The 116,594-nt window shown below is 39.6% G+C and overlaps 7 protein-coding genes across 14 annotated transcripts; 4 read left to right on the top strand and 3 right to left on the bottom strand.

The window, feature by feature from the left end:
- Positions 1-2,036: 2,036 nt before the first annotated feature.
- otud3 (OTU deubiquitinase 3) lies at positions 2,037-7,531 on the top strand. Of its 2 annotated transcripts, none has more exons than XM_044352755.1 (8): positions 2,037-2,323; positions 3,612-3,915; positions 4,521-4,669; positions 5,311-5,423; positions 5,533-5,655; positions 5,855-5,987; positions 6,370-6,557; positions 6,817-7,531. In XM_044352755.1, exons 2-8 carry the CDS (start codon positions 3,710-3,712, stop codon positions 6,979-6,981), a joined length of 1,077 nt encoding a protein of 358 aa, XP_044208690.1. In that variant the 5' UTR covers positions 2,037-2,323; positions 3,612-3,709; the 3' UTR covers positions 6,982-7,531. The 2 variants fall into 2 exon arrangements, with proteins under 2 accessions (XP_044208690.1, XP_044208689.1); XM_044352754.1 differs by having other exon boundaries at positions 2,051-2,323; positions 3,685-3,915.
- Positions 7,532-8,930: 1,399 nt separating this feature from the next.
- Positions 8,931-13,603, bottom strand: bcas2 (BCAS2 pre-mRNA processing factor). Its single transcript, XM_044352756.1, has 7 exons — positions 13,392-13,603; positions 11,352-11,444; positions 11,194-11,264; positions 9,883-10,044; positions 9,743-9,793; positions 9,567-9,647; positions 8,931-9,465 (listed from the first exon to the last, which is right to left on the bottom strand). The coding sequence occupies exons 1-7, from the start codon at positions 13,482-13,484 to the stop codon at positions 9,339-9,341; spliced, it is 678 nt and encodes a 225-aa protein (XP_044208691.1). The 5' UTR covers positions 13,485-13,603; the 3' UTR covers positions 8,931-9,338.
- A 3,695-nt stretch (positions 13,604-17,298) lies between these two features.
- On the top strand, positions 17,299-41,446 carry trim33 (tripartite motif containing 33). Of its 4 annotated transcripts, XM_044352749.1 has the most exons (21): positions 17,299-17,940; positions 23,272-23,390; positions 25,212-25,365; positions 25,757-25,889; positions 26,449-26,565; positions 26,672-26,786; positions 27,456-27,602; positions 28,225-28,342; positions 28,706-28,989; positions 29,838-30,032; positions 31,301-31,357; positions 31,609-31,809; positions 32,147-32,279; positions 32,812-32,875; positions 33,674-33,827; positions 34,589-35,022; positions 35,454-35,565; positions 35,647-35,721; positions 37,173-37,325; positions 39,360-39,410; positions 40,694-41,446. In XM_044352749.1, exons 1-21 carry the CDS (start codon positions 17,343-17,345, stop codon positions 40,913-40,915), a joined length of 3,636 nt encoding a protein of 1,211 aa, XP_044208684.1. In that variant the 5' UTR covers positions 17,299-17,342; the 3' UTR covers positions 40,916-41,446. The 4 variants fall into 4 exon arrangements, with proteins under 4 accessions (XP_044208684.1, XP_044208686.1, XP_044208685.1 ...); XM_044352751.1 differs by lacking the exon at positions 31,301-31,357; XM_044352750.1 differs by lacking the exon at positions 39,360-39,410.
- A 3,626-nt stretch (positions 41,447-45,072) lies between these two features.
- On the top strand, positions 45,073-50,721 carry slc66a1 (solute carrier family 66 member 1). The gene is made up of 8 exons (XM_044351071.1): positions 45,073-45,182; positions 45,795-45,986; positions 46,077-46,206; positions 46,636-46,723; positions 47,247-47,401; positions 47,512-47,604; positions 48,458-48,643; positions 49,696-50,721. The coding sequence occupies exons 2-8, from the start codon at positions 45,796-45,798 to the stop codon at positions 49,780-49,782; spliced, it is 930 nt and encodes a 309-aa protein (XP_044207006.1). The 5' UTR covers positions 45,073-45,182; position 45,795; the 3' UTR covers positions 49,783-50,721.
- A 1,114-nt stretch (positions 50,722-51,835) lies between these two features.
- nr1h5 (nuclear receptor subfamily 1, group H, member 5) lies at positions 51,836-66,359 on the top strand. Of its 3 annotated transcripts, none has more exons than XM_044351068.1 (11): positions 51,836-51,906; positions 56,143-56,278; positions 61,413-61,811; positions 61,932-62,072; positions 62,191-62,315; positions 62,602-62,700; positions 62,795-62,891; positions 64,313-64,429; positions 64,585-64,674; positions 64,768-64,881; positions 65,308-66,359. In XM_044351068.1, exons 2-11 carry the CDS (start codon positions 56,182-56,184, stop codon positions 65,508-65,510), a joined length of 1,482 nt encoding a protein of 493 aa, XP_044207003.1. In that variant the 5' UTR covers positions 51,836-51,906; positions 56,143-56,181; the 3' UTR covers positions 65,511-66,359. The 3 variants fall into 3 exon arrangements, with proteins under 3 accessions (XP_044207003.1, XP_044207004.1, XP_044207002.1); XM_044351069.1 differs by having other exon boundaries at positions 51,843-51,906; positions 56,139-56,278; XM_044351067.1 differs by lacking the exon at positions 51,836-51,906 and having other exon boundaries at positions 55,748-56,278.
- brpf3b (bromodomain and PHD finger containing, 3b) lies at positions 66,132-78,896 on the bottom strand. Of its 2 annotated transcripts, none has more exons than XM_044351066.1 (13): positions 78,505-78,896; positions 75,422-76,983; positions 75,048-75,204; positions 74,732-74,863; positions 73,241-73,369; positions 72,068-72,380; positions 70,502-70,786; positions 69,212-69,811; positions 68,622-68,703; positions 68,448-68,536; positions 68,191-68,285; positions 67,887-68,041; positions 66,132-67,519 (listed from the first exon to the last, which is right to left on the bottom strand). In XM_044351066.1, exons 2-13 carry the CDS (start codon positions 76,957-76,959, stop codon positions 67,336-67,338), a joined length of 3,759 nt encoding a protein of 1,252 aa, XP_044207001.1. In that variant the 5' UTR covers positions 76,960-76,983; positions 78,505-78,896; the 3' UTR covers positions 66,132-67,335. The 2 variants fall into 2 exon arrangements, with proteins under 2 accessions (XP_044207001.1, XP_044207000.1); XM_044351065.1 differs by having other exon boundaries at positions 69,212-69,814; positions 78,505-78,895.
- Positions 78,897-80,462: 1,566 nt separating this feature from the next.
- mapk13 (mitogen-activated protein kinase 13) lies at positions 80,463-91,958 on the bottom strand. The gene is made up of 12 exons (XM_044352370.1): positions 91,601-91,958; positions 89,211-89,340; positions 88,972-89,030; positions 87,107-87,212; positions 86,591-86,620; positions 85,663-85,710; positions 85,239-85,353; positions 84,501-84,572; positions 83,884-83,963; positions 82,056-82,134; positions 81,337-81,510; positions 80,463-80,857 (listed from the first exon to the last, which is right to left on the bottom strand). Exons 1-12 carry the CDS (start codon positions 91,711-91,713, stop codon positions 80,772-80,774), a joined length of 1,092 nt encoding a protein of 363 aa, XP_044208305.1. The 5' UTR covers positions 91,714-91,958; the 3' UTR covers positions 80,463-80,771.
- Positions 91,959-116,594: the final 24,636 nt, after the last annotated feature.

The raw sequence follows: 116,594 nt of genomic DNA, 5'->3' as shown, positions 1-116,594 counted from the left end.
CACTGCAATGCATATGTTTCAGCACCCTGGACAGCGACCATCAGCAGCACGCAATTTTACCAGCAACAGCTGCTAAAGAACTATTGTAAAAACCATAACATTGTTCTAACTATGTTGTTCTAACTACTGAAACAACTAGCCAATTACCAATCTTATGGTATATGGTGTTGTTGATAAAGTGCCCTTTGCTGGTATAGACTTGAAAACATCTGCTGTTGTTACCCACAGGCACACTGCTGGTGTTACTTCATTTCGACCTCCCCCAGGGAAGAAACACAGCCAAGCTGGGCACCAGAGTAGCAGATTCTAATTAAAACCTACAGGGGGTAGAATGGGGGTAATGTAAACATTTAATAGTAAAATGACTTGACACTCGAACAGTCCCGAACGTGTGAGTGCAGCTACAAACTCAAAGTTGAATGTGAGTTAACAGCACTTGTCAGCTTTAAAAGTGAGTCATCCATTTGCATTAAACTCCAAATAGCTGGCAAAATAAACAAACAAACAAAAACATGCACACAATATAATGAGACCCCTTTTGCAGCAATGTTTGCTTAGGTCAAATTTGCGTAAAATTATATGAAAGACGTGTTTTTTCACCGACGTGAAGATGCAGATAGTTCTGGTTTTATCTACTTTCAACTGATGTTACAATGTTATATTCATCACCACTGTATTTGTATTGGATTCATTTCCACTAGGAGTAAGTGAGACTGAGAAGAGGCTGGGAGGAAACCCATTCCACTTTATTACAGCTGTAAACCTTTACTGCATGTATTGGCTGTTATCAAATAAGCAGTGCAGTCTGTCTATTGTATGTGTTGAAGTTTGGTAGAATCTAGTTTTCATCATTATAAGGACGTCAGACTCCACGATAGTGTGCCAAGGTATTTCCTCATACTGGATATTAGCACGAGTGAATGGGAGTCATATGTCTTATAACCATAGCGTTGCAGGTGTTATCCATACAAACAACCTTGTGTCATGTCAAAAAGCTCTTGAGCAAGTCAATGACGCTGACATGGATTGTAAAATTCTCTCAAAAAAGAGCACTACTCATCAATATAACACTGTGACATAAAGTTGAGACAGACTTTCTTTGACACAATGTGCTATTTTAGCTTGATGTCAGGTCAAGTAAAGACATTTCCACCTATAGCATAATGATGGACTGACTCACGTACACACACACACACACACACACAACATACTGTATATATAGTACATACGTACATATAGTATGAATGATATGTTGTCTACGCTTGGCTGACTGCTCTTCTGTTCCACTCAGGTGACTGATGCTGATTTCTGCACATGCACAAATGCACGAATAGCCTTCAGGCCATTACATCTGTTCACACACAATGCCATGACTCACTGATTTCTATATTAAAACCACACACCAACTTACATCTGCAGATGTATGTCCTGCTTCTTTTACACCAGCTGGCTTAGTGCACTTTTTTTCTTTTTAGGAAAAATAATGGTCTTACTGCTTCCTCTTGTTTTCTGATGCAGTTTTATGTCTTGAGGCTATTTTTCCTTTTTGTCTCAGTGTGACTGCTGGTCTTTTTTTTTTTTTTTACATAGCAAACATCCTGTTTATTGCTTCTCAGCCCACTCCTCCCCCACATTATATTCTCCAACTGTGTGGAGTCATCAGAAGGAGTTGGTGGTGAGTAGATTCTCTGAGAGTTGAGGAGAGCAGCAGGTGGAGTGATTTTCAGAAGCAGTTTTTCTTTCAAAATCATAACTCAACCTCCTACTTTGTCCTGAGTCACAGTCTGCAATATAAAGATGACTCAGAGCTTTTTGAATTGTCACAATTATTAGAAATAGGTAGATAGCTAGCCAGCTAGCTAGTTAGCCAGCTAGCTAGTTAGCTAGCGAGCTAGATAGATAGATAGATAGATAGATAGATAGATAGATAGATAGATAGATAGATAGATAGAAAGAAAGAAAGAAAGATAGACAGTTATCTCTTATATCCTCACAGAATAATGCATAATTCCTGTCAAGCCTTTTATCAAACTTGTCAAATCGTGTACATGAGAAAATGCCTTGGTGTGCAAGATACCGTACATCTAGAAGTTTTGTGTTCATTGAATAAAACGGGCGCTACCATCAGCCACATGCAATTTTTTAGCGCCTCTGCATTTTGGCCCATTCCCCCTTCCGTACGTTTTCACGTACACCGGACATATGTATGCGGAACTGCAGTTGTAAACAAAAACGGACAATCACCCTACGTTCCTCTTCTGAGCCAAAAAAAGAAAGAAAAAACGAAACATATACATATGTTTTCGAACACAGGTCGTTAAAGGTAAGTAAAAAATATATTAATTGTGTCTATTTCCCCAAATGCTTGCTGTGTATTGTGCTACAAGCCGGAATATATTATTTGTTATGTAATAACCAGCCGTTTAATGCTAGCTGCTAACCCAGCTAACCTGACGTTTGCCGATAATACTGCAGTTTGAGTAAGCTGACAAGTACCGTTAGAACTAGTACTAGTTTGTACGTAGTTACTGGTTAACGTAACAGTTTATTAGCTTCAGTACTAACATTACAAGGAATATTCAGTCAACATAACACTGCTAATGTTACCGTTATTTCATCGGTCACATTTTATCTCAAAAACAACATCTCTAAAATGTGAAAGAAGTCAATAAAAGACGTTTTCTATTTGGACGTCTTAAATTTGGTCATCATAGCTATCTATAATATGTTGTTATCCTGTTATTCAGACAATCTGCTTTAATAGAAACACGCCGAGGAGAGCGACGGTTCGCAGTGTGTCAGTTGCCAGGCTGCCAAGCTGATTATTTTTTAAATTACCATCATGTATTAAAGAACCACACAAAATATATTGCTCATGTCTTTCTAGATGATGTCCATGTGTACTATATAGTCCAAGAATGCAGCAGATAATTGTCTGATTTTCTAATGGAGTTTGGTTCAAGGTTTTCTATAGCCTAATGATTATCTCATGTAAATCACAGCATTACAGACATTCACTTTTTTTTAAAAAATTTATTCGATCCTTAATTTAACAGTGTTACAAAAGAATGCACATATACATAGATAAATCATAACAAATTATATCAAAGGAAGAAACATTATTGACCGAAAAGGTGCAGGCTGAAGCTTTAGCTTTTTAAGCCTCCCCTTTTTTATCTCATACGAAAAACAAGTATAAAACAATAGTCCCAAAATACAAAATCAAATATTTAATTCACAATTATGTTCATACCTCAGTTTTATATATATTTTTACTGTTATTTTCTTTTTTTCAATTCACGAAGTGTACTACACACTTTAATTCCCTGTCACAATTCTTCCATAAATTAACCCAGTTATATATTAACAGTTATACATCTATTCTTTATATTTGTCCTAGCCCTTGTTTTTATATACAGTACATATTACTCTAAGTCCATACTGACTCTCTCTGCCTTTTAAACAGGTTTTGTACTAACTTGTGTTAACTGTCAGCCTTGATATATTATGATGATATGAGAAAGCAATCTGTCCTTTATATATTCTGAAAACTCTACTAACATGCCCCCTCCTCCCCCACACACACCTCTGTTTCTGTGTCTTTCATATAGGTTCTAGATGTGTGACAGTAGTTGATGCAAGTACTGGCTCATTACAATAAAGAGAAAATCTTTGGTGTTGTAGGCCTGCAGAAACGACTGCAGCCAGCATGTCCAGGAAACAGACGGCAAAACCTGTACGGAGCAACAAGAAGAGTGAATTGGAACGTAAGAGGGATGAGCGGGCAGCACGCCGGGCCATTGTAAAGGACCGTAAGAACCGACCTCAGGATGGTGATGAAGGAGCAGAGTTTGTCAGTTTCTCCAATCAGCTGCAGGCGCTGGGGCTCAAGTTGAGAGAAGTCCCCGGGGATGGGTGAGACCCAGAAAAACATTGTGGAGTCTAAATGAGCTTCGTCTCCCTCTGTATTGTTCATCACTGATTCTTTAACACTTGTGAAGAGGAACATAATGTCATCAGCCTCTATCTCGATTTCTTCCCAGTCTACAGTCAATAACAATGTACAGTTAACTAAAGTTCAAAATATTTATAGCTATGTGGCTGCTGCTTAGTAAAGGCAGTGTCATTAGAGTCATAATTTGTGTGTCCATCTTTAATAAGATATGATTTGTCTCCTCAAACTGAGAATACCAGCAGTACTGTGCCATTTAAGATTGGAAAATAACAGGAGAAGTGTCTTAAGGTTTCTTTAGCTTAATGGAAACTCAAAATGAGAATTCTCTTGTTCATCAGTCATGTTTACATATGGAAAGAAAGTCTGGGAGGCTTGTAATTTGCAGGCCTTGCAGGTTGTTGTTGGTCAAAACACAGAGCAGCCCGCTTATGCCACTTCTAAAGATTTAAACATAATAACAAATTTGCCACAGAGAAAGCTTCATTTTGACCAAGAATCAGGACACTGAGTCATCTAACCACAGTCAGTCATGTGTCATACCACTCACTGTCTATGTTTCCTGCAGGAACTGCCTCTTCAGAGCTTTAGGCGACCAGTTAGAGGGGCATTCTCGAGGACACCTGCGGCTTCGCCAGGAGACTGTCCAGTACATGATGTCCCATCGACAAGACTTTGAACCCTTTGTGGAGGACGACGTGCCCTTCGCACAGCACTGTAAGGAAATAACCCAGTGGGTGTTGCTGAGTAAATCAACAAAGGAACTGAAATAAAAGACTGTGATCAGATAGGAGACTTTTACTAATGCCTCAATCAAAATTGACTATTCTCTGATGTTACGCACATGTGATGTCCATTGATTTCACCTACCAACAAGCAGTGACCCCTGGTGGCTATCAGGACTGTCTGCAGATGATGTATTTCAGATCTACCTCTAATCTTTGCTCTTTTACTTGTGAAGTACTGGACAACTTTACCATTTTAGGCCTCTGAAGTTTAAGTAAATAAAACAATGAAACACTCTTTGGTAGACATGCTCGACCATTAACAAGAGGTTGCTAGTAGATATCACCTTTATTTAAGGTGTCACAACACTGCTGCTGTATGTGTCTGTCTTGACTTAATTCATTTAATCAGAAACTGTGTTCTTGACTGATTTTGACAACTTGTTCAAATGTTTTATTTCATCACAATAAAATGTATATAGTCTATACAAATGATATACTGAATTTAGATATGTGAAAAATGTGAAGTGACAATGATATGTCTGCTGTGACTGCACCATAGAAAGTTCAAGAAAAAATATTGTGACCTCAAGATTTTCATGTGAATAATTGTTTTTGTTTCTTTCCACCCAGTGTCCAACCTCTCTCAGCCCGGTACGTTTGCTGGCAATGACGCCATCGTGGCTTTTGCTCGCAGCCAACAAGTGAAAGTGGTCATCCATCAGCTGAACACACCACTGTGGGAGGTAGGCATGGACAAAGACTTTGAAATGATAATGTCATCTAATGTGTAATTACTATGTGAAACCTAACACCGTTATGGTACACAACACAGTTTATATGTTGTGCTGTCAGATAAATGGTGCAGAGAAGCAGGTGTGCAGAGAGCTGCACATTGCCTACCGCTATGGAGATCACTATGACAGTGTGAGGCGGATTGGAGACAACTCTGAGAGTCCTGCTCAGCTCCGCATTGAGGTATTTATGAACCCTTATCCCTCTCATCTGACAATATCTGAAATAATGTAGTAAATTCCAGGTCTACCTCTTTAGATGTCAAGAGGGCATCATGTCATGTTTATGGGCTTAACTATTGGAATTGTTATTGTTGTTATTGAGTCACCGTTCACTGACATGTTTCTGGTGGGTTTTTTTTTTTCACCTTTACTGTTCCTAGAATCTGCAGAACTCACGAGGCCAGCAGCGTGACTTTGGGGACGGTCAGAGAGACAGACAAAAAAACCCTTCGCCCGCAGCCTCGGAGGAGGACAACGTGATCCTGAGCTCTATCAAGAACCGAGGAATCCAGGGTCAGGAATTATGTTTGACTCATTAACTGCCAGAAGGATAGGATTGTCAAGGCAAAAGAGAACAATTGGGAATAAACTTTATTACAAACTTCATAACCTTTTTATATATTCAAACTTTCTGATTCTTTTTCCATTTTCTATAACTCTGTGTTGTGATTTATCTGATGAAGCAGGAGGAAGGAAGCCTCTAGTTAAGTAGACTGTTTGCTTGACATTGACAGTAATGATCAATCAGAATCATCTGTATTTGCCAAGCATGATTATACATGCAAGGAATTTGACTCCGGTTTAGTGGCTCTCGATGTACTTTTACAAAATAACAATCTTCACTGGGTCCGTGTGTTTGTGTGTGTGTTTGTGTTGTCTGCCTTGTCTGTCTCAGGTGATGAGGAGAACCTGCTCCAGCTGAGTGCAGCAACTATAAATGCTGAATGGCTCGTCGGTTCTGTGCTGGGCCAGTCCTGCCAGGGCCAGTGTGCTTCAGGATCCTGCTCAGCCTGCAGAGCTGCAGCCACAGACTGCAGTGAACACAAACAGCCAGCAGAGGGCAGCAACGTACAGAAATCTAAGGTAGACTCCTCTGAGAAATCTTCTAACTGGCACAAAAGTTTCAGTTTTAGAGATTCTTGTTCATTGGCCTTCTTATTTTGCGGTTCATTTTAGATTTCATTTACACTTCCTCACTAAATTGGCAAGTCTGCATGCCATTGCATATGGACATAGTGCAGCATTTTTACTCTTAAACAAATGTGATGTGTCTGGTAACAGACAAGTCATAACACACCTCAGTAAAAGTGAAATAACCGTTTAACATTTCCCTCACTCTCAGGTATCAAACAAGCAGAGGAAAGAGCAGCAGCGACAAGAGAAGAAGAAGCGTCAGGAGGAGAGGCACCGGCAGAAGTTTCTCCAGAGCAAAGGAAGCCAAGACCAGAACCAGAACCTGCCGGAGGCTGTTACTTTAGTACCAGCTCTCAACACTCTCAGTATATAGACTGGAGCATGGCCAAAAATACCTACTGCTACTCTAGTTACTGGTGGCTGACGCTGTCCACAAAGTTTTGCACATAGTCAAATTTGATTCAGTCACAGTTGATGACTTTTCCTAAAGAGAACCCTATAGTTTCTTTGCAAACGGTATAAAGGTGCCTGCAAACTCGTGTGCGTGAGATGTGTGAAAGTTGTAAAAGACGGAGAGCGAACGAGCATAACTTTCAGTGTTTTCGTTGGGAGTTGACTTGGTTCAATCCCTGGTGGGTGTTGGTGTATGTAGAAACTCCTCAGACCTGGTCTGCCTACTACGCTACCTAGCCCCTTTCTATGCTGGACATCTGGCTTTTCATGACAACCATGCAGATTATCTCGTGCAGCTGAGCTTTTTGATTTGCCACAGGTTGAGTTGACGTTTATTCAGATGTTCAGATCATTAAGTTTGTTCGATCTGACCAAAGATGGGAGCAAAGGAGGAGCGACAGATGAATGATTGTTATGCACACTGTGTATGGAACGTGGCAATAAATAATAATAAATGATAATTTACTGTTTTTGTGTGCAGCAGATTATATATTACATAGCATCCAGTGTGACGTGTTGTTTTGTGACTTTATATTCAGATTAGAAGTGCAGTAATAGTTGAGGTGAAGTCTTGAGGTTTTTAGTTTTTTAATTTCTTGTATTAATTTCCTTTGGTGTTGGAGAGATAAATAAATCCAACAGTTTGCACATGTATTAACAGACATAAGGCACATCTGAGCCAGGGGCTGAGGTTTCACAACAGACAAAACAAACATGACTACACCTTATTCAAAATGATTTATTGGGACTTAGTCACCTTTATGTTGAAAATCACTCAAGTGATATTCAAACAGTTAACCAGAAAGCATTAATATGATGATCATTGTAATGTAAAGTAACAAAAAACATGGATCCTTTGAGATGAAGTTACCAATTATACCAGAAACGCATAACTCCACTCAGCAGGTACTGTCCTAAATAGGATCTGTCAGAATTTTGTCACTGGATAATGACTGGAGTCATGATCATGTTCTGTGATATTTAATTAGTGAGTTTGAATCAGAGAAATCTACCAAATTTGCAAAGTTTGAAAGCAGGTGGGATAAATTAAAAAAACTTCTATATATTCATACAATCCACTACTGTACACGCCAGCAACACAGTCCCGGTGTGGAGAGCTGATTCACCTCTATGATCATACAGTCTGGTTGTATTACGTTGTATTATTGTTCGGTGTTCATGTTATTCAGTCCATGAATACCCCCCGTCGCCTGCGGTTGATGTGTTACAGGTACATATTTAATGTTTGCCCAGTCTTACTATCAGTTAAGATATCAAATATTGACTGGCTGTTATTCTAGTTACAGATAGTTAAGACTCTCAAACTGTTCACTGCACACGTGTAATCATTAGTGTGTGTGTGTGTGTGTGCTGGACTCACACAAGGGTTTTACAGCATGCTGCTCACACACAATCCACTCTTTAATAATAGTGTTTTGCTGAAACATTTCACTTCAGTTTGTGCATGCAAATAGGGTTTTAGAATTAAAATATTAGAATAAAAGTATCTTTTTTTTTTTTTTTTTTTTTTTAAAAAGGTCAATTTAAAAGGAAAGAAATAGAAAGTTGTAGTACTGCAGGGAGAAATAAGAGCTGTGAGATGTGGAAGCTTGACCAGACCTTCATGATACTGTCCGACACTATTTGAATACACTGCACCTTCATGCAATAAAGAAACCGGCGTGTAGCATGAAGGTACAGTAGACTGAGCTCCAGCAAAAGAAGAATTAGATACACATGAAAAGTAACACTTCTAATGATATTAAACAAATGTAATCCCCGTCTTCAGTAACATAAGCAGAGCTGGATCATAAACTAAAGCCAGGTTTAATATGGTGATATCTGGAATGAAAAACAGTCCAGTCCATGTACTAGGAAATATAAGAAATGTTCATTTTATTAAAACGGCATAAAAAAATGACATGAACGTGTGTCGAGGTGGGGCTCACAGAAATAGACTTGTCAAACTATATACACTTCATTATAGTACTCATAATGCTGCATTAAACCATATTCCACCAATGTTTCTACAGTAGAACAAGCTGTAACGTGTGTCGTCATTGAGATTTCTGGGCATCTCCGTCTGGATCATGCATGTTGAGAACATGTAGTTTCACATTAGATCTCCTCCACACAGGCTGCTTCTCAGTGGACAAAGATGGGTTTGGTCTGGGTTTTTTTTCCAGTCAGCCTTATGAAACAAGATGAAATCAGTCTGACTGAGGAATCCTCAGTCTGTAGTTCAGTGCTGCGAGGAGGATGAAAGCTGCGGCTGCTCTAGAAGTCCTGTCTGATGTTCTCCTTGTTCTCGTCCCCCTGCTGTTGTCTGAGCTGAGTGATTTCGTTCTCCAGCTGGACGATGGCCCGCTCGATCTCATAGTTCTTACTGACCAGAGACACCCAGCTGTGGAGGGACAGACACAGATGTTGTGAGAGATGAAAATCTGACCTACATAAGTCTCTTCGTACAGTGATATAAACATGCAAGATCTTCAAACGACATACTTTGACTCCAGCTCTCGCAGTTTGGCTCCTCCTGCCAACTGATCGTTCTTACGCTGCCAGTTTAAATCTTGAATTTGCTTCCTGTGTGCCACAAAAAAGTGAAAAAAACAAAACAAAACGTGAACCCAGGTTTAATTACATTTTTATACAGCTCAAATGTTCCAGTGATCACTCACCTGAATTTCTGAAGTTCCTTTTGAGCCATCTCAATCATGAAGGCCAAGTTACTGAAGGGGGAAGACAACACGTTAGCAGCCTTCTAGCGGACTAATTATAGTGAGTAACTGTCTGTGAGAAGAAGGCTGCGGTCACATACTCGTTGTAGACTTTCCACGCGTTGGTTCCATACTGCGACATGAGCTCCAGGTTCTCGATACGAACCGCCTGGTGCTCCAGCTGGGCCATCGAGTTGTTCACACACTCCTGCCACGCTGTGATGTCATTCTTCTGTCCTGCGGAAGGCGCTGGCAGCTCATATCTCCACAGGAAGAAAAACAAAAAAAAAAAGTATCAACATTAAGATCCCCAGACAAAAAATAATAAGATAAATCACCCCTCATACAATTTGTAACGATACATTTGGGTTGTAAATAACTACTATTTGCATTATCTATCAATTATTTTTGTATTCATCTCTAAATCTACACATTCTCAGAAACAAACCAAATATATTCAGTTTCAGTTTTATTATTACAGAAAAATTCACTGGTTTCAGCTACTCAAATGTGAATATCTTCTGGTTTTTTAGTCTTCTATGATGGTGTAGATGGTTTTGGACTCTATGTGGAACAAAACAAGATATTTTAAAGCCACTGGAAACCCAAATCCACGACAGCCTTCTAACTATGTCATTTAGGGTCTCAACCCTAACCCTAAACCCTGGGTTTCAACCCAAATTCGAAATATTGTCATAGGTGTGGTTATGCTCGGACATTTATCATGAAAATTATACAGTAAATTCTGCAACCCAATGATAAACGACGTGACGTGCTGCGGTAAGCATATTGTCTCATTTCCGGCTGCTGGATTTCTGTGCTATTAGCAGTCGTTAGCTGTAATTAGCCAGCCAGCAGCCTGTGTGGGTGTCAATCGAAACGTGATCTGCCGCACAAACGCAGTCTTGAGAAACGGTCTAAACAGCAAAATGAGCTGTTTTTTGAACTGTGTTTTCTAATAGTTATGAAAGTTTATTTTCACTCAGATTCTAGTGGATGCTTAATGAGACAATCAACTTTGATATCATAAATGCATTTTTACTATTTCAAGCCAAATTTCCAGAGGCTTTGCGACATCACCAAAAGATTAAGAGAAAATAATCAGCAGATTGATAATTTGATAATGAAAATGATCATTAGTTCTAGCTTTAATTTAGTTTATTTGTGTCATGTTACGACGTTGGTGAATAAGTGATGATATATCCAGTACTGCAATATCATAGCTCCTCACTGACCCTCCTCTGAGGCAAATGAGGATAAAGCCCAACTTTCAGTTACACTACTCTCAGTGTGTTGGATGCAGCAGTAGTTTGCATGACACTCTGTAGCTGTGTATGTATTAACTGGCCATAGAGTCATGCAGGCCCCGGATTCAAGTATCAAAACAGGCTCCTGCTGTGTGTCCGGCTCACCTCTTCATGCTCAGGAGATCCATGGGCTGCCGAGCCGCCAACCGCTCAAACTCATTCCTCATGATTTCTGTCTGAAGGGTGATAAGAAATAAGAAATGCTGTTATTTCTGTCACGCTGGCCAAGAAGGTTTCATTAAGAGATCTCAGGAGTTTGTCACCTCAAAAGCAGAGAAGTCAGGTGTAAGCAGGTAGCTCAGGTAGTTCTTTGTCGGTCTGTATCTTCTGGTCTCCTCCTCCACCAACGCTGCAGCCTAGAAGACAAAAGAGAATTAATTTTTTGTACATATTTATCTCTTTTGGCAGGGTGGAAGCGCGTCTTTCAGCATCATTCAGACCCAACATGGGTAATAATGTGTCAAGGAGAACTGAAAATGGGAAGAGAAACTGACTTTCTTAGCATACATAATTTCTTTCTCATACATGACTTAGACCACAAGACATACTAGTTTCTACCATATTGAATGATTTGCATTGTGACAGAGCCTAGAGGGAGCACTTGAAGAAAAATACATGGCTGATGACAGATTATTATGAGCTCACTAATGACTTGTATTTGTTTTATATCACAGCCTCCGGCCTTTAACATGACAGATGGACAATGAGACATGCCTGAAGTGCAAATAAAGTAATACACCAAAAAAAAGCCAAATGTTGTTGCCTTCTCAAGTTTGAAAAAAATGTTTTATTCACGTTTTTCAGAATTACCCACAACGAGGGAAGCTCCTACACCTCACAACTCACAGTAAAACAGAAGAAATGTTGGATTGTTTTTCCTTTTATAGGATCTGGTCTAATGTAGTCCGTAGTCTTTCTCATGTTTTTACAACATACAAAGTTGGCCGACCCACTAATTCATCCTGTCTATAATGTGCAAATGGAAGGGAATTAGAATTATGCCAATATGACGAGAAATCAAAGTGTGTGTCTATATTGGCTGCTGCTGTGTTGACTAAACACTCTGATATAATGTGTACAATAACCTAATGATTAGTATTATATGTACATATATGGAAAACATTTAAATGGGGGATGGTAGGTGACATACTATGTAGTTTTGTATATTGGCATAATGTAGACATTTTTAATTTCATTCACAATTTCAGTCAACTCTGCCTGTTCTTTTCAAACACAAGTCAAATCTCATACCTATAACTTTGTAATTTTTTTATAGTATTCTCTATTCCATTTAGATAAATCCTGTTATTCAGGTAGCATTTACAAACCCAGAGAGTTGGTACTGCCAAATATCTCTTTAATAGACCTTAGTTAATTACAAGTTACAACTGTGTTTGAAAAGGAGAGGCGGAGTTGGCTGATGTTGTGAGTGAAATTACGATGTCTGCTTTGATAAAGGTTTATATGTTCCCAAGCTGTGTGAGGACACTAAACAGAACTCAAGTACACTGTGTTTTTATATTTGGGTTAACAAGACAATGTGCCAGGGCAAGAACATAATTAACCAAACAGGCCAGATCATAGTGTGTCACTTGAGCCCTGCCTGTGTGAACACTTAACTTTTAATGTTGCTCTCCACTAAAAAATGTTTTTCTCTTCTTGTTCCTACAGTTGAATGTTTTCGTTTTTCAATGAAGCAAAAAGGGGTAGAAGTTATTTTAAAGACTTTTAACAAGGTATTAAACTTTTTGTGGAATAACCATGTCAGACACAATTTATTACTCCCAGCAGAGTATTTTTAGGTCTTACACATGACTGGACGGGATCTTTAAAATATGAATTACTTTCTTTTGCAATGTGCTCACGTAGTGTTGTATTGATTAATATGAAACTGTGCTTCACTGCTGTTTCATTATTGTGCTGAGTTAACATTAGACAACAAACTGAACATTTAGAAAAACTTTTCAAGTGCAAGTCTAATCTCATTTTTAAAATGTTTCCACGGAAGTCACTGGTGTCATTAAAGGCCCTATAAAATTTACTTTGCGTCATGTATTATTTTATTTTCCTTCAATGAGTTTCTACAGAGTTTCAGCAAAGCTACGCTGATAAGTTAAGGAAGTTATGAGCTACATCCTGGCTGAATAATTTACTAAACAAATGAGCATGCTAAATATTAACAGAGGTAACTGTACGCATAACAAATACATTAGTTTCATGCCTTTCAGTGCCTTTTCAACCTCGGTTTAAGTTAGCATGGTAGCTAACACGCTGCGATTAGCAAATGAAACCAGTTTACTCACCGCTTCTCTGACACCTGCTGCATCGTAACCTTGGTCAAAATATGGCAAAGCATCGACGAACACCTCACCAGCTACTGAAGCCGTTCCGGCCATTTTTAATCAATTTATTTAGTTGAGTTTTATTCTGTTGTGTGTCTTTCAGCTAAAACACTTCTGCGGCTAACAGTGCTAGGCTTTCTTCTTCTTCTTCTTTGGATTAGGCAGACTAGACGCTACAATGACGCATTGCTGCCCTCTACTGTTTGTTATTGATGCTCCTTTATTTATATTTTGTTATATAGTCCAATACTGTACAGATATTCCAGCTGTTTCTTCATTTTAGTCCAGTTATGTAGGCTGAGTAAAAACTGTTTCTCTGTTACTACTACTACTACTGCTGCTACTACTACTACTGCTACTACTACTGCTACTACTACTACTACTGCTACTACTACTAATACTACTACTACTACTGCTACTACTACTACCACTACTACTACTAGGCTACTACTGCTGCTGAAAATGTAACATTTAAACAATCAGTTTCTATAATATTACATCTAAAAGTACTAAAACCTACATCAGTATTGGCAATATTTTTATTTCATTTAGGTCCATTCAGGGGTTTTAACTGCCTTGCAAAACATAAACATGAAACATAATGTAATCTTATGTCTTTGCATATTTTCCCAAAGCACATTTACTACATCTAAGTCAGAGGACACAGTTCAGCCAGATCTGGATTAAGTTTAGGGGCCCAGAGTCATCCACATATAGCAAGTCAATGGGGATGGACACTGTTATCCAGAAAACACACTCATATTTCATTATATTGTATTAAAGTCAACTGTGTTTGACAGATTTTTTTTATTTGGACTGCTAATATAACGTGAAGTTTACCTCAGTTTTAGACAGTGAAAATTACTCTCTGTATCACATTAAAAGGGTCCCTAGCCAAGTTTAAGAAATTATTGCACTGATTATGAACAAACTAGCTGTCTAGTGGTGCAACAATTAGCCACATTAGTGCATTTCCTTGTCTCTGAAGCACCCCCTTCTCCATGCATTCTTGGAAACAAGAAGCAGCTACCCCTTCACATGCATCCTTGAGGACTCATGCACCACACCTTGTTGACTTCACCTCTAAAACTGCAGTCTCTGTGAAAACCACAGTACTAGTTAGGGCATCCTTTAGGACAAGGCCAGTATTCACTCCAATCTGTAAGCTCTCATAACATGTAATTTCATAGCAGATGATGTAACTACTCACAGAAATGAAGTCCTGATGCAGAGCAGCTGTGCTAATTACACACACACAACCTCTCCTTATTCTCTCTCTCTTTCTCTCCCTATCCTTACAGGTATTAGGATGGGACAAATCGTGAAAGTGACACAATTATATCGTGACATTTTTAACACAATGTGAACTTTAGCACCAAAGCAGGTTGTACAAGGTTTGCCATGTAAGTGTGGCAGTTCTTAAAAGCACTACTACAATACTATATGTATCAGATGTATGTGTCAGAACAACAATTTATCACAAACAAATCATTACATAAAGAAAATATTTATACTTATAAACATCATGATATATGATAAGTTGAGATATAATTTAATGCAGTGATGCCAATATCATGATACCTCATCAATACAGTAACACAAATGTTTTTTGCAGTTCAGCATATAACTGTTGGTACATTTGAATAGTACACGTGTACATGTTACTGCATGTGTGTATTACACAATATGTGGTTAATACGTGTTGTGTAATATGTCCTCTTTTTTTATCTATGCAGATATTGTGACATATAGGTTAGATCATTTGTCTCTCTCTCTCTATATATATACATATACAGAATATGCACACACATATACAGTACCAGTCAAAAGTGTGGACACACTTTAATGTCCAAACTTTTGACTGGTACTGTATATTATGTTGTTCCAAATAAAGAATTTATGTGGAGAAAAAATTGTGTTTGCAAATGAGAGACCAATAGCATCTGTTTATGGAAGTGTAATCATTTGAGAGGTGCTGTGTGTGTGTGTGTGTGTGTGTGTGTGTGTTTTTTTGTTGGGGACTACAGATGCAAATTAGCTTCAAGCTAACTCTGGTGCATCTTTAATGTTTCAAACTGCACACTGTTCCATTCAATAAATCAATCAATCAATCAAGTTTTTTGATATTGTTATTGCTTAGCAACAGAAGATTAAGGAATAAAATTCCATTTTGAATCAGAATATATGAGGAACTTTTTGAGCCAATACATTCTTAATGTGTAATTCAAAGTTGTTAATTCAAGAAAATCCACTGCTTGTGCAGTATTTTAGTGTCCAGGTAGGATTTTAAGTCGGACATGAAGTAAGATTGGCTTTCTGTTTTGCAAATTTGCTGGTGTGTATATGGAATTTTGTTAATAAAGAAATAATATTGATAACATACATTTTCTTGGCTAGCATTACATCGGTAAAAAAACAAAATCAAACAAACAAAACAATAACAATTAAAGTTTGAGTTGAGTTCATCTGTGGTGAGAGAAGGAACAAAGAGGGTCAACATTTAGCCTGTATTTTATAATAACTGAATTAACTGGATAACACCTGTGTAATATTTTCAGAAACACCTCTCACACCTTAACTGAAACAAAAAACAAACCAACAAACAAAAAGACAAACAAACAACAACAAAAATCCTGAGTAATAACCACGTTTTTTTTCCCAGTCTATACCAATATACAGATTATTCCAAACATATACAGAGCAGGTTTACAAATTGTGCCCCTCTGGATTATTTCCCTTATACATTTATTTTTAGTTTTTATACTTAAAATATAAATAAATAAATAAATATCTTGTAAAGCTTATGTTGTGGAAAAAATCCTTCAGCTGGGCCAATAAGTCTTCAGGTCTTCCACAATATATTTACCCCAAATATCAAGGTATTCTAACAATTGAAAACAAACAAACAAACAAACAAACAAAACCACTGAATCCGGCAGAGTTCAATGCAAAATTATTGTGTATTGAGTAAAATACAAGGCTGGTCCATGGAACAGACACTTGCTTGTATACCCAATTCAACTCCTCCTTCTGTGGAGCTTATTCTTATCTTATCTTCTAAGACTCCTCCTTGTTTTCACAATTCTTGGTATTTTCCACCATTAGTTACAAGTCTTACAACCGAACCATTTTATATACCATTAATTATGGTTGTGATACAGTCGCTCCTCCCATAATGACGTAAGATGACTTTCAATATGTTGCAATATGTTGGAAATGATTCAATATAGTCCTTTTTGAGTAAACGTTATTTCTGTATCTTCCTTAAAGTAAAAATAAAAATGATTGGCGCATGGCCTTTAATGGTTATCTGTCATGATTATTGACTCAAGAAAATATCCCGCACTTACAGCGGTTATAGGTTTTAAGAGCTTTTTATTTGTACATTCAGATACTGAAGAGATGTATTGTTTGATATGGACAGTCAGCTCTGAAAAATTTGGCTTTTTGCTGAAGAATTTGGATTTTTGAACGTAAAATTTGGTCAAAATAATAAAAAAAACAAACAAACAAAGACCAATCAGCTGTGTGACCATTGAGTCACACAGCTGAGCTTAGTTTAGTTTACATTATTTCTAATTGACATTGTGGGTGTATCTGATGTTCTGTGTGTAACTTTGTATTTGGATTTTTTATGATGTGTTCTGTGTGTTTTTTTTTGGGGGGGGGGGCAGAAACTCCTGTTATATTTAGTCAATTCAAACAATACATTTTTCCAGAGTAATAAAAAGTGAGGGTAGATACGAGCACTAATAAATGATGACTATTTACTCAACCACAGTTGAGATTTCTTCAGTCAACAAGCCAAAAAAAACTGATAAACGACATCGACGTGTGACGTCACGACGTAATAAACGTACTCCTGGTTCGAGAAGTTACGCAGGACGTGCAGCGGTTCAAAGAGGAAGGAAGATGGCGGATAACAAAGGCGATGAGGATATGGAACCGTCTGCTAATTCGGACTCAGTGCCTTCAGCGCAAGATAACGAACAGTCAGAGGCAAAAGCCGAAAATGCGGTAGTAATCACAGAAGCGAATTCAAAGGGTGGTGAAGAAATGGAGTCCCGTGATAACGCTAACGAGGCACCTACACCCACTAGCGACGGAGGGGACGTTAGCGGCAGCGGAGTGGACGTTAGCGGCGGCACGGCTGCTGGAGCGGGAGGGGAAGCCAATGGTAGCAACGCCGTGAGCCCTGCTGGGGCCAGCAGCACCAACACAGAGCCGGCGGCAGCTGAAGCCCTGGCTCCTGGGGAGGCTCCTGTTGGCGGACTCACCACTGAAATGTCCCCCCCTCCTAACGTTACAGCTACGGCGGCCACACCAGTATCCACTATCGTTAATTTACTGGATAAGTGCGCAGTGTGTAAACAAAGTCTTCAGAGCCGAGACTGTGAACCAAAACTTCTGCCTTGTCTGCACTCTTTTTGCCTAAAATGTATCCCGCAACCAGATAGACAAATAAGCGTACAGGTGCCTGGACCACACGGGCAAACTGACACACATATAGGTGAGTTTTACAATAATAAGTAGATCTACCTTGAACTGTCTTCTGCTCTGTAAACTGATGTCAGATGAACTGCTGTCCGTGCAGGTTCAGGCTTCATCAGTTGAAGGCGGTTCAGGTGGCCTTCGTATAATTCAGGTGGTAATTGAGATAAATGCGAGGCAGGGGTCTGATCTGAGATTTAAGGCCGCATTCATGCAAAATCCGACAATTTGAGGAAAACGCCAGTCCTCCCATTCATTTGAATGGAGGGAGTGCGTTTAGGCTGTGGGAGTAGGGACCGCATGGGGTGCAGCAAAAAACCGCAGCGGCCATCCGGCAAGAAGTTGAACCACAATCAACTTTTACCGAGACGCAACCTGATGTCACGCTGCGGTTGTCAATCACATAAGACCGAAGATGCTCACTGGAAGAAGAACCTTGTTTACTTGTTTACTTTGTTACCGGCTTCTCGACTCATCGTAAAAAAAAAAAGAGAAGCAGAGATGGAGAGCAGCGGTGGTCGAGCGAGCTAGGCAGTGAATGAAGAGAGGGAGAGGCGGTAACCAGAACAAAGCAGTGAATTAGATAATTAAAACCTCATTTTCTCACGCTTAAGTTCTAAAGCACAAATAAACACGTCCACACCTCTGCACAACCCTGCTGGAAGGTGCCACATTGCTGGATTTGGTGTGAATGCGGCCATATACATTAATGAATTTCTGACCAGCTGTTGCATTGCGCAGGAGAAGCTGGCCAGTATCTGTGACTGGTACCAGTCAGTGGTCTAACGTTAGTTAATCACCTCCAAAAATGATTCAAAACAAAAATCTGTTGAGTTTTTATTGAGGGGAAAAAGGACTGTTGTGAAATATTGTATATGTCAAATCAGTGATGGGGCCGAAACCATTTGCAACAGCCCTCTTCTATATTTATTGTAGTTGCCATGATCAGTAGCAAGGCAGTATTGATTTGACAAGTTTCCAATGGCTTCCAGCAAGCCAGTCTCTCTCAGGGTTAAGCTATATATTTCCCCCTCCCTTCAGAAATGTAGCTATATTTCTTTGTAACGACTTCTTATATTTTAGTAGATAACGGCTAGATGACCAGACTGATGATGTACCGCTGCTTAATCAGTAGCAGCTAGTTAACAGAGGGCCATACTCTAATGAAGAGAATGACTGCAGTAGTTAATAACTATTAATATGTGCCAAAATATTCACACTGGATTCCCAGAACTCTAAATGTTATGCATGTTACAGATACAGTATATACATGTAGTTATCTAAATGGCAGGTATCAAAATATGGGATATATCTGCACTATTTTCTACTAATGGGTCATGGTTGAAGCTAAGGAAGCATTGCAATTAGGAAAGGAAACAAAATTGGAGATCTTATCTCATAATTATGACCTCCATATCTCATTATTATGACTTACTATCTCATAAGTACAAGTAAAGATCTCATGAAATCCTGATCTTATAATTATGAGGAAAGGTTAAGGTGGTTATTAGTCATTGCAATTTGAGAGAACAGAGACACGAAGTTGCTACCTAATTTAATCCGCTTTTATCTCCTCCTTGGTTTGAGACACTGGGAGATGTCACTTGGTAATGTGATGGTATTATTATTAGTGTGTCAACATTGCATAGGCATCTTAAAGTCCTTGGGATTGATTTTTATTTTGATTGGTAAGACAGGATTGGGCAATTAAAAGATCTTTATCTTAATTATAAAATCAGGATCTCATAGTTATGAAATATTTTCGCAAGATGAAGTTTCTATTTTTTCTAAGTAAATGCAATGTGCAGAGTTAAAGCTGTTTTAATAATCTATGATGGCATGTAACTGCATACATGACCATGTCACATCAACATGATTGCTACCTTCTTGCTTTTAAGAGGCACAGCATCCACTTAGAAGACTGCATCACGTCAATACATTTTTAGAAAGTTTGTTTGTCAGATACCTCACCAAAGCTCAGAGAGTCAGTCAACAACAGTTCAGCTGATGTACCAAAGAGCAGATTTAAGCTGAAGTAAAACTAAAGTTTTGGCATGGTTCTCACTTCCTGTCAGTAAAAACAGGCCAGGTTGAAAAGATATATTCACTGTCTCTATAGTTTAGTCCTGTTCAATCAATAATTAACCTCACACAGCCTCACTTCTGTAGGTGGACTTCAGCAAATTAAACCTCAGCTTTTAGGTTCCCCTAGTTGACACTTGGTAGAGCAACCTAATGATGTTATAATGGCAGGTGTCTGGACTCATTTCATGCTCATGCTGTCGGAGAATAATTTTGTTTCAGTTGTGAATAGAGCTGCGACGATTAGTCGATTAATTGATTAGTCGATCGACAAAATTCATCGGCAATTATTTTAATAATCAAATAATCGCTTTAGCTTTTTTTAAGCAAAAATGCCAAATAGTTGCTGCTTCCAGCCTCTCAGATGTGAGAATTTTATACTTTTTTGTGTCATACATGACAGTAAACTGAATATCTCTTTGGACTGTGTGTCGGACACAAGACGCCTGAAGACGTCAACTTTGGCTGTTGGAAGTTTTAACAGCCATTTACTTACTGACATTTCATAGACCAGACAGTTAATTGATTAATCAAGAAAGTAATTGGCAGATTTAATTGATAATGAAAGTAATTGTTATTTGCAGCCCTAGTTGAGAACTGGAAAATGTAACCACATCATCCATTTAAAGCTGACCTGAGTGCTGGCAATGTGTACACAAAATAAGTGTTGTATTTCAAGTTGAACGAAGGGACTCTTACAAGTGTCTCATGGTTACAGTACCTGCCACCCAGCGTGATTATAATTGTATAAGTCTTGGTCTCAGCAGAGAGTCTTAATATCATGTGGTCTAAATGCTGTTTTCAGGAATTGCATTAGTATTGGTTTCAGGACAGATTGAGTATCACATGGTCTAATTTTTACAGAACTGCCTGTCACCACAAAGGATTGCTTCTGGAGTAGACTGGAATATGTTGTTTTAGCGGCCGGAGATGGTTCTATTTGCCTTTTGTAGATGATCTGACTCAGCCCTACAATTTGAAATTGACAGGTGAAAATGTTTTCACTTCAAATGTTTATTTTACTCCAGGCTGGGGTTTTAGAAGGCGGGGTCTTTAAACCGTCCCTCTTCGTTAACATTATAAGTGTTTTGATCTTTCCACGCTACGGTCCACAGTTTGTAAAAGCCCTAACATCTTAGAAAATTATTAATGGACTTCTACTTCCACCTTAACAGTTAAACCATACAAAAAGTTTGTTAGTAAGCACTGATTAACACAGCTTCTATCTAAAGGATTACAAATTATGCCATCCCTGCTCAGGTCACAATATTTACCCAGGCTACTGATTGATAGTATTAAACCTTCTGCTTTACCTGGTCAGAGGAAAGAGGGCCAGTGATAAGTAATTAGAATTTGTGCTATTGTTAGAGCTTTTACATGATAGACAATGAGTCAAAGTGTATTTCTGAGGTCATGTATGTCAAATTAGGAAATGTAAAAGCTAGATGACTGTGCTGAATTCACAAACAACCTCACTATTTCCTCCTTGGAGTGACCAAACATTCATGCAGTCGTGCTCACTTTCTACTTCTGCTTTGTGATTCCTGCTGTAGTAACCGGCAGCAGCATGTAATGGGAAATGCTGTTTAGCTTCTTACCAATATAGGCTTTAGATTATCCAGAAGTACCTATCAAGTGTGTCCAAAGAAAGCTTTCTCTGATGCACAGGGAGGAGAAATAACAGAACAGTGTGGCTTTATACTACTGGAAACCAATAGCAACCAACTATTGGTTTCCAGTAGTTCCAGTTGCAAAATACTACCTGATGATGATGATAATAAATGTTTTTTTCCTCATAACATTACTTATTGCTTGGTTGTGAAAATATTCTGCAAAGATGATTTAATAATTGCCATTTCATATTACAGTCTAATTCATCAAAGCCAAATTTCTAAATCTACTTTGTTGTTTCCACATTTTCGTAATAAAGTAAAAGTGAACACTTGCACCAAGCAATCTTGATGTCATGATATCTGTCCTCTTAACCCTAACCCAAGATAAGTGAGATCACTTGAGATTCCTCTATTTTCCTGTATTTCAGGGAAATTTGGTCTCATCTTGGTCCTAATTTGACACTCTTTTGGCAGCTTTCTCTGGTCTAGTGCTACTTTTCACTTGTGTGACGACTTTGTTAATATTTATAGCCTGATTTGGTCAAACCAGTTTGTTATTGGGGTTAAAATATGCTGTTAAAGTTTAAAGTCCCCCGTCATATTTTCTTTAGCAGAAGTGTTTGTATATTGTATGAATGCAGGGAAACACAAACCAAATCCTGTTTAAAATGAGGTTTCAATTTTATATGTGGGTGTTGATATGGGGGGGGGGGGGGGGGGGGGAGTGGGAGGGGCGGGGGTATATATATACAGAGCTGTAGCTGAGTGCAGACTACTTCAGTTCAGAGTGACAGCTGTGTGGTACATTTGTTTTTGTACGTGTGTGTGTGTGTATATGTGTGTATGAGTGTGGGTTTCTCAACACAATCCCAGTCCAGCTGCTTTCACAACCAATCACTGGGGGACCCATGCAGCTGGAGCTTACACAAACCGGCTGTGTGCTGCTCGAGTCAGTGTAGACTGGCTCAAACCGGCTTACACCGGTTTTTACCTCAGCTGGCTGGTGAGGGGGAAATTTATGGGTTTATGAGGTAGAGGAGTGGCAACATATTATGCTGACTCAATTTAAAACATTCATGTGAAGTTCAATTTTATGCATAATATTATACTTTATCTGTTATCTATCTATATTATCTATTATACTTTAGAAAATAAGTGTCAAAGTTAATGCACTGAACTAATTATTTGTTGGGGTGTATGATTATAGCAGTAATTCAACTAATTCCATTAACGAAACCAACTAAAATGATTAAGTGAAACAGTCCTCGTTGTTTGACCATGTGATTTAATATTCTAATAAAAATGCCAAGGATGACGAGATTGAATCTTCTGGAGACAAGCGCTAAATCAATTAGCCCCCATGAATAGGCAATGCGTGTCCCACGGTGCAGAGAATTTTTAATAACAACAGGAATTTACCTAAAGGAAATTATGGAAATTAGCTGAAAGTCTGCTTAAGGCCTCTTATTAATCCTCGTTTGTTTGAAGCAGGAGTATTGTTAGCCCAGAGTTAAGAAGTCATGTAATAGCTCACATATGTACTTGTCACAGTGGTAAAGAAATATCACCAAGCATTGAACGTGTATCCCAGTGTTTGCCTTTTTGACCTCATTTGACTCGCGTCTCCTTTTGTGTCCTGTCTCTTCTGTCTTTAGTAAACGTTATGCGCTGTACAGTGTGCCACCAGGACTACAAACAGAGTGATATTATTGACAACTACTTTGTCAAAGATACCACAGAGGCTACCAGCACGTCTGATGAAAAGGCTGCACAGGTATGTCAAAACAGCTGGCCTTTGGGCCAGGTTGCTTTGTTCAATATGTGTGTCCACCTCCAGCGCTTCGCCTCGTAGGCTTCGCTCTACTGTTTGGATGGGTTTCGCACAACCTTAGGGGCTCTGACATTTTATTTTCTATCAAAGCAAAGAGAACGCAAAGTCTTATTTTGCCATGATCAAGGGCAGTTGTATCTTGATATGCACCAATTTCATTTTATCCAGAATGATTATAAAGGCCAAGAACTATTTACGTAAAGCCTTAGTAACAATAATAAGCAAAGCTGGCTTTGACATTAACAGCAACAAGTGCAGTGACATGCATCATTTTCCCTTATTCAGTTAACTGGATCATATACATACCATTTTATAGTCTTTAATGTTCCCTATATATTAAAGACAAAAGTTATATTTTGTTTTCCAGTTTATTTCAGTAATAATTGGTAATTCTTGTTGGGATGACAAGCCTACATCCATTTTTTTGTGATGACATAATTGATGGCTGCCAAGAGTGTTTCAAAGAGACGTTCATCCTGTGCCACAGGTTTGTCTGGGACTTTGCAGCAATATAATACAATAAAAAGAAATCAACCTTTATACCAAATGTTTACCTTTTCTCAGCAACATTTTTTGCCACTATAAAAATTTAAAGATATGGATAAAAAATGGTCTGCCATTGTTTTTACCGCACTGCCTCCAGCACTGTTCCAGTCCCAGAGAGAGATCTGTATAACTTTCAGTTTTACAGTCACAGAGAATTGATTAGTTTCTTCAAGCAGGATTCTTGCCAAGATCTTCAGCTGGAAGACTTAGTCAGATATTATTCCAGTCTTCTTCAGACATCTTCAAGAATTACTCTTTTGTTTCTTGTTTGTCCAAGATTATAAATATTTAACCTCTCTGGGCCAGTATCAGACATTATAGTGTCAAGCTCAATCTAAAAAGCTTTTTGCATAACAATTATGATATGGCAGCTAGACAATATGGTCAGAGCATTCAGGAGCCCACCATGCTTTGTATTGGAGCTAACAAAAGCCTCAGCAGCAGTATAATATGTAATTTGTTTTGAGTCGGCAAAAAGGGACATCTGTCCATCTGGAAATAGTACAGTAACAGGGCATGTTTGTTTTGTTTATTGTAGCGTTGTTCTTTTATTACATATACTATAACATAACATCTGCCAAGGATCTGAGCTAATGTGGCTACTTTCATCTATAGATATATTTGTTTTTTGTGACCACCATATATTGACATGACTAGATGGCATGCAATTGTTTTGATTACACTGGCTTTTGTCTCGTGAAACCTCAGTCTCTTGACCTCTCGATCTGTTAGTCAGACACACAATTTGCATCGTCCATTAAAGCTCCCAATTCAAACAAACAATTTAATGCTGTAAAAGACCCATGACCATTTATTTAGTGTAACCATCAGACCTCACTTTTCAAAGGACTGTAACTCCTGACCCTTAAGTTGTCAAAATAAATAATACATGTTCATTAAGTACATCTAAGTACAGTGTTGACTGTTGAGTCTTTTTGGTTTTAATATTTTCATCAGAATTTTCAAAACATCACTGAACTACTAGTATTAGTAAGTAAGCACTTTCACATCAGACATTTTTCTTCAGCCTGGAAATGTTTTATGTTGTCCCAAAGCGTGCTTTATTAAAGTAAAGTGTCAGATATCAAGGCAACATTATTTGATGATCCAAGCACATCTATGTTAAAGCTGTTTCAGCACCAGCTCTAATACAGAGACTATGACTCAGCTCTGATTCTGTCCAGACTTCTAGATGCTCATTGGTGTTATCTTCTCAAGGTGTGCACAAGTTGCGAGGACAATGCAGGAACCATAGGCTTCTGTGTGGAGTGTGGAGAATGGCTGTGTAAGACCTGCGTGGAGGCTCACCAGAGGGTCAAAATTACCAAGGACCACAAGATTCGCACAAAGGAGGACGCTGACGCTGCCTCCGGTAAGATGGCTGACCCTCACAGTGAAGGAAGCACCAACTGCAAAAGCCGTAATAAGATAAACCCCAGTCGAAGCACTGTGTATGTGGTGCTGCTTATAGGCTGTTGCTATGGCAACAGTGCAGCAGAGTCTGATTGCTTGGATGGTACCTTGAGCTGGGGAGACCGTACATCCTGAAGCTCTGACCGGAGTTTTTTGAGGCGTTCTCTGTCTGCTTTTGCAAAGTTCAACTGGCATTGAAATAAGCACTGGGGGTTTGACAAATCCTTCATTTGTTGCTACTGTCTATTTTTGTCTATTGCTCCGTCTTACACCAGATTCAATGATAAATTTTTTTATTTCTCTCTCGCCTGCTGAGCATCACTGGTGTCCTCTCTCCTGTGTGTCTATAGAGTCTGTTGGTACGCCGGGACAGAGACCTGTTTTCTGTCCCATCCACAAGCAGGAGCCACTGAAGCTTTTCTGTGAGACCTGTGACACTTTGACCTGTAGGGACTGCCAGCTGCTGGAGCACAAGGAGCACAGGTAGCTCAGCATGCAAACACTTGTTTTATTTCTAATGGATCACCATTTTAACTTTAACTGGTGTGGTACCAATATCTTTTTGACTTACTTCTGCCAGTAGTCAATATTTTGCACCATTTCCCACAGCATACCATAAGGTTTTTGATTGATTGTCTACTCTGCAGGCAGCCATCGGTTTCAGCTTAATTCAGTACATAACGGTTGCAGAGAGCTGAAACATGAAACACACCAGCTTTATGTTTGTGTAACTGGGGGCGTGAAAGACCAATTTTTGGGCAAATAGGTTTCAAGATGTGTTGGTCACAAACAAAGACACTAGTCAACTTTATGGCAGCAGAGATAATACAAGGACAACAGTGCAGTTAATACACAATAGAATTATATCCTTCCCGGCTAAGTCATTTTTCCCACATTGGGCTTTGTCAAGTTTATTTGTATAGTTCATTATCACATGCAGTGTCTCAACATTGACAACGATTCATGCAGTTAATAAACTTATTATCATTCAGTTCTTTGAAAGTTGTTGGTGACTATTTGTTTGTTACCCATCTACTCTCAGGTACCAGTTCCTGGAGGAGGCTTTCCAGAACCAGAAAGGCATCATTGAGACCAGCATGGCCAAACTACAAGAAAAGAAGAATTACGTCCATTACTCTGTCTCTCAGGTGCAAAGCAGGTAAAGGTTTTTCATCACTATCTTCTTCTCCTCCAATGCAGTCAGCAGTTGTACAGGTGGCTAGTGTCTTTAATTTAAGTGGTTTACTGTGTTCTTTTTAATCCAGATTAAAAGAGCTGAGTGAGACGCATAAGAAGGTGGAGCATGAGATCAAAATTGCAGTGTTTACTCTAATAAACGAGATCAACAAGAAGGGCAAGTCCTTGTTGCAACAGTTGGAGGTAAGAGAATATTATACAAGACAGTCTGGCCAAGAGCTGCGTGTTGCTGAAAAAAAAAAACACTCAATAATATTATTACACTCATTTATTATAACAGTTTTTTATATGCATTTATGAGAGCTCAGCCTGTGCATTGTGGTCCTGTACTAGAACATACTAAGTTTACTCATGTGTCGGCACAGATGAATATGATGTGACATCCAGCTGTACATTTTTCACAGTGTACTCACATCTTCTCATTTATTTGATGTGTATATATCTCGATGTAGCGATAGATTCTTTTTGATGAACATGCTCTCAGATGCTATGAATTACACATTTTCATTGATTTCTTCTCTCACATGCTCTACTGCCTTCATATCTTTACTCAGTTCTATCATTAAAACCAGTTTAATACTTGACCACCTCCCCATTTGCTGTGCTTTTATTTATTTATTTTTCTTTGCTGCACTCTATTATCCACTGCTGCAATAACCCAAGCTCCCACGGGGATCATTACGTTTTAATCTTATCAAATCTAATTATTTAATCCATCTCCATGCATATGCTAACATTTTTGTAATAGCTTGGGTAGGGATTTGTCTTGGTCTGGATTCATTCATTAAACTGTGGTGTTCAGGCTCTTTCAGTAGCTGTCCCCTAACCAGAATAATCTCACTTTTTGTCTAGAGTGTGACCAAAGAGCGCAGTATGAGGCTTATGGCTCAACATAAGGATACAACCCAGCTTGCCCAACAGATCCAACATGTGCTCAAATTCTGCCACTGGGCCATCACGACTGGCAGCAGCACAGCACTTCTCTACAGCAAGAGGCCGGTATGTTTGCCCCAGATGTTCAGAGGTTTCAGAGGCTAAAAGCCGACAGTGTACTCCAAACAAAACAGAATTTACCTCACAAACAACATGACAGATTTGCAACCATGAAGAAACTGCATTTGGTTTTGATTGGACTGCAGATTTCTGCTGTACGTCAGGGGAATTGCATTAGTTCCAGTGTTAAATTCTTGTTTTGAAGAATGCCTGAGTTGTATCTGCGTCAGACCTCGTCATCATTGTCAGGTGAAGTTTCGTAGCTACTGATGTTTTGCTACCCTGCAAGTCTTTATTTGAGTATCAGTCTCTGATCATGACGTTTGTTTTGAAGTACACTGCCGGCCCAGTCTTGTCTAGATGTGAAGTTGCAGAACCAGCTTTTTGTCCCACATTACGGGGATGGGATCTTTTTTTTTTTTTTTTTTTTTTTGGTTGGCCTCTGTCACATGGATTTGACTACTTACCACAAGACAGTCAGCAAATTAGATAATTGAGATAACTTTATTGTGGGATTGTGGAGTAATGCCCCCAAAGGGCATGTTAACAAATGGGCTATTTGTTGCTCTGATATAGCCAGGCTTAGCGACTAAAGGAAATTATTCTGTGTGTGTGTGCGTGCATGTAGATTCTGTTCCAGCTTCGCCAGCTCTTCAAGGCAAGACTGGAGCCAGCGCCCCAGGCCAATGGAGTTGTGCGCTTTTTCTGTGACCCCACGTTCTGGGCCAAAAACGTGGTGAATCTAGGTGAGAGGAATCTATTACCTCATCAGTCAATATTTCTTTGCATCAAACATTACTTTCAGGTTTTTATTGACTTATGCAAATCAAGATTGAGATGAGAGTGGTCTTAATTTGCCATTTAAATTGTTTCATCTGATATTTTAGTCTTTGCATTCTTATTTATGCATGATACCCATCATCTAGCCTGCCAGATTAAATCTTGCGTTTTTATACAGGGGCCATATACAGCTTGAACATTAAGCAGTAATAAATTGATTAATGCGTCCTGCGGCTGCTGTATAAATACAATATTTCACAGATGTCTACTGCATGTGCACTTCTTGCTTTGAAGTCCGCTCACTGTCATTACTCTTCTTCTACTTCCAGGTAATTTGGTAATTGAGAAGCCACCTCCGCCTGCGCAACCGCCTGGTGTAATGGTAGGAGGACCACCCATTTCACCAGGTCAAGGTCACCCCGGCAAACACCCAGGACAGATCAACCTGGCCCAGCTCCGGCTGCAGCACATGCAGCAGGCAGCTTACGCCCAGCAAAAACAGCAGCAACAACAACAGCAGCACCAGCAGCAGATCCAGCAACAGATGCGCATCGCTTCACAAATGTCCCAGCAGCACGCCCGACAGACCGGCCCGCCCATGGTTCAGCAGCAGGTATGAAAACATTCACCACTGTGGAACAAGATGGAGATGTTGCTCTCTGGTTCACCATGTTGCACCGGTTATAGGACAATTAATGGCACCTCGCCAGTAATTTCCTTACTTAATGACGGCCTGCAAGCCCGATGTTAGTCTGAGATATCCTACTTTAAGTTTTCCTCTTTACAGATATCTTTGTATAAATGTTTGTACATATGATATATTTTTGCATACTTTTGCACATATTGTTTTCTCTGTTAGCAATTGATTTAATGTGAACTTACACCAGCAAATTCTGATCTATTATTTATTCATAGTACGTGTGTGTACATATTTATTTATTTATGTAGCACAGACAAGGTTTTTCCTTGGGAGATTTATTGATTGTTGTCATACACTATTGGATTTTGAACTTATTGTATACAGTACTATGTACACTACTATAATTATGTGCATGATCATATACATACACACTATATATTTTTGTATTATTTTGTGTGTATTTATGTATGTATGTATTGTTGACCCTGGTATGTATGTTTGGCGCATGAGAGTTTAAAGTCACATGACTACATCATGTGACTTGTATTCATGTATATATTTAAGATGACGTCCTTGAGTCTGATGAAGAGCAGGTGTGCTCGAAATGTCACCTTGGTGCAATAAATTCCAATCGGACATTGGAGCCCTGCAGTGTGCGAGCTGTTTCTTTGTTTTTTCACTTTCAGCCCAGCACCTGCCGGCTTCGGTTTGGATGTGCGTGCATACTCCTTCCTGTTTACATTATTTGCCATGGTCGTGTTTATCCAGTGATCTGATTTCCACACACTGTTTCTCTGTGTGTATGTGTGATTTCTTACCAGCCTCCAAGGCTCATCAGTATGCAGCAGCTCCCGAGAGGGCCCGGGGGTATGAACGGTGGGCCAGGTCCCCCCATGTACCCGTCATCCCACCACATGCGTCTACCGGGTCTGCCACAGGGCCGGATGCCCTCAGCACAGCCGAGACATAACGGACAGCAGTATCCCACCATGATGCAGCCTCAGCTACAGAGACAGGTCAGCACAAACACACATTGGGTTCAATGTATGGAAACAGATGAACAGATCCTATTGTGGTGTTTATACAGGATTTCACATGTGATGTTTTGATGACGCAAATGTGACTGTTGAACCGTTGTTTAACCCAAAATGTCACTTCTAGTGTGACAGCAGTTACTGTATAGATACACGAGGCAAGGCTGGGCTGAAACAACCAAACAGCCTACCTGACAAACCAATATACAATATTTGCAGTATATTGTTTGAGCATCCTTTTTATGTAATGCATCGGATAATTGTTCAATACTAACACACACTAACACACACTGAAATTCTACTAGTCTGTAGAAATGCAGGCGTCGTCAGGCTCTAACAGATATATCTACTTTTCCTTGTGTGTATTTTTATTTAATTTATTTTTATTTATTATTATGCTTTGTTTAGACAATGATTCTTAAGCTGACTTCTTATTAACAGTAAGACCGTTACTGTCCGTCACCAGAGAGCATTAACAGGTTTTAATTGTAAAAAGTGCAACTCAGAACATGTATTTCCATTCCTTGGAAAACAAATTTAAGGAATCCTAATCAAAAATGTTTGTTAATGTTATGCACTTAAGTGAGAAAATAATATTGGCTCAATGTGTAACATTGTTTTTGTTAAGTTTCTGCAGTGGAAAAGGATGTTATATCTGCCTAAAGGCAGATTACTTCGACTTAAAGCTGCTGTTATTCAAATGAAAATGCAAATCAGTTTGTCTGAACTAAAATGCAAAATTCCAGTTTGCATTTTATTTTCAAGTTTAAGTAGCATATTGTCTGCCAGTTTAAAAACATTAAAATGTATCGCCCATTTCCTTTTTAGAGTTATAGGTGGGAATACACTGAGAACTATTTTCAGTTTTAATTTTATCGCATTTTCAAACATTTAAATGTGGTTTTTATAATTTAATTTTGAGCATACACATGGCAAATTAAATTTACGTTTGATTAAAAAATTGGATTTAAATACTGACATACCTGACCTTCCATAACCAAAATCCAGACATGACAACTAAAACAGATGTTTAACAAGAAATACGTTATTTCACTTAAGTTTTCAGAGAAGGGTGCAAAGGTACTGTTTCCTCATTCAGTCCAGTTTAGCACTGCCTCACAGATGTATCTATACATATAAAGCTGTTTATTTTCTGAAGTCAAGTATAAAAATGTACATTTACTGCCTGCATGTAAGACTAGGTAAGAGAAACCTCCACTATATCCAGCCCCTTTTGTCTTTGTGTCCAGATGTCTATAGAATCTGAGATGAGCCACCAAAGGTTTCGTTTCTTACTACAATCAGGGGTTTGGCACCTTTTTCCTACTTTATTGTGTCTTGTGTAGCATGTGTTCTCACCCAAATGCATGATCATGCAACCATCGTGTTTTCACAACATTGATGAAACAAAGCGAGTGACCTGTCAATTGTTCCTGCCCCCTTCCTTTCTCTCTTCCTTTCTTCTTTTCCTCCTTTCTTCCCTCCCCTTTTCTGTTACTGTCCTTCCCTCCCATGGTTCTCTTTTCTTCCATCCCTCCTTCTCTCTTTTTCTGTGCAGCATTCCAACCCAGGGCACGCAGGCCCTTTCCCGGTGGCGTCCCTTCACAATGCCAACCCCACAAGTCCCACCAGTGCCAGTATGGCTGGTGCCCACGCTCACCGCGGCCCTACCAGCCCCATCATAGGTCCCATCGAGCTCATTCCCTCCGTCACAAATCCTGAGAACCTGCCCTGCCTACCTGAGATCCCGCCCATTCAGGTGTGCACATTCTAACCAAGTATGTTTGTTTCAAGCAGGGTAGGACATGTAACATTTTTTAATCCACCTGCCACTTATAGTATTTTGTCTGCCAATTTAAAACAAAAAAAAAAGAAAGTTAGGAATCTGACCATTTTGAGACAAAGGAGAATGAATGTCTTATGTACATTTGGAGAAATTCTAAAATATGCAATATAAACAAATTAGAGAGAATGAAAAGAAAGGGGAAAAAAATCATTCATTTTCACTGAATCCTTAATTCTTTTGTAAAAATGCAGACATCTTGAGTAACTTTGTTAATATTTTCCTTACCACTGTGGTTTTCTGGTATCACTAGCTGGAGGATGCAGGTTCCAGCAACCTTGGACACATCCTGTCTCGCTACATTACAGCCAGCACGCAGCATCAGTTAGGCTCAGTTGACATGAACCCGTCACCTGGACTGTCCACACACTCTCCTGGATCTTCAGGTATCCACACCTTCATGTCCCTCACAGCATCTCTCATTCACATCAAACTGAACCTCCTGTTAAAGATTTTTTTCAGTCTTTACTTCATGCTCGCTAAAGTTGGCCTGATCAGATTCATGACAACGTCACAGACTTTATGGATTCAGATACAGGTCCAAATGCCAATGCATTGGCTCTGAATGTAAAATAGTCACAATCAAATGTAATATATAATAAAATATACTTACTGGACAGCAACAAAAGTATTAAAACTAAATTATTTAACGTATAAGCCATCCTAAATTCATTTTCCAGAAATGTACCTTATAATTATATGCTATATGATATTACCATGTTATAATAATATTTAAAGTGTTCCATCCATCCCTTCATTATACTGTTTACTTGTAAATGTCAGTAATTTAGTTCCTGCTTAAATCCTGTGTACATTTTTATATTGAACTAGAGAAATTAAACTTTGTACAATACATAAGAAGTGATCACTGCTGCTTTACCACATATTTATCACCTATTTCCTCATTTCTGTCTGTAGGTCTGTCCAACTCACACACACCAGCACGACCTTCTAGTACGTCCAGCACAGGCAGCAGAGGAAGGTAAGAAGATATGACATGTTTTCTGTTTATTCAAATATTGTGTGGAAATGTTTCCTAGTTGTCAAATTGTCAGATTCCAAGTTAACAGAATAAATAGATTATCCAAGGACAAACTTAAGTTGAGTGTTTGATAGTTAAGTCATAGATTTTGGCTAAGTTTAGGTTAATCCTGAACACCTACAGTGATTACTGGTTTCATTTGACTACCTTGGTGTAGCAGAGAGCTTCAGCATTAAGGCAGCAAATGTTTGCGGGTCTGGATGTAGGATAGACACCAGAGGGCAGCATAGATTTGTGCATACAGTCTGTGCGTAAACTGAGGTTAGACACCCACAATAAGATTTTTCATCTCAAGCTATAACAGATAAATCCACCAACTCATCATGTTACATTTGCTGAGTATCACTGACACCTTGATACCAGAACTGTAGACTGACCGGAAAAGCAGTTTTAAGAACACGGGCTAGCACATCACAAGATGCTGCTTGTTTGCAAGTACACACGTTTGTTCAAAAATCATGTATGATTCAAAGTTTAAACTAGATATGATTATTGAAAACTGGTTGAGGGAGAACAAGAGAAGAAAGTGCACAAGGGATAAGAGGGCGATGAGAAGGACGAACTTAAGGGGCTTAAACTGAAATGTCAGATGGTAGCAGAAAAAAATGTATCTCTAATACTATAGTCTCAATGAAATAAAAGGGTGTAGTTGTAATTAGTAGTTACTTGATTTGATGTTGTTATGAGTTTAAACTGCATGAATGTTCTCCATGATTTGTTTTTGTGTGTGTGTTTAAGCTGTAGCTCTGCGGGGAGGGCGGGGCCTGGAGGCGGAGCTGCGGTGGAGCAGGTGAGGGTGAAGCAGGAGCCTGGTACAGATGACAGCTACAACTGTCCAGCTTCTTCTCTGAAGACGGAGCGAGGCAAAGATGCAGGGAGGAGTGCTTGCATGGTATGAATACAGTCCTTTTTCCATTAGTTTTAAATCAAGCCTCAGGGTTTAGGAATGTGATAACATCACACTGCACTAATCTACCATATGTGTTGACAGCTGATTATCTGTGCAGCACTGTGGTTGTGGTCAGCTTACATAATGATACGACTCGCACTGTCGCAATAGCTAATTGTGAATATTGTGCAGGAACACAGATTTACAGAGTGTGATAACCGCGTGTTGACAAGTGTAAATCCAACTGAAGATGATGATGTTGTTGACCAGAAATATTTGGTCATTTATGGTCTTACCCAAAACATAAATATCCGTTGTAAGAAATGTCAAACAACGGGTATATTGTTGTTTATATTGCTTTTGGACATTTATTATTTATTGTGATTACATTTTCAGCCACATCGCTCTGCACTATGCATGAATGACTTGTGCATGATCCAGACAGAATCCATCGATCTTTGATATGCCCTTTTTATTAATATATAATTAAATTTGAAAGGCTATGAGGAAGATGGAAAATGCAGTGTTGAAAAAATGGGGAAATGGATAACAGTTTTTACATGTGCTATGACTGATTAAATAAGAAAAGTGAGGAGATAAACTTGGACTTATTTATGTAATTAATTTTACTTATCAGATAGCCTGTTAATGACTTTTGTTCCTTCAGGGGCTCCATACTTACAGACTGTAATGGAAAATATGTGTGAAAATGAAACAAAAATCCGAAAACGGTCTTATGTTTTGATGTGTATGTTTTCCTCCAGATGAGCAGTCCTGAGAACAGCCCTCTCCCTGTATTGGGAGTCGTATCTGCAGGTCAAGATGCTGTCAAGGCTCTAGGGGAGCGCATCAAAACCGAGCCCCAGTCTGAGACACCTTGTTCTGGACTAAATGGCTCCAGTACCTCCACCTCCTCTACGTCCACTACCACTATGACCTCCACTACCTCGTCGTCCACTGAGAACAGCAGCAGCACCACCGCAGGCTCTCGGCTCACTAACGGAAACTTGGACAAAGGGGCAGAGACAAAAGGGGTCGGGGCGTCGGCTGAATCGGCCAATCCGGGTGGGAAGGAAGATGACCCCAATGAAGACTGGTGTGCTGTTTGTATCAACGGTGGTGACCTGCTGTGCTGTGACCACTGTCCCAAGGTGTTCCACATGAAATGCCACGTACCCACCATCAAAATCTTCCCTAAGTAAGTGGTCAGCATAAGTGACTGATGTCCAGTCCAAAGGTTGGACACACCTTCCCTTTCTCTTGAATGAGAAAATGTGTCCAAACCTTTGACTGTCCAAACCCGCTCAGGAAACTCACACACCTCCAGGTTTAATAGAATTTGACCATTATGGTTAATGGCAGACAGACTGTTTTCAGTGAGGCAGAAAAAGAGAACAGAAACAGACGTGCAGAACAACACAGAGGCAACCGTAAAACCAGAACATGTTTTAGATATTGACATAGTTGATACCTGATCTGTAGTAAGAGGGCTGTACTAGCAGAAAGACACTATCCGAAGAAACTCCACAATGTTCTTCTTGAATCATTTGGTGTTAATTGACTGTGCAGATGAGGTTAAACAGAATATGATGGTAACATAATGTCCTCTGTGTGATGTTTGTGTCTCAGAGGGGACTTTCTCTGCACATTTTGCCGGAGTCTAACCAGTCCTGAGATAGAGTACTGTGACGACAGCAGGAAAATCAAAGGAGAGCAGGACCTGAATCCTGAGGACCAAAGGGTCAGTACAGCGTGCACATCCTCAGAGGCCTCTTTATGGTTACTGCTACACTGCTAATTCTCTCTCATCTTCTCTGTGCAGAGATGTGAACGTCTCCTGCTGTACATCTTCTGTCATGAGCTCAGCGTGGGCTTCAGGGAACCTGTTCCTAGCTCTGTAAGTAGCTCCACATGAGAGACACACACACACACACACACACACACACACACACGCAGCTCTGCCAGTTGCATCATGTGATGTCCCAGGTCCTGTAAGATGTTCTTTTGACCAGTTAGTCAGTTACTGGCCTCATTCCTGATCCCATAAAGGTTTCCCTTCCTTCTTCTCCTCATGTGGTGACACAGGTTAATTTTTACTCCTTTGCTTTTCCACATCCACTCTCCTCCTTGTTGTCGTCCTGCCCAAACAGATGTGCATCAAGATGTTTGAAGTAGACACGGTTGCTAATTGGAATTTCAAAGCAAAAAATAGATGCCTGTTTACTTAATTTTTGAACAAACTGTAACTTTTAGTTAAATTACAAGCATGTTTTATCCTTTTTGGAAATCAGAACAATTTCAAAATGCAACACAAAATCCTGGCAGCAAGTGTTTTGTGTCCCGTGTGCTGCTATTTTTCTTTATTTTATTGCACACTGTGTATCATTTTTTTCTGTGATTAATAATTGATTAGTTGGTGCTTGGTAGCCTTATTATTTTATGAGCTCATAATATCCCTTGAGACGTGCTTGGGATTAAGCGCTATACAAATGAACATAATTTCACATCGCCTGCATGTTCGCAAAGCGGGTCACTGGTAATCATAATCAGGTCTGATTAATGTGTTTTCAAGATGATTGAAAGGAGAGACCTTTTCATTAATTAAAGGAAAAAAAATGCCATAAATATCATCTTATAAATGAGTGGTTGTGAAGGGATTCACTTGACTCTGCAGGTGCTAGAAGCCCTTCCTAATATTTCTGTTCTTCTGCCCTAAAAGTATCTGGATCTTAGAGAGAGCTACAGCTATAACACTTGGCAGATAGATTCAGATCCTCACCCACTACAAAAACAAAAAAGGGATATTTTAGATTTTGTTAAATGTGGTTTGTGTGAGTTACTCTCAGGTTGTTGCATTATGGGGATTAGCTCTGGGTGGGAGTCTGAAATGAGCCCCAGTATTAAACAAAAACATCTCAAGATGTTCATTTGTAAGACCCAGTTCACATTATAAAAACTTGGTTCTCTGGTCTCCAGTCTGGTCTCTGGCCTCTCAATATCTCACCATTACTTTGATGTACGCCAGTGTATATTTCTCTGCACTACAGGGTGGTTGCATATCAGGCTGCTCAACAGCTGTATAGTGAAACAGTGCTCTACAACAAAGAAGCTCTATTTCCATGTTCTCATACCACCACATGGCATAAAATCCCAACTCTCCTTAAAGGCCAAAAAGTTGTACTAATTGCAGTTTCCCAAACCCTTGTTTGGAGTTGATGTCTGTTATCTATATTTCTGTTGTTTCTACCAAGATGCAAGTCCCCCGCTTCACATTTTCAAGGCAAATTGAAACAGTCATCCCCTGACATAGTTAAGAGATATTGTCTGACCCACGTTTGTTAAACCTAGGTGCCCAACTACTACAGGATCATCAAGAAGCCCATGGACCTGAAGAAAGTCAAGAAGAAGCTGCAGTTACGGAGCCCCCAGTATTACCAGTCCATCCAGGAGTTTGTGTCCGATATGCGCCTGGTCTTCAAAAACTGTGCAAAGTACAATGAGGTGAGCAGCATGAGTCTTAAGCTTGCTGTGGGGAATGGCATCTGCTTGTATGTGTGCATGCAGACAAGGGTTAGACTGATATGGGTTGAAGTTTAAATTGCAATGAGCCAATTCAAAGACTGTAAACAGATTACCCCCAAAAACACAAGCCTAAGACATTAGGCCTTTAAATGAATAATTATAAGTGAACAATGACACAAATAAATAAAACAATGTTTATAAAGCAGTGTTAGATATACCATATCACTTCACTGAAGGCCAGTGTTGACAAACCAATATATTGGTCTAACCTTAATGTGGAGACAAACCCTGACACTGGAAAAGGAAGTGGGAAGTGGTGCTTAGAGCCTGCTGTGTGCGTACCAGTTTTGTCCACTTACTAACACTGGCTGACAGAGGATTGTAGTGTAAAGGCGTCATTGTGCTCTTGTCACATGGCTGCGGGAACACTGTCCGAACCCTGTTAACACTGTCTGTATCACATATGATAAATCAAAAGTTTGGTTTTTAATGGATGGCTGTGGTCACTTGATTATCTTATATTTCACATGGGGGGAAATGTGTATTTGAATGTATATTATTTATTTATGTTGCTTCTTTACATTTTGATGCCCTCTGTCTGTACTGGAACACAGTTTATTACCCAAGTTACATACAGTCTTGCTTGATATGTCACTAGTATGGGTCTATTATAAAGTATACTGTATATGCTCATGTGTTATACCTTCCAACCACATGAGGGAGCTTCTATTGATCAAGTGGTGTCTGGAATAACACCTCAGACTACCCTGAGACCTCACTTCATTTAGCTAATGGTGATAGGACAGGCTCTGATCCCCGCAGGACAACCTCACCATACATATGATGTTATTATATCACCAAAATTAACAGCAAGCAGGGTCTTGTGAAGGATGTTGTGTAGTTTTTAGTTTGCATGATTAAACAATATAGAGAAAGATATTTCATCACTGTAATTAGATTACTCAAATCTTAAAGTCATTAATTGGTGATTAATCACTCATGTGACTAATCTAGATTTTCAAGATAGATTAAAGCTCTTTCCATTGTTATATCTCCCAGAATGAGAGGCTTGTAAACCTGTGAAACAATTCTTATTACAACAAATTAAATCTGTATGATTAAAGAATTTGTTTAATATTCAGTTTTATATGAACAAAAAGTGGCTTTAGGAAAATCCCTGCTGTACAATTAGGCAAGTATGGGTAATATCTTTTATAATCAGTGCCTACACACATACAAAACAAAAATCTTTTTTTTTTCATTTCTAGATGTGAGCATTAGGAAAAAGTAGTGATAAATGAGTATCTACAAAATCTAGATTAACTAAAAAGGAAAGTTATTGCTGTGATCTTTTTGAGTGCTTTGAATAAAATTAAAAGATAGCGAGAAAAACCTGCCAATCAACCAGTTATACAGACTTAAACTTAATGAAAATTATGTTGTTCAAAGGCCATCAGAAGTTATGATGGAGGCCTTTGGAGAGTGGCAGTGCTAAAAGCACCAGTTAATTGAAGCCTTTGATGATGTTAATACTTTCATCAAGTGTAAACTATTTTCAGTCACCACAGTTACATAATCAATGATTGATTCATTCCTGTAATTAGATCAGCTGTAAAGATAACATTCTTGACATATATGATCAACATATAGAACCTTAAATAATGCATTTATTTACCGGCAGAAACATCAAAGACAGACTTATAAGAGCTGACATTTCATACAGAGAATATGCTGCAGATATATAAACTAGTTAAACTAAAGTTGTCACTCTTTTCGTAGTGTTTCCTGAAGCCTGTTAACTAATCAGACTAAAGAAGTAGACTGAATGCAGACGTCACTTGCTGTTAATTTCTGCAGTAACGACTTGGTGATGCACTCCTTGCAGGCTTGAGCACAGTAGGCCGTAAACAGATTTCCGATCGGTTATTATCTAACCTGCCTGTGCTGTGAACTCTTTTCTTCCCCCCCTGCTGCTTCACTTGTCTTTGTTGTAATGTTATTGCCCCTTTTTAGATGTCTCGAATAATCCAGGTTTATGATGAGGAGAAACAGATTAATACGCAGGTAAGCCGTTTCAAATAGAGCACAGATGTCCTGTCCCCTCCCACTGAGGCTCCAAGAAATGTTTTTGCCCCTGACCTTAATATAGAGCAGCAGACTCGTAAAAATTACACATAAAAAGGCTGAAAAAATTGATTGAACTTTGCTTTTCATCTTAATGAAAAGTGGTAAGAACAGTGTGATATATCACAGGGTGTTCTGAGGTCCTGGAAAAAGCCTATAAATGTCTTTTATTTGGTTTAATTTACTGCAAAGGTCTTGAGTCCAGGTCATTTACTGTTAGGGTGTGATTCTAAAATATAATGTAATGTAGATGTGTTCTGCGTTTCATTTTATGAGGGGCTGTGTAAGCCATAATTAATTATGGGCCTCTCACATACATTCAGTCATGAAAAATACATGCATGTAGGGCTGGGCAAGTAATTGAAAAGTAACCAAAAACGACAGTACGGCCCTAATTTAACTTTGTCAGTACATTTGTTAAATTCATTCCCTCATACAGAATGTCCGCCTACAGTTCAAAGTGATGTGAACTTGCAAGACATTTGCAAGATATGTAAAATGGAGTCTTCTTTTACTTTTAATTTCCTGTTTTAGCAAACAAATACCTAAAACTGCTTAACCACTGAATACAGTAAATAAATGTCCAGTCATAACGCAGGGTCAGTAGAAATAATTAATAAGAGCTCTGCCGTGAGGACGGAGAATCTTGTGCTCGGGTTTATTTAATAAGATATTGTTTGATTAATCATTACAGAGGTAAATGTGACAATCACCACTAGATGTCACTATATCTTACACACTGGTCCTTTAAGGCCAATTTCCTATATTTGGTTCAAATTTTATTCTAGTTAGAGGTTTGTGACCCCTGAACTAATTGGAAGACATTTCAGAGTCAATCTGAAATGCCTCAAACAGCCCTGGTGTGAACACGCTCTTAAATTTATATAGAAATTTTTGTTTGGTGACTGTTAATTGTATTGAAGTGTTTCAAAACTAGCCAAATTGTGAAACTCTGAAATGTGGAAATGCTTCATGGAGCCACAGTGGGACGGGGTTGGGGCGGCAGGATATCTCTGCTCTGTACAGCAAGGTTGAGCCGGGGCCACCCTGCCACCAGAGGTCTTAACCAGATCTAATTTGTCTCCTCATTCTCCTCTTCCTCCTCCCTGCTTCAACCCATTCATTCCTCCCGCTCAATGGAACTGTCATACCCTGCTTTCTCCATATCACTCTTCTCCCACCCCCTTCCCCTTCCCTTCCTCCTCCTCCTCCTCCTCCGGCAGGCGGGATCGGAGATGGCGATATCCGGCAAGGCGGTGAGTCTGTACTTTGAGGATAAGCTGCAGGAGATCTTTCCAGGGCAAAGCTTCCCTGAAACACCTGAACCCGAGTCTCTGGAAGTAGAGGAAAAAGAGGAGGTTGACACGGACGACTCCGGGGAGGACTTCATACAGCCCAGACGCAAACGATTAAAAACAGATGAGAAAGTGGTCCACATCAAGTGAGAACAAACCACAAGAGAAGTGAAAAACTGTCTTCCCACGTCCCACACTTGTCCTTTGTTTGAGGCAGCAAACGAAAAGGACGAGATTCGCTGTACAAACTGCTTGGTTTATCTCATCCTTGCCTTTGAAAGATTTACTGTCAACTACAGGAGACGTCTGCCTTTATCAGAACTCTTGAGGACAGAAACACAGAAGAGCTGCATTCCCTCCTTATTTCATGGACGCTCAAAAACGTGCTTGTACAGATTTTGAAGTAGGACTTGTTTTGAAGTAGTTAAGTTAATGATTGTTTTCATTTCTTTTCTATCAAACATTTTATTTGTAGATTTGTTGTGACAATTGCTTTATAAAACACATAAATCTCCTGTTCCCAGTTCTTAATGTATTATATCTATTCTTTGACATGAAACCTACCAAGTATTTGTATGACTTTGTGGAAGCGTTATGTAAATAAGAGAATCTAGCCCACTGAAGGTATTCCTACAGTATAGATGTTTGGGTGCGTCATCAATAAAACCTGTTCTTGAAATATATCAAAGAAAATGCGTGGTGTGGAGTACGGTTGGGGTTGCCAGAGATTTCGTCAAGGGTTAGTTCACCCAAGTTTCTCACCAATACAATGGAGGTAAAAGGAATTTATTGTGATGCTCACAGAATCAACCAAGACTGAGCGTTTACAGCCATGCTAGCAGGTCTGTGAGGCTGTACTAAGGCAAAGCAGTTATGTTATAGTTATGTTTACCAGTTACGATAACATTTGCTGATTATCAGTAAAACAAAGTAAAGCAGAAACTGATGGAATGTTATTCATTTTTCAAGTATTTATTCATAAACCAAAGTACTGGACAAATTGAAATATTGACTTGGTGATGGTGCTACATGTCTGTACTAAATTTCATGGCAATCCTTCCAATTGTTGAGATACAGACGGGAGACAATTTAAAGGAAAAACCAGTACAGGTCTGAATGCTTGACACCTACAGTGAGGGGATCTGGCGGCTCTGTTATGCTTTTGGGGGCATTTTGCTGGCCTGGTTAGGGTCCACTTGTCCCCTTAGAGGGAAGGGTCACTACAAATCAATGCTTGCAAAGTTGTTCTGATTGATTACCTTTATCCTATGATGAAACATTTCTATCCTGATGGGAGTGGTCTCTTCCAGGATGATAATGCCCCAATTCACAGGGCACGAGGGGTCACTGAATGGTTTGATGAGTATGAAATGATGTGAATCATATGCTATGACCTTTACAGTCACCACATCTCGACCCAACCGAACACCTATGGGTGATTTTGGACTGATGTTAGACAGCGCTCTCCAGCACCATCATCAAAACACCAAATGAGTGAAAATCTTTTTGAAGAATGGTGTTCATCAGCCTTGACATTGATCTTACAGTCTCTGAACTCTTCTGGAGGAATGAACACCATTCTCCAGAAACCACTCCCATCAGGATAGAAATGTTTCATCATAGGATAAAGGTGATCACTCAGAACAACTTTGTATTGATTTGCAGTGACCCTTCCCTCTAAGGGGACAAGTGGACCCAAACCATGCCAGCAAAATGCCCTCCAAAGCATAACAGAGCCACCAGATCCCCTCACTGTAGCGGTCAAGCATTTAGACCTGTACCGGGTTTTCCTTTAATTTGTCTCCCCTCTTTATTTCAGTCTATGGTCTGGATCACAGTGGTCCACACAGACCAACATTGCTGTCTGTGCTGATTAAGTGGATAAAAATGACCAATAAAATCTAAGAGCTACATCTCTTTATACAAACAGGCTCCTCTTGACTTTGGATTAGACCTCACTGCTTTCAGTATTTCTACCAAAGATACGGTCTCTTTGGAAACTGAGAAAGTATTAAAATAGTTTTTGTAACTTTGGTGAATATGTACTAGATATTGTCAAATTACTTAAATATTTCTTTCAAAAATGAAAGAAATATTGGAAATAAGAAACAACAATAAGTAACTATCACTTCTAGTTTGTAAATGGCTTTTTTCACAGCAGATATTTCGACCTGTGATAATATAACTCACAGGTGTGTTGTAGTGTCCCAGACAGCCACGACAGTGAGTCAGCAGACACAATACCAGGACCCTGAAACTGAAGCAGCTAAATGGGATTCAGCCATCATTCAGTTTATTATTTACACCTGAGTTTTTACTAAGGTGTCACGTCAACATTTCTTCTGTTACTGCCATGGCCACTTGATTAAATTGTTAGCAATCTGAACTATGGCCAAGTTTAAACTTAACTTTTCAGCAACTGTCATCATATTTTAGAGTACATTATATAAATGTATTAGACATGACATACACGAGGGCATATAGCTTGTTAAGTAGAGGTGAACCGTTTCCTTTATTTTGTTCCATGTGAACCACAGGAAGAGTTTTTATGATTAGAAGAAGCTGATAAGAGATTGTCAGGCTGTGTTTCAGCCCCTTCTTTATGTCGTAATAAGCTGAGCCCTAAAACACACAAATCTACTTCTGCAGAAGTAGACTTCTTGAAGCGAACCTGAGACAAGACCGCAGAGCTGACATCAGCGCAGTGTGGTGCTGAGTCGTCAGTCTGACAGATGGTCAGCTGACACTTTCTGTGTCACCTCAGAAACTTCGGAAACAGCATCTTTCCCTTTTCATTCAAAGTCGGACGTTGGGTTTAATCGTCTTTTCCAGGTAGTATGTTCCTTCTTGACACTATTTACTGTTTTGCCTGGGCGTCAGTAAACTGAGTCTATTTTTGTGGAGAAAAAGGAAGCAGTTTTCTCGTCATAATTTCTCCTTTTTATGACAATTTCTTAAACGCCATCATCACTCAGTGACCTCTGCCTGACTGCTGCTGCACCAACATCTCCATAGTTCACAGAGTGATAACATTTGCATACAAGGCTTGCTTTGTATTGGATGGAAATGCATATGTGAATTGTAGCTATTGGGTATTTTTCACGGCTGCATACTAAAATGCAAAAGCTCGTTAGGGAATGCAGGAGGCCTCGAGAATAATGACGGCTCAGGACTAATGACTGAATTACCGCGTGGAGCGAAATAATCAAATTTAACAAGGCTTGTTGATATGTGATGAGAGCATGTGAAATGTGTGAGCGCTGTAACATCAGATTGGTTGTCCCAGTTCTACCGAAAAGTGACATTAACATGAAAGCATACCATGAGCTTGTCCCACCACAGCCTTAATAAATCTTTAACAGCTGAAGACATCGACCAGAGGATGTTGCTCTGTAGATCCTGAGCTTTGAGAGAGTAATCATATCAATCCCAACGTTCAAAATCAATCTTTAAAAAAAGGCCTAAAAACCTTTCTATTCAGGAAGGCTTATTACTGTCACTGTCTTTATTTAGTGTGTTCTGCTATTAATACTTAGCATTCATAGTTTCACTATGAATGAAAAGTGCGGTACAAATAATAAAAAAATGTTTTTAAAAATGTATTATTATCTTAATTACAACGGAAACGGAATATATCAACGAGATGTGTGATGGATTACAGTCGCTTTGTTGTATAAAATATACTGATATATATACAAAATATACTGATATATAAAATATATTGATCATCATTGTAGCCTACAGTGGTTCTCAAACTGTTTCACGTAAAGGACCCCTAAACCGACATAAATTAGACCACGGACCCCCATCTGCTAAGATTTTTGCTTTTAGATGTTTTATTACACAAAGTGTATAAAACCCTTGACCGAAGTGGTCATACATTGTGTGATTGTGTTATTTATGGATGGAGTTATAGTGAAAATAAATTATTCTCCTTTTTGCTGGGGACCCCTGGAGCCCCCTTAAGGACCTCTTTTGGTCCCCGACCCTACTTTGAGAACCACTGGCCTATAGAATAGACATACATAAGGTGCTGAGCTTTTCATTTTTTTTCTTGTCATACTGTCTATACTTCATAAATTCACAGTGTTAAAATGTATTATAGACATGTATCGTGTATTTAGGATGTTTACCAGACATTTCCTGTCCATGACGAGGAATATAACTGTAAATAAATTAACGAAATGGTCATGTTCATTATCCGAGTTTAACTTTCATTTTGAAGACCAGACAGGTTTGTTTTTTTAGCTCACGAGCCACCAGTCACGTGCCAGCCATGCAGTGACGTTTCAGCAAATCGACCAATCAGCGCACGGACACAGACCTAGCTAATTGTCAGCTTCCTTGTTTTTCTCAGCAGTCTCGAAGAGGTTTTTGTTCCGCTGAGGGTGTTTTCAGCTTTTCAGCGGCCACACAGGCAAGATAATCTTTATTCCTTTTCACTGTGGTAGCTTATATATGTTTTAAGGCGTAAAAGCCACAGAAGAAATCCAGCAGTGTGTTTTAGGTGGTAGTTATAGTCGCTAGCCAGCTAAATGGCTAAAAAAAGATTTGTTTACTCTCTGATGTTTGTTGAGTGTGTTTTGTGTGTGAGGTGTTTTTCTCACGCTAACTGATGTATCTACACAATCTACCACTTTATTTAACCGCCGCTTCCTTGATCTAATCAGCGGAACAACAGGGGAATGTGTATCTAAAGGCTGTTTTTGGTGTTGTTTCTAAGCTTTGACCAACCTTTGACCCCTTCAGTACGACCTTGCTAACTGGAAAACAGTCTTATAGATTTGTTTTCTATATATAACGTCCTTTTTGATGTTTAAATGACTGATTTTGAGTGTGCGCTGGAGCTCTGGGAACTCAATCTGTGCCACATGGCTGAGATATCTTCTGCCATTTTCATATTTATGCTTTGTTTGGAAGCACTCTGTAAACATTGTTTATATTCTGGCAATATAATGAGAACTGAAGGTGTAGGATGAGGATGATATTTTTCTAATATACTGGATATTTATAGAGGCTTTTCTTGCAGAATGTTGACAGATGGAGTCCTCACACGGGGAGCTTTTGGATGGACCACTCAGGGAAACTTCACCTCATTGTGCCCTAATGGGTCTAAATGGGTTTGGGAAGGGCTCGGGGAATGTGCCCAGGATGCAAGAGATATGGCCAGCATCTACTTAGGCCTGCTGTCTATCCTCTGCTTCATGGTGTCTTCACTCCCGTAAGTGTTTGTGTCGGCGTCTCTCTGCCTTTTAGAGGAAGTGCTCTTTTATCTAAACGTCATGTAAAATTGTCTGTTTTTCTATTTCAGACAGTACTACAGCTCATGCAAAACAGGGAATATGGACAGTGCCCTCTCTATTTGGTTTCTTCTACTGTGGTTGGGAGGTGACACCTGCAATCTGGTGGGCTCCTTCTTGGCCGACCAGCTTCCACTTCAGGTGACTAATAATTAGTTTTATTATCAATTAATCTTTACATTGTTGTCTTTGATAAATTGTTTGATATTTGCAATGTCAAAAATAATGACAAATGCTCATCAGAAGCCATTTTTTTGAGGAGGTTTGAATAACAACAAGTGTTGATGGGATGAAAAAAAAGCAAACAAATTCTCACATTTTTAGAGCTGTTACCACCTTACAAGTCTTGATCAATGACTTGGATGATTCATTGATTATTCAGGTCATTGTTGATCAAATTTCTGTCAGTTGACTAAATGATGTGACTAGCTAGTTCAAAATACAACAAAGAAACATTGCTTTTGCTAAAATGATACCAATGGAAGTCCAATATGACTTTGTTTGTGTGAAGAAAATCTGTTTTTTCATGCATTTCTGTTTCATGTGTCTTTGTTCCTGTCATCCATCCAGACATATACAGCAGTTTATTACGTTGTGGCTGACTTGTTGATGCTGGCCATGTACTCATACTACAAGACAAGGAACAGAATAGCTGAACGTGAGTGTTTTTCTTTACTTTTCAATTTTCCATATACACAATATAGGAACCAAATTATTCCCTTTTGTCTTTTGAGTTTCAGTTTGATATCCTACTCACATAGGCCTCTGTTAACATGTGAAATAGACATCAACAAGCTAATATAGCTCACAATTAAGATCCAATATTTCTTCTTCAAAACTGCCATTTCAGCAGTTCAGGTCTGTCTTTTATCAGATCAAACCCGAATTTGTATTTTATTCCCAACTGTCAAACCTGCTTGTACTGTTGACATCTTCAAAGATCAGTTTTATCTGACGCAGCTGCTTAGTAAACAAAGTTCAATGATACAATGATCCGTGACAAGTCCAGACAGAGGAAGAGGGTAATGCCTGTCCCTGTAATGATGTCATCACATGCCTCACGTTGCTGTGGCGTTGTTCCCTTACTGGTGACCTTTGACACGGTAACCCTTGTCTGGAGGAATGTGCTGAAGTGTCTCTTCCAGTATTAATAGTAAATCCAGGCGTCATCTCTTCTCCAGGCAGGAGGGTCCTAAACGTGGTGGGTGTGGTCTGCGTCCTGGGCTTCACTACCAGCCTCGCCCACCTCCCTGGGTTAGGCAGCCAACCGGATGTTATTCCCTCTGGGTTCAGAGGGCGCACCTTGCTCTCAACCACTGATGCTACCCCTATCAGGGTGAGTCCTCTTCATTTATTTAACTAGAGACCTGGTGGTGGAAGTGAACTAGAAGCTAGCCGTATGTTTTTCCTTGCTGTAACGTTGTGTCTGCCTCTCTGTCGCTTCAGGCTTTTACCCCTAAAGAGATCATTGGTTTCTCCATCGGTTCGGTGTCGTCGGTGCTCTACCTCTGTTCCAGACTCCCCCAGATGTACACTAATGTGAGTATGACAAAGTGGGCTCTGTTACAAATGTTTAAATATAATTTTTGGCGGCATTTTCACTTTTATTTGACAGTTGATAGTGTAGAAGCAGACAGAAAACAGCAGGAAAGATGGGTATGATATGCAACAAAGGTCTCCGGCTGGAATTGAGGGGTGAAATGACCAGAAGGAAAAAAAAAACTGAAAAAAGAGTCTTTTTACTCTCACCTTGATCACAGTAATTTAATCACAGTAAGCTCTCCATGAATTTGAGGGTGATAGAGTCGGTGATCATTTATCACTAGCAATGCCTCTCAAATTACACATTGTCATTTGATACATTGTAACTATAAAAATAACGATTACTCCACAAATTTCACACATCAAAGTCTTTTTACGTGTCTTGGGGAGCAGTACTGCATATGTGAAAAAGTTGTATAAAGCCTTTTGTGGCTCCAGAGGGAGCTGCGTGAACTCTGATAAATTGTCTCAACTGATGTCACTTGACGGTTGGCAAAGAAGATGAATGTGTCAAATAAAAGACATATCTCTGGTTGCACTGCATCGATTTTCACACCCACAAAATTGGAGACCCCAGATCTGAATGCTTATACCTGATGCTGTATGACGACCACAGTTATTTAACTGATTTTATAAAGGACTTTATACATTCTAGAAACATTTGCGATCTAATCAATACGTAATCTGCCTTTGTGTTTTGATTTAAGGTTAAATCTGCACAAAATGAAAGTGAACATAATCCTTTGACAACATGGAGGTTAAATATACCTGGTGACTGTTTTAAACATCTTCCATTCCTTATAATAACCTTTTTTCCACTTCCCCTCCATCCTCTCATTTCTCCCCACAGTTCAAGAGGAAGTCGACAGAGGGAGTATCTTACTTCCTCTTTGCTCTGGTCATTTTGGGAAATACTACATACGGCCTGAGCGTCCTGCTGAAAAACCCTGACGATGGCCAAGGCGAGAAAAGCTACCTGATCCATCACCTGCCCTGGCTCATCGGCAGCCTCGGCACACTCTCCTTAGACGTAATCGTATCCTTTTACAGAAACAAAAAAACATGTCGGCTGCTCCCGGGCCTCAGGGCCCTCCTTAATCCCATGTACATGCTACATTTTAGAAAGTGCTGAGCTGGAAGAAACAACAGTTCATCAGATAGGTTTACATCTCGTGACTGTCTGTGTGGAAATACAATATACAGTATCAAAGGTCCAAACACTCATGGGGGAAATCGGCTTGTTGCCAGCAAAGGGACACAACAGTAAGAGCTCCATTAGCGGCGCCCTGAGGCCTGCTTCTCTTTGCACCCCACATGACCAAATCAGTGCACTGAAATAGCATGCAAGTTTGTTTTGAATGAAAATATAGACGAGGCATAAGTGACCTGCTGATGACTGGGTGTTGTAGTTTTATAGGGGCCAGCTCTCAAAGGTTCCTTCAGAAGGCTTTTACTGAGCATACAGCATGATCAGTTTTGGTGTCTAAATATTGTTACTAGCTCTGCTGTCACAGTCATCTCCAGTTCAGGAAAAGCTGAATATCAATCAGCTTCAGTTCAGGGTACAGCACCATGGTTAGATTTACACATTAGGGCGCCCAGTGGAAAAAAAAGTGACTGTTGTGCCCGTACACAGACAGTAACAGAACCCTGCAGAAGCTTCTGTCTGTGATTGTGTACTTGTGAACTTTCACCAGATAAGTGAAGAGTATTCCCCAAAATGTCAGACTATTCCTTTAAGCACAGTGTTCATTAGCAGAATATACAGCCTCATTATATGCTCAGATACTAACCAGTACTGCTCTGCTGGAACGATGCTACCTGACTCCACTATTTATGTGAGTTGTTTAGTTTTTAGTAATTTGACCACATGGAACTGTGTTCAGGCACCATATGAGTAGAATACAAACTAAAATAACAAAGGTGTTTAAAACTAGATTTTGACACAAGGCCTCTCGACAGGACGTCCTTTGAAGCACATATTCCTAGTTCTTCATAGTTGTGTGTTTTTGTAGCTGACATCTTGCGACAGCAACTGGTTTTACATTTCCCAGGATTTCTTCATATTTCCTTAACATTGTGGTTCAGATCTCCATCCAGTTCGTAATTTACCGCAAAGCTTCAGCGGCGGTGGACGGTGGCCACGATGAGACAACGCCTCTGATCAGGAGCTAAACCTTCGAGTGCAGAGTGTACTGGTGGGACACAAGCAGACACTCGCTTCCAGCGAACCCTCAAGATCACATTTCCAACACCAAATCGGGATAAAAAAACATTTTAGTTTTGATTTTATAGTTTTATTTATTATACCCTTTTTTATGTTTACGATATGCTTTAATCTGCAGAAGCAGAGACTCAGATGGAGTTCTTCCCTTGGGTTCAGCTGCAGTGATGTGATTCACACTGCTCTCAATGTTCAGAGTTTTAAAGGGATGGTTTAGGGGTTCAGGTGTCGAACACGGATGAAAACTTCTCCTGTCAACCTGAACTCCTCCTGATTTTAGGTCACAACCTCAGTTTGATGTCAGACCTCAGGTAGATGTCAGTAAACCTGCTGGCTTGGGTGACCAGACAGCACAGAGGTTTCTCTAAATTTATTCTGTTGTTTTAACGTTGCCAAACTTTTTGACAGTCATGACACAAACCACTGCATGAAGCCCCGTCTGATCTTGTTTACAGTGTTTCAGAAAAGCTCCTGAAACTTGAATCTTTTATTTTTCGGGCTCTGAGAATTAAATGCGGTGACAGACTGGAAAAGAAGAAATGTTTAGTAAAAGTGTAAATTGTATTTAGTTTATTTTAAATTGATGTGTATATCATGTGGGATGATTTAAAAAAAAAAACAAAAAAAGAAGAAACAAACAACAAAACAAACTTTTTGTGCATTTTAGATACCTTTTTAATTGTAGTTGTACGGTTTTATTTTACTTTTGATCGGTTTTGTTTGCACTGGTGATAACGGTCACATCACTTGATACAGATTTTCACTACCATGTTTAATTTACACATTTTTTTTTTTTCCATTCTCAGTTTTGCACATTTTGACGCAAAAGTCGGTTTTGTACTTGTAAAAAATATTAAATATGTTAAAAATAATTAAACAAATGGATTACACTTTTTTCTGTTCCTTTCATTCTGACTTAAGTGTTGAGTCATGTAGGATTGTACAAATTCTTCTCACAATGGCATTTCCCTTTTTTTAAAACCTCGCTCTGATTTATGAATTTATTGTAACAGCTCCTCTTGAGGAGAAAAATGCTCCCGAGCCATCCCTCCCCGACAGTTTACACTCTTCTTCTTTTCAGCCCAGCAGAGGTCAAGGCCTGCTCTTGGCCTTGATGTTGACCTCTAACCCTTCGCCTTTACTCACCTCAACCCCCAATGACAGTGTTTGACCTGCTGTTGGGAGGCCTTGACAGCCGTGTTGTTTTTCTTCATTAGCAGATTCACACTGGCCTCTCAGTTGCACCCTCGCACACACAAACGCACTTTCCCTCACTATTAAACATAATGCAACCACACACACTAAAAACAGTAAGGGCCCACACACCAAGGAACAGAGGTCAGTGCAAAAATAACAAGGGTCCAGTAAGTGTGTGTGTGTGTCTTGGGGGATGGATGGTGCTACAGTGTGTTGTTGTGAAACAGTGGCAGAAAGAAGGACTGTTAAGCGGGTTGGGGAGTTAGCAGGAAGAGCCAGTGATAGGAAGCATCCATCCATCACCAGGGATGAACAAGAGGCTGTTTATAAACACTTTACATTGGGAATTTCTTAATGAGATGATTCCAGTTTCTGCAAGAATTTGAGGGAGAGAGGGGGGGGCCTTTGTGTCTCAGAGGTTGTGAGTTCAAATCCCTGTCGCAACCGGAACGGCCTCGTGGGAAAAATGTATGGATTTAAAAGAATCAGTATTGAAATAATGTAGATGGAGACACACATTGCCTTCTAAAGCTATTGATCCCCAGATTTGTTTTCCCCAGTTTTCCTCCATAAAATGTCTCGGAATGATCTCCCTGCCTCATTGACAGGTTTCTTTTTTCCAACAAGAGAACATTTACAGGAGTAGAAGATCTTTGGTCATGTCAGCTTCAAACTGTCAGTTCCTGCTTGTCCAGCTAAAACACACACACACACACACAAATCAAGAGCAACTGTCGTATTTGAGAGGTTCTGTTTACTCTGTCTGTGTGTGAGGATGGAGGCTGGGCTGGAGTCAACATTACAAAAAGTAAGATAGTCAGACAAAGCGAGAGGACAACAGGACGCTCTGCGCAGCAGGACAACTCCAACCATCAGCGGTGAGTCCACAACCTTACCTTAACGCAACTGAAACATAAAAGTTATATTTTATATCCCAACATCATGTTATTTAGTGATCTTTGACCTTTGATCTTTGATAGATAAGGCGGTTTGTGTCCTGCATTCTGACCCAATAAATCCTACCTACAGGGGTTTTAAAAAGGATATTTAACATAATATTTTATTTTTCCGTTTTAGATTTAGCCAGTTCGATGTAGCTGGTAGGAATTGACTTTGATGAGCTCAAATAAAACAAGAAACTTAAAACATGACCACACTGAAGACATTAATCAACTCAAATTGTTAAAGCTTTTTGAATAAAAGAGGTAAAATGAATAACACCTGATAGCCAATAGGAATGCTGTTAACATTATGAAACAACTTACCTTTACCTTTGAGGCTTACCTTTACTGAGTTAAGTGATTAAATAAGTAAGTAAAGTAACTGAATGTCCTATATTTGAAATACACAGATTTATCAAAATATAGAGAGGAACATGCGCAAACAATCAGTTTGAAATTCCAATCTCACAATAACAGAATGAAGGAAATCGTTTCAAACAAATACTTTAAGTAGCCATAACTAACATTTCTCAATTTACATTCCTCCCCGTGATAACCCCCCCCCCCCCCGACTACACTCACTCACATATGCTCAGACGTAAGCTGTGGACTTTACTCGCGAATGCTGAGGCCACTTTAATGTAAGCGTCAGTTTCCTGCACAGATCAGTAAACAGTCAAGGCCATTATCGAGCTGCAGCTACCAGCCAGCAGCCCTCTGATAAAGAGAAGAGCTGACCGCCCTGAACGGGATTTATGATGTGCTGAATTTATCTCCAGGCTTGTGCTGTGAGTGATTCAGGACTAATGAGTTGAATGTTTGAACATGCCTTCAGTTTGTTTTCTTTGGTTTAAACCATAGAGGAAAAGTTGACTTGGTTGCTTTTTTTCTGTTTGGTTTAAGTTTGTGATACATGGAAGTGATGGATTTTGCTGTGTCCATCTCATCATACCACATTCCTTTTTTGTGTGCACATATTTTTGGAAATCTTGTTGCAGCTAGTTAGCGCAAAGAAAACAAACTAATTGAGGGAATACTCTTGAGTCTAAATGAAGACTTCCTTTAATGGTCATTTTTTTGCACATTCATACATAAAAACGAAACATTGTGCAAACCATGTTTGATATGAACATGCCCTACAAATCCACTCGTTCCCTCCTTCCCCCTCCTCTCTTCGTTCTTTCATGACACTCATCTCCCATGGGCCCTCGAAGTCAGGCCTGTGTCCAACAATGTGTCCAACAGTGTGTCACCTCCAGAAGATCCATGGTGACATTTGTACACTCTCAGATATTGTCCTCATCGTTTGGCGTCGCTCTGACCGCTGCTGCCTGCTGTCTCCTACCATTCCTTGGAGGTCAGAGACAGTTAGAGGGAAGGCTGATGGCTTGTTTTGCCACATATGTTGGGAGGTGATTCACTGCTGTTAATTGAGAAATACAATACACCGCCTCCTGTTTAGCAATGGATTCATGCCATTGCAAATACAACCACCAGTCCGTTGTATAGAGGTTTTTGCTTATGATACACTGCAAATAACGTAGATGATAATGTGCTATTAAGTCAGTGTAAGGACATTAGAGAACTGTTGATGGAGACGTTCATTCTTAAGCTGCTTCCTTTTCCATCATTTATACTATATTTATGCACTGCAATAAATCTCTCAATCATTGTAGACTAATACCCAGTGTGAAAACAACACAAGTTCACTTGCTTTAGGAACTTTCTAGAAACAAAACCAATGCATTGAAGCTGGCAAAAAAAAGGCAAAATATTGTAGTTATATCAAGAAAATTATGCCTGAGTGAATAACAAGCTGGTTTGCATTAGAACAAAGTGAGTATCTCACTGGCAGTTATTTACTTTTTTTAGTGATGCCAGGCATGGCTCCAGGTATAGTATTGTCGGTCTGTCAGTTGGTCGGTCCACCACTTTGGTCCAGACTGAAATCTCTTGGATTCCAAAAACTCTTGGATGTATTAACATGAATTCTTGTACAGTGTTTCCTGGTTACCAGAGGATGTATCCTAATGATTTTGGTGATCTGCTGAGTTTTCTTCTAGTCAAAGTTTGGTAAACATTATACCTGACACACATCAGCATTTTAGCATCATCATTGGGAGCATGTTTGCATGCTGATATTAACATTAAGCTCAAAGCACTGTTGTGTCTTAGCACAGTCTCACTGAGCTGCTAGTCTGGCTCTTAGTCTTTTGATTGACAAAATTAAACAGTCACTACAATTAGTTTCAGTGCAATTACTGTCTCGTAATGACTAACTTTTCTTCTCCATTCAAATCAAATGATTTTTATGCAGCCACATGTTTGTCTCACAGGGTTTTATATGCTGAACATCATACACAATCCATCCTTGATTTGGATTAGGGGAAAAAGAGAAAAAACAAAGTAGCCTCTTTCATGACAGCAACAGGTGCTGTACAGTGTACACAGAATAGATGGAAAATCAGTAGTAGAGTTACAATGTGGAGAAACTGAATGACAATATTCAGTCAAAATACACTATATTGCTCCTATAATGCTGTTCACCATGACCTGCACTTCACTTTCTGTGTTGCAGATTTCTTCAACAGATTTCACATCTACTGAGCAGTTTGCAAACTGTGTTGAGCTAAGAACTGACTGGACTCACTGCAGGTCCTCACAGAGTCAGAGATAGTCTTTAAAATCAACTTAAAATCTTGAAAGTAATATAATCAGTGTAGTTATTAATCTTAGTAAACACAGGCTTGTAGTCCCTCATGATTCATTTTTTGTTATTCTTTTTCCTATTCTGCAAATTTAGTTGTAGCTTGTAGTTCTTCTGGACTTTTCTAGCTACTTAGTTTAGTTTTTTTTAATGCTTCTAAATATGGTGGTTCAATATCCCAACAAAAGTTATTGTATTTTCTACATGTAAGACACAAATGTCTGTGAGATTGCCAGATTTATTTGCTCTCTTTTTAGTTTTCCCTTAAGTATGATTGATCTTGAAGCAGTGTTGTCGTTTTGCACTGTGACCACATTTGTTACCAATGTAGGTGCCCTTTGGCAACCAAATTCCTGTTTCATTTGTCATCGTGATCGATCGTGATCACACCAGTGAAGGCTGCAGCTTCAGTGAACATGATTGGTTCTTCTCTGACCTGCTGCTATCCACTGGTCAGTCCTGGTTCCCATAATGAGCCAGTGAAAGGGATGATATCCGGGTGGGAGAACGCTGTTAATCCTCAGTAAGCATGCTGTATGTCAAACGGCCATGCTGAGAGATTTACAGATCAGTGTTGAGGTCACTCCTCTGTCTCCTGCGGGCGGTTCAGGGCTCGACTCCTTCGCTCTGCCCGGCCTGGTTAACTGTCTGCGGGGGAGGCGGAGGTTCCCGAGCCCCTTAAATCTAACTGCTGTCCAATATTAACTGCAGCACAAACAGAGCAGCGGTAAACAAAAGGCAGAGTAAACACACTCCCAAGGTTTGGAGGACAAACATGGACACACACACACACACACACACACATATTAAGTATAGTAAATAATTCATTAAATGTAGTAGAGTTTCTTTTCAAAAGCTTCAGAAACTCCAGTTAGTCCATGAAATAATAATGGGAAGAACATGATTTATTGATAGGAATTTACTTATTTGAATCATCATGTTAGACTGAGAAAATGTCTCACTGCCTGGCCCAGCTGTTGCACCCTGGGATTAATCCATCCAGGCCAAACCTCAACACACACACACATTTACACACACACACACACACACACATACACACACAATAAGTGTTGAGTCTCCCTCACTCTGCCCGTGAAGGACAAGGTCTCCATCTTCCCTCCATCCCCGCCATCTTCTGATCTGTGATGTCCCAGCCAGGTCCAGCTGTTTGGACCCAAGTCCCATCCCTGCCCTTCCTGGGTGTCCCGGCTCTCCCTTTCGTCTATCCCTCTAGGGATGGTTAAGACCTCCTCCAGCACATCATCCACCACAGACCAAAAGCCTCAGCTGCACTCTTCCTCTCTGCTTTAAAAATATCAGCCTGGACAGCTAAGAGACCTGGACGCATCCTGGGGATTGAGGAATGTCTCCCAACTTCCCAGATCCTTCATATCTGTGTGAATCCTCTGAGTAAATATCTATGTGTATGTGTGTTTATGTCTTTGCGTGTGTGTGTGTGAAGATAGATCCCGTATTACTAGCTGGAGAGAGGATCTTCTGTCCAGATGAGAGAGTGGATGGAGTTGGAGATGAGCTTTTCAGCAGGGGGGTTTCTCTCCACCTCGGATGGTTACTGCTCCACAGAGCAGCTCCAGTACTACGGTGAGTCCACAGTCACACTTCTATTTCTGCTTCTTTCTCCTTCTTCCTTTTTTTTTTTTTGCTATTGCATGTACCTCAGTCCTTACTTTTGCTTCTCCTTCTCTCTCTGTCTTCTCTTGCTTCTCTAAAATAAGCTGTGTTGTTATGCACATATGAAATATTATTATGTGTACAAAAACAGATACAGTAGTGAAGATGTGCTGATATGAGGATTTATGACTGTCTTAACTAAAGCGTCGGCATGTGGGTTCAATACATTACATAGATTTAAATCAACACTTGTTTCGGTTGAATTTAAAGAAGTAAATGCAGGAAAGACTGAATATGAGACATGAATCTTCTATGTGATTTGATTGTCTGGCGACATTTCATTTGCAAAGAATTTCCAATGTTCAGACTGGAAATGATCAATCAGACTGTGTTAAATGAATTCAAATGATGCTTCACTGATAACATAGTTAGATATTCTGGTGACAGCTGTTTCTAGTCTACCGTTTTAAAGGATTAGTACATCACGTTACAAAAAAACCCCCAAACATATTTTCTCACTTACTTCAAGTGCTATCGATCCATGCAGATAGTTTTGGCTTCATTTGTCGAGGTTTTTTAGGGTATCTGTTTCTAAGATTGCTGCCTCCACCTCAATATACACATATTGTGGTGCTACGATTGACACATTAATTTATTTATAAAAGTCAGAAGCAACATCTATTTCCAGAATCCTTATAGCTCTTGATAATCCTCGGGACTGTTAGACGTTTTTTTAAAGGGACTATTTCTCTGGTGGAAGTAGTTCCAATGGAAACTTGTTCACAGTTAACACCTGGTTCACTAGGGAAAATAAAAAACAACTGACCCTTTAAAGTGACTCAGTGTAACCGTCTTATTAAACTGCTGTGACCTCACTTCTAATTGAATCACTCACATCCACTCCTGTTTCTATACAATACAATTTCCACAGTTTTTTAGGAGAAATTAGAATTTTTAAACAAACTAATTTATTATTTCAGTCCAGTGTTGACTTCAGTAAGTGGATCATTTCTACATTTTATTGTTACACAAGGAGGATGTGACTGCAGTCTACATTTGTGCAACTTCATCTCATTCACTCTCACACTTGATTAATGAATGCCAAGAGTTTATTTACCACCTCTGAGTACTCAATAACATGGAAAATATTGTTCTCGAGGAGGCTCAGCCGGCTCGCTGCGTTCACAGCATGCATGAAGGCTGCGCGTGCATCGGAGGATCTATTTATACTGACGTGTATCATCAACAAATTCCCCCTGTTGTCTCCCCTCCTGCCCTTAGGAGGAAGGGGATGGAGGGGGCGCTATGGGGGGTTAGTTTGCTGGTGTTGTTGGCTCCCTAGCGTGCGTGGGATGGAAGGGAGGCTGAGGAGTGTTTAGACAGCGTTCAAATGGTTTACAAACAGTGTGAACCACTGCTCTGTCACATGCTGAGAAAGCAAGGACCCCCCAAACTATCGCCGCCATGGTCTGGTAAAGACAGGAAACATCTGGAGAGAAAACGAAAGAGAGAAGAGACAAAAGGAAGGGTTAATAAGCGCCCTTTAAACTGATGACTCTGTTGACACACACATTTAGTCGCCCAGAGCACAGACGTCAATCCATTGAAAGATACAGCATCAAAACTTCCAAAAACACTTACACTCACACATTCTGGGTGGCAAAACTTGTCAATTTTTGATGACTGTTTATCATCATGAATAGTCACTTAGTCAAGAATGAAGATTGATGACTGACAAATAGTGAGAGTGGCGTTCACAAACTCTTTAAAAGGGCAGGAGCAAAAACTAAAAGGGGCACCTCGGCCACATGCAGGAATAGAGTTAAATTCAGGTTCAGGGTTTGGGGTCACAACAAAGTGGCACTTGAGGGAATCAGATGTGCTTTGTGCATTACGTGGTCATTATGATACATGCAACAAAAAAAAATCTAATTAGGTATTAAGAAAAGTATTGAAAGTTCCAGCCTTGTCCATATCCTTTTGACTTCTATGGGTCAGAGAGCAGGGTTGGCTGTGTCTTCAAGTAGGAGGCACAAAGTCTCACTAAACACCTTGAGAAAATGAGCAGGAGAAATGTTTTTGTCCTTTAAGTGTGATGAGCAAGGAACACAGGAAGTGTATTGTGTGAGAAATCTGCAACAGGACAAAAGTGAGAGGAGGTTAAAAGTTGGAGGTGTCAGGAGTTTTAACTGTTCAAGGATGGGAATACTTGTTGTGTCTGCCGAATTTAGGTCTTTTTATAAAGGTTCCCACACTCATTTATTGAAGGGGATCTCCGCTGATTTTACACATCAATATGGGTTTACTCATAACGGGGAGTTATGGGGGCGTAATGGGGTCAAGTCTGAAAAATAAGCAACACATTAAAGGTCTACGTGCCAGAGCAGAGCTATTCTGCTGTCAAACATACATTTAAATGACTCATTTCATTGTATTACTGTAGTCTAATTATGCACTGTGCAACTGTTGGGGAAAAATGAACAAAAATATCAAATCAGACTACAGACTATTAGACTAAATATGAAGGATCATAATCAAAAAGATGATCCCTACATTTGACTGAGCCCTGTGACATTTCAACATCAATTGCTAATAACTATCATTTCAGAGACTCTTGCTTTTAGGCCCCGAGCCCTCGGCCCCCTGGGCCTGTGCCTGGGAAGCCTGTACAATAATCCATCCGTGGTCATCAGGGTTATCTCAGTTTAGGCTTGGTGACTTTTTTAGCAGAAAGCCTGCATTTTGTTTGAAATATATGGTCATTTATCAGTTGCGGAGAGTCAAACTAAAAATACTGCTATTGAGCTGCCTTATGGGACGTGTAGGAACGTGTTTTTTGAGCTCAATCCATATTAAACTAAAATTTGGGTCATCTCTGCTTGGAATTTGACCATTCCTTAAAGATCCCCCCCAGAGTTGTGAAAATTCTCTGCTTGGAACAATAATGTGTGTCTGATATGTTTTTGAAGTAGAACTTTAAAATCCTTAAAATGACATCTACTCCTTCTCCTTCATTAAAAAAAAAATCCAGAATCTATGAATATGCAAATTTTGATCATTTCAGAATTTTAACTGCTGGACACACGACGTCTCCTACTTCACTGTAAAGTCCATTCTCAGTATTTGTGCACTGGTTTCAAGTTCCCACATCACACTTGTGTAAGTTGAATATAGGACCAGGACTGGCTACAAACTAGTTGTGATGTCACAAATCCTGCTTATAGGCTCGCCCCATTAAAATCAGTTTTTCAGTGAGCACTGAGAACATTTCCACTTTCAGTAGATGGATGTGAAAACGTCCTTCTAGTGTCAAACTGCACATACATCATTCTGCACAGTGAAGCTCAAACATCCAACTGTAGGAACAAGAAGAAAAACATATTTTTGAGTGGAGGGGGACTTTAATAAGAAAATTAATCTCTTGTGAGAACCCTAACCCAACAACTGAAGGACAATACCAAATCACTGGAGTACCCTTTAATTACTCCTTAAGGCACAACCACAGTTGAAAAAAAAAAGCATGTAAGCAGATTAATGTTATTGTCAGCCTTTATCGTCATGCATTATGTTTTATCCTTCAAATGTCATCCTCTCAGTTGGGTGGGCTCTCCATTTAATCAGTGCATGACAGATCCCACAGCAGTCCCAGACGTGCCGGTCCAGCTGTACTTTACGAGGCCGCCAGTGGTCACACATGTTTTCTCAGCGGAGGCAGGACTTGCAAAACACAAGCTGCCGCACCACACTCAAAGACGTTTCAGCCCATCGCAAGACTGAAAGGCCATTACAGACTGAATGAAGCATCCAGAGAAAGGGATCAAAAAAAATCCTAAATGGCATTGGGAGCTCTCAGCTGCATCCTGTTTCATATAAGTTCACAAGCTCTCACTCTCAGCTTTTTATTGTATCCCCCAAGATCCATTAAAGCAGTGAAGTCACACGAGTCACGTAAGAACACATTCCTATGATGCTCTTTGACTCGCAACAGCGTAATATCATTGCTTGAAATCTTCATTCACGTTTCTGGTCATGTTAGCGCAGTTACTAATGCTGCTCTCCTCCGAGTTTTAATTAAGTTTTATGAATCCTGTCATATTGGAACCCATTAAAGGATAATTTAGGATTATTACAGCTTGATCATTAAGGTGCTTATATTATTCCATAATTTGATTTTCCTCCTTTTGAAACAGGATGTCAGGATGGCGCAACATGGATCAATTTCAAAGGATGAAGCTGGTGTTAGTCTATATTTTTCATATTGTGAAGACAACAGTGTGTTGGTCTCTTGATACTTTCTGACTTCTCAGTCAGAAACTGGGCCCCATGCCCAGTTTATAGTTTAATTTAAAAGAAAAAAACAACTCAGTAATTTCTTAAGAAATTGGTTTTTGCCAACATGACTCAAATGGGACTAAACAGTGCATTTGTTCGGGACTATTTTCAGCTGTGGATTAATATACATTTGATGCTCTAGTGAGTATTTAGAGCAACAACATGTCAATCATGGCTCAGACATGTGATTTTAACAGTTTTTTGACAATATTGCAGGTCAAACAATGCATGTTTGTCAATCAATTCATTGTTGGTTTTGGTCTTTTCATTGGGTTTGTTTTGATGAGTTGGGCAGAAGGGTTGAGTCACTGAGAAATGAAAGATGACTGAACTTGTTTGGACTTTTTAGTTTTGCATAATAGTGCAGCATAAGAACTCCATTGGAGATATACTTTCTTCTCCTGGTAGTAGCAGTTCTAAGGTCAAGTTTTCCATTTCATGTGGTCTTTAAATGTCATGTCTAAATGCCTGAACATTCTTGCTTTTTTCTTACACTAAAAATTTTCCAAGAGATATTGTCGAGGAAAACTGAGTCCGATCAACAATCTGAACACAAATATTTGCATTAAGGTCTTAACCGCCATACAAATGCAAATACACAGACAGAAACAGGTTAAAATTGCAAAAAAAAAAAAAAAAAAAGCATTAAAGTGGTCCACATCTGCAGCTGTACGTTGTTCACTCATTAGTTTTTCAACAGCTCTGATTTACAGTTTTCTTGAATAATTAAAAGTCAAAGTAAAAAGTTTTTATCCATCCTTTTTCATTTCAGACATGCTGGCTGACCCTCTGGGCTACCCCCTGCAGGACCCCGACCTCCAGCTGCTCCCTTACAGCCAGCAACAGTACAGCCCTTCCAACCTGCCCTTTTCCCTCTACGGCTCTCCGTCCTCCTCCACCTCCTCCCCCTCCTCCTCCTCTTCCTCCTCGCAGCCCTGCCATCCTTCGTACCACTACAGCCCCCACTGCCTGGAGGTGCCCTGTGATCCCAGCCCCGAGCCCCACTGTGGAGGCCTCAGTCAGGGGCTCGGAGTGGCAGGGCTTACTCTGGGGCGGAGGTCACGAGTGGGGCCGGGAGGGAAGAGCAGAGGTCAGGACGAGCTGTGTGTGGTGTGTGGAGATAAGGCGTCGGGGTATCACTACAATGCTCTGACCTGCGAGGGATGCAAAGGTGTTTATATTTCTTACCTTGCTGTCTTTGCTGTCAATTTTTGTACACTTTGTTTTCTTGTCTTCTCAGATGCTAGTCCCTACAATTCCTTCTTTCCCTCTCTTTACCTGGATGCTGCAGGTTTCTTCAGGCGTAGCGTGACAAAAAAAGCTGTGTATCACTGTAAGAGCGGCGGAGGCTGTGAGATGGACATGTACATGAGGAGGAAGTGCCAAGACTGCCGGCTGAGGAAGTGCCGCGCCGTGGGAATGCTGGCTGAGTGTATTTACCTTAGTGTCATGAGATTAAATGTTTAACATCATGTAATAAAAGAAAAGCCTCCTAAAACAATATGTATTCGGCTTGTTTGAGTCTGAAAATTTGCGTTTTGTCTCTCCAGGCCTTCTGACGGAGGTGCAGTGCCAGTCTAAACGACTGAGGAAAGGAGGTAAAGGCAGAGGACAGGAGGAAGAGGACAACACAGACAGCAGGAGGGTCAGCTCTACCAGCAGGCTACCTGGACAGGTAAAGGACAGCAGGACTGGATGGCAGCTTTTTTGAGGGGTGGTGTAGTGGTTGAGTTTTGTTGGTTTAATGATGCAGAAGAAGTGATGGTTCTTTAGATTATTAATTATTAAATAGTGGTTGACAGTTGGATGTATGATTGGTTGTCAGGATGCTGTAAGTCTAATATAAAGTCTCCAACATCCTGCCATGCCATCTCAAAGCTCTGTTTACTTTCTAGTTTAAACATCATAATTCTGATTCTGGTTCAACCCCATATATTGTGTTACCTTCCATCTGCATCAAGGCTTCGTCTGCCAGTTTAACCCGAGAGCAGAAGTACATTGTGGACAGGATGGTGGAGGCCCATCGACTGTACAGAGCACAGGACAGCAGCCACTGCAGGGTAGGTCTCAGTGTGGAAAACCTAGTTGTGTTTCCAACACAACACAAAGTGTTTTTCATGTTGTCCTCATGGATTCTTGTGTGTATGTGTTCAGTTGTTTGAGTGGCCGTGTGCAGAAGAAGGGGAGGGTCTGTCTGATGTCGTATCACCTCACCTGCAAAGACTGCTGCAGTTTGCCAGGACAGTGCCAGGTAAGACGGACAAGAATGTGAGACCCTCAAAATCTATAAACTGCTGTGTTCACTTGAGAAAAAATATACAGAATCAAATAAGGGGAAGATACCGTCAAATTACAAAGAAATTCACAGGAGATAAAAGAGAAGTGAAACGCCATGTCTGTGGTGCTGAAATGACTTCCTGAAATGACAGTTTTGTTTTTTAGTGAAATGTCTCATCAACATTTAAATGGATTATCATTGAATTTGGTATGGATGAACTGTAATAACTTAAGAGATCTGTTAATTTTTCATCTTGTGCCACTATCTTGTCAACATCTTGATGTATCCAGTACTTCAGTTCAAATCCCTGCAAAACTAATCAGCATAAGCTGTACTTATGTTTAGTGCAAATTAGTTCATGTTTGCTTTGTTCGCTAAGATAGTGAATAAGGTAAATCTGCTAAACATCATCATGTTAGCATTGTCATTGTGAGCATTTAGCTCAAAGGATCACTGTGCCGAAGTACAGCTTCATAGAGCTGCTAATGGCTGTAGAATCTAGTCTTGATAATGTCAACAATAACCAGTGAACCTTTAAAATACTGTAAGAGGATTTTAAAACCAATAGTGCCAATTTAATCAACCCTAAGCTACCAGAAAATTCTTGCAGTATACATTTCCTATTATCTCTGAGCTGGGCACTGCAGTTCTTAGCAAATGCTACACAAACAGGAGAAGAATAGAGAATAGTGCATTGGTCAGGAACTATTTTCCCCTGTGGATTTGGTTCTCTAGTATTTACAGCAGCAGGGCAGCGTGTGTTGGATTGACTCCAAATGAACTACAGAGACCACGTTCATCATAATGAAGGAACTATATGACTTGATTGGTTTTTAATAGTTTTTGGAAGACAATGGTGCAGAGGAATAAGCTACATTAGGCTCAGGCAGTACATGATTTACTTAATACATGATTCTGGTCTTTTCAGGGTATTTGCTGACAAGGAGAAAAATATAGAATATCAGTCTTATCCTTTAACCCTTGATATTTTGGCAAGATTTCTAGGGACTACAGCAAAAACTGGTGAGATATTTGGTCAGTGTGAAAGGAAATGAAATGAATAAAATGGTTCATTCCATATATGACATGACACATGATAATAACACATAAATAAAGACTTTAAGGAAACAACTATTGGAACACTGCCCCCAAATATACAAATTTTTAAGGCTAAATCATGTGCATACAGTAAAATGCAGTCCCGCGTCGAAAAACAATTCTGCCATTTAATGAATATTTAATTCTTAGGATATCCTAAAAATATTAAACAGGCACATATATACATATATATATATATATATATATATATATATATATATATATATATATATATATATATATATATATATATATATATATATATATATATATATATAATGATGTTCTCTACGCAGGTTTTGACCTCCTGGACTTTCCAGACCAGAGCTCTCTTTTGTCCATCTCTTCACTGGAGATCATGTTCTTACTCTCAGCGCAGCAGTTCTCCAATAACCCAACAAGCCCCAGTCCAGGTCAGTAAACTAACATGAGAGGAAAAATGGTCGCATCATAAAAAAAACCCCTCCAAAGATCTAGATTTATGAATTAGCTTGCATTCAAGTTAATATAGTATAAAGCAAGTTCAGCCTGATATTCAATCAAAACAAAACATTTTCTCTGTTATCAGCCCTGCAGCTTTTCAATATGTCAACACACAACTGGCTGAGAAATGTAGAGTCAAAGGAAAACATCCACAGCAGGATGTTGGTCAATTCAGGTGAGTCCAGATAGACTCAGAAAATATCTTAGTTGTGGGTATTTTATATACAAAAAAATAAATGAGGAATTTCCCATTTACTCGTGTAAACAGGAAGCAGTGAGGATCTCCTCGCCCCCGTGCTCAACTTCTTCCACAGCATGGCAGCGCTGCAGGTGACAGAGGCTGAATACACCCTGCTCACCGCTACAGCTCTGCTCTGCTCAGGTCAGACCAGCAATCTGTGCTCTCTGGTTCGTGGATGTTTGGTTTGGAATAATCCAATCAGTTATCAGCTATTCAACTGTCAATAATCATTATAAGCCTATCTGGAGCTCCTCAGCAGGTTGTGATAGTAAAATGACACCTTGAAATGATTCACTCAGTCTGTCTGAAAGGGTTCGACTACAGACTTCATCAGGGTTTAAATTGACTCTTCACATGCTTCACTGAGGTTTGTTGATTCTGACATTTAGACTGAAGCTGACAAAAACTGGAATCTAATCAGATTTAGGCCTGTCATAGATTTGCTGTGAGAGTCGTTTTCATACAGTAGCTGTTTCAAAAGGGGATATAAACACAAAGAAACATCTTGTCCATGTTTTAGTAATGTGAACCTCTCTCTCTCTCTCTCTTTCTCACTCTGTCCTGCAGACCGAGCGTCCTTACTGGCAGCCAGCTGTGTCGAGAAAATGCAGGAACTGATCCTGGACCTGCTGTCCAGGATGTGTGGGACCCACGCCGGAGCTGCACGGGGGGGACCGCAGCGGTTTGGCCGTCTGTTGGGCAGACTGACGGAGCTACGGACCCTTCGTCACAACTACCTCCTTTTGACAAGACAGCAGTCTGGACACTGACAGAGATGAAAACCACCACCATCATCTCTGGAGAGTTCCATGTTTTAATTTCAGGACTACACGGTCCTGCATGAGCTGAGAAATTGTACAAACACTGTGTTGAAGAATGTAACATTTGGAAATGCAAGGTTTTTGACCTGATAATGATCAGACTGTGATGGATGAAGTCGGGTTGTTGCAAAGCTGACACACAAATCTTCCACCATTTTCTCAGTTGAGTTCAGTTCAGCGGTCATTTCTGCATTTTAGCCTCTTTATAGGACTGAAATGTGCTTGTTGACTGCTGTAGTTTGTTTGAGCAAAGAAAAACTTATAGATCTTTTTATACCTGTTGTATACAGCTAACATGTACACTTCTGTATTGTTTAAGTTAAATGAAAATGCAGACTGTGTGCTAACTGGAGTTCATCAGTGGAAAAGAGAATTTTCTGACTAATCAGAAACCGTAAAGACACACACATATATATATAACTCTTGGGAGAGATTCTGAGCAAATGCCCTGCATGCAAACAATCCTTGATCCCGAGCATTTAATATTAAACATTTAATATCTTCCAAGTGATAATTATAAAATGATGAGAACTGAACCCACCTTTCATTTAAAAAGAGACAAAGTCACAGTTAAGTATCCCAAAAGGTTTTTAATAGAGCATTTCTTTCCCAAAATGAGGAAATACTGGTTCAGACAAAGTATTTGGTGAGTAGGTAAAATATGCAGGTAGTACAAGCTTATAAAGGTGTATTTTTCCATCTGATAAAATGGGGCTCTGCAGCACTCTCAACAATAAATAGAATCTTCTGGGGGGTCAGCAGTGAATGATGGGGGGGGGGGTTGGTCTTGAGTCAAATCATCGAAAACAAACCAAACGTGAATTCATCTGTTAAAATGTTGGCTGCATGTTTTTAAAACCTCACTCTATTTGTTTTAAATAAGATTTCATTTTCTCGCCTTTAACCAATATAGCTTTATTTCTATAGTTCTGTCTTCCATAAATAAATTATTTCTCTCTGTATCAAAAAGAGAATTCAATATAAAGAACAACGGCTCATTGTGTTGTATGCTCTGAATGTACACACGCACACGCGCACACACACACTCACACACACAGCACAATGAAAATACATCAAAGACAAGCTAAGTTCACTGCAGCAAGTCAGGAATTATTTCATCTCCACAAATATACACAGCCTCACTTTGCCCCCTGTGGGTTGATTGAAATACGCATTTTTAAACAGCAACATTAAATTAAATTAAATTGGGTTTGATAATACACATACATATGTACACAAAGTGTGCCTTTATAATATACAAGTATCTTTGTAAAAGATTAAAATGTAAAAAGCTATTGTATAAAAGATGGCAGTGATCCATTCATACGTCTTCTGCGTTTCATATAAATATGTCAAATCTCTTTTCTGACAATTTGATTCCTTGGCAGTAGCATTATACAAAATAGAGGGGAATTCTTTTACATTTGATCCAGACACACAGCTTTAACACATCCAGGTGGAGTAAGCAGATACCTCGAGAAACCCCTCAACAGGGAATTAACGCTTACTGACTGCAGCAACATGGAACCTAAGGGTGACTTCATTCACATCTGGAGCTCCACATCCTTAACAGGGACACGAAGGCAAACACCACTGCTCTGTGTGTCAGACACTAGTGGTTTGGTAATGAACTACAGTCCACAGCAGCCTCTCCAGACCACAGTGTGAATACAAACTCGGCTCGCAGTAGGACTCGGCCCGCCCGCTGCTTTAAGACCAAAGAGAAATGCATAGTGGCTGAACTGTGGGTGCACACAGGGTTCGCTGCTGCCCCCTACAGGTAGTTGGAGGCCACAAAGCCGTGGCTGTGGCTGACTCTGCTCTGGTGGATGATGGCGCGGTCGTATGCCACCTGGACAGATTTGCGGATGCTTGACTTGCGGCCCTCCATTATACGCAGCTTGTCCGCTGTATCGTCTACACCCAAAGGTGTCACCTTGTCACGTGGGAGCCACTGCCTACATCACCAAAGATGAAAGAAAATCAGGACTGTCAGAGCGTTTGAACAAGAGTGATCATGCCTACTTTCACTGCTTTGACCTTTTACTGAGTCCTAAATACATGTGTTTGATGTAAACATATAACTAATAACTATTTTTACTGATAAAAAGTATGTTTTTTCCCAAATCTTCTATTTAAATGTTCATCATGAATACTTCACCAGTGGTGAAGTATTTGGTATGTTTTATGTTTTTTTAGGGCAGCAGATGCGCTGGTAGTTATGAATCTCCTGAACTGTCTTTAACCAAACACCTGCTCCGTGACCTCTGACCTCACTGTGGCAAGAGGAGCACTGCAGTACATTTGAGTATGATTAACACTCACCATGTCCGCTTGTTGTCAAAGAAGAGCACCAGGTAGAGCCTCTCGTTGGTCTCCTCCTGCCTCTGCTCCCCCAGACAGAGGACGTCTTTGGGTGGGACAGGGATGGGCACCCCATTGTGCAGCAGGCCCTCCTCGGGCATCTCTGGGTCGATGATCTGGAACAAACAAGCGCGGATGTCAGTCACAGAGATCCTCTACAGTCCTAGGGAGCCTCTGATCTTTGGTTACTTCTAGGGCTGGTTATACATGAACTGAGGCTTATCACACTGTCAAACTCAGGTAGTTAGATGGAATAATGGATTACCAGAGCAGGATAGGAGGGATATCCCCGAGACTTGGCCCACACCAGATCTAGTGGCTCCAGCTCTGTCTCTTCCTCAGATGTTTGGCTGCAGTTGCCTGCAAAACAGCAGACACTCTGACTCATTGGTATGCATCCTCAGCTACGAGGACGCTCTATGCAAATACAGTTTAAAACTAAGTGTTCTGATTGGCCAGCAGTCAATCGACAGTTCAGTTTGACTTGCAAAAAAAAAAAAGAGAGAGAAAAAAGAAACATACCGGTGTAATCTGTGTCTCCGTTGACTATCTCCAGGAAGGGAACTTTGGAAAGAGCTGGTTTCCCGAGGCTTCGTTTGGGTGGCGAGCTGCTGTAAGAGCACATTGTATAGTCAGTGTGCAGTCAGTCAATACTAAAACCAGACAAGCCCTGTTAACAGATACACCGTGTCTTACATTTCTTTGCGGAGGACTGGGCAAGGGCTGTACTCGGAGTCGGACCCGCCGTCTTTGTGCTTGATGAAGCCATTGGTCAGTCCTGAAAGCAATCGAAAGAAATCTCAGAACAGCTGCTACCGAAATAACAAGACCAGGAGCACAACTAGACAGAAAAGTAGACCTCATCTCAGTCACAATGAAAACAAAAATCAGTGCAAAACAGTGCAGCACACAGTAATCACAGATAACTGGGAGTGTTGGGACGGTGCATGGATAGATGGAATAGTTTTTGTGGTGTTACAGTGATAGATTTGTCTGGTTTTGTTGGCAGGTAGACTGTGGCGGGAAAACCTCCAAGAGAGAAACCTCAGAGAGAAACTGTAACATCTGTAAGTGCACTCTTAACTCCCCTCCACATACTTTTTGCTGTCTGACACTTGTTATTTGTATCTGTTAAGACATACTGGTAGCGAATAACAAAGTACAGTCCGCACATTCTAAACAGCATCTTATGTGATCAGTGAAGTCTAGCCGGTTCTAAAACACCACCCTGAGAGGAAGACCTTGGGGTGAAGAAATGTCAATAACTTCTAATTAAAGCTTCTCACCACTTTCCAGTGTATGATTTGGTGTCTTGTCCAGCTCACCATCTGAGCATGTATTTCGACTGGGGGTCCACTGTTCATTGAGGGTCGGGGGTCCTGGGCTTTTCTGTGGGGTCTTGGATGAAGTGGACAAAGGCAATGAGGATGGGGTGCTGGCTGTGGAGTTGGGTGCTGAGGGGCTGCTGCTTGTATTCTCGTCCTGCGATCCCTTTCCATTCAGCAAAGGATTGTCTCTCTCTCTGAACAGCTTAGCTCCGTTTTTTGCCTTCTTGAATAATATGGAGGTTCGTCGTCCAACTCCCCCGGTGGCGGGCCGTGTGGGAGTGCCGAGTTCTGGCAGGCCGTTAGGCACCGCCTGCCCGTCACTGTGCAAATTGGGAGGCTGTGACGCCTGCCGCTCCTGCGCTTTAGTGCAATTAATGTTCTCTGTGGTGCTGTCTGAGAGGTCTTCGTCCAGCTTTAGGCGTTTGCAGGGCCAACTGGGGGACTGGGGCTCCCCTATGATTGGCCGCAGGGTGGGAGGCTCCAGAGGTGCATCCCCCTGTCGTGGAGGAGGAGCCGGCCCTGTAGGTTCCAGTGTCGGGGGCGAAGTGGATTTGAGGTCTTCTGGAAGACGGGAGGAGAAAAATGAAATTCAATTTCACTCAGCGTTTATTTCAAATGAACGTCCATTTAGTATGTAGTGTGATGTGGTGGTGCAGTATTCACACGGGAAAATGGTGTCCCTTCATAATGATATACATTTGATTCTAACAGTCTAACCAAAGCCCAAAGGGAGTTGAGGTACTCTGTAGGTATGGAACACCGTATCAAGACGAGTGAAGAAATAATTTTGCTCTCACAACTGAACACCAGTAACATGGTAACAGGGCAGTATTTTATGACACAATCACAGGTGTTCTGCTGCCCTCCTCTATAGTAGTAAGAGACTGTTTGACTGGACTAGCCTGTAGTCAGAAGTGGGATGATATGGCATGACTGTACATGGCCAATGGAGAGTGGTGAGTCCATGAGAGTGATGTATAAAAGAGGTGCAGACATAGAGTGCACTTGGAGAGAGGAGTTGTGAGGCAGCCATGGCTAACGAGACTCTGTGGGCCCCTACTTACTAGACTGGAGACAGTGGGGTGGTTGGGGTTGGTGCGTGGGGGGGACCCTGGCTCAATTACCTGAGGACAATGTTCCGTTAGCTCATGTTCACAACTGGTCTCATTGAAAAAAAGTGGCTTTTAAAAAAGGTACATGCATTGGCAAATTCATACTATTGAAAATTAAGTGCTTTTCATCACCCACCTTTGTCTGAAGACGAAAGGCCATTGTCCACCTTGGCGTCTTTATCGTCATCTTCCTCGTCATCATCGTCCTCATCCTCTTCTTTCAGATGTCCATTGTGAAGGCTGTGGCGGGGGCCCTGCCTGTAGCGGATGCTGTTGATTTCACGACGAAGCAGGCGGATGCGTCGAGTCCTGGCGCCACTGCATCGCATGGAGGTGACAAAATCCAACTTGTCCAACAGCTCCTTCAGCTGTTCCTCTACGGTCATATGAAGCCGGTTTTCTGGATCCAGCACACTGTCAACTGCACAGGACAGGAAGGAGTTAGGCTAATGATGAAGCTAGCATGCATGTTCCACTAAGGCCCAACAAATATGGGTTTAATACTGACATTTTTCAAATGAAGCTGATTAGCTGAGATACAATATTTCTAACATACTGGTTATGAACAATGCTGTGGTAACAGTGGAACTTAAACATCTTCTATATCAGGTTCAAACCGTCAACAGTGGCACCACATCTACACTTCACAGATTCAGTATACTGTAACTACTTTGAACAACACTGTTATATCTCCAGTACCAGGGTGATTAACATATCAGTTCATTGACACAAGAGTCAGAAAAACAACAACGTTGATACAAAAACACAGTTCCAAAACAAAATTCTGCAATTTTTTTCCACAATCGCAACAGCACTTAAAATAGATGCAATGCTTTCTGACCCAAACAGCTGATCTGCAGCGTAATACAGTGCGCAGCATGTGTAGGAACATGGAAGTTCTACGGTTGAGGAAATGTAGTGCCAAAGGAAAGAGCCGTCTGTCTGGCGAGGTAAAGCAGTGAAAATATTCTAAATATATCGTACACTTTAACTAATACTGATTTTTTCTTAGGTGGGCTTTTTTATGTGGCTAAAATATGCTTTGCTGCTGGTCCAGTCCACAGCAGTACAGTGCTTAGCTTCTGTTCCTGTACTCCTGCTTGTTTCTCCAAACTGGGAGTGTGCCGACCCAAATCTACTGCAGATAATACACTGACTGTGGATAAGTACCTCATAAAACCGCACTCCCAAAAATCTGATCTATCCCTTTAAGCAAGGTCTGACCTAGACTAGCCCTCTTGATATTTGGGCAGATGACCTTCTTCCTGTGTTTACATTCTTGTTCTCACCCCAGACACACCTAACCGATGAGCAGAGTGACCATTCACATGTTTGCTTTTTGGTTCGCTTGTATATTTTTGTTGTGAAAAGAAACCAAACTGAGGAAAAAATGTGGCATGTTTGCAAAATCATTCACTGATTCAGACCAGAGCAAAACACTTATAGGTTTGAAAATTCCCTTAAAGTAAATCTGAACACATAAACACACACACAGAATCTGAACTGTGCTCAGTTTCACTAAAATCTAATCAACTCTTACTTGTAGTGAATGCTAGTTACAAAAACATGTTTCTTAATTGTACTGGATGATAGATATGTATCTAAATGTGTTTTGAATCATATGAGATGGATACATACAGACCCTTATCTAAAATACTAAATACATCCAGTGTTTACATTTTGAACTGCCACTGTGACTTACCATCTTCCCATGAGCAGCTGTAAAAGTCTCGTTTCTGTGGTGACTCTGGGAGGTGCATGCCGGTGTCCAGTTCCAGGCCGGTATTGGTGGCTTGTCGCTGGGCATGGCGCAATATGGCTCCCCCCAGGTCTCGAAGACGTAGTGCTGCCCGGTGGAAGACTGTGTCCTTGGTGTTGTAGAGGAGGCAGTTTGACACCATCAGGTTAAAGTCGGCCTCCAGGTCAGCCACTGAGCGGTAGGCATGATTTTCCAGCTTAGAGCGCATAGTGGAAAAGTCCATGGGCTGGCTGATGAACTCCAGGTAGTCGGGGACCTGAGGACAAGACACAACAAGCGTTAATGACAACAATGGACACATATTGACAAATAAAATACAGATTAGTCAAAGTGTGACAAACTTGTGCGCTACTGGCTTACTAAGTGCCATTTCTTGTGTATTGCATTGTGTACACATCCTACTGCAGTCTAAGAACCAAACAATATGCTCATTGAGGTCGCAATATGTTACTATTTCTGGCAAGGTTGCAAGGCTGCAGTTGAAAACAACACTATGAGAGTGGTGAGAATAAATTAACACTGTGTCTATACAGAGCGTTACTGGCGTGTTTTTCAGTCGTCTGTCTCACATACGTCTAATGGAACATTAAGCATCTATGTTAATTCAGTGCAACTTTCTACAAAGCCCGCATAACCGTGACCCAAAGCATATTTTTAGGCTTCAAGTCTATTTTCCTTAATTTTATGTGCATAACTACAGTCATAGTGTGTTGGGTTCTGAGCGCTTCCAAAACGTGGGTGACAAACGCTCAACATTACCTTAACACTGCCAGTTTAGACACAGACGGAACGCTTGCTGCTGCTGCTCTGCTAAACGTGCTGCTCATGCTACGCTTTCTGTGTAGTTGCAGCTAAACACTGAGCTGAAACTCCCTGCAAAGCTCTGTAAAGCTGCAGGGAGCTGAAGAGCTGGGTGATAATTCTCAGTAGGTTCATCACTATGAGCGACGCCTCTCACATGACACATTTTCATTTCATACATTGAAATTAGAATAAATATATAAATATGATGGATTATAGTCTCTTTAAGGTTAAACCCTGTGCACTTTCAATGGTTTTCTTTATTACACCCTGCATGCATCAGGTGCCAAGTGTTATCACAGTGAAATGTCTGACCTCCTTGATGTTGACTGGCTCTGCAAATATCTGGGCTGTGTCCTTCTCCTGTAGTTGGTCCAGGGTCGAGCGGAGTAGCACCAACATTGGGGTCAACTGCATCTCCAGAGCGGCCTGATGAACTTTGACCTGTAGTTGTCAGAGGACATGCATGAGATACATGGAAGAGAATTCAGACCCAAGTTTTTACGGACCAACAAAGGCTAGAGAGAAGAGAAGCAATGTGTAATGTTAACTAACTATGAAATGTGACACAATCTAAATATTTCTACAAAGATGTCCACAGATAACCAGAATATTGTTTTCTGTCCTCATCTGGACACATTCCAACATCCACTGGCTGTCCAGAGCATCATATTGATCACTGTCAATTCTGATGGCTTTTACTTTTAAAAAGGTATTTGTTAGGGCTGCTCCTTAAAAGTCGCTGAGTTGATGCATCAGTGGAGAAGCACCTGAGTTGACTCGTATTTTGTCAGTCGAATTGCTGCCCTTTTTTTTTAGCTACGTCATTATAAACTGAGTAACGCAGGGTGACAACATGACAGGCTGTAAACTTTTACAGATTCTTGTCTCTAAATGAATACAAATATTCTAAATACATCGCCTAACTGTGATGGAAACAGAGGGATGATGGAAGAGGAGGGCAGCATAACACAAAGCAACTGTTTCCTGCTCTGAGCTCTCAGCTCTGATTTTAAATGCAGCAAAGTCAGCTAAACTACTGTTTAAACGGATGCAAACCAACGTCTCTACTGCCTCCTCCTCTACCGATCGACTCTTTGGCTGACAGTGATGTCAGCAGCTGGCAGGAGAGACACTCTGATTTTATAACTGAACTAATTTCAGGACGCGCAATTTCACTTCTCTGACTGCGCAGAAATCATTTTCACATCACGAATGATGAGCAACGGCATTAAGACACAAGTCTTAGAGGTAGATTATGAGACTTGTATAGCTTTTATATCAGTTTAGAGTTGGGCGGCTGTTCTGCAGGCATGCTTGATTGTTCTGTGACTAATGTAACGGTGTGGAGACATATAACATTTATCACAGGAAGCTGTATTGAAGTAAGACATACAGCCTCATATGAGAAAAGTGGTTTCACATCACAGGGGTTTCAAGTCTATGCAAGTTCAGTTCAGTTGGGGACAGCCCTAGTATTTGTTGTAACACAGCTCTACTCATTAATCGGTGCCACCAGTTTGTTTTGCCACTCAGTGAAAGCGCATACCGTCTATAGGACAGGCTATAAAAAGCCAAACCATCCAAACATCTCAGAACTTCAGACTGCACTGGAGGACAGTGCATAACACAACACCTTCAACTGTGTGGTCCCCAAAGTTTCCATGTACTTTCAATTTCAAAATTTATTTCAGTTTCAAAATACTGTATTCTGTACACAGGACGTTTCTGCTTTGACAAGCCTGTATATGAAGCACTGTTAGTGTTCTGGTCTGGGAGAATGTGAATTTTATCTGTGTATGTTACCTCTTCTCGTTTAAGTTTCTCCCTCTTGCGGATGAGCTCCACCAGCAGTCTGGCTTTTTCAAGGTCATGCCGAAGCTTCTGCCAATATCTCAGTGCTTCTCTTGCTGCGGAAACCTTTTCGTCCACCTCAGGCTAAAAAGTACAACATGTTTTTAGTGCCTCATTGCATAAACACTGTATCAGAAATGTATCTAAAAGGAATCAATTAATTTTAGAAATTGTTCTGTATGATTATGGGCAAATGAATACATTGAATACAAAATGTTATTATCAGAGTTCAAAGACACTTATGATGTAGTTATGTTTCCTGCCTGACCTGTTCTGTATTCCTTTGGGATTGGACATTAGAGTGCAAACGCCGGACCAGCGGCACACCGTTCCTCGACTGACGTTTCAATAACCAGTAGTTATGCAGCCTCTGCATGAACTGGTTTTTCTTTTGGAAGAGGATTCCTTTGCAGATGATATTCAGCCTGTACAAAAGGGACAGATGCAGGTTGGTATTGCTGTCAATAGATAACTTCAGTTCAGTTGAGTAAAACCACACAACACTCTGGCTCCATCAAAATGTTTTTTTTGAAAATGTTTTGACCAAGTTGGCCTTCATTGGGTGTGTTGAAGATTTGATGCAACCATCTTGGTCAAAACATTTAGCACAAAAAAAGAAATCTTTTCAAAAGGAAATCTAACCTGCTTGTGGGTATTTGATGCACTGTCACCTGTGGTGAAGCAGTGTTCTGTGCAGTTGACTCTGTGCTCTTCTTCCCTTTCTTTTTATCCACCTTGGCATCATCGTCAGACTTTCTGCCTTTTTTCGGTGTTGTAGGACCATCTGTGTAGGCACTTCGTCCTCTACTAGCCCTCCCTCTGCTGCCCACCACTCGTCCTTCATTCTCCTCGTCTGAGACGGTTTCTTGGCCTGGAGGCGAATGAGCCTCACAAAATGCTGTCTTCTTAACAGAGAAAGTGGTCCCGTTGACATTTGTCTCTCGCACTGGATCGATCTTCATAAACAGACCAGCACGCTGAGCACATGTGACATGAAACGCAGTGTAACAGTTGGCCTTGTGGCACTGAATAGATGCACCACGGCCCTTCTGCTTACACAGGTAGCAAGTCAGTTTCCAGCGTGCTGGGGGAATGTTACCGACCCCTTCCACTGGTTCCAGAAACACTGTGTTGGCAAAGCAGACCTCAGGGATCCAGATGGCACAGACCACATGTGCCCAGCGGCCATCGCTCGTTTGCTTAAAGGCGCCGCCTCGGTTCGGACATAGAACACAGTCAACAGGTTTCTGAGGGGACTGGAGGCAGCAGCGGCACAGCCACTGGCCCTCTGGGATGTAGGGCACTCCGTAGCACTCCTGGTGTACTGCCAGGTTGCAGGAGTCGCAAAAGAGGATGACGTTGCTGTTGAGGCACTCGTCATCCAGGCACACGCAGCAGAAGGCATCGTCATCAATAGAGCTCTGAGAGGGCGCCCGGCTGCGGGCTTCAAGGTACGCCTCCTCCTCCAGGCGGTCCACCAGCAGCTCGAAGGTGTCTGATGAGACAGCTGAGTAACCCTCTGACGTCCGGCCAGCATTGACCATCTCCAACCAGGCAGCGTCCTCTTCGTCCATGTCATATTCTGCCTCAGTTTCCTGCTCCTCAGTTGAGCGCTCAATGAAGCGGTAATATGCTGTAGGCAGAGGAGGAGCCTCGACTGGTGTGAAGGTCTCTAGCACACGAAACTTAGGTTCAGGGAGGGTCACGTGGTGATGATGCAACGCGTTTAACTTTTCAGGTGTTTGTGGATGAGAATTTGGGCAGTGGTTCTTGGAAGATGGTGGCGACTTAACAGAGGGACATTTGGAGTCTTTCCTGCGGCCTCGGGGTGTGACGGTTTTGCGGACTGTTTGGGCACTGCTGGTGGGGGGTGACGGCTGCTCACTGTTCTCCTTGTTGCTGTTACACTCACTAATGTCCTGGGCCATCATCTCATCTTCAGTAATGACCTCCAAGGGCTCCAGAATAGAAATGCGGTGAAGCCTACCGTCCAGCTCCACTTCCACCACCTTCTGAGCCTGGGCATAGGTTAGGGTTTCTCTGCTTGGAGATGCTTTGAGGCTGTAAGGGGATGGGGATCGCTGGCGGGCACCCCCACGCCCGCCAGCTGTCCCATTGGACTTCCTGACATCTGCTCCACCTCCTACGGCCACCTGGCCTTTTCGACGTGGCTTCCTCATAGGCCACCAATCACACTTTCCCTCCTGTTGGTTTAAGAGGAAACAGAATAACATGAGAAAACTGTGTGGTGTCAGACAATAAATATTGCTCTTGGGCATAATGCAGCTAAAAACACTGGCAACATATTTTATATGTTGTACAAGAATTAAAGATAGCCCTCTATAATTATACTATTCATGCAGGACGTTGCCCATTACCAGAGCTATGATATATTTGCTGTTATTGTTTGTTTTTGTTATCTTAATTGTTCAGTAATCATGAATTCTAATCTAGATTTTTTTCTCTGCAACTTCAACAGCTTATTTCCCCTTGAGATCCATATATATTATTCACAGGAATAAGCAAAACATAATTCCATTTCTGTAAAAATAAAAGCAATAAAGATAATAAACAAGCTTTGAACTTCTTGACATATTAAGTTAGTCAATACAATCTCTTTGTCGTTTTACTGTCTTTCTTTTATCTTTTTAATTTATTTTACCTATTTTTTTGAGTCTAGCTTTTATTCCACTCTATTTTATCATTATAGATTTTAAATCTATTTTATTTCATTTTCATTTTATTTTTTATTTGACTATTTTACTATTACTACTATTATTGTAGCTTTTAAATCTTTTTTTATTGTGTTACATTTCCATCATTTTTATTTCTTCCATGTATTGGTCTCAGATTGTTTAATTTTTTATTTTTATGGTCTACACTTTTTATGTCTTATTATCAGCTTGTCAGTTATCTGTGAGGCACTTTGAACTGCACCAACTTGTATGAAATGTGCTATACAAATAGAGTTTGACTGATTGTATTTTTCCTATTATTAGGCAGGGCTGTGGCACCTGCATTGTAAACATTCCTTCACACAATTCAACTCGCAAAACTCAATTTAAGTAGCTAAATGCATAGAACAATTACTGACAGATGACTAACTGTCAACTTGAGATGTACTCTTCACTGTCATTACACACAGAGCCAGTAAAATACAATAATAATAAAATAACACATTTAATTTGGACGGCACTTTTCATTCACAGTGAAACTCAAAGTGCTACATCTGTAAATTAGATTATTCTCGACTTTATCTCATAAACTGTTGGCAACTATTATCAGGACTAGCCACAACACAACGGGCACATCACCAACCAATCAGCTTTCGGGAAAGTTTGACTGATCCACCCCAGAGCCAATCGCCTTCAAGAATGCCACAGCCTCAACACATCAGTGTCCTTTATTTCAGGAGTAAAATGTCAGCCATATTTACAGTTTTAAAAACACTGTTAAAAGATCTTATACGGTCTAAATCTTTTAATTGCAGCATTGACATTGTGAAGCAGTGGTTAATCACTGTTAATCGTTGAGTCGGGATGAGAAAGGCACAGTATTGACATAGCTAGCCTGCTAACTTTGGAATATGGGCAATACTTACGTTAGCTGGATTTTTTTTAAACGTTGACAAGACACAGAACAAGTTAAACCGTTGCTGGTTGAAACAACAGTTAAAAGTTCTGTATTAGTCTGTAATAAACAACCAGTATATAACACCGTCTTACCTATTATGGCAACTGGCTGACACAAGTAGCTCGACAGCCGGCGGTGTGAAGCCGCTTCTTCAGTAATGGTTGCCCGGCCAGCAGCCTTTTACTCGCTGTACTCTCGGAGCTAATAGCTGCCGTTAGCCAGCTGCAGTTTGCTGCTACAGCCGGTATATTTCGCTGTTTAATAACTTAACGTTTCCGTTTCCTCACAACGCGGCGTTTAGGAGGCAAGCAGTTAATCCCAAAGGCTTCCTGAGAACACAACTGGTATATTTACATGAATAGTCTGACAAACTGTTCATTGACGAGCCAATTTTGTGAAGGAAGAGGGGAAATACTAGCCTCCTCTGGCTAGCTAGCTAGCTATTTGGAGTCCAGAAAATGCTACATCAATATTAGCAAAAGTAAAAACATGGGACTTCCGGATGCATTTTTCAAAATAAAGTCCCTATTGACGGATACATTTGTTTATTTTCTTTTGAAAATGAATTTGTTTATTTATTTATTTTTAAATTTTGAGTAAGATGAGTGATAAAAAAGCACACATGACACGGGGCAGTACATAGAGGTGAAACAAGAGAACCAGACAATAACCCAAACAAAACAACAACATAAACAAAATAATAAAAAAGATAAATAAATAAATACAATTTTGGCTAAATACTAGATGTATGTGTGTGTATGTGTGTGTGTGTCTATGTGAAAAGTGCCCTGAGATATAACTTTTGTTATGATTTGTTGTTGTGTAAATGAATTTGACTTGACATAACTTGCGAGTGAGCATAAGGGACAGATACTATTTTAAATGCTTTCACTAGTGATACAAAATGATATATATATTTTTTTTTTTTTTTTTTTTTACTGCTAATACGCCCCTTTTACAGTATTATATTGCCATTGAGTGTATGACAATGTGTTGTATTGTAGAGAGCAGACAAGGTTTGTGTGTTGCACCTGACTTTACTGCACCAATATTCAATATATTCTCACTTACAGTTTTTTTTTCTTTTACAGATCTACAGAATTACAGATTTTATTTAGTATTTTCTCTTCTGTGTTGTCTTACTAATGTCTGCTATAACAGGCACATTTTCAGGTATGTTTGATCTTCATACATCCAGTCATAGTGCATTATAAACTTCAATGTTCAAACTGTCTGATTTGTTTTTTAATTATGAAATCATTTTATGGTTTACTTTCTCTTTGTATGGGACATTCTATGTCTATGTATCGCTTTTTTATGTATTGTTAGACCTTAAATCTTGATAAATCAGATTTATGCTCAAAACAAACTATCATGTTATTCATAGCCACATCATTCCTTTTCCTGAGCTTTTATCTTGACGGCGAAACGTCTCACTTCCGCTTTTATACCGATATTCATGAGAGCAGGTTGATACAAGTCTAGCCCGCACTCTGACGTCACCGGACCATGATTTTCGCGCGCAAGCTACTTACCGGGGTCAATGACAGATCGTCACGGTCTGTAATGATCTTAAATAACAGAATATTAGTTTTATGCCTTCTAAAGTTGATGTTTTTTTTTAATCCAAATCAGCCCCTTCAATGCGCTCCGAACTATATCTAGACTGTTTTATCTGCAGTGTGACTTTTAGGAAACCTGACACCTGTCCTGTCATCTAGTGTAGTCTACACAAAACATTTGTGCACACATGCATGCTCATGAATTGAATTGTTTATTCTATTGGTATATATACACACACACACGCACACACAGCATCATTACATGGTTATAATCAGTTTCATGGGCAGCAAGATGTCTAGTCCAGGATCCCATTTCAAATAGACGAGAAAATTAATTAAACAGAATAACCTGAACCCTAATGAATGAATGCTCATATTCACCTCAAGACTGAATTAAATTCAATGACAAGAAGTTTTACATGGGTATGAGTTAGACCAGAATTTTTAATCTCTCTTCTATTTGATGCAAAAACAAAACTGCATACACATCTTGTCTTATTGTTTAATTGGAAAACAACATTACAGTCAAACTTACAGTCAACCCTGTGACACGTTGTCACAATCAATTTGTAAGACCATTCACTGATAGGGAATGTGTAATGTGAAGAGAAATCTACATTCAGGAAACACTTGCACATGACAAAAAAAAAAAGTGTGACAGTTCTGAATACTGATTCAAAGTCTAAACATATCCCGGATAAAACAAACAGAGTGAATTCATGGTTGAATATACAAGGGCACCATTGGTGGTATGCTGTGTTGGTTGGAGCATCAGTAGTTACATGACATTCATCAGGTCACGAAGACATAGTCAGGGTGTTTTTCCTCTTGGAGTCCCTCCTTGGGAACGGCACAAAGCTCTTCACCTCTTTGAAACATAACCCTGCAGACAAAAGGAGAAAACCATTTGTGTTCTGCATGTGCAGCTTGTTCACACTGAAATAATAATTTAAACAAAGCTAATAAAAGTATACTGCATGGCATTTTAACATCAATAATTCATTATTGATGACTCCAACATGGTCAGCATGATAAACACTTAAAAGAAAATGTCCACTTGATGCAGTGGTAAAGCATTTGAAAAACATGATAATGACACTTTCCCATTGTTTATTGTATACGCAAGAGGACAAGTTTATTACCTCTGTTTATATCTTTCTCATATAGCAACAAAAAGATTTTGTGAAAGGCCTCTATTCTGAGAAATGACTACACACAAACGAGACCATAACTGATACTATTACACCTAAATACTGTAATATATGTAATTGTTTTCTCCATATGCTCAAACAGTCATCTCCACATTGATTATATTATGGCAATTTTCTTTCTAATCAATGTTTTTAACTGCTTTTCACTTACGCTTCCATTCGTCCAGGGACAATGTGGCGTTGTCGTGGCTGTCGTCGTATGAAGCAGGCTCAGGAAAGTCATCCGGGTCTCTTAGGCTGTCGAAGTATGGGTGCTCCAGAGCCAGTTCGGCAGTAGGCCTCTCGTCTCCATCCAGAACCAGCATCTTCTCCAGCAGGTCAATACCTGCAAACGGTCAGTGGTACAGAATAATGCGACAATATGATGAAACTTCAAAACCATCAAAGTGTAGAAGTCGTTAAATGTATAAAAACATATTTATTGACATTAGCCATATGGGAGGTTGCTACCACCTTTTCAGAAGAAGGAGATTCAATTCTGTTTATTACAAATGGAACATTATACCTATTTAATTTCATTATTTTTAAGCGCCAAAAGATTAAAATAAAAAATCAGCTGCTGCCAGAGACTTAGAGCATTTTCTCCTGTTTTGACACTGATTGTTTAGAACAGTAAGTGCTTTCATGAACAGGGAGAGTCATTATGGTATAAAATAAATCAGAGACAGAAAGCTGCAGGATTGACATCATACTGTAAGCAAATGAAACAGAGTATTAATAACAAACTGAGGGCACCCTTGAGTGCTATGGTGGACCAGCACGGTGGTAAAAGACTAGATGTACTGGTTCAATCTCAAGTGTAATAAAAATGTTAAGATAAACAGTTGCGGACCAGTTGAGTTTAGGAAAACCTGCTGTGGCTGAACTCACCCTTTGTGCTGGCTCTGGGGAACAACGTCGAGAAGTCTTTTCTGGGATAGCGAGGAAGACCCTTAACATAAGTTTTGGCCTGTTTTAAGAGACAAAAGACAAACTGCAGCTCATACAAGACCAAAACAACATAATAGACACATTGTGATGATATATTCTATGTATGGGTATCACTGTCACCTATATGAAGATGACAAAAAAGGTAATAAGCATTAATCAATAGTTTATGTTCAAAATCAAATGCTTCAGGCTGCTCAGACAAAGGCGTTTCTGTGAAATTCAAATAATCATCCAATCATTTCCCTTTGTTGAAGGGACAGAAACACTGTATTTGAAGTGAACAGTGCCAAGAAGCTTAAGTAAACTGTGATGGGCTTTCATCAATTATCTGTTGGAATAATTTTACACAATACTGAGCCATGAGAGAGATTATCATTAGAGATAGTGTTATGATATGAAAGTGTGAAAAATTACATCAGAAAAAAAAAAATTAACTGCTTACAAAGATAAAAAATATCCATTGAAGCTTTTGATGTGCAGGAATCAACTAAAGGACTCACAAAGCAACCAATGAACCTTTGTTTTTCTTAAATACATGAAATTAATACATAAAGAACTTAACTGATTGGTAAAGACCTGTGTTTAAGTGTGTCATTGACTACGTTTACATGCACAAAATATTCCGGTTTTTGCCCTTATTCTGAAAAAGACAATATTCCCACTAAGCTGTTTACTTGGCTAATGAAAATGAATATTCCACTAATATTCCCGTTTACATGCAGAGTGTTTTCAGGGTCTCCTTCTGCTCCAGTGGGAACGGGAATCACAAGATCTCCACAAGCAGTGAAGCAAACCAGCAAGGTGAAAAACATTAATGAGCTGCTTCCTGATATTGATATGACTGATACTACACATTTATAGTTACAGGCACATCTAGTACCTCGGTTGTTCCATGATGTTTACTACACTGCTGCATCACCCCAACATCACCGCCAGGATAATAACAAATCCCCTCCATCCCCGTCGTGGAGAAGGCATGCTCTGCTTTTCCAGCCTGATCTGAACAGCTCTTCACCCTCCTCTCATTCCTCCTCTCTGTCTGCTTTCCTGCTCCAGTATATGTCATTATGCCTGTGCAGGGGTAAACAGGCAAGAGGACTGCGTGTTGCAAACTGCGGTTAAAAACCCCAATTGAGACGTATATTCCAAACGCACTGTATACATGTCCAACGAAAGCTGCTAAAACCAGAATATCGGCATATCCCACATGTCTTAGTTGGAAAATGCTATATTCGGAATAAGGCCTAATTTGGAATATCCAAATGGAATATGACCTGTATCAAATTCAGAGTATTGTCATACTCGGCATAATAGTGGAATATTGGTGTGCATGTAAATGTACTCAAACCAGGATGAAAGTGGCTTTTCCTCTAGTGCCACCCTCAGGACCTTTATATTTTTTCTCCCAGTGCTGCCAAAGCTTCAATAATGGCAAAATCTTCAGTGTGTTGTTATTGTTGGATGTAATGTACACTGAAACCTCTAAGGGTTGCTAGTGGGCTTGAAAACATTTAGTGCTGGTAATGTGATTTTCATGGATTTCAGGGGCTGATTTAGTGTACTGTGGACCAAATGATTTGAGAGAAATTAGATATTTTCACTCTCATCTTGGAGAAATAACTGCATATTTGTTTTGATTTTTTGAAATCGCTCAGCAGTAAAAGGAGGTGTATAGTAGCAAAATATCAGCAATTAAGTGCAGTGATTTCTCAACTCATCTCAGTCACACTGTAGTTTCATGACATACACCTAATGTAATTTGTCCTACCTCTGGACTGTCCAGCTTCTGTATGAACTCTGGTCCAGGCACTCCGGTCACTTTCATGATCTGAGTCAGCTGGTCCATGTCTGGTAGTAAAGGGATTACAGTCAAGGATTTTTAAAGTCGGGATATCCTGGTGGTTCAATAACCAAGTATCCACTCAAAAGCAGTGGAAAGTTGGGTTGCCAAGGAGGTCAACTGGAAGCCACAGTGACAGCTGTATTTACTGGTTGGTGCTATAAATCAGTCATGTGCAATGGGTGCAAAAAATAACTTAAAAAACAAATATAAAACATGCAGAAAAAGTGTGTAATATAGTGCAACAAAAGCAGCATGAGGAAAGAAACTGCTGCTGCCTCATGTAATATCTGTAACTTTTCTGTTTCATTGCATTGCATGCACGAGGTTTATAGCGCCTCACATCAAATAAACCTGTCACTGTTTAGTCAAGTGGCTTTCAATCTCCTTTATTATTACAGCGATTGGATAAACTGATGTTTTAACTATAACTTAGGAATCAAACTGTATATCTACATTTTTGTATACGGACACTTATGTCATTATTTAGTATTACACCAGCTTCAAAAGTTACAAGCTGCAAGACACAGCAGATGAAAGGATACAATCTTTCCCTTTGAAAAGGGTTTTTCCGTTGATCATTTCTGCCATGATACAGCCCACAGACCAGATGTCCACTAGAATAAACACAAAAGGAAAAAAGCATCAGTGAGAATCCAAGCAGAATACACATCCCTAAGAGTGTTTTAAGTTGAGCTCGAATGCACTAGAAATGAGGAAGGAGGCCTATATATGCCAGAACAAAGTTCCTGTTCACAACGGAGAGAAGAATCTGTTGTGCTGTTTATATCGGGGGAAACTTGATGAGTGATACAGTCCAATGAAGGATGTAAACTTGCCAGAGTGGCTTTCTGTGCTACATTCCATTCTGTAGATGCTGTTCACAAAATGAAAAACCTCTATCTACTAAATCCTGGGAAAGTCAGTTTCACTGTAGTGACAGCTCTGTGATTGTGTCTCAGCACTATCAGGCTGCTGTCAGACCCATCTGTGTCAACTGCTAACAGATTAAAGGGAGGAAAAAAAAAGATTTATTATAAGAACGACACGCTGTGTAACTTGAAATGTGTTTCATGCATCGGCAACAGGATTATAAAAATCTGCAGACCCATGAAGTACCATACAAGCCACCGCTAAAAGAAAGAAATCATTGTAACTGGAGTTGGGATGTTTTCAGACGACAAACAGCAAACAGTTACAGTTACAGCACCGACAGGCCGACGGAGCACTGAGACAACAGTGAGGACGGAGGTAAGAATATGTAACAGCTACGATTGTCTTGCCAGTCTGGGTGTAGTGCATCCAGTTCAGAATGACCTCAGGCGCCCGGTACCAACGGGTCACCACGTAGCCCGTCATCTCGGCGTCAGTACTGCGAGCCAGCCCGAAGTCCAGGATCTGTATAATAGTAATAGTATTTAAATATTGATATTTTAACAACCTCATTGACATAACCTGTACAAATGTTGTACTATTGTTTCAACATTTTCTGACCCACATTTAAGTAAGCCCCAAGACAGAAACATCTGTCTCGTAACACAAACAACTCTGAGTAAATCCATTTGCTGTTTGCTGCTCAAACTGCAGTATCTTCTGTATTTCCATTACATTCTTCTTTACTCGCTAATCCTATCACTTTGCTGCTAAAGCAACCCTATCATTTAAGTTCTGTCGTGTTTTTCAAGTGGAATCTTTAGAAGTACAAACCTTCAGTTCACAGTCTTGGTTCACAGCCAAGTTTCCAGGCTTAAGATCCTGCAAAAGAAAATGAGCTGAGTAATGGTTACTTATTGCACATAGTGATTAACAGCAAATTATAGTGTTTGTATTGAGCAGTATCAATACTGGGGCTGTGAAGAGCTTTGCTGCTTGTAGTTTCCTGTGGTCTAACATGGCTCGGCTGTTTGTCTCAATGTGGGATTTTTAACAGCTATTCAGTGGTGTGACTCAAATATAAGCTAACCATAAGACAAACTGTAGCATTTCTGCACAGTCATTCATAAAATACTGTGACGTAATGTATTGGACTGTTAGTGAGTGTGGATAACACCTTCGCTGCTTTAGGAATTACCACAGTAATAGCGAGGTAACACCTAAACAGAGTGTGCAGGGCCGTATTTTCTTCAGTCATTGTCAGAGCAATAATTTCAAATAATGCTTTGTATCATTTTTGGCAGCATGAGTGTGTATAGATGCTACCACAAAAAGGCCTTTGGGGGTTCCAAGAGAAATAAAAAGCCAACGTCTGCCTGATATACAAGTGTTGTATTGGTCCAACCCTACTTTGCCTATTCCACACACACCCTTAGGTCTTGGCGTTGGTGCTGAAGGGTGTTGCCTAACATTTCTAGACATGCAGTCAGGCATCAGAGAGGAGTGAACTCATCCTACCTGTTGGGGCAGGGTTTGATCTGACATGATAACAATGACAAATTAAGTCAACTTTCTTATGTGTTTCTTTGGAACAAGAAGAAGCGCACGTCTGAGCCAGAATACAAGGTACAAACCGGTCTCTTTATAATATCATGTAAAGGTAAATCTATCATAGATAAATGAAATTCATCCAAAATAGAACCATTTTTCCACCTATGCTCTAAAGTCAGCTCTCTACCTTGACATTTTGACTTGTACTTACCCTGTGGATGATTCCAGCCTTGTGAATGTACTGCAGAAAGGTAGAGAGCGAGAGAGCAGGTAGCATTTATATTGCAGTCATATCCAAAATGTATGATATGGTATATAACATTTATTTATTGTGTCATGTATTATATTATATGTAAGTTCCAGACAGCATTTGTTTTAATGGCAATAAAGTTAACTCAAAATAAAGTTTTAACAAAAATACTTTTATGGCATATGGATGGCAACCCATTATATTTTCATAAAGTACATAAATCTATGCTTCTTCACTTTATTCAAATAGCTTATAATACTTATATGTATATACTGTATGCATTAATCAAAATGCAGACCATTCTCGGCAGTTATTGTAACATATATTAAAATACAGTATAACTCTGGCATGATGGTGCCTTGGAATGCATGTATTTATTGACTGTAATTATACTAATACTAGAATACTATATATACTGTAATACTAATGTACTTCTCGTGCTTCATGATAAAATTTAACCTTTTTTCCTTGGCTCACCCTGAGTCCACAGAGCATCTGATAGACGAGAAACTGGACTTTGTCTTCTGAGAGATGACCTCGCACCTTTGACAGGTCAGTAAACATGTAAGGCATCACCAGGTAGCTGAGAGAAAGAGGAGCGGAAAGAGGCAGAGCAAGGAAGAGGATCAATGATCAATGGAAAGATACCCAGACAGGAAGGAAGATGATTCCCTCCGCTGAGTAGTCCAAACATCATACAAAGCTTTATTGACTAACCAAGAGGCACAAGAAGAGGTTTTCCTTTGCCTGAGTAAGTCATCCCACTGTTATTTTCCACGCTCTATTAATGCTGTAATCCATCAATTTTCATACTGTCATCGAGGGGATTTAGGGTGCTTGTGTATCTTTGTGTAACTCTCATGTTTATACTGAATAACCTCCAAACAATTATTCCTCTTTATTGTATCCTCTAGTCTAAGTTTGCACTTCCATGTACTCATCTTGCTAGCAGCACTAAATGAAAGCAAAAATATTCCAATGCTATAGCTTTCTATTTCTTTTTTTTACTTTCATATAAAGTTTTGTCAGTTTACAGTTTTACTTTCTGTTCTACATTTCTCTGAAGATGGAGAGACCAATAAGAGCATGACAGAGAACCAGAGTTTTGAACAATCTTCACTGAAAAGCACAACTGTTTTTTAGCCCCATGTTTTAAATTTTTCATGTAAAAGCCACATTACACAGTACTAAAGTACATGTTGAATTGCTTACATTATTAACTATACTTGATAAGTTTATTTTACCATCTAAAGTTTCTTCATCAAAACCTCAAATTCTGTCAGTTTTAGGCTTTAATCTCTGCATACAATGTATTTGTATCCTGAAGCATCAGCAATTACTATATCAGTCTGCAGCAGATTACTCTTCAAGCCAAACTCTAAAGGATACTCAATATGGCCAAAAGTATGTGGACACTCCTATCTGGGGCTGTTATTCGTTCCAGTTAACAGGAATCTTAGCTTAGGTGCTTCCACCTTTGTAGCATCAGTTTGAGGAAAGTCCTTTACTCTTTCAACAACACAATACTCCTGTGCACAAAGCCAGGTCCATAGAGAAATGGTTTTCAGAGTTCGGTATGGAAAACTTGACTGGCCTGCACAGAGACCTGACCTCAGCCCCATCTAGTGCCTTCGGGATGAATCTGAACTCCGACTTAAGAGCTAGGCCTTATATTGCCCAACATCAGAGGCTGACCTCAGTAATGCTCTTGAGGCTAAATGAGAGCAAATCCCTGCAGCCAAGTCATAAAATCTTGTGGAAAGCCTTCCTAGAAGATTGCAGGTTCTTCTTCTTCAGCAGTATGTTGATGCCCATGGTTTGGGATGACATGTCAACATTCATACATGGGTGTAATATTTGAGTGTCCACATGTTTTTTGGCCATATAGAGTATGACATGACAGGTGGACTTTGCTTCGTACATTTCAACAGTTTCTGTCCAGTGCTTATACCTTAAGCAAATGACCAAATGCATTTCCATACTTGTCCAGACTTTCCAGATCCTGGTCTTGAAAGTCTTCAAATATTATGAGGGCATGATGCATATCAGACCATAACTAGTAAAACCACCTCAATACGGACCTCAATAAACATATGAACAGAGTAACCAAATATGCTCCTGTCAGAGAGGTGAGAGGAGAATGTATGCCAAATACATTTTGCTCTCACCACTCTGAAGACTGACTTACTGCTCAGCCTACAAAACAGAAAACAATCACTGTTCTCAGTGGCTCTGCTGTCCTGTAGGTAGTACTCCTCCAGTTGAATACTAATCCTGCAGATCATCAGAGGTGTTTCCTGTGTCTGCCTGAGGGTCTTGATAGTAAGCCAAACAATACTCACAAGTCCTGAAAGTCATCAAGGCCCGAGGCAGGTGTAAACACATCAAGAAGTCCTATAACCTAGTTGGAATGAAAGAGGGAGGTGACGAATACAGAGAAATGGGAGCAGAGGTGTGAGGTTCATGTTAATTCATCTTAGTATTTACAGTATACTGTCATATCTGAAATGCAGTTTCAAGAATGTAAAAACTACAGTCTGTTAAAGGAAGCAGTGGATGTGTTGGGTTAATAAGTACTCACATTTTCATGCTTCATGTGTTTGAGCAGTCGGAGTTCCCGGTAAGCTCTCTTAGCAAATATCTCTGACTGGAAGGGCCTGTGGAGCTTCTTGATGGCCACTTTCTCTTTAGTCTTCTCATTCAGTGTTGAGCTGTAAAGGAAAAAGAAGTTTTACACTCTGAGTCTACATGTGCCTCCTAGTTTCATTTTGATTTCACTTTTCTCCTCTTTTGTAGTTATCTGTGCTGTGTGAAAATGACAGCGGACGGTCTATTTTAAGGTTTTAACAGTCACTAAGAAGTTCTGTGTGATATCAAATGCAACAGCACAGACGTTCTCAGATGGAGGTACTGTACGTGCAACTCATTCTCTCACTGAGTGGGGGTCTGTGGTTTATTCAGTGTGAGCATCTAAATGTTTGGCAGCTTATTACGTGCATGTTTGCAGTGATCTGCAGGGCACTGAATCGTAGGAGGGAAGGCTTGTTAGGCTATTTGGAGCCACATCCACCAACACATATTACACAAATCACTTGTGCATAATGTTTTGGACGAAGATAAACGGATGTAGTAATTACAGTCAGTTGCATGCAGCAGCTGGTCCATGCCAGACAAGACAAACACAGTAGTTATGAAACTGTTGATGATGTTTCAGTTTATAATTTCCTTTTCTTCATTTGGTTGCAATTTTCTTCAAGATGGTTTATGAGAGATGTGCAATTTGGTGGTTGCTTTATCCCAGTTCATCAGATGGTGCATCTTTTAAAGGTCAGACATTGTAAGCTTTAACAGCCCATACTGTAACTACTCCCACACTGTAAATGCTTAAAACCCTGGCAACCATTGTCAGCAGGCCAATCTCTGCTGCTCTGACAACACGAGCATTGTCCTATTTTTCTGAAAAAAACTTATTATATCCAGCATCTGTTCAATGACATTACAAACTTACACCATTCATGGTAATACAATCTGCAAAAATGTATACGTTATGGTGTGGGTAATGAAATTTAAAAGTGGAGTTTGTGGTGTGCTCTGGTGGTTTGGTGTTCCACAGTTATGAGATAAAAGCACAGCAATGGCAGAGCTCCAAGGTCATGTCCTTCGTAATATTTTGGGAATTTGGGAGGGTTTGATAATATGACGAGGTGTTTACGTTCTATAATTACACGCATATTACACACGTTGGGTTTTTAAGGCTGATTATGATATAGTTTAGATTAAATATCACAGAATTTCACTTCTTGAATCAAATTTGACTAAAATTAATTCAGTATTCTCCATGAGAATTACGCACATATAAGACTGCAATATGGGAAGTTTAAATGTTACACATTAATAAGTGAAATGTATTTTTTCATACTACTGCAGTAGAACATTTCACATAGTTTAGTTGGTGGCTTGTAAAAAATGGTTGTATGTTGGTGGAGCTCTGCTGGGGAACTTTGACTCACTCCATTATTTCTAAAATCTTGGCTACAGCCCTGAGTGCTGGTTTCAAATCCAAGTGTGTTTGTATGATGATACTATAAACCTGACTGAAGAGATGTCTGTATGTCAACTGTAAACATGTTTCAACTTGTGATCCAATCTGGATTTTATGGACATCCTTTTCAGAAGACTTTTTCCATTTTTGATATATTCTAATGGGATATCAGCAAGCATAATTCATCATATATCATATCACGAATATAATGTATCATAAATATAGCAACACACTTACAGCAGTAGAGGACCTAAACGCTGATTTTACTTATCCAGTCAGCTGGATAAACACAGGAATGCGTTTACTACAACGAACATGTAGCCTACATATTACAGCAGCGTGCTGTCACTGAAAGCTGGATTTTGACGCCTGACTCCCTACATGTATGTATATCCTTAAATAACTTAATCTCATTTCTGTACTACGTATGTTATTACATGTAAATACATGTAGACATATATGCAAAAATATACAAAATGTTACGTATCTATCTGCATATGTATTATGCAATTTGCACATTTTCTATATCTGTAGTTTCCACTGTGTATGTAGCTTGAATGAGCATATAGAAATGAAAGTGCAAAGTGGCCATCTTTACTATTGACTTTCATGTAATGAGTGCAGATGTCCCATAGTTGCATATACACTATTTTTACACAGATATATGTTTGAAAGGTGTTATGAGTGTTCTCGTGTTGACACACGACGCATGCTGTTAGGATGTTATGAGGTGTCAGTGTTAGTTAGGACTTTGTAACGTGATTTAGCTGTCTGCGGGGCTGACAGTGTGTTGGTGGGGACTACAGGATATAAACCAGGCCCACCGCGGGCTGCATGTAGCTAACAGTAGTGGGGTGTTTTTAACACACGGTCCAGTCAGTCCCAGCTACGACACACACTTGATGCAGCTTCCAGTAAATGAGACTCACCACACAGAGCCGTACGCGCCGGTCCCTATCTGCCGGAGCCGTGTGTATTTCTCCGGGACTTCCCACAGCGTGCTGTTGATCTCCTCACGGTGGAACTGAACCTGATCGTCCATGATGAAGAGGAGAAGGCGACGCCAGGAAAAAAAAAACACACACACACACTCACACTTCTCCCTCCTTCTTCTGTACGCCTGTCACTTGTTAGGAAGGTAAAGTAAAATACGGCTCAAAAACCCAACAATACACCTACTTCTTACTTCCGTTAGGGGTTTTCAAAATAATGCTTTACTGCGTGGGAGAGAAAACAAATCATTGAATCATAGATCTCTGCTCACGTGTTTCAAGGTGTATATAAAACACCCTGCTTAATAGTAACTTGAGTCTTAGATGGTTTTACCTGAAAAAAAAATCGATTATCTTGTTAAAAGCCTTAAAATGACATCTCCTTCTTCTTCGTTAACAATTCAGAATCTATGAATATGCAAACATTGTTCATTTCAGAAGTTAAACTGCTGGATATAAGATGTCTTTGCCTCCAGTTGATTGACTGTCTGTCTGGTCTGGCAAATCTGAAATGAAACAGCGGCTCCTCAAAGCATTGATCCAATAAGATTAGCCAATCAGCGCCAGGGGCGGGACTAACCTCATTATCAAGGTGTTGTAAAAGGTGTGTCAGCTGGAACCAAGGAGGAGTAAAACTAGGTAGTGCCGATTAAATATGGATCAAGATTATGTAACTGCATTGCTTAATTCTCGAATCAAATGTTTTCAGAAACATATTTTAGTGCTCTACTAAAATAAACTAGTTGTGATGTCATAAATCCTGCTCGTAGGCCCTCCTCTTAAAATTAGATTTTCAGTGAGCACAGAGAAACTTTTAACTTCAGCAGATGAATGTGAAAACAGCCTCCTGGTGTCAAACTCTGAACATACATCATTCTGAACAGTGAAGCTTAAACATTCAATTGTAGGAACAAGAAGAATGTCCTCGTCCTGTACGACTAGCTTTAATTTGTAATTGAACCTTTGTCAGTCTAATATTGATAATGATGCCATAAAATTAACATTTAAAGAAAAAAAAGACTCTCCAATAGCTAAATGAACTCTGCACACACGGCTTTACTTTGTAATGTTTTAAATTTTGCTTGTTTTATAAGAGTCTCATTTAATTTTTTTTCAATTTCATTTTAAGAAAAGCTTAATAAGCAAATTTCAGTATTCATGAAACTGAACTTTATTGTGGAGGAAACACTTCCGGTGTGAAGTGTCTCATATGAGCTTCACGCAGTAACACGGTAAACCACAGCCACTGTTAGTGTAGATAACGTGTTAAGTAGCCTGGAGGACTACACTCATGTTGCCTCATAGTCTTCCCAATTCTCAGGAAAACACTCCTCTACAAAAAGCTTAATCCACCGTGTGGAAAACAACCAAATGCTGTAAACACTGTACAAATCATCAGATCCCAGTGTGAAAAATCAGACAGCTTGCTTGCTGAAACATGTCAATATGACTCGATTTTGCTCCCGCCCACACATAGTAGGTGTTACTTGTCATGAATAATTGCTGTACATTGCCAGAAGTTAATGAATCATGACAGCCTTCTCAAGGCTTTCACACTTACAGACAAAAAAAAACATGGATACTAAGCCCACAGATTTCGACTTTGTACACAAATATAGGTTTATTCTCAAAATAATAAATGATCCATATCTATGAATCCTTTTTCAGTTATAACCCCTCACAGATTTACATTATTTTTTAGTGTCAGCACTACATTACAAAAAGACTAATCCTAGCTTTGGGTGCAGCAGTAAACATTTGTGTAAAGGAACATTTCTCCTTGAAAGCGAGGACACCCAGAAGACTGTTCACAAACTTGTGCTGCTCCGTTGGCAGTCAACACAAGACTGACCTTGTACATTCAGTGATGGTGTTTTTTTTTTTCTTCCCATCTGGATGAGCATGAGTGACACAGAACAGTTCTCAGTTATCACAATGGCACTTATCATTACCAATTTCCACCGAATTCCTGTGGAGTTGTGAAAGTGTCTGTGTGATAATCGGCTCCATGTCAACCCAGTTTCAATCTTTTTTTCTTTTTTTTTTTTTGTCAGATCAGGTGGGGACTCAATGCTCAGAAAACCAAGTGTACATATGTTTATGTGTGTTTTGAACCGGGTGGGGGCCACAGTAATTTGAGTATGGTGGGTGATTGAATTGTTATTTTGACAATAAAAGTGAATTTGTATTTATCTCCTATGTTAGTCTCATATCAGTTCTCTGTGAAGGTACTATTAGAAATAATATTATTCAGTAAGAGAAAATGGCCCACATAAAATCTGATGAAATGATTATATACTAAAAAAAAAGAAGAAAAAAAGAAGTTTAGCTAATACTCAGTGGTATTCATCTGTAATGTCTCTTTGGGATTTGAGGCAATGCAGCGCTCATATTTTGGGGGCAGTTTTTTAAATGAAAAAGGGATGAGGTGAGTGTTCTTACTGTCTTTAAGTAAAGTAAGATTTTTACTGTTGGATGACACACAATGACCATAATATATCTGTGGAGGGGGTTGAAAGGGTTATGGATCAATACCAGTGACTCAGCCATTACTTGGCCAGCTGCTGAACTTTCTGGCTCTCAGAACTCAAGTTTCCAGCCTACTCTGTTTTGGAAAGAAAGCATCAAACCTACTGAGGTTTCAAGACCTCATCTAAACCAGTTTCTGTTTAGTTATGTGATTAGCAAAGCAGACTGTCCCTGAGGAGGTTCAAACAGTAACATTAGTTTTCCCATGACAAAGAAAACCACGAATAACAATAGGTCTACTTATTAGGTTTTTTGTGAAGCTGTCAACCACATCAGCAGATGGAATTTGTTTAGTTGAGCAATGAGAGATGCTTGAGATGCAGCTGAATGCAGGAAGAGGACTTTAAGTTAGCTACTATTTCCAAGATAAAGAATGTAGCCTACTACACACTCAGGATTTAGTGTCATAGAGTGGCTGAACTGGTGATATGTTGCTGACTCCTACAACACCAATGATACATATTGTACTTAAAGTTATTAAGTTAAAGTTACATTTAACAGGAGTTTATATTATATATAATATTGAATAGGCGTATATGCAGCCATACTAGCATTTTTTTGAGGCTGTACTTAGGCGCAGCAGAGGTTTAAGCTACATGCTAATGTCAGAATGCTAACACGCTGATTTTTAGCAGATATAATATTTACCATATTCACCATCTTAGATCAGTGCATTAGCTTGCTAACATTTGACAATTATCACAAAACACAAAGTATAGTTTTGCAGGCATTAAACAAAAAGTAGCCTATTCTGACCTGACGATGCTCGAGGAAGTTAAGAGATCATCAAAGTGATTACATTTCATTTTGAGGGGGACACAGTCCATCCAGTAGTTGAGACATTTGACTCAAAAACACATGTGAACCTCTCGGTGACGCTGGGTGACTGATTCTTCCATCTCTGTGTTATTATGAAAACCATATTATTGTTTACTTTTTGCTTCCATTTGATGAGTTCTTGTCTCAGGCTGTATAATGTGAAAAATGATCAGTGCCACTTTCTGATAAGGCACCATTTCTAAAGGCTTTATAGGCTGTAATCAGTGGCTTTATTTATGGTCAATAAATCATACTTACTAACGCTTCATAGATGAGTTAAATCCAGTCCTCCTGTCACTCTGTTGTTGTTTTTATTTACTGAAGTGAAGAAGATATGACACAGGTATGGAAATCATTAATGAAAATTCATCAGTTGCTGCTACCAGCATCACATGACCCTGCCAGACTAAACTGTAGGGGATCTTGGAGCAGCATTTACCCCTGAGGTGCAGTGTGCAGGCAAACTGGAGTGTGGATACGCCAGACCTCACTCCAACCGCTGCCCCATCCATGGGTCAGATTGAGCTGCAGCTGCTGGTCCATCACCCACACCAACGAACCCTGATTTCAAGAACCACATGCTTCACACTTCAATACATGTGATATATGACAGGTTCTTAGTACTCAACAGGCTTTCTATCATGCTGTTGTTTTCAAGTATCCATTAAAAGTGCCTCTTGTTATTTTGAGAGGTGGAGCTGGTGAGGCTGGAGGCAGTCCTCTGGTCTGATGCATTTAGTAAAGGCAACTGGCCTTCCCCTGCCTCCTATGCACTGCACCTCCAAACAGCAATGTAGAGGAGCAACTTCCCACAAGGTTTCAGTGACAACAAAGAAGTATTGCTTACTCCCGACCAAATCAGAAGGATACTGAGGACAAGAAGGAGGGCAGGTGGTGTTTCATACTGCATGTTGATGATATTTCTTATATGTTTTCTAATAATGTATATCATAAATATTTATCACTTGTTTATAATTCCAGGGCAGGATTCTTCTTCTTCTGAGGATGAGGAGCATCCCAAACCTACCTGTGCAGATAGAGCTTTCACTATCTGCTACCTGTGGTAGGTTTGGGAAGCTCTGTACAGACACAGAGGAAGCTGTCACCACTTGTTCTCCTCTATGTGCAGAAACCAAGATGGTTTGTTTCAGGTAAGGTTATGTTTTTATCTGCGTCTCCAATTCAATTGCATTATTAATTGCAATTAATATAGAAATAATAAAATGGATTCCATAGAAGAAAGGAAGGAGAGGAGAAACATTTCTAAATTTTTCTTTTTTAAAATTTTTTATAATCTTGCATCTGTCAACGCATAACATCTAAAATTATCAGCATTAATTTGTTTTGATTTTGATTTGACTCAAGTTAATTTATGTATAGAGCACATTTAAAAACAACAAATGTTGACCGAAGTCTTGTGAATTAAAATCAAATAAAAACACGGCCTAATTATGAGGACCAAAAAGTAAATTAATAAAAGTGTTAACATAAGTGTAACCTTTTACTGTGTGACTGACAGACTGACCGTCTGACAGATAGACAGACAGACAGACAGACAGACAGACAGACAGACAAAGCCATCCCTGTAGTCCCTGTAGCGTGTGATGGATTCAATTTAAAAAACTGATTTGTACTTATCAGTGCTTTGGTTTAATGTTTAATAGACAGGAAATGCCCCGCCCCCACCCCCCCCCCCTTTACAGTTTACATATTACCCAGAACTTTACCAGCCATTTTCAGAAAGTATAATTGATTTTTACTGTACTAAAGCTGCTAGCAGTACCTCCATCCATTTTCTAAATGGTGTATCTCATGCAGGTTTGCAGTAACTGGAGCTTCTCACAGCACACGGACAATATTCACCATAACAAATATTATACATATACAGACAGACTGTAGGAGGAAACTGGAGCGCTCAGAGGAAAGTCTTGCAAACACACCCAGATCTCCAAACAGAAAGGCCCCACCTTAGGTCCAAACCAAGGACCTTTTCCTTGTAAACATTGAGCCACAGTGCAGCAACAGTAACTTCAAAATCAATAGACCTCAGGTGCATTTCAGTTCATAAAACACATTAAAGTCCAGTTTCATGATATGAACCCATGCATGTGGTTTACGATGAGCTCTCTCCTGTAAAGTAACTTTGAAAGAATAATCTACTAATGGCTGGAGCCAATGATCTTCAAAGGACAATTTAGCACCTGGTGCAGACTTAATTTAATAGTCTCACTGTAAAATGAACCAAATGAGCAAAACGTTTCCTTCACCTTGTTATTCACATTGAGTTTGCTACACACCTTGCCAGAAAGTTAACTACACTGTCAGCTATACAGCCACACTGTCCCTCTGTCCTTTGGGTATGTTCACATGATTTATTGCATTCACTCTACCATAGATGCACACTATAAGTAAGTCTGCATAATTTACATTGTTCTATATAATTACTTTACATACTACCTGCAGTCTAATATATCCAAAATTAAGAAATCCAACCTCATAGACATCAGTTATCTGTCTGCTGTTGCCAATATCGATCATAAATCCATTTGCTCTTCTCTACAGTATTCATATGCAATAAGTCAATCTTTCGGGGTCATTTCCAAAAATAGTTTCAATCAACTGCTTGAAGAGGGCCACTGTCACTCTGTCTGGGTAAATGTCAGTGAAATGCCAAATTTCTGAGATATTTTCAAAGTGTCTGAGCTGCCAAACACAAAGGATTTGATTAAGCTTTAGTGAGCGTATTACATCGGCTTATGTGAGATCACAACACAGAAAGGAAATATATGTTTGTAAGAGTTTATTATATAATGACTGTTGATGCTAGAAATATGGCAGACACACTGATTGTAGAGTAGAGAAGAAGGCGTCTGCCAGCATTATGTGATGTAAGAGTAGTTAAAAGGTAAATCAGTTTCCTTTCAAAGGAACTTAATAGTTCAGACTATAATCCAATGATTTTCATGGCATCTGTCAAAATCATACAAAGCCAAATGGATTTAGTGACGTGATGATATGCTTATGCATATTTAATTGACCCTCAGATTGATTGAAATAAACAGTTTATATTATAAAGGCTGCAAACAGCCGCTACAGTCATCTCAATCTATATGGATTTGCGTGAGGTTTAAACAATGAAATGATTATCCGAGCTTTAAACCTGTTTTGAAATTTTAGTATAGCAAGATTATACAGATGGATGGCATCAGCCACCCCTGATCCTACTGCGCACGTCTCCCAGTCAAATTCAAGCTCAGTTAGGCCTATGTGAATAAAAGCCACGCATATGGAAAATTGAAGACGTCACCTTCAGGTTGCAGCTCAATACTTTCTGGAAAAGATCTGAGTATAGCCCACAAGATGGAGCTAGCGTCTTGCTGTGGGCCACAGGATGAGCTGTTTGCTCCGTGGTGCATTCAGGCCATTAAATCAGATCAGTGACCAGCTTTGTTTAGGCATGGCTGTGTGTACTGCTGAAATCTGCTAATGTCTTAACTGCTCAAAAATAAAATGAAATTAAATGAATGCCTGGTGTTATTTTCATGTAGCATGTCTCATAAAGGGTAATCCAAAATCCCATATTTGTCCTTGAATTTTGTTTTGATTAAGCTTAAGTTTGAGAATGACCAAGTTTATTCTTAACAAATCAGAAATGTCAAATGCATCACCTCCTCTGTGCAGGATTATTATTCCCAGGAATGATCTTCCAGGCGCTGACTGTGGAGAACAGCAAATATAAAAGCTTTCATAGGATGAATCATTACTCTGCTTTGATAATTGACGACGGCAACAAAGAGACTGACTGAGATAGTAGTAGGTGACACATATATTTATGTGAACATGTCACCGAATATTATTTCAAAAGTCAAAGCCTCTGGGCGGCACATTGCATCAGCCTCCTTCATACAGTATGGATCGGTAGATAATAAAATAACATGGCATGTCCTTTATTTTTGCTTGTGATGCACATTCACTGACGTGACTGGTGGCGTGTATGTGACTCAGAACAAGACAGACGAATACACAAAGACGCATGTATACATCACTGCAAACACACATGTACACACACTGACAGTCAAACAGTTGTACAGACACACACTCTGAGCCTGTGTCTGTCTTTTCCCTCCGTCATTTGTGCTTCAACCCATCTGCCAAAATCCTCTCAAGCAAAATCTGACTTGACATTTTCCGACACTGAATCAGCAGAGAAAGTAGGCTAGCACGTAGAGAATGGGAGCGAGACCTAGGAAGTGAGGGAAGGAGTGAGAGAGGGAGGAAGGAAGCAGCTTGTTCACAAAAGGCCATGGCCAGAGGAAGACATCTATTTGCCCCCCGTGCCACCGGAGCACACGATGGCATTAACCTAATGAGTCTTTACATAGTAATTAAAGTTTCCCCACTGAATGATACTCTCTGTCGCTCTGTACCCAAGGAGAATTAATTATTAGTATCAATCAATGATGTTATCTGTGGGTGTTACTTGGTTAAGAAGGGAGATGGGGCAGACAGTGGCATTTAGCTGTGATTAATGAAGTGACCTTCCCTACAGCCTTGGCTAGGATCTAGAAAAATCTATTCCATTTCAAAGTGACCTCCGTGGGGGATGGCTGGTTGGAACACCCATACACTCAGCATCCAAATGCAACAAAACACACACACACACACACACACACACACACACACACAAATACGACCTTCACCATGACGAGTGGACAGCGATGTAGATGCAAAACTTCAAAAGTTACTGTCCAAGGAAGTCATGTCTGAGCTTCACTCTCGTATTCAGCTGATTCTGACATGAGTCTGAAGATCGTATCATCATCGTAGCTAAGTTAAGTGCACTGATATTATCCCTCAAAGCCTTTGCACACCATCCACTGGCATGCAAATGTGGTGGCAGTAGTAGTGATGATAATGATATTAATGGGTGCCCAAAGACTTCTCCTAAGAAATTTCCATATTTTGTCCCATGGGCCTCAGTTGGTAGAGCATGGCATTAACATTTTTATATTGGTACCATTCCCACTAGAACAGGACAAGCCAAGCATGTAGGCTATATTCATTCTTCATACTTGAAAACTGGATGGCAGAGCCATGTTTTCCTCATGGAAAGATTCACTAAGCAAGTGCAAAATATATGTACAATATATTTTTATATATTTACTATTTTTAAAGAAAATATACAGTATAGTTACATCATTGTAGTTTCCATTTATACTGTAGATACTGTATGTACACATTTAATTTAACATGTATAATGTTATATATGTACATGTAGATTCTATAAATTTTGTTGAAAGCTCTGGATGAGTTCTGGCATAAAGCCTGAAAATACAGGAGTTAACAACATATCTATTGGACTTTTACAGCCAACATGCATTTTTTGGCAACAAAACTCTTGAATTATACCAAAAGAGCTGTGGAGAAAATTGCTGGATGTTTTGTGCCTTTATTTTATGCCATTTTCTGTTTTTTGAACTGCACAAAGATGATAGTTGAAGAGAAGCTGAACTAGAACTAGATGGGATAAGTAGCTTTATTCAGTGACCTTGAAAACAGCTGAAGTAGAAATATAGCTGATATGGCAATGGTATGGGTAGAAAAAGATAATGACTAATGAAGTTTTTAAACCTGTTTTTTGTAAGTCTGAATATTACGGAACACAACTCCAGTGGATAAAACTGAGGTGAAAGTAATGTAACACAAATTTATAAACACAGCAAAACCAACACTACTGCCAAACCCATTCACATTTTTTGGTGAAACTATACAACAAATATCTTTTTTTAAATGTTCTTACTTTTCAAACTTTAACTCACTGTATCACTACCAGATTTAATCTTTATAACTTATGATAATACTCAAAATAAACCGCTATTTCCTAACAATAAACTAAGACCTCTTATTATAATATTAAAGGGACAGTCCCTAACACAAAGTTATACAAAACCAAATTCAAAAAGAAGAACCGGAAAATGCTATTACTCTCAAATGGGTGTTTTATTATAGGGACTAACTCTTGATCACCATAAAATTTAGCTGGCGATTCAGTTAGAGGGGAGGGGTGCAATAAAAAAGTACCCACGTATATATATATATATATATATATATATATATATATATATATATATTTATATATATATATATATATTTATGTATATATACTTTGTCAGTGGAAAAAGATGAAAACACAATATCTGACATACTTTATTGCATTATAAAGTTGTTATGGCCAAAGTGTTAGTAAGCAGTTAAAAATATATCTCATAACTGCATCCGAAAGCTTTTGCACCACGGTGCTGCAGAGACAGTGGTTGGTGCACTCTGCATCATCCCTGTTTTCTTACAGATTGCAGGCAGCATTTTAACAGTAGCTTCAGAGTGATAAATAAAAATAGCACTGTAAAAGGACATTAAACGCCATAGCTGTAGTAGTATATGCTCATTATGCCACCACTATCAACCAATCAGATTGCGAGATTTTAACTACTTATTTTAGAATTGTCTATAACACATCCAGCATACATGGATCAACATTATCATTCATTTGGAGTCATGTTTCTGACCACTAACTGAGAAAGTATTTGTCTCCATAGCTGCTAAATGCTGCACTATGTTCTCCAGCAAGTAGCCAACTTTATTTGTCTGCCATTTGGTGCAGGGTAGGTGGTTTATCGGACCTTTCTTTGCTGTTAACAGCTGCCTGCTGCTACAAAGGAAGTTGAATTGCAGGCTGGAAAGCCAAAACCATTAGCTAAAAGAAGCTAAAAGGCTGTAGAGCTGAGGGGAACTACAGAGTCAGGTGATAATTTTGTGTTTGCTCATCACTACTAGTGACACCTTTCACTTTGCACATAATCATTTGATCCATTGTTAATATAAAAATACTGATTAGTGCGCCTTTAAGTCCTTCACTCCAGATGATTTAGGACAATTTATTTACTTTTAAATGACCTGCAGGCTGCGTGAATTGTTGCTGTTAAATTTGGACTGAGAGACAGACGTCATGCAGGATGAATTGTCACATCATCTACTCTGATGATCAGGACTCACATCACAATCCCAAATGCTTCCATTCTATTCAAACTGCCACCTGGCTCTCCTACCGTCTGACCTAGCATCAGGTCAGTGCTGATCATCGCCTAATGAGGCTGAAGAGTAAAATACATTAGTAAGAATAACTCTCTAAGCCTTGCAGATGTTGCATTTGTTTTGTCACAGATTAATATTTGGTAACAGATGGGTAATACATGCACATACACACAAACAATGCCAGCAATAGCTTACACCCAATCGCTCATCTAAACAGCGATTACCATCTTGTATGAGGCTGGTGTGTTGCCCAGACGTTGACAGCTCTTCATACAGTACAGGAAGTCCCTGCTGTGCCACTTTACTGAGCCTCAGAGGCATGCAAGTCATTGTGCCATGTTTCATCTCACCCACTCATTAATGATGCTCGCTGGCCAACACGCGACAGACCTCAGCTTTTCCACTGTTTGTCTGCTGGCTGCCTCTGTAGCAGAGCCGGCCAATTCTGATAGTGTACATGGCAAATAATTGCTGCATTCTGGAGTGTACAGAAATAATGTGCTATAGGAGGCTGTTACTGGGGTGACCCTCACCATAATGACCCAACTCAGGCCTTATAAAGTATTCAGGACATTGACTTTTCATTCATGAATGTGAGAATGAGGAAAAAAGAGATAGTAATGAGCATTAACCAGGCTAGTGTATTCATTTGTGAGAATGATGACCCAAATAGTGTCAGAGGTCACAGAGCCATGCGAGTAAGCGACTATAATAAGCCAGTTGTTCATGTCTACAAAATATGTCTCTGTCTATATATTCAGTGCGGCTTAAACAGTGATTTTATTGCAGCGACAGTGAACAATGAGGTGTTATTAGGCTACTTTAAGGCGAAAAGTGCAGCTAGTGCAGATCAATAAAATTTTACAATCAATCCTAAATTGCCCTGGTAGCCAATGGAGTGAAGCTAAAATGGAGTATTAGACTGTCTTCTCCACTTAGCACCAAACAGAAAAGTGGCTGCAAAATTCTGGACAAATTGTAATCTGGATATAATCTGCTGGGTTCGACAGCTTTCCAGGGAGGTGTAATGAAGGAGAAGCAGGGGTTGCAGTTTTAGGGGTCAGTCAAAGACAGAAAATCTCTAGCGTTAGTAAAGTTATGGAAAACACAACACTACAACAGTTTTAACATGAACCCCCTGGCTGAGATTAGAAAAATACTTTGTTTAGAAAGCAGACACCAAAGGCTAAATGTGCATATGTTTTACCAGCATAAACAGGATGTAATTCACTCTTTGGACTTCACTGAAGAGGTGGATGAATTAACTTGGTGAGTACAATCTGGTGAGTACAGATAGAAATTGTGTTGAGGCTAAAACTAAAAAAAATAACACCCAAGTGGTAATAAACTGGAATTATCCTTTAATTATGTTATTATTTCTCATGATGAAACCTGCTGCATGGGGTGTGCACGCTGGCTGATGTTGCCTTTCCTTTCCAACGTTTGCTCGTCACAAGCAGAATTTCCTGCAACTTACTTTCTCTTATATGTATGATGGCATTTCCTTGTCACGTTGCATTTATCACAAGAGACAACATCAGTAACAGAACAAGGGTTTTCTGCCATGTTGTGTGGTGCTGCTGTCAACAGTCCTTGTTTGCTATGCTCTTGTTTCCTCAACTTTTGTTTTTGGCTGTTAGGAAATAGCAAACAGCAGGACAGCAGGTCTGGAGCTCTACAGGGCCCAATAACCATAATTTAGAATAAATCCATAAGAAATGAAGAGGCATCTAACTTTAAATATACAGAAAAAAGTCAGGTAAGGTGGTTAACTGTGCATACATATCTCTTTAGTTTACAGTTGTACCAGTACATCAGTGAAACCTCAAAGTTATATGATTAAAGAATAATGAATCTGTACAGTATATGAGAAGTGCAGTTATTTTTTCAGTGAAAACTGTACAAATAGTCTGCAAAGGCACATGAGTTTGAAACTGTCCAAATATGTGTTTTCATTTGTTTCACATGTCTTGTTTAGGCACATAACCGATATTTTCAATTCAATTAAAAAATGAACACTAAAATTATAGTTATGGGATTGTAACAGCTGTGCAGATGTAAACTATTTTAGTCTCGTTAAAAACAAAAGGGCTTATTATTGTGAAAAAGTCTTCATTCAACTTCAGTGCAAGACAAGCAGCTGGGAAACACAGCAGCATAGTGTGTTGTGTAAAATCCACATCTGTATATGGCGAAGCTTACCACTGGCCTCATGTGCTCTTGTAACATTCCCATATGTATTAGTGTACTCAGCACATTGACACAACAGGATATCCCTTGTGTATGCATGAGTCACTGTTTATACAAGAATTACTTGACATTTTATGTTTTCTAGAACATCTATTGATGTCATCCTATTCCCATAAATGTTGCTGTATGCTGTTTTGACTAAATTCTGTTATCTGGGAAAACAAAACATGATTTCTGGGAAAAGTAGTTGAAGACGTTCACAGAAACTTCTCCCTCACAATGATCTAAAATTCAGGTAACAGCTAGTCAGAGATCCTGCTGTCGGGTGGAGAGTGCACATCCTGTCTCATGACCTGCATTTTCTTTGGACTGTTGGTGAGTCCAAAGTCTCAGCAAGCCTCACTGAAGCGGCTCATGACGACGTCGGACAGAAAGTTATTCAACCTCTCCAGACTAGGAGCAAAGTCCAAAGTTCATCTGAAATGCCTGCTGGACTTCCTCTTTGCAGACGACGCAGCAGTCACCACCCACTCAGCTGAAGACCTACAGCGATAAATAACTAATGCGCAATAATAGGTGCTTGAGGCACTTCAACAGCTTGTGAGTTTAGATAAAATGTCAGCACCTAATAAATTAACGGTGCATTCAGCCCCAATAGATGTCGCACTATAGCACCAGCATCTCAGACCAAAACAAATGCGCGTCGTTTACTCAATAAAGTGGGGAAAAAAAGAAAGTGGCATCTGAACTGACAGCTCACGAAACTCTGATCAAACTGTCAAACTAGGCAGTGCTGATCAAATATGGATCAAGATTCTGTTACTGCATGGCCTATTTCTTGCCTCAAAGGTTTTCAGAAATCTATTTTACTGTACTGTTTAGCTGTAATATGAGAAACTTTGTGACCCAGCCTCAATGTTGAAGACGGCTATCAAAAAAAGAACACAGAAGCTCAGATAACAACACACCCAGAGGGAGGGTGACTTCATTCTCTGCTCGGGTCACCATTACTCCACTATATCTTTACATGGCAAATAGTTGTTTGCTGACTTCTAGTGGGGCTGAATGTTGTATATTGCACCTTTAATATTAAGTGCCTGAGCAACCAAAGATGTCCCTGAGATGTGTTGTTGAAGAGCTCTACATGCTGAACCAGTCAAATCCTCTAGTGAAGAGATCCACTCTTAGAACTACGAGCAACATACCTTGCATTTCTTAGTCCATTTTAATATTGGTGAGTTTTTAAAAAAAATATTCCTGTGGCTCAGTGACATCATGTTGATGCTGCTACAGTTTTTAAGGTATCTGAAATAAAAATGGCAAAGATTGGGTTTATCAATTTATTTTAGAACTCCCCATATGTGCTGCTCTATGTGGTGGGAATAACTCACTCACTGATTGATGGATGGGTTATTATAGACACATAAATTACATGCATACCTTTGCTAAAGAAGATGGAAAGTCTGTATTTGATCTACACTCGTTGTCAAAAGTTAATTTGCTCCGTTAACATTACTGACAGTTATTCTGGGAAATGTGGGAGAGCAGTAAGTAGGCAAGGCAGGTTGAGGAAAAGTGGCTATGATACAAAGAGAATGAGTCACAAAATAACTCCCAGCACATTTTAAATATCATAGATTGATGATTTGGATAACAGCATAAGACAATGTGAGGGTGTTATTTTTTTTTTCCATCCCCTTATTCTGCATTTGCATGACGACAGAGCCCATTAGCTCTCATTATGCTTGTTGATTGAGTTTACCAACAATAAAGCGTGTAGACTTTTTCTTTCCTAAATTGAAATTTGATTAAGAGAAACCAATGACTTGTAACATATCTACTCCAAATACTTCATTTATCATCTCAGTAAATGATGTTGCAAATAGATTAGAGGAATCATATGTAAGACTGCTCAACAGAAGAAACAAACATTTTACAGCACAGAGTTGGCTCTACATCAACGTGTAAGAGGCGTCACTCACCATCAAGTCTCATCCAAATCACTGGTATTCCACTGAAAACATTATGTGGTGCCTATAATTAGTGTAGAAACTGTAAGTGGTGAGTGGGCAGCCTGTGTGTTAGAGAGCATATGTCACAGTGTGTTAGCGTCCAGACTAAAATGTGTTACTTACGCCTGTCATGGCCGCCCTGGCTGCCTGTTAGACCAGCCGTGAGGTGACAGTGATGCGTCTTGTCTGTCCGGCTCACTGGCCCAGAAGACCTGTCACCTGTCAACACACACACACACACACACCACACATACAGACACACACACACACACACACACACACACACACACACACACACACACACCACACATACAGACACACACACACACACACACACACACACATACAGACACACAGTTTTCTTCCCCGACAAATACAGCAGGACACACTATTGCAACATGCGCTAGTAAAATTTGTTTGCATTGAGCCTGCTGATACCTAAAATGTATGTTACAGTGTTATGATGATGTAGATTGACAGCTACCTGTGTGTTTCACCTGATCCAGCTCAGCTCTGCCCTTTGCCTCATCCTGCCTCCCCTTGTTTCATTAATTGACGGCCATATGTCAGGTGAAAGGACTTGCTTGTAGCGACGAACCCGTGAAGAATTACAATCAACTCTATAGTTGCTCTCAGCTTTATGGAACCTTTTAGTCTATTTTGGATCATTGTTTTGGTTTTTCAAGACTGAAGTCTTCCCTCCTAAACATCGTGTCCACAACAGCAGGAAGTTATTTTCAGTGAAAAATTTCTGATAACTCAACTTTACGCTCCCTGGACAGCAACACCAAGTGACAACAGTCGCTAATTGTTTTGCTAACAGCTTTAACCAAATGAGAGTGGCTCCAGTTTTGAGGTTATTTTACATTATTATATTACATTATGATACTCTGTAGTAATGAATATATATGAATACAGGGACTCGCCAGTAGGACATGATTTTTTTTTCTTTTGCTTTTACAATCTAATTAACTATATCTCCTCCTTTAATCATTACATTCACCAACAAGCAAATCTCCCATAAACCTAGCTGTGATCCTTTACTCTATGAATTGTAAGATGCTTTGTGTTTACATCCCACATTTGACCCTAGTCTTATTTTAATCCTGTTTTGCTCCTCTATATCTGACTATCTGCAACAACCTTTTGTCCACATAAGACTCATTGAGGTTTCATCTTATCTTATCACTCCCTTTCTTCTCTATCTCAGCCACCCTCTCCTCTGTCCTTGTGTATGGCCCCGCTCCAAACTTCTGCCTTCCGCCCTGCAGCACATCAGCCCAGCTACACTCTCTCTTTCTCTTGAACACCTCCCTCCTCTCCCTTCTCTTCCTCCCTCTCTCTCCTGTCCAGTGGCCCTTGTCTAAGTACGTATTTGTGTCTCTCTCTGAGGCCTAGTGTGTTAGTGCCAGATGACCTGAAGCCACCCATGACCAGTGGTCCACAGTTAAAATGATAAGGCAGGGGACTCCTCTCCTTGCCGTACCTCCTCTACTGTCCTCTCACCTTTTTATTTTGTTGTTTTTTTCCCTTTCCTTTCATATGTCTACAGGCATTTACAAACCAAAACTGGTATTGGCCTCATTGCGTGCACTCGAACTATGGCTCCTTAATCTCTTGAGGAAATTTAAAAAACAAAAAAATAAACACTACACGATTTAACTTTCAGAAAATCACAGAAAATCTGAGCCAGAGGATCATGTCATTATCATCTGCAGCGCCAAATACTTGAGATTTATTTAGCTCAGCACTGAGTCATGTAACGAATAAAGAAAGCTCCATAAATGCAAGCAAAAGGTTTCTTTCCGTTTTGCAGTTTCTTGTAATGTATTTAATTATTAAGCATTACATTAACATGATAAATATACCTGTAATTAGCTTTTGTTGTTAACAGAAAACCCCCATTCCTTTAATAATACTGCACGGTAACTTGCAAGCATTTTACAAGTCTGACTAATCTGAAAACATCAATTCATTCAATCCTAAAAAAAGAAAAAAATCATTGATGTAGTTTTGGAGAGGCGGTCAGCAGATTGGTACTTCTCTGTTAATACCCATGTGAGTCTATGGGAAATCTATTTATTTAGTCTCCAAATCAAATATCTATGATATCTTATGCAACCTAATGGAACCGTTTGCAAATGATTATGGGAGAAATGGCCTGTGTCCCCATTGACTTTGACTGCAGCTTGCAGCCCTGTGTTGGCTTCCGGAAACCCCAGAGAGTTTTGATTAACCACATCTGGTCCCGCTCTTTATTGGGATTCATCACTGCAAACTCTTTGGTAATTAGAAAGACTGTCCTTCATGTCAAAATCAAAAACATGACTGATGGCTATTTGTAATTGTATGAGTGCGTGCATGTGTGTGTGTGTGTGTTGGTAGTATGCGATAGAAAAATCTGATTAATGATGCTCATCCCGGCCTCCCTTAGCTGTCCAAATGTAAACAGAGGACTCAACTGTTTGCTTGCAGTGTAATTAGTCAGCAGTGACAGGTCTTTTCTCTCTCTCTCTCTCTGTCTCTCTCTCAGTCTCTCTGTCTCTCTCTCTCTGCTCGTCTTGTCAACAGGACAGATACGCACCATGCTGTCAACAAGCCTGATAGCCAGCACTGGTAGAAAGGTTAAGATTTACATAAAATATAGCAATCTGCTTACACATACTCCACATCAGACAGAATTCCCATTATTGTGTGTTTTCTTACTTTTTCCTTTTTTTTTCTGTGCTCTCTCCCTCTATTATTTCTCTTTTCTAACGTACACTCTCGCTCTGATTGACTCTCACCCTCACATGCAGAGGCAAGCGTGCACGCATGATTGAGTGCACACACATACACGAAAACAGTCATAAACATTTCTCTTTGTTGAGCAGGTAGACAACAGAATAACGGTCATCTGTCACAGTCAACGTAACGCAGCTCTAGTACATGCTGTGCTACATAACGCTGTATGCGATATATATGCACCTCATTGTTTTATTGAGCAAACACTGCTGTCATTAAGTTATACTCGTCACACAGCCAGAAAGAAAGACAGCGATAGATTGAGCAATTCAGAGGTTCATTTTCAAAAAGCAAGAGAATCTGGGCTCGGAAAAGTATAAGAAATATGTGCAGGGAGGATGCATGCATTACGGGCTGTATTGTCAGAATACACAAAATGTTTTTTGGTTAATGGATGAAAGCAATGAATACATAAGACATAAGCCTGAGCAAAAACATGAGCAAATATGGTAAAAAATAAATAAATAAATGTGGTTGATCCTGGTTGGGGTGAAGGAGTGAAATGGACGTGTTTCAGGCTGACTAGTCACCTTGTGCCACTAAAATGTCAACTTCTCCATGTGTGCACACAGCTAGTTCATTTTCACATTGAGGCAAACTTGCCCTTGACATTTTTTGCGATACGCTGAGTATCACCTTTAATAGGTGCACCTCATGATTTAGAGTAATGTCCTGCTCCAGACAGTGAATCAAATATGAATAAAGTATCAGTGTGAAGCGTGCAGTAACTGTTTCTCTGAATGTTAGAATGAGCAACGTGCATCTAACTTTTAACATTTCCCTACATTAGCACTGCTTGGTTCTCTATATCCTTTAATTAGGGGCTTCTGGCAGTCACAGTCCCAAGAGTCTCTGCTGCATTAGTCAACATGTGTTGTTTGCTTTTCATTGTGTCCTCTTTCATACAGTTTTATTGATCTTCCTCTTTCAAGCTTTTATTCATATATTCTGATTTCCGCATTGTGCTGTTTGGTGTTTCATGCCTCCTCTGCCTTTTTTGTCTGCATTTACTAAAGTAATGAGTATAAGAATTCACCATTTATAGCAAATGGTTATAAAGTTAGATTTGGTGGAAAAGAGCAGCATCAGTGATTCTGCTGAGAGAACTGTTCATACTGACAATTAGAAGATCTCCTCCAAATAATGTAAATGATGGGGGACAAAATCCACAGTCCTCGTTAGATAATAAATGTAATCAAAAGTTTATCTGAAGATAATATGAGGCTTCAGTTGTCTGCGTTAGTCAAATAAAGTGGATATCTTCCATAGTTACAGTCTTTTTAGTAAAAAAAAAAATCCCTCTTTCTGTCTTGACAGTATTTTCCTGTTCAACTGCAGTGGAAGGATTGTTACAAAAAGAGATAATTTGGTATTTAAATAACTGTAACTGTGAAAGATATTGAATTGATTTGACTAATTTGGCAGGCTGAAGCTTCATGTAGGCTTCAAGTAAACCTTTAAATACATTTTTGCAAGAAAAAGGCAGACTGTAGATCTTGTCCCCCATCACGTAAGTGCATTATGAAGAGATCTTCTAATGGTCAATATGAAAAGGAGAAACGATTACAGCAAGAAAAACATGTCAATGTTCATTTGGGCAACTGATGGGACAGACTTGAACCTATCCTTCAATGTTATATTCATTTGGCAGAAGCTTTGTTTTTAGTGCATTCATGGAGGACCTTTCTTGTAATTGAGTATTTTCACATTGCGGTATTGTTGCTTTGATGTAAGAAATGTATCTGAATACTTCTTCCACCACTACTTAATGTTTTTACAGCAATAGATGTACACAGTCAAATGTTGTGACTGCATTGAAAGGTCACATAATGTGACATATAAAGGACTCTTTTAGTTGTTGTTCATGTTTGTTCTTTTTTATTGTTTTTCTTTTCCTCTTTTTCCTCAGGCCTTGGTGATTTGTCTGTGTGGGAGAGATGCGGTGGTGGCTGGGGAATGATGTGAAATGTAAATATGGTGTTGAAGAAAAGCTGCCTTTACCTGACACGATTATGGTATGATTGCTGGTGTCAGACACATCAATTCAATCTCAGAAATAATTTAGTCTAAGAAAGGATTTGGCAGTGCAGCGTGTAGAGTCTAGAGACTGTTTTGAGAGCAATTGCAATCCCTGCTATCCACTACTGTCAGATACAGGAATATCAAAATACACAAAACTGGCCAATTTACTGAAGTAATGTTGGTTGGTCCAGCTACTTCTATGACATGCTAATGACAGAGACAGCATATTGGCACAAAACACATGAATCCTGCATGGTGTCAACTGTAAAGGCTGCAGGTGATGGTCTAATTATGTGGGGAAGGATTTCTTTGTATCATTACACTTTTGTATGGTTTATTTAATATGAACCCTCTTGCCTCATTGAAGAAGACGCCTCCCACTGAAACATCTTTATGTCTTCCAGTAGCTAACAATTTAAAAGAGCTTTGAGACTTCTGAACCATGCTTTCAACATATGCTGTACTTAATGAGTCCTTGTATATCATAAATCAGCACTGGTAGAGTGTGGTGTGTCATGATGTTTAAGTCAAAGTGTCTGAGCTCAAAATGCATTGTGGTCAAACTCAAAATAAGTTTCCTTAGCAATTGTTTGGGCTGAAGATTAAAGATTTTACAAAGGAAGAGAGATACAAGATAATTAGAAGCAGATGTAGATTTTATGTGTAGATTTAAACACCAATAAAATGTTATCATATTGTTGACAATGAGACATATTTGACATAAATTGTATACAAATAAAACCATGATGAAGAGGGTTCGATGTATACTCTTCACTAAATCGATGGAGAAAACTTTGGAGGAGAGCCATATTTTTAGTAATATGAAAGGTGTGTGTGAAATGTAATCTTAACTTTGTGATACATCACCAACAATCCCATTTACTGTATGATGTATAGGTGGTCAGTCATGGTGATGTCATGTCATGGAGACAATTGTTGATGGTAGTTGTACCAATGTCTCACCAGTGGAGGAAGAAGTATTCAGATCTTCTGCTGAAGTAAAAGAACCAAAACCACAATGTTAAAATACTCAAAGTCCTGCATTCAGTAATCAATGTATTTTTATATTAAAATGGATCAAATGACTGTGTGTAATGTGAAAGGGGTCACAAAGGGGACTCACATTGAAAAATATCACCAGCTCTAAGGAGCATTTTGGCCTATTTTAGCTACTTGTTTTGGTTTTAAAGCCTTTAAATACTGCTCTTGTCTACCTTGTTTCCAGCTGCAGATGTTGTCAAAAAGCTCTGATAAATCAATGCACGCTATCCAGCACCAAACAGACTCCAGACAGACAAAGTTAGCAAGCATGCTGCGCTCACTGTCACACTGCCATGGCTTAGTGGGACACATGAATTGAACAGAGCCATTGTTGATGACAGTAACACCTGTGCTTCTCCTGCTACGGCAGTCAAAATGTCTGCTGTGAAAAAGGTCTATTACCAACATCACGTACTTAAGAGATAAAAAGTTAAATATTAGGCAGTATAATGCCCCCTGCTGAGGTTATAATTGAAGATAACTATAACAGACGGCTACTGTGTAAGCATTTTAATGTTGTAACTATGAGGAGGAAATAGATTTAAATACTTAACTTACTTAACTTAATACTTGACTTTCATAAGCTCATGACATGTTTTACATGTAAAATCCTTATCAGTAAAGTAAGTGTTGTCACATAAACGTAGTGCAGCAAAACATACAATTAGAATTTGCCTTTGAAATATAGAGGAGCAGAAGTGTAAAGTGTTGTAATGTGGTAGTGCTCAACTAAATCACAAGTACCTCAAAACTGCAGTACTTGAATAGATTTAATTAGTTTCATTCCACCACTGCATATCACAGTTAATTTGACAGTGAACTTTTAGTAGATGAAATGTCACATGATGCAACTTTAACTCCTCACATGGCAGATTTGACTTTCATGCCATGACTTGAAGGAAGACCCTGCCTTTCCTCTTGCCCATCTTAAAATACCCTCCTTAAAATACCCCGACACCCTGCTGGCTCTGAAGCAGGAGAGAGAGACAGCGAGCTGGCATTAGTCAACATTCTCACTGAGATTTCTCCCCACTGATGTGCCACCCACTCCCATGAATGCCAAACAGTTCCTTTATTATCTCTGCATTTACATGATTTTCGGGAGCAGCTTAAGCTTTATTCCTCCGCTCTTCCCTCTCCTCCGCCTCCCTCCTTTCCTCTTCCCTTTCCCCTCTTTCTGCCTTCCACTTCTGCTCTATCAAAGTGCTGTATCATTACGCCTGGGATAATCCTGATCCCCTCGCCCCTCCCTCCTTCTTCAAGTCTTGAGCCTCACCCTTCAAATTCTTCTGTTTTACAGGGTGTTCAGAGAGCGGGGTGGGGGTGTGGGGAGTGGAGGTGGAGGCAGGGGCTGGGGGAGTTCGGAGGGGTGGGATGTCTTTTTCTTGTGCTGCTGCAAAATGATGATGAAACCATACGGAGGCTGGTGGTGGTGGGGTTGTAGGGAGGGAAATAGGGAGATGGGGGACGGGGAGGGGGAGCTACACGGCGGCGTAAATGACTTCTTAGCAGTGCAGCGAGATGTGAAGGACAGACTGACGTGAGACCGTGTGGTGAGCAAACTAATGAGCTACACATTTCACGCCGAGAAAAGAAAAGAGAAAAGGAGTGAAGGAGGGGAGGGGAGGGTGAAGGGAGGGAGGAGAGATGGAGCAGGAGGGATGAGATGATGACAGAGATAGAGAGATGAGAGGAGGGGGAAAGGAGAGGAGGCAGGAGGGAAAAGGAGAGATGGTAAAAAGATGAAGGGAGAGGCCTTACATTTGCAAAGTTGGGGCGGAAAAAAGGAGGGAGACAGAAAGAGTAAGCGAGAGATAGAAAGGAAGGGAAAGAGAGGGCAGGATAAAGAGTGACATGAAAAATGACCTTTCTTTGCCAGCTTTTCTCATTTATCCTTGCCATGACAATGAACAATAAAGTTAGCTTCGGTGAGATATTGCATGGGTACACAATCTCACAGGCAGCTGATACCTTTCATCTTTTTTCATTATGACTTGCAAAGATTTCTATTCATTTGACCGCAAAGGAAATAGGTATTTGATGCAAAAAAGTTCCAAAGGGATGTACAGTATTAGTGTGAAGCTGATATATGGCTCCCAGACGGATTTCAAGAATGAAAGATCAGATTTCAGCCAGTCAGTTTGATTACATATTCACCGCGGGTTTAATCAATACTACACTAAGCTACTTGTTGCTGGGATGGGAAGCCCTGAACCTACATTTGATAAAATTATACATGGATAAATATTTCAGTGGACACATTTATTTTATTTAATTTTATTCAATGTTAAGGCTATATAAGGACAAGTATATAGCATGAACTAATACCACATGCCACAGCATTTATAGCCTAAGCTAGTTTGCAATGCTCATCCCTTGACGTGTCTTTACAATACATAAAACTCTACAGTAAAGCACAAAACACAAACAATTTACAAACGATAATAAAAAATATATAAAACAACAAGCACCAGATCACTCATGATTACATGACTTATCCCTCTTTAAAAACTGCTTCAATTTGAGTTTTAAATGATCCCGGTCATGATCCATTTTGATTTCTGTGGGTAAAGAGTTCCACATGTTGATCCCTCGAACAGAAAAAGCCGTCTGTCCAAGCAAGGATTTACCAAGGGGCACCTCACATGCCTCGTGTTACTCAGCCAGAAACCCTGAGAGGCACCACCAGCTCACAGAGCACCTTAGGAGCCTGGTTATTTAGGCTTTTATAGATGACATTAAGATTAGCAAATTTAATAAAATGATCATATTTAATTTCTCAAGAACATGGCAGTGGTGTGATCTTATCAGCTTCCTGTCTGGAATTTTAATTACTCGATTATAAATCATCATAAGAGGCTTCATTGTTTTAGATGCTGCTTGTGAGTAAGAAGTAGCATGATAACTTAAATGTGAAAAGATCATGTAACGCATAAAATACACTGTAAAAAAATTACAGTGTGGTTATTTCACAGAAATTTATTGTATTATTTTACAGGTTTTTTTTGTTTTTTCTACATTAAGTGTAAATGCCATAAAACACAGTAAATTAGTTTTATTACAAATATTCAGCATAAAATAAAGGCTGTAATCTGTAAATTAATATAATGGAATATTATAGGTTTTTAACAGGATTATTCAATTACTTAATGGTCTTGAATGTTAAATTACATTGAATTCTATATTTTTTTACTTTAAATTTAATATAAAAAAAGTTTAAAAAAAAAAAAAAAGTAAAAAAATGGTAAAAAAGTCTGGCAGCAAAAGTTGCCAAACACTTACCATCAGATAATGGTAAAAAAAAAAAAACCTTTAGTTATTGTACAAAGAATTTTTAAAAAAAAAAATACAGATATTTACTGTAGACATTTTCTGTATTTTTACAGTCCAACTGTTGTGAAGTAAAAAAAGTATGTATAAAATATTGCTAGAATGTTAAATAAATGTATAAATGTGCACAAAAAAATGAAAAATATTGCAGAAATACCTTAAAATTACCTAATTTAAATAATGGCTTGTTTTATACAGTATTCTTTTGTAAATTCATAGAATTATGCAATTTATCCTTAAGACTGCCCCATCAAAGCACAAATTTCTGGATGTAAAACACAAAAAATTATATTCAAATTATCCCCCTTTAATACCCATTAATGGTATCTTGAGAGCTTTAGGCTTTAATTGTATGTGATTATCTCATCTATTTACAGTAAATTCCTGGTAAAAAATATTGGTTTGATACTGTACAAAAAAATAGGAGCATGCAAAAATGGCTTACAAAAACATAATTTTAATAATCATTACTTTATATAAACATTATTTGAAAGTAATTACAAGCAACTATCCAATATATCTAAAGACTTTTCCAATTAATGTATGAGATTTACTGTATATAAATAGTTTTTACAGTAGTTACAAGCAACTATCCAATATATCCATTTGACACTCTTCTTCAGAGGGATATTTTTTATATACTGTGTGTACACTACCATCATTCTTCAGAGCCTGCCACAGCTGTGAGTACTGTAGCTCCCTCAATTTGTTTTGTGCATTGCATTGTGGGAGAATATTATCCATCAATAGCACACACAAAAATCAATCAAAAGTCAATTTTGTCACTTTTCCATCATGAACACACTGAACACTTAAACCTGCTGTATACTGAATAAGTGATCCAACTGTGGTGAATGATGAATGAGCAGAATACACTGAATGAAACTTAATGACTCTTTTGTCCACTCTACTGCTGTGTTTTTTAGATATATATTGTACAGTCAGAATATACGTTCATATTTCTATCTCCAGTGGATTGGAAAAGTGTTTTACTTCTTTAGGGGAGATGTCAATCAAAGACAGTCTATACAGGACCACACACTGCTAAGTAGAGGTCTAATCAAGCAAAATAGGCAAAAACATCTCTGTGGGTCTATCATTAGGGGCCTTTA

The sequence above is a fragment of the Thunnus albacares genome, chromosome 5 (genome assembly GCF_914725855.1).
Source record: "Thunnus albacares chromosome 5, fThuAlb1.1, whole genome shotgun sequence".
NCBI classification, from domain to species: domain Eukaryota; kingdom Metazoa; phylum Chordata; class Actinopteri; order Scombriformes; family Scombridae; genus Thunnus; species Thunnus albacares.
Note: the sequence above shows the minus strand (reverse complement) of the source record. Positions and strands in the feature narration are given on the sequence as shown.

What these genes read in the sequence shown, in the direction of transcription:
- otud3 (XM_044352755.1), top strand. Translation starts at nt 3,710, where the DNA reads ATGTCCAGGAAACAGACGGCAAAACCTGTACGGAGCAACAAGAAGAGT. An exon ending in AGAGAAGTCCCCGGGGATGG is followed by an intron (nt 3,916 to 4,520) that starts GTGAGACCCAGA and finishes TGTTTCCTGCAG; the next exon opens with GAACTGCCTCTTCAGAGCTT. An exon ending in CGTGCCCTTCGCACAGCACT is followed by an intron (nt 4,670 to 5,310) that starts GTAAGGAAATAA and finishes CTTTCCACCCAG; the next exon opens with TGTCCAACCTCTCTCAGCCC.
- bcas2 (XM_044352756.1), bottom strand. Translation starts at nt 13,484, where the DNA reads ATGGCCGGAACGGCTTCAGTAGCTGGTGAGGTGTTCGTCGATGCTTTG. An exon ending in CTGACTTCTCTGCTTTTGAG is followed by an intron (nt 11,265 to 11,351) that starts GTGACAAACTCC and finishes ATCACCCTTCAG; the next exon opens with ACAGAAATCATGAGGAATGA. An exon ending in GCGTGGAAAGTCTACAACGA is followed by an intron (nt 9,794 to 9,882) that starts GTATGTGACCGC and finishes TTCCCCCTTCAG; the next exon opens with TAACTTGGCCTTCATGATTG.
- trim33 (XM_044352749.1), top strand. Translation starts at nt 17,343, where the DNA reads ATGGCGGATAACAAAGGCGATGAGGATATGGAACCGTCTGCTAATTCG. An exon ending in AGCACAGGCAGCAGAGGAAG is followed by an intron (nt 32,876 to 33,673) that starts GTAAGAAGATAT and finishes TGTGTGTTTAAG; the next exon opens with CTGTAGCTCTGCGGGGAGGG. An exon ending in TGAATCCTGAGGACCAAAGG is followed by an intron (nt 35,566 to 35,646) that starts GTCAGTACAGCG and finishes TTCTCTGTGCAG; the next exon opens with AGATGTGAACGTCTCCTGCT.
- slc66a1 (XM_044351071.1), top strand. Translation starts at nt 45,796, where the DNA reads ATGTTGACAGATGGAGTCCTCACACGGGGAGCTTTTGGATGGACCACT. An exon ending in CCGACCAGCTTCCACTTCAG is followed by an intron (nt 46,207 to 46,635) that starts GTGACTAATAAT and finishes TCATCCATCCAG; the next exon opens with ACATATACAGCAGTTTATTA. An exon ending in AAGGAACAGAATAGCTGAAC is followed by an intron (nt 46,724 to 47,246) that starts GTGAGTGTTTTT and finishes TCTCTTCTCCAG; the next exon opens with GCAGGAGGGTCCTAAACGTG.
- nr1h5 (XM_044351068.1), top strand. Translation starts at nt 56,182, where the DNA reads ATGAGAGAGTGGATGGAGTTGGAGATGAGCTTTTCAGCAGGGGGGTTT. An exon ending in GACCTGCGAGGGATGCAAAG is followed by an intron (nt 61,812 to 61,931) that starts GTGTTTATATTT and finishes TGGATGCTGCAG; the next exon opens with GTTTCTTCAGGCGTAGCGTG. An exon ending in CCCAACAAGCCCCAGTCCAG is followed by an intron (nt 64,430 to 64,584) that starts GTCAGTAAACTA and finishes CTCTGTTATCAG; the next exon opens with CCCTGCAGCTTTTCAATATG.
- brpf3b (XM_044351065.1), bottom strand. Translation starts at nt 76,959, where the DNA reads ATGAGGAAGCCACGTCGAAAAGGCCAGGTGGCCGTAGGAGGTGGAGCA. An exon ending in CATCAAATACCCACAAGCAG is followed by an intron (nt 75,205 to 75,421) that starts GTTAGATTTCCT and finishes CCTTTTGTACAG; the next exon opens with GCTGAATATCATCTGCAAAG. An exon ending in AGAAACTTAAACGAGAAGAG is followed by an intron (nt 73,370 to 74,731) that starts GTAACATACACA and finishes TGACAACTACAG; the next exon opens with GTCAAAGTTCATCAGGCCGC.
- mapk13 (XM_044352370.1), bottom strand. Translation starts at nt 91,713, where the DNA reads ATGGACGATCAGGTTCAGTTCCACCGTGAGGAGATCAACAGCACGCTG. An exon ending in ACCAAGACTGTGAACTGAAG is followed by an intron (nt 85,354 to 85,662) that starts GTTTGTACTTCT and finishes ACTATTATACAG; the next exon opens with ATCCTGGACTTCGGGCTGGC. An exon ending in CCTTTTCAAAGGGAAAGATT is followed by an intron (nt 83,964 to 84,500) that starts GTATCCTTTCAT and finishes CTTTACTACCAG; the next exon opens with ACATGGACCAGCTGACTCAG.